Raw genomic sequence first — 140075 nt, 5'->3', positions numbered from 1 at the left:
TGGGGGGAGAGGAGGGTACATCCCCCAGCGTAGGCTGGCCGCGGTCCCACGGTGTGGCCCGTGCCTGAGGGAACGGTGCTTCTGCCTCTACTCGAGTCCTGAGAAGGTCAGTGGTGGGAGGCTTGGCCAGCCCTGCCTGCTGTACTGCCCCGGGGGCTTTCAGTGAGATGGCGTGGATCCGGCGTGGATCCGTCCTGCAGCACTGAGGGTGTCTGGTGGGTAGGATCACCCCAAAACCTGGGGAGAGGGACCTGGCAGTCGATGCCACCTCCTGAACCTGGTGTCTGAGGGTTGTGTCTGCACAGACCTTCCCCACTGGGCATTCAGAAGTGTCCAGTGGCTGCTTCTCCTGAGACTGGTGTTTGATCGATGCCCAGAGGTGCTAGCAATGGGTACGTGTGTCTGCATCCAGATGGAAGCTGCTGACCCTGCACTAGGTGAGTTGAGCAGGAGCAGGAACTGTTCCTCCTCACCCCCGGGGACCATGGCACTGGCTCGTGCGCCCCATGGGTCAGTGCCGAGGGCTGCGCAGTCCCAGGGCACCTGGGAATAGGGAGCACCTCACCCCCCAGCTGCTGTCTTCTCTGCTCCAAGCACCAAGCAAGTCACTGTTTTCTCCCATCCCATCCCAAGGCACCCAGTGCTGAGTTCCCACCCATGTCTGGGCACAGTTCAGAGCGTGCTGCATGGCTGCATCACCATGGAGCTCAGCCTGTCCTGCCAATATACAGAGCTCCCAGCCCTGGGATGTGCTGCTCTAGGAGAGTTACTTGGCTTTGGCCAGAGCTGAACCAATTAGTGACAGTGGTTATGCCTCTGCAATAGTGTATTTAAGAAGGGGAACCTGGGAGGGGGGTGGGGTGTTGTGAGGAGGAGTTACAAGAAGGACACTTATACGAACACCCAGGTCAGTGGAAGGAAGGAGGAGGAAGGGGGGGAGGTGCTCTGGCGCAGAGACCCCCCTGCAGTCCATGGTGAGAGGGAAGGGCCACCTCCCCTGCCACCCATGGAGGTCCCTGGTGGAGCAGAAGCTGACCTGTGGCCTGTGGAGGGGCCCACACCAGGACAGGCATCTTTACTTTAAGGAGGCTGGGACTCTGAGGGGAGAAGAAGCCCCCACTGTTGTAGTTTTGTGCTGAGAGAATTGCAACACACGGGGAGGACCCACGCCGGAGCAGCTCAGGAACGGCTGCATCCTATGGGAAGGTCTCACACCAGAGAAAGTTCATGAAGGACTGTCTTCCATGAAAGGGGAGTCACATGGAGCTGGGGAAAAAATATGAAGAGTTCCCCCCACCGAAAAGGGAGGAGCAGTGAACTGACTGTAACCCCCAACCCCTGCCCCCTGTGCCACTGCGGGGGAGGAGGTAGAGAGATCGGGAGCAGAGCTGAGCCCGGGAAGAAGGGAGAGGTGGGGGGAGGTATTTTTTGGATGCGATGATACTTCTCACTGTCCCGCCTTGTCTGTTAAGTGTGGTTTTTGTCAATGTCTGAATTGAAGTGATGTTCTTTTTTCTTCCCCTAATGAGACCATCTTTTGCTCGTGACTGTAATGGGTGAGCCACTCCTCCCTGTCCTTATCTGGATTCCTGAGCCTTTGGCTTCATTTTCTCCTTCCCAGCACTGGGGGGGAAGGGGGAGTGAATGGCTGGATGGTGCTCAGTTGCTCTCTGGGCTCAAACCATGACAGGTATCTGGCACCAGCCCCAGGACCATGTCCCCAGGAGAAGGACCAGGGACACACTGTGCCATCACAGGAGGACAGGGCACTCACCCTAGTGCCACCCCAAGTGGCAATCACAGCCACTCACTCAGAACCACCTTGGGGCTTCCATTTCCCTGGCCCTCACTCCAGACACCCCAGAAAAGATGTTCACTGATGTGATTCATCCACACGTGAACCAGATCTGGGCCAAACCAACATGCAGGTTTGTTCCAGTTCTGCCTGGGGGCTTTGCAGCTCCCGGAGACCCCCCAGCCTGGGAAGATTTAGCTGCCATCAGACCCCAGCTGAACGTTTGGGTCAGCATCCCCTGTCTCCTGCTTGCCTGCTCTGGGTCAGACCCAGCATAGAAAGCTGACTGGCTTTGCCTTCCTGGCACTGACTGTGCCCTGCACCGGTTCTCCCCTTCCTCCAGCCCCAGGAGCTTCCCATTGCCTGTGGTTATTGTCGGATCCCCTCTGTACTCTCTTTCAGCTTGGTTTTTTCTTCGTTCCTTTTGCAAATCCATCCTTGTCCTCCCCAGGATCCACACACTACAGCTATTCACTTTAGCCCCTGCCTCCTCCAGCCAGCGCTGCCCTGTGGGCATGACCATGGCACTGCCTGAAAACCCTCCTGGGGGCTTCAGCACCCTCCTGGGAGCTGCGGAGGGCTGCTGCTCGCCCCTTCCCAAAATGCCAGGGTGCAGGGACCGAGGAGGGCAGGCTGGCAGGCAGCGTGGGGTGGCACCATGTGTGCATGCATGTCCCTGTGTGACGGCGCAGCTCCGGAAAGTGCTTCCTGTGCTTTTTCTGTAATTTATGAGGGCTCCTCCAGCAGCACTGCACCCCTGCCCAGGAGGAGGCTGGAAATGGGATGAGGCACAAGGCTTGGCCGCTGTGTGTCCCCCAGCAGCCCGGGCAGGGTGGAGGACAAGAGGATGGGACAGGGGACTCAGCTGGAGGGACCTCACCCCCCTGTGCCTTCACATGGAGCCAGCTAAGGATGGATCTGTCCCTCTGCTGGCACCAAACCTGAGAATTCAGAGCTAAAACCAATTCCATGTACAAGGCAACGGGTGGCTGCATTTTTCATGAAGCAGACGACTGCAAAAAAACCCCAAGTCTTTTCCAAACACGGGGATAGCCGGGCTTGTGTTCGGCTGCCACTGCCGGTCACGGTCACTAAGCAAATGAGCGAGGAGGAGATTTGACAGGCCATCATGTTCCCGCGATCCACTGACAGGATCCGTCCTCGCTTCTCAGCCTGCAGCCAGCTTTTCACACCAGCAGCCGGGAGCAGCGGGTACGCTGGGCTCCCTGGGGATGCAGTGGGGCCACCGACACCAGCCTGGCAGCGCATCCCTCGGCTTGCCACCCTCCTCGCCTTGCTGCACACTCCCCCCAAGACCAGCTCCAGTGCCAGGCTGGGCTGCCCCCGTGGGAAGAGCTGCGTTACTTGTTGCTGGTTTTTCTGTTTTTTTTTTTTTTTTTTTTTAATTTTTTTTTTTTTTTTTTTAACACAATTAATTAAAAACCAGTGATCGTTTCCCAAAAGACCTTGTGGAAAAGCACAAACGCAAGAGCTGCTGAGCTGCCAGGCAGCTCAGGGGTGTCCCTCTGTGTTTCACCACATTGGGGAGCACGGGCGGAGGGGCTGCAGCATGCACCTTTGGGATGGGCATCGCTGGCTGAGGCACGGCCAGACCCTGCTGGCATCCTCCCGGCCCCAATGCAGGATGCAGCCGGGTCACAGAGCCGCCTCCCAGCCCGGGCTGAGTCTCTCCAGATCAGCAGAGCTTTGCAGAAGTCCCCAGCCGTGCCTTTTCCCTGCAGTGCTGAGCAGCCAGGACCAGCCCTCTGGAGCGTGGGGATGCAGTGGCGGCCGAGCACCATGTTCATAAGCCTCTAGGCCTTTGATTTTGGTGCCGTCTAGACGGGAGCGCGTATCAAAGCACATGAGTTGAGTGCATCTGCGAGAGGAACCTGAAGAGAGCACGCAGCCCACCCCCTGCTCTCCCAGAACTGGCATCAAAAGCCTTTTGACTCAGAAACTAATGAGCAGGCTCCCTAACAACTTCTGGAAATGCTGACAGAGCCTGAAGCAAAGTGCTGGGAGCCTGGGAAGGGGCCTGGTGTTTTGTTTTGTTTTGTTTTGTTTTGTTTTGTTTTGTTTTGTTTTGTTTTGTTTTGTTTTGTTTTGTTTTGTTTTGTTTTGTTTTGTTTTGTTTTGTTTTTTTTCCTGCAGAAGAGAAGTTTTGAGCATAGATCTCCATGGACATGATAGAGATGTTCTCCTGGGTGGATGGGACTGGTTGTCTCCAGGGCACAGGACGTGGCGGGGATGTGGGCTGTGCTGCGGGGCTGGTGGTGTTTAAATAGAGACTTGGCTGTGGTCTGACTTTGCAGCTTGTCCAGAGGGGTCACTGGAGAGTGTGGGGTGGCTTCGCCCTGCTTCACTCCTCCCCTTCATTGAAAGTGATATCTGAATCAGTATTTTAATAATAAATAGGTAACAGGGCCATAGAGCCAGCAGTGAGTGGCAGGTCCCAGTCCCTCAGCTGCCTGGTGCCAGCCCCAGTGTGCGCCCATCATATATCTCAGGAGAAAAGCGAGGCAGGGTGCCCTGGGACACAGTGTGACGGATCAGCTCCCACCCAGCCCCTGGGGGGCCCAGGGTTACCCCAGCCTCTCCCACTGTGGCTTGAGTGCTGCAGAGCGCTTGCCGAGCCTCCCACCAGCACCTGACCCATTTAGAGGAGCGGGGAGAGTGTGGCTCAGCTTGGGGACGGCGTTTGGTTTATTTATTTATTTCCAGACAGAGCCTTCCTGATGTAAAATCAATGCTGGGCGGCAGGCTCTGCACCTGCAGTGGGAATAGCTCACGCCCTGGGGCTGGAGCTTAGCCCCTGGAGGTGACAGCCAGCATGTCCCCGGCTGACAGCACCCCCAGGGTGCACCCCTGGGGTAAGCCACAGCCCCTGTGGGCACCCCCCAGGCTCGGGTGCCTTGTCTGCATCCCAGGGGCAGCACTGGCAGCCCCTGAGGCATGGGTGGGTGGGGAGGCTTTCCAGCAATGCGTACCCAATGAGCCAGCCCTCCCCAAAAAGCTACGATGCTGCTAAATTTGTGGCTATTCTGCTGTCACCTCCTCACCAGGGGACAGTCCCTCTGAGCCTGCTGTCCCCAGTGCACCGGCACTGTGCTCCTCACACGGGAAGACTTTCAGGGCTCTGCTGGGCTTGGGACGTCTGCAATGGTTTTGGGGACGAGTGAGGGGGTTTGGCGGGCTGCAGTGGTTTTGGGGACCAGCAGCTGTGGATGAATGGCCACGGCCACAGGTGGGCACAGCGCAGCAGCCAGAGCACAGTGTCACGGGTGCCATGGGCACAGCAGGGCACAGCAGGGGATGCGGTGCCAGCACGGGGCTGGGAAGCAGCTTAGTGTGTGCTTGTCCGTGGTGCCTTGCACAAGCTGGGAACACCCCGCGTCTGTGACACACCCCCCCCCCCGTGGGCCAGCTGCAGGGACCGGACTGATGGGAGTCCCAGGACCCTAAAATCTTCTCCTGCCCTTCCCTGGGGCAGTGCCTTGCTGTCCCCCACGGTGCAGAGCTGCCACAGCAGCAGTGGGGTGCTGGGCTCAGAGCCTGCTGGAGCCACCCTGGGGACTCCAGCGCAGCAGATCGGGGCCAGGGAGGGGGTCGGGGGATGTGGGGGGGTGGGGGAGGTGGCCCTTAGCAACAAGCAGGCAACTTTGTGCCCATTCAGAGGGAAATGGAGCTGCCAGAGTCAGAGTAAATAATTCAAGTTGTTAACTGTAGAGGAGAAAGCAGAGATAACAGAGGGAGCTCAAGCAGAAAACCTGGCATTCCCGGCTGCCAGTTCCCCTGGGCATGGTCGCCCCATGGCCCCGCTCCCCCGTGCCCTGCCTCCCCGGGTGACGTCCCTGCTGCCTTCCCCCTCCCCGAGCACAGCTTTGCCATCTCCCACCCGTTTTCACACCTTGGCCGCCGGCTTTCACCCTGTGATTTCCTTCTGGTGCTGTTACAGTTTGCCCCATCTGCCCATACCCCCGCGGGTGCCTGCCAGGGCAGCCACTGCCATCGCTCTTCCTCCTCCTCCTCCTCCTCCCCTCCTGCCTCGCCGGCAGCCCCCCCGCTGCCCTCCCAGCGCCTGGCCCGATTGCGCAGGGAAGCCCCCTTCCCATGTGCGCGCCTATTGATTCGTCTTGTTTTGCTGCTCCCTCCTGTGCTTCATAAATGTCAACTTCTTTCCCTGACAAAGAAATTTTGTGGTAATGACTCTTTGTGCCGCTTCTAAATCCCCAATTACATAAGGAGCAGCAGCACAAAGCCATTCCCTTTGGTGGAAATCTCCGCGTAATCCCTTTTCCGGAGAAGCAGCCCGCCAGTGACACGCTTCTAACTCTTTGTTTGTTCTTTTGGATCAAATCTAACTGATTGCCGTGACTAATTAACTTTCCCTTTCTTCGGGCCTCTGTTGTCTTAATTAATTTCACAAATACTTCATTCTCAGCTCCCAGCCAACAGGCTCGGTGGTGCGAATCACCGGCGAGCAGCGGGGTGGTGAGGCGGGTGCCTCCGGCAGGGCTCGCGGCGTGCCAGCGCTCGGGGCAGGGCTGACCGTGCCGGCAGCACAGTTTCACAGCAGAGACGGGCCACCAGATCATGTCCCCAAGTGCCACCAAGCTGGGCTGAGGGGTGGGACAGAACCCCCCCCGCCGGGCACTGATGCTGCTGTGGGTGCATCTCACGCGGTGGGGCAGGAGGCAGCTCGTTGGGGGTGCGCATGGGTGCAAATCTCCTGCTGCTGCTCCCCTGTGCGGGCCTTCATTCAGCTCCTCTCCACTTTCCAGCACCTGCCATATCCTACTCTTTTTCCAGGGCATTTTCCCCCTGCCCTGCGAGCCCCTCCTGAATCAACAACCACGCATGGAGAAATCCAGCCCATGTGTAGGAAAGTCTGCTGAAGTCTTGCTGTAAAGGTCTGGTTTTGTGACACCTTGCCCCATGCCCATCCTGCTGGATCCTGGTGCAGTGGACACCACCACTGTCCCCCCCAGCTGCCATTCCAGGATCCCTGGTGCCTGTGGCACCCCCCCCCCAGCATCACTCCCAGAGGAGCAGCAGGGGACATGGCCCATGTTCTACAGCAATGGGCACATTGGTCTCAGGGCTAGCTCTTCTCAGGGATGGATGCCCATCTCTCTGTGGTTATTCCCAGGCTGGGTTTTTCCGGACAGTGTCTGGGTTGAGATCAGCATTAAAATATGTCCCGTTGTCCTAGACAGCATTACACAATGGAGCTGCATATTCATGAAGGCAGTGCCTTGCATAGTGGCTAATGCTTTGTGCTGGCAGTGATCTTTGAGATCCTATCCGCTTTTTCAAGCAGCCCTTTGTGTTTGTTATCAGTCTGTTGGTATCTGGGGTCTGCCCTGGATGAATAAACATCGGAGCTCTTCCACTCAAAGGCACTTGGTCCGTGGAGTGCAGCAATAGATGCTCGCTGGAGATAAAGGGCGGGCAGCCTGGCAGCGGGGTGCAGAGCGGCTGCAGCCCAGGCTGAGACTGCTGCCAGCCTTCACGTGCATGGCCTGCGACCGAAAATGGGGCTGATTGCCCTTGTCACCCCATGGGGAGGTCTTGGGGGAACCTGGGGACAGGGGAGTCTGGGGCACATGAGACTACTCCTCATGCCCTTGATGTGACAGAGCTGTGTGAGCACTGTGTCCCATGTGGCACGGGGCCGTCAGCATGGTAGGTGTTGGAGCATCCCGTTGGCTTGCGGGACCTGTCGGAGGTGGCCCTGGCACAGGCTAGGGCGACTGACAGAGCTTCAGCATCCTGAAGTCAACAACGGCATCATGCAGAGAGGTGAGAGGGGGCAGGCAAAAAAGCTGCGAGCTCTGCATCTGCACTGAAGGAGTGACCTTGTTTGCCATCAAGGCCTTTGGTAGCAAATGAAAGATTTGGAGGAAGTCCAGGAGCTTGGAGGGGGTGCTGGGGGTGTAGCCCATCACCCCAGCAGGTTCTGTGATCTCTGAGGGACCTGCACTTCGGAAGGCATAAGGCATTACTGGAACGGAAGATGGCTTGGTCTTAAAGCTGCCAGGAGAAATCAGATCCTTTGCAGAGTGTGGATTGAAATCCATTTGCAATTAAGCAAAGGCAGTGCTGCTGCATTTCCTCCCGGGTCAACTAGCCTTTGCAAATCAGGGCGTGCAATTGCCGGCTGAGCTGTCATACCTGGAGGCTGCAGTTCACCTGGGGCAGCACCCACCCCTCTCCTCGTGAGCAATAAGACATCCACTTCCACTCCTAGGAAGCTTGTTTCTCTGTCAAAGTGCTTGTAGCAAAAAAAGCTTATATCAGTAGACAGAAGGGGACTCGGCCTCTGGGGACAGACGCTTCGGCACTGCAGCTTGGCTGGCCCGCTGGCAAACGTGGGGTAGAGCTTCAGAGGAAAGGGCTAAGGACAAATTTTAAAAGATTTGGTCTCCCTTTGTAGAAACCTTTGATTAAACTGTGGCAGCTGGGATTGAGCTGGTGCTCATCTCCCTGGCCTCCCACCCCCTCCTACTTCTTCATCTCCCTCTCTTCTGGCTTTTTTTCTTTTCTTTTTTCTCCCTTTACTTTGGAAGGGAACAGATCAATAAATAAATAAACCAACAGAAATGTTATTTCTCTGGCAAGAGGCTCCTTGAAGTTCATCAAAAATAACAATCCCAAGCCCTTGTGCATGCACAAGCAAGGGAGAAGGGATACGATTAGCCCCTAGGGAAAAACACCAGTGCAACACGTTGGGCCTGTTTCGGAGGGTGGCGGACTGAAAATTTAACAGCAACATTTGAGGTCTTACTCAGTGGCTCAAAGATTTTGACATGAAAGGGACACCAGTCAAACGAATGGAAGGATCATCTTGCAGGATTAAATGTCCTTGTCACTAACCCATCAAAACATGGCATTATTTTGAAGGGACAAATTGTGCCGAGGAGTTTACAGCAGATTAAACCTGAAATTCCGGGGGATATCTGGCAGATAAAACCGCTGCAGGTGGCATCACTGTTGCAGAAGCACCGGGTGACTAGGCGTCAAGTCCTGAGACAGCTCATACCCAGGAGAAGAAGGCCCTGCAGGGAGCCCCAGTCATTCATCTGCCATGCAAAGGAGCATGCAAAGCCCTGGGGTTGCTCCCAAATCGACCCAAAGCTTCCTCCAGAGGATGGGTGAAATCAAAATCCAAAGTTTACATAACTGACGCAATGAGTCAGGATCCAAAGGCTTTCATCTTGGGGCTTGACTGCCGTCAGAAGTGCCCCAAACTGCCACCTGGAAGAATTTGAAAAGGAAAAGCTCCTGCAGACTTCCCCAGGCTGACACATGTCCCCATAGAAAGACATGCAGGGAAAGCTGTCTGGGTGCATTCCTGAGACTGGGCATGTCCCTGTGTCCCACCAGCAAGGGCAGGGTCCCCGGAGCACAAGCCCGCAGACTGCAGCCAGAGGACAGAGGCTGTGCGTGGGACACAGTCACAGCTCCTCAGCCCCACTCTATCCCCTTCTCGGGGAAGGGTGGGAATCGGGGTGAGGGCGGACGGGACCCTCCTGCTCTTTGCCACGCTACAGCACTGCCACAAATGAGCCCTGGTCGTGTTTGACCGACCGAGGGAGCAGGTTTAGGGAGGGAGCAGCCAGGGGAGCGCACGGCAGGTATCTGCCAGGACAACCAACATGGGGCGATGCCGGTGAGGAACCGTGGGACAGCGATGTGTGTCCTGGGACAAGGTGGGAATAAGGGATATCCCTGGCTCTGAAGTGTTAAACCAGCTCCTCTCCAGGTGCGGGTGTTAATGGGAGCTCAGCTTGAGCACAGGCTGTAGGATAAAAGAGAGTCTTGCGAAGACGATAGGAAGCTAATCTAAGAGTTATTGGCTACGGGTCAGCAGCACTAGCAGTGGCTGAGAAGAATGAAACCCAGCGTTGGAGAAGCTGGGGTTTCTCACTCTGAAGCAGACGGTAGCTGATAAATGTTGCGACTTCCTCCACTGCACGCGATCCTTCATGGTTTACAGCAATAACAACCCACTGACCTACGTCCTCACCCCTGCAAAGCTGAGTGCCACAGCACGGTGTGCTGATGGGTTACAGGCTTAGCTGGCTTTTATGTCCCAGTTAAGCAGCATTCAGGGAAATGGAATGGAGGGACAGGTGCTCCGTCCAGAGTGTTCTTCAGTACGGAAAAATCATGGGGATACACTGTAGAGGGAATATTAATACCATCTTCCTGTCCTTGCCTACAGAAGGAGACAGCAAGATATCTTGGTTAGCAGCTATTGCTGTCAGTTAGTTGACAAGAAAATACTGGTGTGCAAAGTCTACCCCATAGCCTATTTCAAGGGAAGATGTTGGCAGCATGAAAGAGAGCTATAGCAATTGTTAAATGTCTTCCACAAGGATTTTCACAGACCAGCGTAAGCAAGGGAAGAGACAGTATGAGCACTCTTGTGTCAGCATTGAAATATTGGCTGTGTTTGGGTAAAGAGAGACTGTAGGATGGGTAAAGCAAGTCAGAAGATTGGCATCACCTGGAAAATTCAAAATATGTAAAAATCACAGTGAAGGGTACAGTGGAGTGAAATGCGATCAGCCTGGCGGGATGAAGGCCTGAACATGGTGTTGCCTGAGCCTGTCAAGCAGAACGCCCGCAGCCAACAGGAGCATCTCTCACACGGAGCTTGTGCCCATCAGCTTTGTGCAGCAAGGCAGCAGCACGGAGAGAGGGAGGATGTCAGGGGTGGCCATTTCACCGGCTTTGTCCAAGCCTGCCGTCCCTCCGGGAAATCAGTCAGAGGGGTGGGGCGGCAAGAGGCGTCCGCAGTTATTGCACTTTAAAATTCTCCTTACTTGGAGAAATTCGGTGTGACCAGGCCAGCCGGTTTCCAAACCACTTACCCTGAGGTAGCTTACTCCCCGGAGCACTGCAGAATGAGCACGTCTCTCCTGTCCCCTCCCCAAGCCACCTGCTCAGCAGAGTGCACTTGAGAGCCAGCGCACGTAGGGCAGACAGAGCCAGAACCGCGGGACACTGGTGGGGATGGATCTTCTGTAACCGTCCTGGGTTACACCCGCCTTCAGGGCTGCCCCAGGACACCTCTGGTTGTCCTCTGCCATATAAACGAGTCACTGGAGAGGCTGCCCTTGCTCTGCTCGTGACTCCTGCCTGCACCCTGCGATAGGAGGAGCTGAGGAGTGGAGCCCAGGCAGGCGCCCACGCCTCTGCCAGCACCCGCCGAGGCTCACGTCCACGCAGCAGCGCAGCCGGCGGCCGTGAAGGCAGACAAGCAGCCCAAAGGGCAAAGAAAGGGACGCACGCTGAGCAGCCAGCCCTGCTTTGGCAGGCTTGTGAAGCGAGGCAGGGTGAGCAGGTCCGACCAGCACGGGGAGAGACGGCAGCAGGGCGGCACGCAGGCAGCAAAGCTGCTCCGTGCCCATGCCCGAGGCGGGCTGCTCTCCTGGCTGCTGCTAGCACAGCTTCCCCAGGTGACCCACGGCACCGGTGCACGGTTCCTGCAGTTCTGCAATGGGGATGCGAGCTGAACTGCTGAACTGATCTGGTTTGAAGGAAAAAAAAAGGCTGAAGAGAGACCGTTAAGGCTGCTGAGTTCATCAAAGAGTGGCCTAAGCTCCTCTCTGCTCCCTCTCTGTCCTTCTCAGCATGCTTTGACGCCCCAGAGATGATCACAGTCCCATTCTCCATATCTCTTTTTAAAAAATAGCTTTTTGGTCCATCACTCCAGGTTGTTCATCGCTAAATGCTCAGGCCTGGTGGTTGCTGCCTCCACGTCACCAGAAAGGTGGCTCCTGCAGGGATGCTGCGGTGGGGCCCTGGAGGAACGATGCTTCTGGAGAAACAGCGGGTTGTGAAAGACCCTGGACCTCCCATCCAGGCCAGGCTTCAACCCATTTTCATGAGTAGAAACAGCAGCTACAATAAAAGTGGGAGGTGCAAGATGTACAGGGCATGTATAATCAGATTACCAAGTATTCTTCCATTTTCCACGCTCCGACAAGGAGAGAGAAGAGCTGCTGATGGGCAACACCATTCGTGGCACAAACATCTTATCTGAGCCTGGAAAATGAGGATGTGGAACCTGAAAATGAGAAAACTGCCCATTAAGCTAATGTGACATTAATGCTCCACGCCGCGGAGACTGGAGTGCCCGCGGTGAGCCTGCAACCTGAGAGCAGTGGGGCCGAGAGGAGGGACTGCCAGAGCAGCCCTCGCTCACGGATGGGAGCTGATGGGCAGCCTCGCTCCCCCTCCTAAACGCGCATGCCTTTGGGGTGCCCCACGCCACCCCCTTCCAAAACCTCTGTTCCTTTGCAAGACTGCTGTTGTAGCAGTAAATGAAATGCTATTGCCCTATTACAGTCAGGATATCGCTCTAAATTGACTGTTTTATAGTCTTGGGTAATTTAATTTTTTTATTTAGTGGATGGCTTGCCATATGCCTACTGAGTGATACAGCTATAACACGGATCATGTCAGAGCCGCTGTTTGAGAAGAGCTCTCATCTCCAGTCCAGGTCTCCACCACGTTCAGCCCCTGCTGCTGGCTGGTATAGTGGTTTGTTGAGGAAATCCCTGCCCGAGTGGGCAGAAAAGCCATCCAGAGACTCTCGAGGGGACCAAGACCGAGCAGCAACCTGTGGGCGGGGGGTCCAGCAGCAGGGTACACAGTTCTGAGGCTGGGGTCAGCATCACGAGGATGCTGCTGCCAGGCTGGGGCTGCTGATGTGCTCCCAGAGCTCTCACACCGTGCTGGGAACCCAGCGCACTGGGACAGAGGCTATATTTTGGGCTGTGCATGCTTTATAAAGCTCTTGGTTAAGCATTCAACCTAGTTTATTTTCCGGAAAGCAGTTGTCACCCTCTCCTTGGGTGGCAGCATCCCCAGGGCTTGTGGGAATCCAGCTTGGCCTAAAATACTCTGCGAAGAGCATAAGGATTTTCCAGCCAGGCTCTGATTCTTTGAAAACATAGGATGGATGGTGAGAAAAGAAAACAGCGGTGTGGCGAGACCCCCCTCAACAGCAGCAATAAGTCTTGCTCAGCCTCACTGCACCACAGGGCTCCCCCTCCCAGTGACTCAGACCGTGATTTGGATCATTTTCTCCTAAATGGCCTGGCTGTGTTTTTCCAAGTGGATCGCATTCTGCCTCTGACTGCCTGCAGTCTCAGCGGGACCCACTCGGTGTGTCCTCTATCCTTCTTGGTATTTTGATCTCTTCTCCAATTTAGTTTCATCTGCAAATTTGAGGAATGTGTTATTTAGGACACCTGTGTCTCTTACTTATTTCAGTGAATGCTATTTGATAATATTGCTCTTGTTTCTGTTTTTAAATAATTTTCTCTAGCTTTCTGCAAAATTCCTGATTTCTAATTATTTTTTCAGCTAAATTGGGAGAAAACATTTCGTATGACACTAGCCATAGTGCATGCTATGCGAACAGGGAGTTCATGCGGTGATTTGATTTGCTCCACCATGGGATGCTTTGAGACCCAACAGCCACTAAAAGCATTGTGGGATGTCTCGTGTAGAAAGGTTTTTCTTCATTATACGACTCGCTCCGTGTCTTGTATGAAAGCAAACGGGAGATGGAACCTCTTATAGTTCCACAACAAGTATCAGTCGTGGGCTGAGTGGTCCAGGGCAGACACCCAGATGATCCCAGCCCCGGTGCAGATCCAGCTGAAGGCAGGTTGGGCTGGGTGCAGACATGCCCATCTGGGTGTCCACGGAGCAGCTCTTTGTGCAAGGACTCCGTTGGCAATGGGAGCTGTTCCCTGGGTGCCCGCGAGGCCTGATCTTTGCACGTGTCCGTGGCCTCCAGGGCCCTTCAGGAAGCTGGCCGGTGATGTCTTCTAAGTCAGAGAAGAAAAAGCGATGGGTAAAATCATTGTCCTAAAATTGTGAGACTTTTAGGACTCAAAGCCATTTTTGCAAGTACCTTGAGGCTGTGAAAAATTCAACCCCGGCAAAATACTGCTTTCACACTGGAAAGCACCTGTGAATCCCTCACAGTTGGTTCTTCTGTTTACTCTTTCTGCCAAGATTATTAACGAAGGTGTTAAACAAGCAAACCTAGCACTGGTCCCTGTAGTTTTCCCAACACTGCTTGATCTTTATAATTGTACTTTGTCCTCAGCTCTGAGGATGGCTGGAGCACCTTGCCGGCAAGTTCATGAGCAAAGACTTCCCAGTGGAGATGCAAATTTTATTGCTACAATGTGGACAAAGTTCCAGTGGTGACTGTGGCTTTGCCAGGTAGGATGACCGTCCTCGGACCAGTGTCTCCATCCCTGGGGCTGTCTGGAGGAGAGGGCTGCCTTGCACTGTCACTGTCCATAGGACAGTGTCCATCGGGCACCTTTCTGGATTTCTCTACTGAGTGTAGTCATCACATTGCTGTGTCCTGCGAGAAGACAAGCCTGAAATCTGTCCTTCCTCCATATTCATCTGTGCAAGACACGGGGAGGTGGTGCCACTTGGACTAGGGCAGCAGGTGAGGAGGAGCGAAGGGGGTCCCATCCTGAAAGTGTCTTTCTACATCAGCCCTGGGGCAGAGAGGAACCAAGCTTGAGGTTCCCCGGCACTGAGACAAGTCAAGCAGCTGCCAGGATGCACCAGAAGCCTGGGAGAAAAACCCAGCTCCAGTCCCACGGTGTGGCCCCCGAGTAGACTGCCTGGTAGGAATCTTCCCAGCTGGGAAGGAGAGTCAGCACCTTCGCAGCTCAGGCAGAAGCTCTCCGGCTCCAGCAATCGGCTGTGACCTTGGGAGAAATAGGGGAAATCCAGGACGTGCTCATTGTTCCACATTGCTGGCACGTTTGCTGCGGGCAGGAGGCTGGGGACCTCCATCAGGTCTCCCCAGAGGCTCTCCTCCTGGTGGGTCTGGCTTCCCTTCCCTGCTCAGGTCCCCCAGCTGCCACGGGAGTCACTGAGCGCCTACGATCTTCTCTAGAGGGGAAAAGAGGGGGATTTATCCCCTCGGATGCCAGCACTCCATCCCTGCTTCCCCTCACCCCTGCAGCCTGAGTGCCAGGGCTGTGCCGGGAAGCTGCAAGCCGGCTCCTGGGCTCATTAACGTGGAGAGCATGCGTGCCTTTCTCCTCGTGCATTGATCTGATAAATGAAGAGCCGCTGATGGTATTTTCTACCCTTTTAAGTGTTAAAATAACATTTTAGTGAAATATGAGCAGGTCAGAGTCGAGTTGCCCCCTTTCATCTCGCAGCACAAAAGCAAGCTGGCTTGGGGAGGGGTGTCCGCGCACGTGCGTGCTCGCGCATCTGTGGAGGAGGTTCCCAGGTCCTGAGGGCAGAGGCCTCTGCGATTGTACAGAAGCAGTGCCCGCATGTCTGTGGGAGAGGATGAGGAGCAAGTGTGGGCGTGCAGGTGTCGGTGAGGGCAGGGTGCTGCCCATGGACAAGCGCAGAGGTTGGGCTGTGCACAACATTTGGCCACGGGACAACGAGGAAGACCCGTACCCATTTATACGTGTGCAAACTTTCACAGGTGTGAAGTTCTTACGGGTACGGGGCTTTTTTGGAAGCTTTAGCAACTCATGGCTGCTCCTCGAATCTTTCTGGGTCTTCTTTTTGCAATTCTATTATGGAAATGCAATGACTTTTGTTGGGGATTGGGAAAATGAAATGACATTGTCCTTGAGCCTGGCTCTACCTGAAGGGGCCCCTCTGCACTCAGCCTCCAGCCGCTGAAGTCCTTGCCTGGCAAGGAGATGAGGGCTGAATGCAAGGGAAACCAAACCCCACATGAAAAATGTGGGTTTTCAGCCTAGTTAAACTAATCTATAAGATGGATTGGATGGGAAAAAAAAAAGGCAAATGCTCACTGGACTGCGAAATGATACGCTGAAAATTGGAGTATATCACTGACAGTTGCTCTTGATGGAGTCCAATGTGTCAGGAAAAGAAGTGGTAGCAGTAGCAGGTTTGGCAGGTCGTGGGGGATCCTGCCCTGTTCCTGGGGGAACGATGGCCTGACCCCACTCACGTGGGGATCCAGCCCTTCCTAGGCCTCAGGGATCAACTGGACCTGGTGACTGTAGGGGATGAGTGACATTTTCACACCCTTGACATGAGCGGCCCCTTCCATGCCCAGGATTTCTGTCCATGCCCTGGGGCCTGGCTGGAGCTGCCTTGTGCATCCTTCCCCTGCCCATCTCGTGCACCCTCCCCCTGCCCATGGCCCCTCCTGGCCCTTTGGTTTCCGCTCCTTCCCCTGCCTGCAGGGGAGCGGTTCTTCATGTGGTTTTGCATCCCCTCTCTCCAATCATCCGAGTCCAACTCAGCATTGGGCCCCAGACCATCTTTCCACACTGTTGCCCAGTGTCTCTTCCTTCACCACATCTCTGGAGTATGATTACTCCACACCCAGGGTGAGAGCAAGAGAAATATGTGCTGAGATGACATTTCGGTTATACATGATGCTATTAAAATATGATAAGAACGCTATTAACATTAATAATCCTTTTCATTGTATCATTTAGGGAGCAAAACAAGCCATTAAATATTACGGAGTCATTGGTGCTTTGATGGCTTCAGGGAGGGGAACATTTGGCCGTATTTGACTACATGCACTCTGAAAATATAACATTATCTCTGGGAAATGGGTTTCTCTGGGCTCGTCATCTCCCTGCGGCTTGGTGGATCCAGGCCAGTCTCTGATGTGCTGGTGTGAGAGGGTGTCACAGAAGGGGCAGGGTGGGATGTCTCGGTCCCAGGCGAAGCAGCAGCGTTAGAGATGGGACCCACGCACCCCAACTGGTGCACAGGGTGAGCAGACAGGTCAGGATGCCTCCGGGAAGGCTGCAGGAGCTGTCTGAGTGACAAGAAGCTGAGATGGAGAAGCCGTGTGTTGCTCACTCCTGAGGGGAGGGGATTGCGTGGATTGGGAAGTGCTGCTCAGCCCAGTGCGGGGTTGCAGGCAGTTACTGGTACGTATCTTGGAGTTTAATTTCCACTACCTCCCCGCCTGCTTCTTCCTCTGAGGTATCTGCAGATGTTACAGCAGAGGAACCATTTGAATTTCCCAACATTAACTGCATGGTCCAGGCCAGAAACTCTCAGGCAGGGCTCAGCTCTCAGAGCAGGCTGCTCCGTTTGCATACTGAGTCTGTTGCTTGGTGCTCCCAGCCCTGTCAAACAACCTTCAAGCTCACTACAATTTACCTGAACCTCAGCATAAATCTATCTACTCCCTCTGATGCTGTGCTCAGCCCTGAAGTTCATCCATGTGGGAGTTCCCTGGACACTGAAGCATTAGCTCTTAAATGCTCTGAAAGGCACCTCACTCCCAGCCGTGTCCCCAGAGAGGACCAGTTTCTGCATGCTTAATGCTCTGCCTACACTGGTTACGTTCAGTGTGAAGCCTGGAAGCCAGAGCTGGTGACAGTAGCATCCCTTTTCTGCACAGTCATCCACTGTTGAGAGAGCAGCAGGGACATGAGCTCCTTGCCCTTCTTTTTTAGCTGGAAAACCCTCTTTTTGGGACAGCTGTCATGTTCAAACCACCAGCTCTACTGAATGCCTAAACCCGGACAGGAACCAGTGCCCTCTCCTTGCCCAGCCCGTCCCCAGGATCTGGCCACGCAGAGTCCGGGGTGTGAAGTGGCACCAGGGTACAGGGCCAGCATCGTGCTCTGGTCTCAAGGGCTGGGAAGCCCTTCGATACCCACAGACTCTTGGTGATGCTGCTGCACGGGGCCGGGCCAGGCAGTGGGGCAGGCAGGCGGTCTGCGCCGGGCTCAGGGTGCAGCCATCCATCCCCAGACTCACTGGTGACCCCCTTGGTGTGCTGGGCAGGGACGACACAGCCGAGCCCAGGCCCCTGAGCTCCTTAAATGCCACCAGGGCTGTTGTTATCTGGATGTTTCCCCATGGTGACAGGAGCAAATGAGGGAGAGAACTGAAAAATGTGCAGAAGCTTTTGACAGGACTGTCAGAGCACCGAGTGAGCGCTAACAAGGACAAGTGTGGGCTCTTTAAACAAATCACTGTCATGTTGCAGGCATATCATTGTTTAACACAGCCACCACAAGTCACCAGAAAAGGTTAAAGCAAGAATGGAAGACTTAGTCCTAAGAAATGTGTCACAGCAGAGCTGTCCTTGGGACTGATCGCTTCCTCCCTGCACCCAGGCTGGCTTTAGGTCTGGAGCCTGCAGTCCTTGAAGCATCCTTTGGATGGACTTGCCATAGTGCTTGGTGTTGGAAAGACTCCCCTGCGCAGGCATGATGTTCACAGTGGGCACACCAGCAAAAGTAGCTGTGCTATGCCTATTCCCTCTGCCCCGCACTGGTGAGGGGCTGGTGAAGAGGCTTGGCCCCACGCATCGACAGCCAAATGCAACAACACCCCCAGGATGCTCCAGGGATGCGTCCCAGACAGCTCTGGGAAGGACACACTGCCCAGTAGGTTCTGAGCCCCCAAGGTTTGCCTGAAGAGGCACCTCTGGCTCTGTTTGAGTTGCAGTTGTCCAGGATCCATCATTCAGGAAGCCTCAGATGGCTTCCACATCACTGGCTCGCCGGCCTCTCCACCGAGACCAGTGCCCTGCTCACAGCTGTGCACGGCTCCACAGGACCACGGGCGTGGGTGTGCGGCAGCAGGGTCCTATCACGGCTGATCACAGTCCTGCGCCACCCGTCCCGTGCCTGGGGAAACGCAAAGGAGGGTGCCAAATGAGCAGGTGAGCTCCCAGGTGAGCTGAGCGGCTGCGAATCCAGCCCAAGCCCAAACCCTGCTGCAGGCTGCCCCCAGATGCAACAGTTCACTGGGAAACGTGAAGGTGTCTCTGTCCTTGGAGACTTTCAAAGCTCAGCTCAGTGTAGCCACGGCCTGAGCTAGTATTGCGTATAGTCCCAGGAGAGGACCGGGAAACTCCAAGGAGCCTTCCCACCCACCGCTGCAGGATTCTGTGCGGAGGAAACATCCCAGTAATATAAGCCATAACTCTTTTTAAAGGGTAAGAAACGAAATAACTGAGGTTCCTTGCTGACACCCAGGGTCACTGCCTGCAATTCATGAGAAGCTGCTCACTGCGCAGAACCAAATGTTCCTGCGTATGAAAATCGTATGCCAAGGTCACATAAGCAATCCGGACACCGACCTTAGCACTCTGCTCACGTGCAAACCATTAGGCAAGGATATATATAACAAACAGCCCCCAAAGATCCTAAAGGCCCTACACAGCTCCTACAATGCCTAGCAAGTCTTCTCTATCCATCACGTAGCGTCTCCCAGAGCAGTGCATCAAACTTTAATATCTTACTCTTAGTCACACAAAGGCTGTAACAAGCCTGGCCTTTCATGCTACACAATCCACCAAATCAAAGGCTCTCTGACAGAACAGAGCACCTGAATATAATCTTTCTCTCTCATCTAGATCTCATCTATTTCAGGACTCTGCATACCCCTCATCACTGTGATATACATCAGCATTGCCAAACAACCCATTTTCCTACTGTGTAAAACAATTGGGCATGTTTCTAATTAGATAAATATCATTAGACATAAGGCTATTGTAGGAGAGATGAAGGAAACCTCTATGTGAAGACAGAGCCAAGCGCACTGTGCTCCAACACCAATAGCTTATTCCTCCATTCCTCCTTAAATGCGATGCTATGGGGCACTTTGCCCGTATTTCCAAAGATAAAAAACACACAGAGCTCACTCCCGGGTGTGAAAAATGTTATAGGGAATCCAGACTTTTTTTTTTTTTTTAAACAAAAATAAAAGGCAAATAGAAAGATGTGAAGGAAATGCCTTCAAAATGGCTGCAAGATAGCAATGCTAAAACTAATTCCTGGCAGGCAGGGATTTCACAGCTTAGAGAAGATTTTACAGAGGAAAATTTGGGAGAGTATTAATGACAAGAACATTTCCTTAGAAGAAGGGGTGGTGTGGGGATGTGTGCTGCTGCCGTGGCCAGGCACTGCCTACCTGTGCTAGGTGGTGAGGTGCTGCTGGTTCCTCACACACCACGTGAAGACTGAAGAAAACAGCCCAACCCTGATGTCAAGATTTTTCCCTTGGGCAAAGAGTCCAGAGAGGGCAGGTGTGACTCTGACATGCTATGAGCTAGGCAGGGTCTTTCCAGCCTGTCACCTGCCTCTGTGCAAAGACATGTCCTGTCCTGTAAGTGCTGGGGCAGGAGCAGAGAAAGGTATGAAGTGGGATTAGTGTGTTTGTTGGGGTCAGGGCATCCCACTGCAGAAGGCATGTGCCATAGGGTACAGCTTCCAGCAGCCTGGAGATGCTTCCAGCTCCTTGCCTGCCCCTCTGGTGCCCACAGCTGCATGGGTGAAGCTGTCTCAGAAGCAAGAGGCCACGCAGAAAGAGTGTTGCACAGACCCTGAAGGACATGGCTGGCAGAGCAGAGCATTCCCTGCCCTTGGTTTTGGGACTAGGGCTCAGTGGAGCTGCCTGGCCCCATTTTCCATCCCACAGCCAGAGCACCCCACGGCTGGGGATGCACTGGAACTCCCCCACAACCTGTGTCCAAGATCACCCATACAGATGTCAGTGCGGACCAGCTCTGGCCAGGAGGCCCTGCATCCCACCCTGGTCCCCAGAGGGATGTCTGGGCCCAGTGCTCTGCCATGGGAGCCTGGGGATTTCATGACATGTGGGCACCGCTGCCGGTGTAGTGTCATGGCTTTGCTTTCCTGGGCTCTTTGCTGGGCTCTTGGGTCCAGGGGAGGGGAGCAGCAGGACTGGGGCAGTGGTGGAGAGCAGGAAGACACCTTTAAGAGTCACCATCTGCATCCATTCCCATTTGGGTCCCAGCATAGTAGCAAAGCATCTGGATTTGTGCAGCTGGCAGAGGAATCCCATGATCCCAGTGAATCAGGGATTATCAAGGGGGGAAAACTTGGGGCTTATGTGGGATCAAGAGGAGGAGAGGAGGATTTGGAGCTTGTCCGATGGGTTAAGCCACTTGTACTGGCTGAGATTAAACAGAGAAGGAGTCTGGTTTAGATGTAAAATCTGCTACCACCTCCTCTAAGTCCTGCTCATGCACTCCGGCATCTTGTGGTGCAGGAGGGCAAGAGCTTGTCCCAGAAAAACATAGATCAAAAGGCAGGAGTGGGACCTGGAGGCTCTCATTTGCCCTCTCTAGGGCTCCTGTGAGTGCTTAGAAGTGTGCCTCTGCCTCTCCCCTCTGGACAAGCCCCTTGCTAGGCCTGCAGATGGAGAGATATGCAAATAATTGGCATTTACTGCTTCCCTTTCCCACTGGGATCCATCACCAGTAGTGTCACAACTTTCATGTCTCCAGCCCTGTCCAAGAAAAGGTCACCTCCATGACTGCTTCCCTCTTTCCGATAGTTTCAGATATTTCCCTGATCCGATGGGGTCCAATTCACTTACTGCCTTCAAATCCCATCTGCCTGCAAGGAAGGGCAGCGTCGAATCCCGCCAGGAGCTCTGGGTCCCGCAGAGATGCTCTGCTGTCCAGGGTTGCCACCATTTCCCAGGACCTCTGGTCTCCACTTACCTGGTTGCACAGCCAGTGGTTGCTTCTGAAGCCCTCCACCCCACAGCACTGGCCTTGTCCTGCTGTGGGATCTCTGCTGGCACCCAGATGCTGCTGCACACACCTCTGCCCCTTGGCATGGGGCTGCTGGGGCACAGCACAGCACCCTGACAGCTTCAGAGAAGCGCTGGGTCTGGCGGGCACCCTCCACAGCAACGGGTGGCAAGACCTTGGAGGTTTTCAAGGTTGAGGGTAAGATGAAGGAAAACCTAAAAAGAGCCAGTGACGTGAAACAGCTGCTGGAAGCAAAAAGAGCAGCCAGCAATGACAACACCTCCTGGCAGTTCCCCTTTCATGGTGCAGTGTCCCCCCAGGCTGCTGTGCAGACCCTTCTGGGAAGGGGTCCCAGGTGCTTGGAAGCGTGCAGCAGTATCCCATGGGTGCTGGGAGAGGAAAGCAAAAAGGGGCCTTGTGTAGCTGTAAGAAGCAGCCTGGAAACCAGTTGCAAAATTGGTCTCTGAAAGCAGTTCCCACACCTGGCAGTGGCCAAGGGTGGCAACACAGCCCCGCACGTGGCCACCATCTCCAGCCAAGCGCAGCCAGGAGGCAGCCTGGACCTTGGACTCACCCTTGCAAACTCTCTGCAGAGGCAGAGGCCAACACAGGAGACCACAGTGTGCCCCTATAGGAGGCTCTGGGTGGAAAATCCCCAGGTGCAGCCCTTGGCCTCCTTTTAGAATCCCTATGGCCCCTTGAGGGTGGTGAACCCCCCACGCCCTGGTGCACTGGCACTGCCTGGCAGGAGGGTTCTGATGAGCGTGTGGAGGACTGCAAAGAGAGCCAGAGGCGGGTCAAGTGTCCAGTTTTAGTTGTAATGAAGCCTGAGGAGTGCAAGACCAAAGTGCCAGTAGCCCCGAAGATGCTGCTGGTTCCCATGCAGCAAATGAGACTGTGGGGGCAAAGCAGGGCAGGTGATGGGCAAGGGCTGACGCTGGTCCTGGTGTCTGTATCGGGGCAGATGCTTTCTGCATCCCCACCACACACTGGTGGGTTTGTGGCACGCTTGCCCCTTCTCTGTGCCCTGGGCCTGGAAAGCTGTCCTGCAGGAGCCCAGGGCTGTAGGGCACTAAGGCAGGACAGTGGTGGGATAAATACCGTCCAGCCACGAGTCACAGTCCCAGAGCAGCACCCTGTCGGTGCCACCTCCAGCCATCAGCTGCCTCCTGAGAAAAGAATGAATGTCTCCTCATGGGGAGCAAGAGCACCAGACCTTCAAGAGCCGGTAGCGGGAGCTGCATGCTCATATAGGAAGGAGACCTAATGAGGTGCTTTATTAATTGCATTGTGAACTTTTCCTTTAATGATTCTCCCCGCGACTCCCTTTAGTTAAAGCTAATGGCCTGTAGCGTGTTCAGCAGATGGATTATCCATAGGTGCCCAGGCAGCTGGGCCCAGCTCATAGAGGGGTGCGTGGGGGCTGACGGCGAGGCAGACACATAACCCGCTGCTCCCCGATGTCCCCAGGCCCCACAGTGCTGCAGGGGTTTTGCTGGACCCCAGGGAGAGACAGGGTGCTGGGGCACCCGGTGCAGCAGCCTGTGGCAGTGACACTGGTACCAGTATCTTTCTCAAGCCCTTGGTGTCTGAACGAGCAGGCAGCAAGGCATGCTGCCCCATCGTGGGGGTCACAGGCTGGGGGACTGCTGGGCTTCACTGCCTCACGGCATGAGTGTGGCCCTGTTCGGGCCAGCTGGCTCCACGCTGCAGTGCAGTTTTTCCTTCTTTGCTCCTGCACAAGGCAGAGATTGGCCTGGAAATGGCAGGAAAAGCCCCGTCTGGGAGCAGGAGCGGCAGTCCCCAGGCACCTCTTGCAAACCTGGGTGCGCCAGGGCAGCAGGGTGGTACTTAGTGGCCGTTGGCCAGCCACCCCCACTCATCCCAGGATGCCAGTACCATGGCTTCACAGAGCCCCTTTGAGTTCAAAGTGAGGATTCAGCCTCATTATTTAAATTAAACTATAGCAGATGCTCCCCCAAAATAACCACATGCCACCAGCCGATTCTGATACCCAGTCCCTTGAGAGCAGTGGGGGCAAATGGTTTGTGCTGCCCCATCCCAGGCTGACCCTGGCAGAGCAGGATGACCCTTCCAGTAAGCTGGCAGTGCACATGGTACCACACAGATTATACAGTGCCTCGTGAGAGGATATTGATTTCCATCACCTACAGACTGTAGGGGTCACGGTGACCAGCTTGCATTAAGCACTGTGCACTAACAAAACGTGGCCAGCCGGCTGCCTGCTGTGCAAGAAAAGCTCTGCACTCCATAAAAACTCTGGTGGGTGCCCCGGCTGGGTCTGTGATCCAGGAAAGGCTGGGGCCACAGTGGTGCAGCATGGCCCCACACGCCTGCCCAAGCCCTGAGTGGTTTAGCCAGGGGCTTCTTCCACAGGTCTCCTCCAGGCGCCTGACCATCAGAAAACCTTGTGATTTGAGCTACATCCTGCCCTGCATCCCTTCTTTCCATGCTCACATTTTCCCTGCCCCTTCTCGCTATGCAATCCTGGCACCAGGGCTGCTCTTTTCACGGTGCACAGCAGCGCTAAGGGTGGGCATGAGCAGCTCCGGAGCGGCTGTGAGGACTCATCACACATGCTGGGGTGTGTCTGCAGGCTGAGCAGCAGGAAAGGGAATAAATTAGCAGCTTCGAGTGGAACTGGAGGCTTCCACGTGGGAGTTTGCTTCGTTTTTAAAGCAAGCGCTGGTGAAGGGTCTGCGTTTCAGCCTGTCCACGTCCCATTAGTGAGTAACAGAGATGTGTTTGTATTTAGTGTTGGCATTAATTAGTGGTGGGAGATGGGGTGAGTGTGAGCTCCAGCTCTCCGCAGACGAGGTGACTCAGCCGTCCCCTCTTCTTCACCACAGACCTGTGGTGATGTACGGTGCTCTGTGGTGAATGCTGTAGCTCCATTAGCCTCAGCTGCCCCCCTGCACCCGGGGAACCTCTGCAGAGCATCTCGCACGTGCCCGCCGCTCCCTGTGGACCGTGCTACACTGAGTGCCTCATGCAAATTCCCTTCCCAGCTCTGGCTGCTGCTACATGATGAGCCTGTTGCTCTGCTGCCTGAGTCTGCACTGAAAGGTGAGAGTATTTTTAGTCTTGGGGCAATTTTTTGCCTATGCTGTAGGTCTCGTGTAGCACCAGGTCACTCTCCTGCGGTTGGAGGTCTCCTCTGGCTGTGAGGGGGTGTTGAGGACCGCAGAGGTCCCCAAAACAACACCCGCTCTGAGCCAGGAGCCCTGAAGCATGTGCCTGAACGTGCTGCTGCTCCCCAGGCGCTGAGGGGGTTTGCCCCCAAGCCCCTACCCACCGCGCTCACCCCAGCGTTCCGTGCAGGGACACGGGGCCAGGCATGGTGCCAGGTGGCTGCAGAGATGCTGCGGGAGGTCTGGGCACTGCCAGGGTCACGCCAACCCCTCCGCAACCACCCAGCCTGCGGCAGACCACGGTCTTGGCTGAGCACCCAGACGGTGGGGCAGGATCGCTCAGCCTGGGGGAACCTGCGGCACAGCGGGGCTGAGGGCTGCTCAGAGGGCAGGGAGCCATCAGGGAGCTGAGGGGAGGCTGCCTTGATGCAGGGGAGGTGACATTTGTTGAGATGGAGGTGCAGGCCCACACCAGAAGGGCTTGGGGGCGGGTTATAGAACAGTATTTCTTCTCTTCTGCCTCTCCCTGAGGTCTCCGTGCCTGAAGCCAGCCTTATTTCTGTTGAAATGAAGCCTGGTATGGAATTTCAGATGCTGTCTTGGTGACGGAGGTGGTCAGACACACTGCCTGGGTGCTGCAGGGCAGGATAGGGCTGAAGGATGGCTGCAGGGCAGCAGGAGAGCTGGGCTGTGGGTGTGAGATGGCATCCACAGCCAGGCGTGGGCCAAAAGCAGGCTCGGAGAGTGCTGGGTCCTGAGCAGGTGTGCTACTGCAGCCACCCAGAGCCGATGCGTCTGGGGGCCCCTAAGCTCCTCATTTCTCGGAGACCTTCCCAGACTTCTCATCTGCCATATCCACCCGCCTTGTTTGGGGGCTGGGGTCCTGTAGGACATCCCAGCAGCTCCAGGTGGCTGGGGGGAGAAAGCCCACCTCTCCGCAGCGGGCGTTGCAGAGCTTTTTGCTTGGGCCACGTCCTCAGAAGTCACCACGCCTTGGTGAAACACGGCTTGTCCAGCTCAAGGACATCCATGGTGGCCAAGGCCGTGTCCTCTGGCGCGAAGCTCTTCCATGGTGCAGAGCTCAGCCAGGTTCAAGCTCCCAGCCATGAGCAAATGGTGGAGCCGCAGAGGATAACTAGCTGCGTCTCGCTGGGAACGGCCACCAGCCCGGAGGAGCTGCCCGTTGGTGGCCCAGGGAAGCCAAACCCCTCCAGGCTCAACACTTGGCAGCAGAGCAGAGCAAATCCCCCCCAGCCACCTCTGTACAAAGGCAGAGGGAAAACAGGAGACGTGGGCACCAACCCAAGGGGCCCTTCACGTGCCCGCACCCCATGAGAATCCGTTTCCTGCCTCTTGAACACAAAGCAGCTGGGTTGGTTTTTTTTTTCTTAAAACTCCTGTAGCTGGAATTTTGCTGAATGTTTTGTCCTGGATCAGCTGAAAATAGCTCCAGTCAATCTTAACAATTCATTAGCTCAGTTCTGTCGTGAAACTGTTGTTGCTGTTGCTTGCACAGGAGGAGGATGGCTGCAGTGGTGGCAGAGCACTGCGTTTGCTTCCCTACAGACTGCTGTTCGCTGGGGCTCTTGCTTCAAAGGCAATTTCCACAGGCTGCACTTGCCTGACCCCAATCTTGGCATCTATTATGTGCTCATTTGATGCAATGCAATCCAAGGCAATTAGCTCACCCATTATCCCGGTGCCTGTCCAAATACCAGAGTGGCACTTTCCCAGCTTGTGTACTAGTACCTTTCCTCAGGGACTCTTTCTGTGGGAACCCAGGCCAACACTGTGGTCAGCACCCTTAGCTTGATGGGGTGGTTTGTTTTTGGTTTGTTTTTTTTTTGTTTTGTTTTTTTTTTTTTAGTTTTTGATGCATCTTGGTCTAATACCATCAATTCAGAAGCAGGGGTGAGCGAACCCAGCACACACTTTGCTTCTGGCCTTCCATTATTGCTGTTCAGCTGTGCGTCCTGAATGAGCACAGCCGTGGTTGATATCTTCATAGCTTCAGCTCTGTGTCTCCCCATTTCCCGCATGGGGAGCAGGGGTTTCATTACCAGCAATGTCCTCTCCTGGCTGCCCTTATATTTATGGCAGTCCTTCTTTTTTATAGCCAATTTTGTAGAGTGCCCAGCAGTTAGCTCAACTGCTTCCTTTCATTTCTGCATTATTGCCAATTTCCTGTTCCACAGACTAAATTTATCACATCTTTAATTGTTTGATAACTCCTAGAACCAGCTTAGAGTCACTTTTCCCTATGCCGGCCCAGTTCTCTGTGTGCAGGCTTCATGCTCCCACTCCCAGCACGTGTCCGAGTCCCCTCCCAGCACGTATCTGCAAAGAAGATTCCAGCCTCAGAGCCAGTCTCAGCATCTCTCGAGTGCTTTTGGCCTCCTTTCTCTCATTTTAATTTGCCAGTCCCAGCCTAGCTCAATATCCACGCTTCGGTTCTTTGCCAGTTTATCCTGGAAGTCCTTGCGGTGTGTGTGAGTCTGCCTGGAGGTCTTCCTCCTGCCAGCAAAGGAGGCGTTATCCTACAGAAGTTTGCCCTGAGCGGTGTCCTCCTCAGCTCAAGCCTATCCCAAAGCAGACACCAGGACTTCTGCCAGCTGTGAACAGCTTCTGGTGGGGGTGGGTCCGTGGCACCCGCTGGCTGCCTGCAGGTGGGCTGTGAGGCGAGTGAGAGAGAGGAGAAAGGGTGCTGTTGTGATGGGACAGCCTGGTCCTGCCAGAAGAGTGATCCCAGCCTTTGCTCTGAGGCTGACGACCGGTCTTGGACCAGAGTGCAACACAATGAGACCATTTTTCACTTTAGCTCCTTGAAGTCCTTGTGCTTGCGCATTTCTGTGAACTACTTGGAAGTCTCTGATGACTCTTTTGATATCTGCTGTCCTCCGCCGCTGAGCCAACAGCATCCTGGCTGCTGGTCGTGTCCTCGGTCTGGCCCAGCAGGGACATCTGCAGACCGGCTGCTCGGGCTGCTCTGTGGTCAGTTCTGCTCCAGGAAAGATTTCCCTCCTGACTGCAGGCTGCTTTGCAAGCTTTTCTGGGAAGCTTCCAGTTTTTCTCCTAGATTCAATTTTAGTTGGACTAGTAATGCCTCCGGTTATTGCTTTGGGTTTGTTTCGGTTGTGCCAGCCTTCTGGCCGCCGGTGATTTGTGTGATTGCTTTCGGGTGCTCACTCCCACCCGGCGCCTCAGCCCCACTGCTGAAGCGTGGCTGGGGTGGGTGTGCATGGTGGATGTGTACACGGGTGCACCTTAGGCAGGGTGTCGGCCTCCTGGCACAGGGTTGCGTCCTGCTCCCAGGTGCCTGTCCCCAAAATCTGCAGCAAGCCCTCCAGCCAGGGGCTGCGCTGGCTGGCTGCCTGGAGCCCACCCCCCAGGGCTGAGCCTCCCAGCTTTTTCAGTGGCCTGGCGTGGAGGTTGTGCCTCTGTGAAGGGCAGGGACAGTCTGAAGGCAGCAGTGTGAAGAAAAACTTACGGGGCAGAGGCAGAAACGCCTCTGTACTGGGTTACCCATTGCAGGGTCTCCTAGCCCATGTCTAATCACAGCTCAAAGACACCAAGCAAGAGTCATGCCAAGACTTTCTGCTGAATAACATCCGCACGTCCCAAGCACGTGCCCCACTGCTCGGCGGCTTGGCTGTGCTATCGCAGAGGTGGGGGTCGAGCATCACCTCTGTGCAGAGCCACAGGAGCAACAGCACCCTTGCAGGAAGGATCCCCCTCCCGTACAGCGTGCATCCATCTGTTTGGGACCAGTTTGCTGTCCCTGTTGCTTCATGCCTTTAATGCATGAATTAGACAGGCCTCAGTGCTGTGTCCCATTTACACCTAATTGGGTGACATCCCAAAAGCCTGCGGGGGGGGGGGGGGGGGGGGGGCAGCTGGTTGTCAGGTCCTCAACTGAGGTCCTGCCCCAGCCTTTACATCTCCCCTGAAGCAGCCCTAGCCCTGCAGTGCCGGAGGTGACAGCTACCTTTTAAGGGTAATTTGGAGCCACAGAATTACCAGGGGGCTTCACGCCTTGCATTGTTAGTGCTTGTCAAATATTTATGAAAAAACAATCTGGGGATAATTAATTCAGCAGCGATGGCAAAGCCTGGCTGAGATTTATTTGATGGATATGATTGGAGCATGGACAGAGTTCTGCCAAGTCCAGGAAAGTGTATCATCAATAATAGATTTGTCAATAGATGAAAACATCATCAGATAAGCTAGCCTTGAGTGCCACCTGGCCAGCACATCCCCACAGTCATCCATGGCCTGTGCTTAAGAGATGGGCAACATGGCCCCGGCAAATCAGCTTCCCCACAGCTCCCAGTGCCGCCTTTCTGGGCTGGTGTCTTGGTGGCCAGTGGCAGGGGACCAGCAAGAGTGTCTCCGGGGCCCTTCCACACAGCTGGCCCCACAGAGGACAAGGGTGGCTGCAGTGGGGAGAGAGGCTGGGGGCAAAGAGCCCCGGCGTTGGCCGTGTGCCATCATTCCTGAGTTTGGTGTCACCGCTGTCCCCAGGGGATCCCCCTGCTCCGGGGTGCATGGCACAAAGGCGACCTTGAGCGCTGGGAGGGCCGTGCTCTTTCCCTGAATAGCTGCCCCGCCGCACCGTGCCCGCAGGGTACCCCCGACCCCGGCCCTGCCGCCCAGCAGCGGCCGGTCTGGGGCTGCGGGGGTCTGGTGGGGGGGGCCCGCGCACACTGAGCCCATTCATCCAGCAGAAAGGAGCCCTTGTTCCCTGCAGACGGGCTGCAGGGGCCAGAGCAGCTGCAGCGGCGTGGGTCCACGCAGGGCAGGGCCAGCCCCAGGGCTCTTCGCAGCCCGGCTGGCTCCGGCGGGGCTGGCTCAGGAGCTCCGCGATGTTCCCCACTTCTGGCAGCCACGGGCGGGAAGGGCAGGCAGGGCTCCACAGCCTCCAGCACCCCGCTCATCTTCCGAGGCTGGGGCAGGCCGTACGGGGACGTACGGTCCCCATTCCCGCGGGACCAGGCAGGGGCCAAACCGCGCCGCTCCGTCTGAATCCAGGCACGTGCCACGCTGGGCAGACACGGAGCAGCAGGGTGAGGGAGCGCTGCGGGCCGGCTGATGGGGAAGCAGGACGTATGCCCAGGGGGCTGATGCAGTGATGACCCCCCCCCTCCCATCCTGCAGCCTCTCCCTGCCGTCGCCCCTGCTCGGGCAAACCCCAGCACCCCGCTTGCAGCGCCCTGAAGCCCTTGGCACGTGGGGCCGTGAGTGGGGCAGCTTTTGTGGGGCATCCACGCTGGGCTTCACCAGACCCGGGGGGCCTTGCCACCCTGGGCAGGGTTGCCCCCCCTCCCCATGGGCAGCCGGGCTCCCCAGCCGCCTAGGTCGCTTGCTCAGGCTGTTTCTCATCCATCTGCTCTCCTGTCACATCCCCGTCTCCCTGATTATTTTAATGAGGATAATGATTCACACCTGGGCAATTCAAACCCGCTAACAATAACAATTTTAATTAGTTTCCACTACAAATCTGAAACGTCGTCATTAACATTTAAAACGCTTGCGATTGGCAACTCCATATAAAGCAAGGCCTGGGTGGGCTGGGGGGAGCTGTGGGAGGGGTGGGCAAGGCTCAAAGGTGCAGGTGGGATGGGGAACCTGCTAGTGGGGGGGCAAGGTCAGGTACCCACACACCGTGGCCCTGAGCTGTTCTGCTCCACTCCAGCTAGTCCCCCGTCGTCCCCCCCCCCCCCCCCCAGCCTGCCACGGGGGCGGGTGGCAGGGAAATGCATCAGCCAGGCACTTCGGTGAGTGTGGGCAGGGACCAGCACCTGGCACTTGGTGGCACCTTGGCTGCTCGCAGTGGCGTGTGAGCTGTAGCCTTTGGGGACCTGCGTGGGCAGGCAGACCCGGGGCAGGGGACATCCGTCACCCAGGCAGCTATGCACCCCCAGGCAGGGCACCCACAGCAGGTTGCCATGCCCCATGACGAGCACACAGGGCACCAAGAGAAGGGGATGTTTCCCAGAGGCTCACCCCACTTTTCCAAGATTCTCTGGAGCTCCAGAAAGCCTCTGCTCCCTCAAAAAGCTTTGCTACAGGCTTCCCACTGAACCACAGCATCTGAAGACCATGACCATTGGGGTCAAGCCTGTCTCAGCCCTAGACCTGACTGTGTGCCCCCGAACAGCCCCCAGTGCCTCTCCCTCCGGGCAGACCTGTCCAGCCCCAGCACAGATCTGCCCAAGCGGCCCTGCAGAAGATGGGGAAGACCTTGGAGAGAACCAGGCGCAGATGAAAACATGTTCCTCGCTCACATGAGTTGTAAGGCTGACTGGGGAAGAAGTGGTGGTGCCCTGAAGGTAGATGTAGGGGCTTTTTCAAGGAGGTGGGAAGAGACAGTGCCCTGGAGTGCAGAGTGGGGTTGAGCAGGCTCTGGCTGGTGCAGTCTACGTGTAGATGATCCATCGCCTGAGGAATGTTCCTCAGAGCAGCAAGCCTTTCTAACCCAGCCCCTCCAAGCTCACCCCATGGTGGCATCTCTTACCCCAAGGGTCCTTCTCAGCCAGCAGCTGCTGGGGTACGGGGTCAGGGGCTCTGGGCAGGCTCCTGCAGTGTCTGGAGCGTGTACAGCACACGTGTGGGGCTCTGGAGGCACTGGGAGCGGAGCAGGGTTCAATACAGCTGCAGAGGAGACCTGCTGCTGTCACCCTGCACATGCAGAGGACTGCCTGCTTGCTTGACCCCTCAGCAGCCTGATGCAAGCTCACGCAGCCCTGCTTCCCACTGCTCTAGTATCTGCCTGTGGTCTTTCCTCCACTGGAGGCATCTGTGGCCCTGTTTGTAGGTTTTACCCTTGCTCGGCTTGCTCAGGCATGTGTGTCAGGGGACCACATTCCACGAAGTTGCTCCAGGCATTACAGAGAACAAGGGGAAAAGACAACACCAATGATGCTTTGGTCCAGCTGCTGCCTCTGGGACGTGGGGTGTGTGTCACCTTGGACCATGGGCTCAGCTTTCCCTCGACACCAGGTCTGCCCTTGAAAAGCCGAGCCCTTCTCAGGCTGTTCCTGCAGCTCCTGGAGCTGATGCTCACCTGTCCCTGGAGGAAGCTGCAGGAAGAAACACTTCCACAGTGCCCAGCTCAGGCAACCTGTCAGCGATCACATCAATCATTCAGCCGAGCCTGGCCTCACGGGACGTGTTGAGCAGGAGGATCTGGAATAATGCTGGGCGAGGATGTTGAGTGGCACATGTGAGGCTCACGTGCATGTCGCCCCAGCAAGATGCTCTCCCGAAGGCAGCAGGAATGAGCAGCAGAGCTGAAGCTGTGGCTTCAGGGTGATGGGGACTCAGCAGTCCCCCTGAGGGTGCTCCAGCCATGGGGGAGAAAGCAGGGCTTCTCCAGCCCAAGACGTCCTGGTAGCTGGGGTGGCATGGGGTGCGGGAGCTTGAAGGGTGCAGGATTGGAGACTGTGGCTACTGGCAGCTGCTTGGGGAAGAGTGACCCGCAGCCTGGGCAGGGACCTTGTCAGACTGGGGACAGGTCCTGAGGCTGTTTGTTGTCCTTGGAGCTCTTTCCCTCTAGGCTTGTCCAGCTCTTCACATGTTGATGGAGGGAGCTGCCTGTGTCCTGCCCTGCCAAGAGCCTTCCCCCATCCCGGCGAGCCTGGGGGTCACCAGGGCTGGAGCTGCTTCCCTTGTGCCTGCCCTGCGGGGACACGAGGGGCTCTCCTGGGAGCTTGGGGCGCCTGTTGTCACAGCAGTGCAATGAGGAGGACCTGGGTGGGAAGGGGACAGGGGCTGTGTCTCCACAGCAGCCCAAGGCCACCATTGGCAAGGACAGACCCTGCAGCCCCTCACCTCCTGCCCCCCCTGCACCCGTGGGACAGGGCCAGCTGTGCTAGCAAATCCCCCACCCCAGCTGGATCCTAGTGCCAGCGCTCTCCCTCTGGGCATGGGGAGATCCTGCCTGTCTCATGCCCTGGGTGCAGTGGTCTCCAGTGCTGGGACATGGGGCAGTGAAGGGCTGTGCACCTTTCCTGCATCTCTTGTGAACAGGAGGTGCTGGGCAGTGGGGAACAGCATTATGGCCAGGTCTTGGGCATGGTGAGTCCTGCTGTGGCCCTGATCCTGCATCCTTCTGCATAGAGGTTCCCCTTTACCACTTCCCTGCAGGACCCCATGCCCAGGGAGTCGTCGAGACTAGCTCTTTTGCAGAGTGGGCACCACAGGATGAGCAGCTGAGTCCCTCTTCCCCCCTGAACCCCCTTGCCTCAGCACCATGCAGGGCTCCCCAGGGCAGACTGGAGTGCTACAGAGCATCCTGCCCTCACTGTCCTACAGCAGAGAGGAAGACCACAGCAGGGTTAGAATGATGAAGCCAACACCCAGGGCTTGAGATAGGGTGGTAGCATCACCGTTGAGAGCCCTGGACCATCCCTGCAGCCAGACCCTGGCCAAACCCGGGTTCAGCAGCTTCCTGAGGGGCTGGCAGGCAGCAAGCTGCTGGGGCAGAAAGCCTGAGTGAAGATTACAGCCACCTTCTCTCCCTCCCCCAGCTACACCGGCTGTTGTCTTAGTGTAAACAAGCTATTTAATATGCAGAAGCACTCATTAGCATCTCCTGGTTTCAGCGGCGCCGTGTCTGCAGCTGGACTCACGGGACATGTCACAGGAAATCTCAACACACAACTTTTAATTACAGACAAATGGGTGGACACGTTGTCATTATCAGCTCCCGGTGCTTCCTGACAGTCCAGCTCTGCCTCACATCCCGAGGAGCCCGTGGCCAGGCTGGGGCTGCCTGAGCTGGGGGGACCCCCAGGGCATTAGGGACTGGGGTGACTCTGGGGGTAGTGGGCACCTGGGAGGGTAAACAGGAACTTTCCAGTAGCAGAGATGCAGCCCCGGCACTGCTGGCTTGCTGCAGCATGGAGCCGGGTGTAGGAGCCCCATCCCCACTTTTAAGGCTGGGTTCTTAGCAGGGTGGGCCTGTGAGTGTATGAGGTGACACAGGTGGAGCCTCCCAGACCTTGTTTTAAGGTGTTCAAGCCTCTGTGTCCTCCAAAAATTACTTTCTGGACCACATCCACGGATTGCAGCCATCCTTGACCCTCTTCGCCACTCCCTGGGGTCCTGTGGCTCGTGATGAAAACGGGACAAGGAAACACTCAGCCCTTTTCTGGGGTCAAACCAAAGGATCCTGGCATGGACCCTGTTCTTGCCAGTGTGCCAACAGAGAGGCAGATGTGTGGGACTGAAGGTCATTGTGCAGACAGATGGCCGCTGTTCATCCATCTTTACCCAAAATCAGAGGTGCTGGCCCAAACCGGACACTCCAGCATCCATGTGCCCGTGCATTTCCAGAGCCTGGAGCTGCCCATCTGTGGTGAGATGGGGAGCCAGGTCCTGCCGTCTGGCTGCAGAGAGGAGCGGGGGGGGGGACAGGGTGCCTGGGTACACAGTCCGCATCCGGGGAGGCAGCGGTGTGCAGGCAGGCACCGGGGCTGGTGCGGGGCACCTCACACGGTGGGGAAGGCTGACCCACAGCCTGCAGCCCCCTCTGCAGCCCGGCATCAGCGGGGGGGGTGGAAAAAACCAGGGGAGCAGCCAGATTGGGGACCCCTCTTGCACAGCCCAGCTTTGCTCTGGCACTGCCGGAGCCCCTGGAGACCTCCTTTTCTCTGTTCTGGGTGTCAAGAGCACGCCCAGGGCAGCAGTTTGGCCTGGGGCATGAGCAGATGTGTCGATTACTCTTTCCATCACACAAGGAAACGGTCTGAGCTCCAGGCCTGGTTTCTGATGCTGGGCTGGTTTAGAAAGCAGCTATTGTCCTCCTGGGTTCACCTCGGAGCTCTGAGACATCAGCCAGCTCGCCAGCCCTTGCTCGGGCAGGGTCTGCCTGCTCTAGAGCAACACTTTTTGAAGGCAATCTCGTGTAGGTTTGCTTTCGCAAGCAACGAAGGGCCGATGATTTCTCACTCGCTTTCCCTTGGGGTCACTTTTGTGCTCGAGGGAGGGTGGAGAGGGGCGCGCAGGCATTTTGCACGCAACCTTTGGATGTTTTGGAGGCTGCAGTCAGCGGTGCTCATGCGGCAGGGTGCAGCAGACAGCTGGCACTGGCGAATGCAGCTGCGCCGGGGCCCTTCCCTGCACGGAGTGCAGCTCCCAGCCCCGTGCCTCCCTGGGGAGGCAGCTGGGCATCGGCAGGTGATAATGGCTCTTCCTGCAAAGCTTCTCTCAAAAGCCATTTGTTGGCTACTGGAGTTATCTGCAATACCATCCCAGCCACGAAATGCTCCTCCTGTGGTGGGCAGCAGGCAGCTGAGCCTTCCCCCTGTTCCCTTGGAGGGGCCAAACAAGGGGCCACAGAGAGACCAAAATCTTGGGGCTGGGCTGGATTTCAGGAGTCAACACTGCGTACGAGGGCACAGATCACCAGCTGATCTGCGAGGCCAGGAGAGAGGTATAGCAGCTTCCCCACGCCACACCCCTAAACACCCCCAGCACCCCGGTCTGTGAGGGTGCCAGCGGCATTTGACATGGACCTAGCCCAGACCTCAGAGAGCATCTCCTCCTCCTCCTCCTCCTCCTCCTCCACCTCCTCCTCCTCCTCCTCCTCCTCCTCCTCCTCGGCAAGGCTGAGCGTGCTGCTGGCACCACTTTGCTGCATCCTCCCCAGGGACCACCAAGCGCGGCGCAAGGCAGAGCGGCTCTGCAGCCCCGGCAGCGCTGGAGGTGAGCGGAGAGGTGATGTGTGGGCACGTGTCCTCTCCTCCTGGGTGCCCGCTTGTTCCGTCTTGCCCTCCCTGACTGGGATCCCCTGGAAACATGACAGACGCCAGATGAAAGGATCCTTGCTCAATCCGCCTGCTCCTTCCCCTCTCCAAACTGCAGTCCGCTCTCCCTTAAATCGCACTGGCCCGGCAGATCCTCACTGCCAGCCACATCCCAAATTCTGCTGTCTTAAAAATAGCTCTTTGAAAACCCCAGCCTGGCTTAGCACACGCGCAGCCTGGGACTGGGAGTGAGCAGAAGGAGATGGGACGGGCTCGGCGAGTGGCAGCCTCTGAGTCCCTGTTGCCCTCTTGGCTGCCTGGATGGGTGTGTGCACTCACCCGTATAACTATGCACTTATATATAGCCTGGGCTTTCTGCACCACCACGGTCTTGGAGAGGCCGTTTCCTCCCCACAATGCTGGCACTGAGGCCATGTAGCCACATCTCCCAAGGGACCGCAGTCCCCATCCCAAGGGAAAGGCAGGGAGGGATGCAGCAAGGACACGTGCCAGCATTCTGGCGGGCGGTGGGGTGGGGGGGGGGCAGCGAGGTGGGTGCCTGTGCAGGGAGGGCTGGCTGAGGGGGATGGCTGGGTGGGGGTGGCTGTGGAGGTTTGGGTGGAGACAAGGGCAGATGAGGACTGTCCCAGCCAGGAGAAAAGGATGCAGATGACGAAAGCCAGTGGCAGGGATGCTGCACTGGGAAAACCAGAAGGGTTTATGCCTGGAATGGGAAAACTGAGAGAGAAGGCTGGGAGGAGGGTCTCACCCAGGGTAGGGGGTGAGAAGAAGAGCTCTGTGGTGCTCTCCATGGCAACTGCCGGAGCCAGAGGAGGGAGGGCTGGGAGGAGGATTAAAGGATGCGCTTTGGCCGTGCTGATCCTAAGCTATTGCCTGAACGTCTGTGAAGCACGGTGGGTGTCCCTGTGCCTCCGTGTATCCTCCGAGGTGCTCCCGACAGCCGTCTGGAGGGGCATCCTGCCACTGCTTAGCAGGGGGCCCCACCAGCATCTGACCTGACCGCGGAGATAGGGGTGGTTTGGGGGAAAAAAAACACACAGTGTCTCCCAAACCCCAACAGCAGGGCATCTCCAGCATCCTCTAGCTGGTGCCCTCAGGTTAGCCCCTGCCCTGATGGGGATAATCCCCCTGCTCCCTTGAATCCTTTCCAGCCACCGCTTGGGTCTCGCTGCCGCCTGCTGAACTCTGCAAGGAGAAAGCTCCTCTCCGGGGAGGTATTTTTGGGTCTGGCTCCTGCAGCTTCCTGATGCTCGCAGCCTTTCAGCATCACTGCTTTCTGAAAACACGGGCCCCTTCCAGTCCGCTTGTCCCACACGGTCCGTTCCTAGGCGTGCAGTCCTCCGCCGTGTGCAGCAAGAAGCGGGCACACAGTCATGTGGACTCGTATGTGAAAGCAGAGGTGTCCGAGCTCCACCAAAAGCCAGGCAAGGAGCGCCTCCCTCGCCCCACATCACCGTCACCAGTGACCTGGATTCCTCCCTGAGACACGAGCCGATGACCTCAGCAATAAACAAAGAAGTGGAATAAAACCAGGGCAAGATAGATGTCTGCTTTATAGGCTTTTTAAAAGCTTTTGACTCATTCTGGCAGTCAGGACTAACCTTAAATTGCTATGTGATGGAACTGGTGGAAAATCATCTGGCAACGTCGAAGCCGTGCACCGATCCATCAAGAGCAGGATAAAAATAAACAGCATGCAAACGGGCCCCGGGACTGGCGGGAGGAGCAGGACCCCGGCATTAACCTCTGCACCCCGACACAGCACCTTCCCTTTGCCCTCCGGGCTAGCACTCAGTGCTTCCCAGGGCTAAGAATCCTCAGTCCCTCTTACATACAGGAGGGATAAGCACCTGTGCAGGATGGGACCCAGGAGCTGACATCTCCCCCTTACAAGATTCTCCGGTGGAAATGTCCTTGGCTGGGATCCTACTGCTGTGCCTGGGCCTCTGCATCACCCCGTGGGACTCAAAGCTGGCATGCTTGCTTCCCTGGCAAGATTTATAAAATAGACCCAGGGTAAACATCCTGCTCTGAGGAGTGAGGGGGAGCTTGATTCCGAAACAGAGCTGGGATGTCTGCTCTGGAAGGGTGGGGTGGGGTGGGGGGGGCACATCCCTGCTGAACGCATCCTCTCCCAGGGCCAATGCAACAAGGAGCATTGCCTAGCATCCACTCAACGTCTGGCTGGAAGAGAGGGGCTGGAGAGTCCAGCCCAGCAAAGGTGAGCTCTATGCTCTCTGCATGTTGGAAAGCTGGACAGAAAGCCAACCCTACAGTGAGGAAGCCTGGCTGTGCGTGCCTAGAGGCCAGCACCAGCCACTCAGGGCAGGATGGCAGCGTCATCTGTCACCCCCGCATCGGGGTCCCACTGCCCTGAGCGCAGCATCCCCAGGAGAACTGCCCTGCTCCTACCTGCAGCCACAGCTCACAAACCCTGTGCGCAACCCCCAAATCCAACCTGCCCCCAGTGCCCCAGTATGACTTACCAGGAGCAGCCACACCAGACCTGCCTCCAGGCAAATGTGCCAAGGGCCGGGACCCGCAAGGAGCTGGGTCTGCTCCCCCGGCACCCTCAGCGTGCCGGTGGGTGCTGGCAAGCGTGGCTCTTTCCCAGTTTGTGGTGCTTGGGCTGGGGCACCCAGGGACCAGGGTGGATGCGCAGTCCTGGTGCCAGCCAGCCGGCAGCGTGGTGGCCAGTGAGCCCATGTCACCCTGGGGACACGGCGCTGGGAGCACCCATGTGGCTGCCTGCTTTGCTTGCCTTTCAGCAGAGAGCATTTGCGGCATCAGATGTGCTGCTCCGATCTGGAGGGCTTTGAAGCAGCTTCTAATGCATTTCTAATTCCCGCTTATCGCTGGAGCCTGTTGGATCTTCTCTCCCCAGCCCCTCTCAGTGCGGTGCTCTCAGCTCAGCTCTGTTACAGGAAGATTTCAGCTTCAGACCTGTATTTTTTTGCCTGGAAAATCTCCCCACAAGCCCCTGCCCTGGCTTGCACTGTGGCGAGGGAAGCTCACTCCACGTCAGCTCCCTGCCTGTCCCACTCCTTGCATCCCTTGGCACTGGGTGGGATGAGGTCCTGGCCCTTGCCAGGCTCTGCTGATATCTCTGGGCTGGCAGGTGTCTGCACGCTCTCTGTCCACGGGCCAGGTTACCTCTAGGGGCTGAGAGAAGAACTTGCAGGATGAACTGTGCAACCCATCTCCAAACCCCTATTCCCTGAGAAACCTTTCTGGGGTGGCAGAAATTGCCCAGTGGAGAGCACAAGTGAAGTGCCACCTATGCTGGAGCACTGGCTGCCCCAGAGCCATGGCCGTGGGGCAGGGAGCTGGGTCCCAGCCCCTGTGCCCTCCTGTTTCAGCCCCTGGCAGCACTGGAAGGGCAGTGGAAGGAGCAGCCTTGGCATCCCCACACCAGGCAGCTCTCTCGGGCGAGGTGCTTCTGCGCTCCTGGTACCTCATGTGATGGGGAAATGGCTCAGCGCAAAGTGCTCTGAGGCTGCGGATGGGAAGTGCCCTCTGCACTGTGCTGAAAGCTGTTATTAGCGCTAATGGCTCTTTTGCTGGGGATATTCAAATAGCAACCGCTCCATTTTCATTGCAAATCTTTTCCCCCCCTCCCCTCTCCTCCCCCCCACAAGGTAGACAAAGGCTCCTCGCTGCAGAGTCCCAGCAAGGCCCCTCTGGCTGAGGAAGCTCAGCTCCTCAGGACCATCAGTGCTGCCAAGGGCAGAGCCCAGGCAGGGCAGGCTGCAGACACATGGCCTGGATGTTTGCAAAGGAAAGGTCCAAAGCAGCTGCTAAACCAGCACTAGGGAAGCAAACAAAGCTCCCCTTGCGCAAGGAGCAGATGTACCCAGGTAGAAAGCAAGGGCCGAGGGAGAGCACCCACAGCCCGTCAAGGCCACGGGCACCGGCGGGCAGCAGAAGCTGGCAGAGGCAGTGCAAAAGTGCAGAGCATCTCCCCTTTGCACCCCACGGCCCCAGGGATGGGGTGGGCTCGGGGCTGGCTCTGTGGTCAGCAGCAGCTCCAGGGCAGATGGCTGCCCAGCCCGCCTGGCACTGACTGCTGGATTTGCATTTCTGGGATTTGTGGAAAACCAGAGTGATTGGTTTTTTTTGGTTTTTTTTTTTTTTTTTTCACTTAGTAAGCACAGAGTTTATGTTAGTTGAAAATTGACTCAATAAATATTTCAGCCGGTATTTTAACTGTATGCGCGGGCTTCAAAGGCTATTAGGGGAACAGATTTATACAAACAGGCACTGAATCACACCGGCCAGAGCACACTGTGGACCGAGGTATGAAGACTGCTCCCAGGGGAGCTGTTCTTGCTTCTGCCCAGTTTGAATAAAGTAACTTCTCCTGCAAACTGGTAGGGGTGGGACCTGGGACTTCCATCCCTGAAAGAGCAGTGGACATCACTCACTGGGGAGGATGCTGAGCTGGGGATTTGCAACATGGGGTACGAGCCCCAGCTCTGACCCCAAGGAAGGGGTTGCCCTGTGCAGGGGAAGAAGCTGATGCGACTGATGTCTCTGCAGGCTGCTTTGGGACCTGCTGCCAAGTGATGGGGGGACCTGGGTGCTGCCGTGGGGCTGGGGGGGGGCTGAGGCACCGGGAGGGCCAGGACCCACTGCTGCCGGGGTGCTGCTCCCTGATGCTGCAGAAATGAGCTGAGCAGCGGCAGGGGAGGGTGCGAAGCCCCAGGGGAATCGTCTTCCTCCTGCTTGGTGGGGAGGGAGGCAATTACGGCTTGCAGAGCCCTCCCCATCGTCCGCCTATGCACTGAAATGGCCCCACGGGCAAGCTGCCAGGCATGCATGGCTTGGCCAGCTCAGGCTCTGCAGCTCCCGGCATCGCTCACGTCCTGCGCCTTCTCCCAGCGAGGTGCAGCTGGCCACACTGCCAAAGCAGGGAGCTGGTTTGGGGCACCCTGACACCCTTTGTCACCCCCACCAGGCACTCTGTCCCACACCCTCGCTGCCCGCCTCCCCATCGGTGCTGGTGCAGGCGTGCGTGCTGGAGCCCAGCAGACCTGGAAACGCTCGCAGCCAGCCAGACAAGTGGAAACCACTCCTCTCCATTTGGAAATTAAATGGGAGCTTTAAATATTGCTGAAGCCAATCGATGGGGTGGGCAAGAGACCAGCACGGCCCTTGCCAAGAGCCATCCAGGATGGAGAGGAGAGGGCTCAGGTGCCCGGCTGCCTCAGCCACCGCCCCAGCAGCATCACCTCAGATGTCCCCAGCCCCACTCCCCTCGGCCAGTGCCTCCACACATGGACACCCCGTCATCCTGAGCCTTCCCTCATGGCCACAGCATCCCCGGGATGACAGCCGAGGGTGCCCCGGTCCATCAGTGCCCCAAGGCACATCCCTGACCCACTGTGCAGATCGGTTACAGATCTGCTGGCTGGCGGGGGGAAGGGAGCCTTGCGCCAGGATTAGAGCAGTTTGTTCTGGGATTAGAGCACTGTTTAGCCATAGCACAGCGCAGTAACCCTGCTCTGCTTTACTGAGCTCTGCAGGATTAATACTTTGTTTCAGAGGATTAGGGCGATTACGAGTGTTGTAGGGGGGTGCTGCAGGATGCAGGGTTGCTTACCGGTGCCACACAGCAAACAAGCACAGAGCCAAAAGGACTCGGTCCCTCAGCTGACTGGTAGGGCTCCAGAGATGCCCCAAACTCACGCTGCCATCTCCGAGGGCTGCTAGTCCCTTGTGCGTCCATGCCCAGGGAATCAGGGCCGTGCACAGAGCTGCAGAAGATGCCCTCTGCCTAGTCCCCTTGGTGCGATGCAAATCCACCCTGCCCTGTGCCAGCTGAGCCCAAGCTTGGCCTGACCCCATCTTCCTCATCCATACAGCTCAGCTGCCTCTTACCCCATTCCTGCACAGCCTTGGCCTGGAGACCCGTGCAGCGGGCAGGGAGCAGGGGCAACACGTGGGAAGCCCTTGGAGAGCAGGGAAATGTGAAAAAAAAAACAACAGTGGTATGATCTGTCCCCAGGTCCCCATGCCCAGCAGGAAACTAATCCCTGACACATCGGCCAGCAGCTTCTGGCCCTGGGAGCCTCTGTGCCACCTCAGCACCACAAATGAGCAGACGTGGGGTACAGGATGTCAAGGCAGCAGCTCCCGGCTGGCCCCACGCAGCCCTCGGTGGTTGAGGATGCTGCAGTGGGCAGAGCTGGTGCCTGCATCCCGTGCCCACCTCCTGCCACTCGAGGCTGCTGGGCATGAGGTGCTCTCTCCGCCTGGTTTCCCGGTGAGCTGAGGTCCTCCTGGGAGTCCCTTGCTCCCCACGCTGTCCCCAGGACCCCAGCTCCTTCTCTGAAACACTGCTCTGGGGTGGGAAAAACCCACCCGAGGTTAGAAGCTGGAAAAACTGAGAAACAGCAGCTGGAGACCATGGCCCTGGGTCTCCGGCTAGGTGAGGTCCTCTGCGTAACTAGGCGCAACGTCAGGCAGCCCTACACGGTGGTGGCAGTGCCAGGGATGGCTTCTGGGCTCCCAAGTCTCAGCCCTCATCTTCTGCCAATAGATCAGCTTGCTGCGTTATGCTGCAGCCCAGATCAGTGAATTGATCCAGCTACAGAGGACTTGGCTTCATTCCTGGCTCAGCCCCGCCAGCAGTGTGGCTGAGGGCAGGCGAGAGGCTGCAGTGAGTGAGGGGGGGGTGTGGTGGGACCCCTGCCCTGCAGCTCCTGACGGCTGATGCTCGTGGGTCAGCAGCACCAGGGCTTGAGGGGGCTGCAGGGAGCAGAGCAGCCTCCAGGATCCTACGGTCACATCTGTCCTTACCATCTCGGAGGATGGTCACAAAGCTCTTTGCTCAGTTCCTACCACCCTCTTCTCTCCCCTTGCAGCCTTGCAGGTGATCCCCTGCAAGGGGGCTACAAGCTCCTACATGTTGCACAAGGTGAGGCTGTGAGATTGGGGCTGGTTTAGGTGGCCAAGAGATAGCTAACAGCAGCATGCATCTACCGAAAGGAGCGAAACTATTGGAGGTGAACATCTCCGTGGTGGCAGATGGTGTCCCAGGTAGCCACAGGTTGCATCTCAACAGCTTGTGCTGGATGTAAGGAAAAACTTCTTCCCCTGGTGCAGGTTGTTAGCGAGGAGGGAGGATCTGCCTCCTCGGAGGTTTGGCCGGGCAGAGCCTGGTGCTGACAGTAATAATGCACACGAGACACACAGGCAATACACACACGTATGCAGGCGTGCACCCCCAGGGAAGCTGCATGTGTAAATTCACACTTGCAGAGATGCGACTGCATGCACCAAGGGAGAGACACACACCAGCACACACACCGGGAAGCACACGCGTGCAATTGCTGTAAGTCTCCCAGCCACTGGCAGTTTGCAGAGGGATAAGTTATCCTTTGCAAAGAAAATGTGTAAATGATGCTTTGGGCACGGCCACACTCAGACCCCAGGGCAGACCCGGCAAAATGGGACTTCAGGTCTTCCCTGGCCAAGTCTTAGTGCCCAGCTCCTGCTGAGGCCCTGCTCATTCCCTGCCACTTCTTTGGGAGAGGGCCAGGCCGTGTTGGGGACTGGCCATGCCTGGAGAAAGGAGATTTGCAGGTCTGGGGATGAGCTGGGAAGGATCTGCAGAGGAGGGAGGGTTGGGTGGCTTGGGGGTGGGGTGTGGGGGGGCTACTGCCTGGGGACTGGGGTAAGCGGAGATGGTTTTCATCCTTTCCCCTCCTCCAGCCTGAAAGGAGAGCTTTATTTTAAATCCTTTTCTGTAGCTCACTTCCCCCCCTTCCCTGAGCTCGCGCTGTGCTGGAATGGTTTAATATTGAAGAGAGACAAATGAGTGACTCACGCACACATGCAGAGGATAAAAATACTCGGGCCCCATGCATCCCACAGCCTGGACCCGCGTGCTGTGGCCATGCAGAGTGGGGTGGCCGGGCATGTTGGAGGTGACATGCCTGCTTCTGTGAGCAGAGCCAGGGACTGGGTGATCCAGGGACTTGGTGAGTGGTGCTGATGCTGCCTTGATGTTCGGGTAATGTTGCTCTTGTCCCAAGAGGCTCCGGCTCTGCTGGCCATGAACAAAGGGGATCAAGGGCCACGTGCCATGGGGAGCTGACCTGGGCTCCTGTGGACTCCGTGTCCTTCACCAAGCAGAGGAAGATGCAGCTTTTGGCAATAATCCTGGATCCCACTGCTGTGTGAGCCCCAAGCCAGGTGATGTGCTACGCTGTGAAACCAGCGGCACGTACGGGCAGCCTAGCTGCAGTGTTGCATCCCAGGGATGGCTGCAGGGGAGCATCTTGTCTCCTCTGGCCTCTGGAGGGGTAACACAGCCCTTTCGGGCAATGTCAGCAAGGTGTGCCCAGCTTTCAGTACCACCGTGCCTTGCCAGCAGTGCCTTAGCCTGGCACGTGTGAGGGTCAGACCACAGCAGCTTGTACTAACCCTTGCTTTCCCATTCCCAGGTAGAGGAAGGAGGTTTGAAAGCAGAGCCTCGACTTTGCATTTCTTGTCTTTCACATAGGTTTCCGGAACCAGGACATTTTGCAATATTTTTGCATGCTTCATGCTGCTTTTGGCATGCATTATCATGAAAGACTTTCATGCCAGTGAGTACACACGCTATTGTTAACACCCAGGGACCACTCACACCCATCCCTCCTGTTGTTTTGTCCCCCAGTTCAGAATTGGTGGGTGATAAATTGTCCTGTGCCCTTGCAGAGCCTGTTGCTGGGTATGTCGGTGACAGGCAGCAGCAAGGTTGGCAAGGGACCTCACCCAAACGTCCCTGGAAGCGGATCAAGCCCTGCTGAGCTGCAGAGCACGGCACTGCCCAGGCATCAGGAGCACACAAAGCATGCAGGGCTTTGCCTGTGGGGTGGTTTTTGCAGGTTTGTGCACTGGGGAATGGGCAGAGAAGCAACCTGGGAACCTGTGCCGTGACTGACTGTTCCTTGATGGGCAGTGATCAGTGCTGGCTTGTAGGAGGCAGACAGGGAATGGCGAGAGCAAAAAAAAAAATGGGCAACAAGAAGAAAAACCCTTGGCACAGGAGGTTGGCAAGAGGAAGGGGTGCTCTTTGGGTGGAGGTTTCCACGGCAAAGCCCGATGGGGCTTCCTGCCAGAGCATGGCTGGTGGTGACTGGTCCTCTGCTTCACGCTGCTGCCTCTTACATGTTGGCTGAGGAAGAGGATGCCAGCCAGAGGAGCTCCTGCAGGAAGCCCCATGGCACCCACATGCAAGTGGGCACTGCGGTGGGAGTCACCAGTGATGCTGTGCCCCATCTCCAGGTCCATGCTGTATCTGACTTCCCATTGGGATCCCTGGGCCGTGGCCTGGGAGGTAATGGGGGGCAGTGGGGGGGTGTGGAAATCTGGGAATGTGGGGATGTGGAGATGGGGTCTGGGCACCCCCACAGTGCCTGTGCCCCATGCACCCAGCCAAGTCACCCAAGTCCTGGGTGTTACTTGCCGAGCTGGTGACTTTCCAAGGAGGGGGATGACCACCATCGATCTCCCCAGAGAAAGGCTAGATGAGGAGCAGAAGACCCCTGGCTTGTGTATGACCTTCAGGCTTTTTAGGGTCCTGTCCCCTTTCTCCCAATGCCTCTCAAGTGTGACCTGCCTCCCTCTGCCTCCCTGACCTGCTGGTGCCCATCAAGGGGTTTTCCTGCAAGCAGCTCTGAAACTCAGCAGGTTTTGGTTCACCAGAGAGTTCCCAGGCAGGGGGAGGTGAGGCCCAGGTGCTGGGGGCAGCAGGACCACTAGTGACGCACCCCACAGCGAGGCGTGGACCACGCCAGCCGCCCCACCACCATAGCTACGAGTGGCGGCGTGGGGCGGTGGGAGAAAACATCCCTCCCCGTAACCTGGCAGGCTCCGGAGATCACGTTTCTGGCATTTAGCTGGAAGCTGAAGTGCAGGAGACGGGGTGGGAGGGGGGGGGGGGGGGGGGGCTGGCAGGGATCCCAGCACTCTCTGCTTTACTGGTAGCGGGGTGGGGAGCTGCCACAGCTCGGCGGGAGGCCAGCCGGGGCGGGGGGGGGGTTCGGGGAGGAGGATGCTCTTGCACCGGTGCAGCCCTGCGAGCCGGCTGGAGCGGGAGAGGGTAGAAAACCAGGGTGGGCAGAAAGGAGGGTGGAAAAAAGCAAGGCAGGGTGCCAGGGAGGAGCGGTGGGTGAGGTGGGAGCCCCGCTCGGCGCAGGGCTGCAGTCCGCCTCGGGAGGCTGTGCAGAGCTCAGGCGCGTTAGCAGATGCAAATCGCTCCAGCTCGGTTCGCCCGCTCTGCTCAGCTCTCCTCCATGGCTCTGTGCACACGCCTGCTCTCCCAAAGGCAAATGTGAGAAAGCAGAGGCTGTTTGTCACCCTCTTTAAACCTGTGTGCAAGCGAGCATGGGGACGTGCTCCTGGGCTCAACACAGCTCGCCTCCATCACAGAGTGCTGGCTGGAGGAGACCGAGCCACCGGCTGCAAGGGGGATTCCTGCTCTGGCTACAGGGGCTTTTGCGATTTTGTGGGTCCCCTGTGTTGGAGGGATCTCTCCCCACTGCTAGCCTTGCTCACTCTACCGGCACTGGTGGCATACTGGGCAGTGGGGGGCAACTGGGGCAGTGGGGGGACAGTGTCGGGCTCTTGGGCTCCTGGCTGTGTGCTCCCAGAACACGCCAGCCCACTTGACTGGGAGTCGTGCAGAGAACTACCTCGCAGAACCGAGCCAGGTTAAAATACATGTGTATATACGGCAAAAGAAAGGGCTGGTTTTAGCCTGAATTAGTTCGTGGATCTGGATCTGACCCTCCCCGGCATTCTGCACGGCTGGGCCAGAGGTGCTGGGTGGCACTGGGGCAGGAGCAAGGGGAGGTGGGATGGGACACCCTGACCTGGCCTTGGTGCCAACGCAGGCAGGACACACAGCAGGACACGGGGTCACCTCCCAGAGGCGTTTACACCAGGCTGCAGCCTGCCCAAGCCAGCCGGAGCACCAGGAGGGGCAGAGCTGCTCTGCCACCCCATCCCTCTCTGCACCTAGTTGGTCCTGCCACCCCAACTCGTGATAATGCAGACATGAGTCAGTTTGATGTAAAAATGCTCCTTTTCTGCTTTTTTCCTTTGCTGTATCACTTCCTAGCTGGATAGCTTGCTGAGCTGTCTGCTCCACAGCCTCCCCGTGGCCAGTGCCAGCAGAAGGAGGGAGTCAGACTGTTTATTCTTGGGGGAGATGGGCATTCCCTGAAGATGGGAGTATTTCCACAGCCTTTGCCCTAGGGCTATACCGAGTAGCAACCCCCCCTCTTCCAGCTCCCATTGCTTTCTTGCTCTTCAGGACACATTTATCTGTCTTTCATGGGAACTTAAATCCATCTTGGCAGCCAGGGCCTGGCCAGTGCTCCAACCTCAGAAACACAAGGAGGGCAGGATCCTCCTGCCCGTGGTGCCAGGGAGCTGGGAGGGAAATCCATGGTGCATTCGAGGGCACTGCATCTCACATCAGCTGCACGGCACAGCCCCTGCCATGCCCGGCTCGCCAGCAGGTTGTGGGACTGTGCAAGCCCCTTGCCCAGGGCTGTGCTGCCAGGGCAGATGCTCCTGCAAACATCTACCTTGTCTTTCTCTGTGGCTTGACTGTCTCCTAGCCGGGCAGGGGGGGTTCACTGGCGTGGAGCTCCAGGCGCCTTTGGGAAAGCCAAAAGCTAATGCTGCAAAGCTCACACTGCTGCCTTGGGCAGGGGCTGAGGCTCAGCATTTCTTGGCACATGCATGAGCCACCAGTAGCAGCTCTCCCCTCCTCTGCTCAGGACCACAGCTGCCCTTTCCTCAGCGCTTGCAGGGATGCTAATGCTCACTTGCTATGGCTCCCGCATATTTCTTCTCAAAACACCAACCTCGGTTTGGCAGGAACAGCCTGCACTGCTTGTTCCTAGTTATAACTCTCAGCTGGTTGCATTAAATAGGATGGTTGGATCGGCTTGTGCGGGTCTGAAGACTGCCGTCTCTTCATCACTATTTACTGCTCTGCCAGGCTCATGTGTCAGCTGCAAATATTAGCAGCAAGATTTTAGATTTACTTCCAGACCACTGATGAAAACGTGGCGTAGCAATGAACAGCACCTTCGTTGGGCTCCACGTCCCCTGGGGAAGTTTCCAGCGCCAGCGTTTCGGGGTGCAGGGGCGGATTCACGAGCGGAGGGGACCACCTCGAGTTGGTGGGCGTGACACCCCCCCCCCCGCTGCCACCACCCTGCCTGGTCCTGTGGGTGCTCCCACTGCGGGGTGGGGTGTCCCGTCCCCCCCCCCCCCCCCCCTTGCCTCGTCGAGGTGCTGCGTGGCTGTAAATCACCGCCTGGCACACGGAGGAGGCCCGGGCTGTGTTTGCAGTGGCTGTCTGCTCCCGTGGAGGTTCCACGGGTGCCTTGTGAGCCGTGCAACCAGTCCGGCAGCGCAGGCAGAGAGTGGAGCAGGCAGCGGGGACAGGAAACGCTGCCCTCAAATTAGCCCACCCGGGGTGGTGAATCAGAGCCTTTCCTAACCCCGGCTATTCAACTACTGATTGATTGAATAAACATGCCATAATAACAGCTCATAACCTGTAATGTGGCACCCATTACGTGCGGGAGCCCTGATCCCAGAGCAGATACCATCTGAAAACATCTTGACTGCTCTGTACCTGGTGAGGAAACCCTGCGCAGGTAAGAAAACCTCCAGACAGCAAGGCGAGACTCTTACAGGCTTTGCAGGCTTGAGCCTTGCCTCAGAAAGAGTCAGGCCAGTCCCCACCATGCCCCCAGCACATACTGCAGCATCATCGCTGTGTGAAAGAAGGGAAAACCTAGTACTTGCCTTGGTTTTTTGTTTTTTTTTTTTTCTTTTTTTTTTTCATGTCCATTATATTCAACATGAGACAGCAAGAAAGACTGCATGACTCAGATGTTTGCAACACAGCTCCTGTGTGGCTTCCTGTGTCTTCAGGACTGCCACCGGTTGAGGGTCACTGTGTCAGTTTTGTGTTTCTAGCTAAACTCCTGTGGGAAACACGGGGTCCCTCAGGCTTGACTTCCCCTGGGCAAACTGCCTGTCCTCCTGAAGAATGGGATGAGCTTGTGTGGGCCCCCAGGTCTCACAAATGGAAGCAGCAGGATGCAAAAACCCGAATCCATGGAGGACGTACGGGCGAAGAGGGGTCACATTTGAGTAGTGAAATGCAGCCCAAGCAAAGCCATCCGGAGCAAGAGCCTGCCTGCAGCTTTCCAAGGGGCTCTGCTCATCTGGTGGTCTGGTGCTGCTGCAGGAAGCCCTGGGCTTTCTGGTGTTGATGGGACACACGCTGCTCGCCGGGGCTTGCTTGCATTTTCCCAACGTGGGCATTCGGAGCAGGTTTGCTCCATGGGGCTGGTGCAAAGTGCGGCTGGCATTTTCATGCACTGATAATCTGCAACAATAGGGTGAAAATCTCTCCTGTATTGTTGTCAAGTTTCAAATCTCTGATGGGTTGGATCAGAGACAAAGCTCTTCTGGTTTGCTCCTTTTCCTTCTCTCATCATTTGGGCTGAGTGGGCAGATCTCTCCAGAGCTAGGCAGGCAGGGAGCTGCAAGAAGATGTTTTCTAGTTTCATGCTTTTTACACTGCGATGGGTCCTCCAGGACCTCTTGTTTCCATTTTGTTGGCTGAGAGGGAGTGTGTGGCCTAATGCTCCCCTTCAGATCCATTCCCTGAGGCCCCAGGTGTTTACCTGAGCAAGGGGAGCTGAAGAGGGCAGCTCTGGCATAGCCAGCCCCTGTGCTTCCCGCAGCTCCTGAGATACTGCCTACCCAGAGATCAGAGGAATTTCAGTCTGTATCGGCCATCCCTGAGAGTCCAGGAGCTTTCAAAGCGGGGACAAAACCTTGCTCTTTATGGGCAACGTGATGAATGCTGTTCAAAGGAGAGTGGGGAGGAGTTGAGTTTGCAGGATCTTTCTGGGAACGGGAGTGCCATGCAGGGCTGGAACCATCAGCTCCTGCTCCATCTGCACCTCCATGCATCTCCACGTGTCCCTGTGCTGTCCTGCTTCGTGGGTCTCTGCAGGCCACCGATGTCCTTCCCTGCAGCCACTGGTGGGAGGGTGCTATCTCCACCATCTAGACCTGGGGGATACGTTGTCCAGGGTGTTGCAGGCTCAAGGGCATCTCCCCACCATCCTCCTTACACCTCCATCACTTCTGGTGCTGTATTCACCCGCTTCCAGTGCAGAACAGGCTGCACTGGCAGAGCAAATATCCCCTACCCCAAGTCCCACGGCAATGCCCCTGCTGTAGCCCCCGCTGCAATGCCCCTATCCCACCAGCAATGTCCCCTCACCACAGCACTGGTCCCCCCCCAGCTCCCCATCCCCTCTACCATCACCCCCAATGCCCCATTTCCCCCTTGGCCTGGTGGGTCCTCTCTGCTACCCTGGGGAGGAGGCAGGGAAGGATATCCCCTCCCCAACCCACCTCCCACCACCACCCCCCCGGTATTTTCCAAGCCTGTCTCCCCCACGAGCTGCACCTCCCGCTCTGTCTGGAGGCAGCACGGGGAGCTGCCAGCTGGACTGAGCTGCCTGGGCACTCATCTCCACTGCGAGGGCCGTGCCACGGAGCCCACGGCGGCAGCACCGGGGCATGCTGCAAGATTCATTTATGTTCCTTAGCGTGCGGTGGGTGCCTGTCTCTGCTCTGGGTGGTTCTGGCTCCCCACTAGCAGGTGGCCCGCTGGGGTTTGCTGGCAGCCGTAAGGGGAGGGTATTTTTAGCTTTCCACTCCCTCTTGCTGTGGGCGGTATGTGGCATTTATTTGTCGTTAAAGTATTTGTAATTAGGGTGGCAGGCTGCTTACGCGGCAGGAGTGATGGCACGGAGCTGGAACGTGCAAAGGTACCATCACTGACCCCCACACCCCTGGGTACTGGGGCAGTGGTCCTGCAGGCTCTCCCCACTCCTGTGCCCAAAGGTCCAGGTGACTCTTCCCACATCAGAGGGAAGCTGGATGACTTGGCTAGAAATGCAGGAGACCCAAGTCAGCTGGTCATAAGCTGTAGGTAGAAGCAAAGCTGAACTTCCAGGGTCACAAATCCGTCTGTGTTTACAGAGGCAGCGCCGTCAAAGCCATAGCTGGGCTCTGTGTGAAAGCATTTGGCTGTCCTGCCTCCCCGCACCCCTGGGAGACGTCACCTCTAATCAGGTGAAACCTGCCTTCTCTTTCTAGCCTCTACGTGTCCGTGCCCAGGTTGGACCCACTTTTTCTCATGCCAGCCCCTTGGCTCGGCTCCTGGTATTCCCAGGCCTGCCTCCAAGCTCCCTGCCTGCCTGTCCTGCTCCTCTGTGCCTGCCTGTGCACCTCCTGCACACGTGTCTCTGGGGAGAAAACGCCTTGTAGCTCTGGAAATGATGCCTTGCAGGAAAATGCTATCCAACTTGTCGGGGTGGCTCTCTGCAGGGAGCCCCGTGCCTTTCCCAAACCTCCGCAGGTCCGCTGGAGCCTCCCTGGCACACCAAGTCCTTCCTGCAAGGATCGCGCATTCCCTGGCATGGGGGAGAGCCTGGCTGGAGGCAGCTCCGGGCTGCGGGGCCAGGCGTAGCATCACCCTCGCTGGGTGCCCGAGCGGGGAGCTCTGCCCCTGCACCTGGAGCGCACGGAGGCTGCTGGCTGCTCGGGACGGGGCCAGGCTGCCAGCGAGCCCCACGTCCCGCACCGCAATAGGGAGGGTGAGTCCAGCCTCTCCGCCAGCCTTGGCTCTTCCTTGCACGGGGTCTCACACCTCCGGCTCCGCTGACTGCCTCAAAACGTGCCGCTCCCCCTCCATCCCCTCTCCTCCCCACCGGATGGCAGGGGCTGATTCCCCGCGAGCGCGCTGAGGCGCGGTGTGGCAGAGCCAGGCTTTCAGAAGCTGGCACTGGCCCAGGTTTGCTGCTGCAGCTCCTTGTGCCGGCATTAGAAACCCAGAGCAGAAGCGGGGGGAGCATTAACCGGCATTCGTGAGAGTACCGGCTGTGGGAACGGTATGGGAACTGAGCACAGGGGAGAAAACAGAGGCTGGGAAAACAGATGCCAAAACAAACCTTGGAGACATCTCCCGGAGCGGAATAGGAGGGCGTTCTGGCTGTTTTGCTGCCCTGGATGCTCTGTCGCTCGCCCTGCGATAAGATGTGTGCTTGCACATACGCTCCGCACGTCTGCGTGCATGCGTGTGCGTGCGTCTGTGTGTGCAAGCTCATGGTTATCTTCCCTGCAGTGACGCAGCTCTGGGGAACGTCCAGGCACGGGCACCCACCTTAGAAAGGATCTTTTGCAGCAGCCTCTCCAGTACCTGCGTGGCAGAGAGCAGACAGGAGGTGACTGACTCACTGCAGGTCCAGACACTGTGGGAGGGCTGGTTTCAGGTCCTGGCTCCACCAGGCTCCCAGTATGACCAGTGTTGGCTCCTGGCTTGTGCCTACACCACCAGCTGTAGCAGGAACCCAGGTTCAAAGGTGGTGTCCCGCAGTCGCACTGCTTGTGTGTGGCTCTACCTGAGAGCCTTCGCATTGCCTAGGAAGAATTGAGGGCAAAATTTCTGCCAAACGGTAGTGCATTTGGCCTCTGCGTGTCCAGACAATATCCCCGTACGGGTGGGAGCTTACACCTTCTTATGGATCTGTGTGTGTGTTTCCTCAGGAGCTCAGCCAGCGCCGGTGCCTCACCACCACCAATGTCTGTATGCAGCCAGTGAAGCAGCGGTAACAGAGGCATGGCCAGGGCAGGTGCCTGCACGTTCCCAGCAAGCCAGGCTGCATCTCAGGGTAGTCGGGCATCATGAGAAGCTGGGGAAGATCCTCTCTCTGGGGGACCCTCAAGCCTCCTGCTCTTGTTGCAGCTGTGTGTCTGCAGCACTGGGTCTGGAGCAATGCCCCACAGGTGCCGGGTGATGGACGAGCAGGCAGAGAAACCTTCCTGATGCAGGATGATGCAGTAACCGTGGATACCAGAAAGGTAATTGGTGAGAAAGGAAAAAACCTGAAAAAGGCACCTGCTGCTGAATTCAACCGTCGTGGAGCTCTTTGAGGTAGCTGCCAATTTACACATCAAAAGAGGAAACTGAGAAAAGCCTGCCCAAAGGTTGCAGCTGAACTGTGCTCAGGTCCTCACCCAGGTGGCTACTGGCCTCAGCAGATGGGGTAGGACGCGTTCCTCTCAGCTCAAACTGCCTCCCCGTTGAGTGTGCTCTGAGTTGTCCCTTTATAGGCTGTGGGGGGAGACGGACACCTCTGGAAGACAATTTGTGGCATTCTCGGGCAGCTCCAAGACAGGCTGCTTCTGGAACAGCCCGTGGACGTAGATCCTGGGGCTTGGCCACATGTGGGAACAACCGGTGGGATGGAAAGCACCACCGCAAAGTTCTCACAGCCGGGATCCCACAAGTGTGGGGCTGGACAACCACCATCTCTGATGCCTTAGCTGCCATCATAGGGGCTGTTTTCCTCGGCCTTTTCTCTCGTGCTTTGCACTGTGGCCTTGTCCCAGGCTTCACAGAGGGACGGGCAGTGGAAGGGCCGTTCCCCACCCAGGGCTCATACCTGTAAAATCCCATGGTTCCTCTCCTGCCCTCCCACCACCCAACACTTTCAAGAGAGCTGGCACCGCATGCACATCCCTAGCAGATCAGGGTGGAGGGGATTGCTTTCTGAGCCATGGAGGAAAAAAGCTTTGTGAAGGGTTGGCTGGAACCAGCCAGCTGTTGCCACCATAGTTTGGCAGGCCGAAATATCTTCTCTGATAAAGCAGATGTTGGACCAGCAGCAGTTTCAGTTACAGCTCCTTCTTCTGCCCATGGAGTTGGGCCTGGAGGAGAACAAGAATGGGCGGCAGAAGGTAAAGACTGAGAAGCTGTTTCACCAGGGACTTTTTGAACCATCCTCATCCTGTACATGGCGAAGCTGGTAACCGGTGGGTGCGGAGGTTCAGCTGCAGCCCCGGGCTCAGCAGCTCCCGGCTGCAGCACTCCAGGATGACAACAGCAATTTCAGTGGTGCTTTACAACGCGTCACTGGGGCAGACTGGCTCTTGAGGTGCTGCTGAGGGGGACGGGCATCGCGGGGTCCCCATCTGCTAATACGTTTGTCCATCCAGCTTCTGTCTTTCTTGTTTCCCAGCTAGTCTCCACACACACGGGGTTTGCTGGGCTCTCAGGAGGCTGTTGACCGCCAGCAGCCTGCACTGTCCTCTTCTAAAAACCAGCTCCTGGGACAGCTTCTCTGGCACAAGGGATGGGGCCAGGTTGAAGCCCTGCTGAGGTCTTGGTGCTTGCAAGGGATGCACCTTTCTGGGCTTGCCCAGCAGCCTTCATCATCCCTGGCCGTGGCATTTCCAGCCAGCAAGCCTCGAGGAAGATGTCTGCCAAGTGCAGCAAAACCAGCTGGTAGCTGATTACACCGGCTTGTCCTACTCCAGGGACATCAGGGTGAGGAACAAATGTCCAACACTCGGTGTCGAGTGCCTGGCTGTCTCACGGTGCAGGGCAGAGAGGAGCATCCCTTGTCGCCCCGAGACCTACCGCAGCCAGCCAAAGCCAGGAGCCCTGCTCAGGAACAGGGGCCAGGCTGGAGATCTCAGCTGCTCCCAGGGAGTGGGGGGAACAAAGTGGGGGCCTGGAGAGGCAGAAGCAGCGTGCGGCCGGCTGGCCCGGGCCTCGGATGCAGCCCACATCAGCAGCCTGCCTGGAGTCTGTGTATTAGCCATGAATTAATGTCCTGCAGAGACTGGGAACGGGGATCATGAGGGGATTAAAGAGGCATTACCCCTTTGTTAAAGCTGATGTTTTGGGGATAATCTGGAAGCTTTAGCTAATACATTATTACAGAAACTCCTTCAATCACAGCGGCAGACAGTAAGCAGATTTGGATATTACTGCATAACTGTGCGCAGGCCTGCTGCTGCTATTCTTCTCTGCCTGGGCAGCATCACGGCACAGCTGTGTGTGTCCTGCCCTGGGAGCGCTGCAGAGACCCTGCAGTGGCCTTGTGTCTTAGAAGAGATCTCTGTCTGGATATGCTCTGTGCACAGTAGAAGGAAGGCTGTGTCCTGGCCGAGGTGCACAGGGCTCCTCTGGAGGAATCAGCAACTTCAGAGCCATTCAAGAGGCTTTATCCGTGGAGGAGAACACTGGGAGCTCCAGCCTGGGTAGCTAGATCCACAGATCAAGCAGTGTGAAGTGTCTCTGGAGCAGGGAGAAGCTGCTGCTGTCGGCACACATCATCCCTGGGTACTGCTGCTGGGACCTCAAAGCTGCTCCATTATTTTTTCTCAAGAGCCGCAGCAGGTCTAACACAAGATATCCTTTCTTCATCCTGATGTGGACAGCAGCACCAGCACTTGGAGCTTGTGAAAGAAGCCATTTGGAAGACACTTGTTCATGCTCCCGGTGGTTCTAAGTGTGTGGGACTTCACGGGTGGCTTCTTGGCACCACGGTCCTAAGCCTCACTGGGACTTTGGTGGAGACGTGTTCCCAGTTTTCTGTTACTTCATCACATATCGTGTCTCCCTCGGTGTGACCCCGCAGAGCGCAGGGGGCTGCCAGCGATGCTTTCCTAACTCCTGACAGTCTGGGAGGGTGCGGGAAGCCCGTGTGTTCAACAGCTCATTGCTGACCTGGGCTGTGAAGGGGGGTCCAGGCCCTTAGGTGCTCCTCCACAGGAATCATGGCAAGATGTCCCTCTCTGGCTGAAGATGCTGGTGCTCTGCAAGCAATCTGTCTGTGCTGAACAGAGTCAGCCTCCCTTCCTGGGAGCCCGCCATCTCGCACAGGTTCCTGCCTGCTGGCAGACCGTCCTGAAGCTCAGCTCTTCCCATCCCTCCACCAAGGCTTGTGGAAATGGGAATAACATAGAGAAAGATCAAAAAAACCTTGCCGGGAGACGTCCCGTGGGCATGTGGCACGGTCTCTGCAGAGGGGCGCGTGGAGCAGGCAGGCAGGCTCTGGCAGTGCCTGTGAAAAGAGAGGAGGTTGCAGGTAGAGGTGGGAGGAAACAGAAATTGCAGGAGCTGTTCCTGCCAGGATATCAGCTTGCTGCTCCAGTACTGTCCCCACTGGGTGATACCACCTTCCCCGCCTGTGCACCCCTGCGCACCCACTTCCCAAGCCTCGCCGTGCCACCTCAGCTGGCAGGGCACATCATTTACACATCCCCAAAGCTCATGCTTGTCCTAGGATCAGCCTGAGGCCAAGCTCTTTCCCTGAGCAGGGTGGCATGCCCTTTCCCTTCCCACGGAGGTTCCCATTTAGGCTGTCCTGCCCTGTAAGTCTGGCACGAGCCAGGGCCGGGTTTAAATCTCAGCCCTTGCTCCTGACCTTGCCTCCGATCCTGCCTCTCAGGGGTGCTGCGACTCCCCCAAAGCAATCCTGGGGACATGGAGGCAGGTGGTTCAATCCGCCACGCCTGGGATCGAAAGAAAAGCAGTTCTCACCGCGACACATCTCCTAGGAGTGGTGGGTGGAGGTGAAGGAGGATCAAGCCTGGCCCTGCAGAGCTGCGGGGAAGGCAGAGACCTGAATGTGGCAGCGTGCAATGTGATGGGACTGGGGCTCGAGCCTGCTTAGCAGTGCTTTGGGGACAACTGGGAAGAGAAACAAGGAAGGTTCATATTGCTCTTATGGCAGATGCATGAGATTGTTTGAGCCAAATGCTGTTGAGAAAATAGGTATTAACCTCCAGAGAGCTAACAGAAAGCAAGCGAAAATGTGGCGGGTAAAACGTGGGATGGAAATTGGGAGGCAGAGATGGCTGAGAGCACACACAGCCAATGCCATGCACGCACAGGGGAGCCTGCTGGGGACAGGAGCGTGGAGGAAACGTGGTGGAGATGTGGGACCACAGGGCCAAAGAGGGGGGCGTCCTGAAATGAAATCCCCGTGCAGGAGCAGAGAGCCATGTTCCCAAACTCATCCTCCTCAGGCAAGGAAACAAAAGGCAGAGATGGAGGATTCAAAGCTGTGATGCTGGAATGCACAAAAAGTAGCAAATCCCTGAGCCCAGATGACACATCTGGAGTCCTCAAAGAGCTAAAAACCAAGTGACTAAGCTCTTAGCAATAACACACAAATTCACATCCTCCAACTGTTGGACCGGGGGCAGTAAATGCTGGGCCTACATTTTAAAGAAGGCCCCGGGGTGTGCTAGGGATTACAAACCAATAAGCTTTGCTTCATCACGAGGAAATGGTTGAAACAATTATGCAGAAACGTAATTAGAAATCTCATAGAGCAGGGGTTCCTGAGCTGCCGTATCCAGCCACTTCAAACGAGTGCGCATCGCCCGAGCAGCTCCTCTTTTCTAGGCCAGGTTATTCGCAGGTCTGGTCCCCTGATGGACACACGAGTTGTGCCCGTGCAACAGGAGGCACAGTTTGGAGCCAGGATGGAGGGGCTGGCAGCAAGCAGAGCTGCCACCGAAGCTGTGAGCAGACCCCAGGGGCTCAGGGCCAGCAGAACCCTTAACAGACAGGGGGGTTTAGGATCTGCCAAGCTGCTGGCACCCACGCTAACAGCAGCAGGTCAGACCCAGAAGATCCCTCAATTTCCCCACGATGCTGCACCCGCCACGGATGCTCTGCACAAACAAGGAGGCGCTTGCTGGGAGGAAGGAACACATTCAAGCGTGGAACCTGCTGTTCAGGCACAGACAAGGAAGATGCTGTGAGAGCACCGAGCAGCTCCATCCCTGGTGGTTTTGTGCATCTGCACATCAGGATCTGGCCCCTGACTGAGAATTGGCCCCTGCTGCCAGCACTGTGGCTCAGGGGTACTGCAGTGCCAGGAAGATGCAGGCGGCCATGGAAGAGCTTGCTATTCGCTGAGATTGTGTCTTTTCCTCTTTCAGGGTACCTTTTGCACCTCTCCAATTCCAGCTGCCGATTCTGGGGACACCTCAAGGAAAGTTAATCCTGCAGAGCTTTCTCCCACTGGTGAAATCAGCCAAGAAATTTCCTAATTTCGTCTAATTTCCTTAGAAAACCAGGCTGAAATATATGGAACATGAACCAAACACCCAAATGACCAAATAGCCTTCAGTCCCCTGCAGCCAGCCAGGGTGTCTCCAAGTGGGCTGGTTTCAGCAGCAGGGATTGGTCTTGCTGCCTTCCATTGATGCTGGTTTGGGTTATATTTTTTCAGTGCTAACAATGGGATTGCAAAACAAAAATGTATTGTGGGATCTGTTGTATCACTTCCTCCCCTCCCACTTTCCTAAATAGGTGGAGGGGCATGAAAAAGTCCCCCGAGTTCTAAATACCTGACTCAGACTGAAAAAAAACCACCCCAGAAACCAGCTGGAAAAGACTATTCTATAATACCTTTTGTGACAAAGCCCCCTGGAAGGAACTTCAGGCCCCTGGGACCCATCAGCAGAGATCCTGATGATTGGACTGTACCTCTTTGCCTGTTCCAGTCCTTTGGAGCTCACCGTGCCCCAAACCAGCCCCGCTGAGCCCCTCGTTGTTACAAGATGGGGGTACAGGCAGGCAGCTGGCACAGATTAATGTTTCTGCCCTGGGCTTTTCTTGGCAGAAAGAAGAGCAAGCACCTCCCTCAAGGGCCTCCTCTGCCTGCCTTGTGCCCCGGGGCGTTCATGCACCTTTCTCTAGAGCATTTGCACGGGGCACCACAGAGACTGCAGGCTAGTCTGGAGGGATGCTGGTCTGGAAATCCCCACTGCAGCTTCCCACAACATATGCCAAGGGGCCTGAGGACAAGAAATCAGGAGGGACACCTCCCCACACCCCGCTCCGCCCCCAGCTCTTAACTGTTGAAAAAGTAGGACAGGTCTCCCAGGCTCTCCTGTGCTCCTTCCAACAATCCCAGCATCATTCCAGTTCACTCCTGCCTAACCCTGCCCTCTCTTGCTCCACCAATGTCATCCTCAAACTCAATAGCGTCCCCAATTTAACCGCATCTGCTTTGAGCTGGGCCTGTCTGGTGTCTCAAAGGACACTTGATACAGCAGGTGTGGAGTCACAAAGAGCAAAAGAAAAGCAGGGAAGAGGAACACATTGCCCAGCCTGGGAACTGCCCCTCCAGCCCAGCTAAAACTGCCACTGCAGGCAGCTCAGGAGCCTCGTGGTGCTCAGCGAGGCACTCACGCTCTCTGACAGCTCCGAGATGGACCAGAAGGTGATGAGCACCACGCACATCCCCGGTGGACCTGGTGCTGGTGTCCCTTCGGGGTTGATGTGGCAGAGCGATGGTGTTACAACTGCCCTGTCCTCCCCACATCTGCTATGCCTTCCACAGCTGCGCTGTCACAACCGTCTGTGGAACTGCGCTGAACTGGAGTGGGTTTTGTACAAGGGCCTGCAGCTGAGCTTTCACTTGGGACCAGCCCGGCTTCAGCTGGGCTTTGAACCTGCAGGACAGACCCTGCACGGAGCGGTTGGAGCAGGGTCCCCTTCCCCCTTGCATTTCAACAGCCTGTGTGCTGGCTGTGCCCTGCATCCTCCCTCCCTGTGCTGCCCCCTCCCATCACGGAGCAACCGGGTGACACTGCCACGCTGCCCCCTTCATCTTCCTCACCACTCAGGAGGGGACAAGGAGCTCCCTGCACCACTTCACAATGCCCTTTGCATATGGCTCTTCAGCCCAATCCAGGTCCAAGTGACACTGCTGTAATCAGGCCAAGAGATTTAATTTTGTGAGCAAAATGTAATGTGATCAGGTTCATTAAAAAGGTCTTGCTGCGAGTCAGGCCGACACTATCCAGTGTTTTTTCTTTCTCTGCTCATCTACCCCTTTGCTTGAAAATGTGTACCTGGCATGCAGAGCCCCCTCTAACCCCAGTGGCACTTCCCACCTTTGGCCCCACTTGGTGTTGCTTTCACATCTCATGCACAGTGCCATGGAGTTTACTGGGTGGGAGAGACCACAGTTTCTCATCAGGCAACACCAAATTCACTTTCCTCCAGCTCTTACCAAAGGCTGAAGCTCCCTGTGATACCCCCCGCCCCGACTCACAGAGCCATCTCCATACTCAGGCTTGGGATTTCTTGATTTCCAGAAGGGTTTCTTTGCTGCCTGTTGGCCAGGTCATGGTGGTTTGACCAGGGACCTCAGCCAGATGGACGAGATCTCATTATCCAAACCTCCCCTCCGAATTGTCTAAGCACATTAGTTTTACTTCTTGCTATGGAGAAGATCCAGACACCAGGACTGATTTTTCTTCTTGGCCTCTAGATCCTGCAGCTCAAAGCCTCTTGTGCTTAAAGCCTTCATTACGCTGGGCCAGGACGAGGTTGGAGGGCCAGGGAGAGGTTCTGGCCACAGGAGGAAGAACATCCCCACCATGGTGGTGACTGTCCCCATCATCCCCTAGAGAGACATAGTCTGTTCTGAGAGACTGGTCCCTGTCCTCTCCAGTCCCTGCATGGCTCTCTACACCCCATCACTCCCTGCACTCAGCACATTCCATCAGTCTGTCCCTCTTGCACTTTCTCATTTCACAGCTCTCCCATCTGGACCCACTCCATCCATTTCCAACACAAGCCCCTGGGCAGCGGAGTCCAGAGCTGGGTGCAGCACCTGGGCCACCTTCATCCCTGAGTGTCTGGAGGTGGCCACCCCATTTCCCAGGGGCTGAGACAGCCTACCTCGGGGTGGCCCCACAGCATCGTTGGCGCTGGCAGGGAGCAGGATCCAGTTCCAGCAGTGCAGGGCCAGCTCCTGTCCCGTGCCAGGCCACCAGCAATGCATGCTGCAGGTGGTGGCCATGGACTTGTTTGCCTGCCCTGCTCTCTCACACCCCTCACTTGCCGGGCTCAAATGCATGTGGGCTGTGGTGCCTCTTGGGGGCCCTTGCACCATGCCAAGGGAGCTTTTCTTACCTTCGCAGGACTGAAAACCTTTCCCTAATCAAAGTACTCGGGTGGCTTTGAAGAGTTTCCTCCAGAGATGAAATAAGGCTCTTTGCAGGCATGAGCGATCGCTGCTGAAGCTGGAGCTCCTGGTGGGACAGTGGCTGGGCTGCTGGTGAGCACTGGACCAGGTCAGTGGTCCTGGGGCTACCCCAAGCTGGGCACTTTGGTGGCTTCAGCAGGCTTGAGGCCAAAGGAGCCATCCTCCAGGCTGAAACTTTCCCCCCTGCAGACAAAGCCCACCAACACAGCACTTTTCTGATTCACTTCGAACTGGCTGCACGCTGGCAACTGTGTGGCATGAAAGACGACCAACAAAGAAACGTTTTAGAGGATTATGTGGAGATGCGATAGATGTTCAAAGGGCACCCTACGCGATAAGGTCCTGCACAAATCCTCAAGTCCCACAGGGCCCATCTGGAGGGGAAAAATAAATGCAAGGGCCAGTGCAGCAAAGGAGTCTGAAGAAAGCCTCACCTCCTGGGGGCAACCACCCAGACTGGGTTGTTCTGCTTTGAGATGCTGGATGAACGGTAGATGTGGAGGGACTAGAGACAATCCTGCTGTGGGCTCAGGGACTGGCAGGCATGCTTATGTGATCCGGGACTCACCAGAACAGGCTGTACCTGCCAGCATGCCCTGGGGAGCAGAGAATGCCTGGGAAGCCAGTATGCATGTAGATTATTTGTTGTTTGATATTTTTCCCTTTAATGCTTTTGTCCTAAAATAAATATACAAAAGTTCAGGGCCCTGCAGGTTGTGTCTGTTAGCAAGAGAAACGGATGACTGAGTCAGTTATTGCTTTGGAGCAATCGATGCTATTTGTTTACCAAGACGGGCAAAGTCTAGTCTCCCTGGACACAACTTGCTCACAGCCCCTCATGAACCTGCCCCAAAGCTGTCTCGCCACCCTGCCCACACAGCCCTGCCACCTCTCTTCTGCCTCCCTGGCCTTCCTGCTTGTGGGGAGAGCACACTTGCGTGGCACCAAGCAAACTGGCTGACACGCTGCTGCATGGGTCAGGGGCTCTCCTGGGCTTTGGGGACAGAAGGACTTTGCCAAGGGGCAGGAGGGGCCCACACTGGATCCCAGCCTGGGGCAGTGACGCTTGGGGACAAGGGAGAAGCAGGATGTGCTCTGTGCTCTGTTGTCAGTGATGCGCCCGTCATCCCGGCGCCTGGGCACAAGCAGGGAGTGTACAGAGCACAGTGATGCTCACCACATGCATCCCATCCCCGGGATGCCACCCACTGCATCCCAGGTCCAGCTGATCCCCACAGCAGTACAGGCACCCCGGCACATCCACCATCCTCATGTGGTCCAGCGCCACGGGAAGACCCCGATACAAGGATCCCACACTCCAGGACTCCAGACCTCCTAGTTCAGGCTTGTTCTCTCCCTAGGGATAAGCTATTTCTGCATGGGGCTGGATCAGAGAGACTCTGGCCAGCTCTGCTGTGCAGGGATCCCACTGCTGGGAACTGCAGCCCTCATGAGAGGGTCTCAGTTAGCCTTTTCAGCAGAGCCCAGCTTGTTTGTCACTTGTTTAGCACTGCATTCCCCTCAGAGACTCACTCAAATGACTCTAGATTTTGCCCCTGGAAGAGTGTTGGCTCTAGGATATTGCAGAGCAAACAAAGAGCAGAGATAAAGGGAGAGCATCACCCCGTCAGAATGAACGCAACCCTGCAACCTCCACCCCCAGCAGCTGCGAAGGCCACACAGCTCCACCACTGCCAGCACATCCCACCCCAGCCCCGTGCCGGACCCAGGCCTCTCCCCCTGCTCCTGCCAGCCTGGGCAGGGAGGCCACGTGCCAGCGCCGGCCGGCACCACGTCACCTTCCACCAGGCACTGCCCGCACACTGCCTCCGTGCTTCTCCAGTCCCAGCCCCTCCGTGAGCTCCCAGGGCCAGGGCTGCCTGATCCTGCCCTCTGCGTCCACAGTGATCTTGTTTCTACCCTGCTGATGCTCACGGCACCTTGGGCTCCCCGTCTTCCACCTCCCTTCTCCTTTGCTGTCTCCCTTGCCTTGGGCTCCCACCTCTCAGTCTGTCTCTGCCACCTCCTGCCAAGTCCACGCTGACCCCGAGCTCTCCATCTTCTTGTGCCCACGCGCAGTCTGGCCTCACCACAGTCCCTGCCCCACAGTCGGTACCCAGCACCCTCCCTGCCACGATGCCGGTCCCTGATGCAACCCTGAGCCCTACAGAAGCAGTCTCAGGAGCGGGGGGGAGAGAGGGGAGCCCAGCCTCTCCCTTTCTCCCTACGCAGAGCAGCTCCTCTCCTGCCCAGCCCAGTCTCTGTGGGCAAGTCAGAGCGTGAGACGAATTTCCTGCTGTTGTGTCTCCCGTCCCCCGTGTAAGTCACGCTGGGCAGGGCAGGTCTGATCTGGTCTCCTCTCTCTGAGTTTCCTCCTGCCTCCCTTAGACTGCAGCCGAAAGGGAGGATCTTGTGGGGAGAGGTCACACCTGCCCCGACAGCCAACAACTCCTGTTCTGAGGATGTGGATAACTCTTTTCACCCATGCCTGCTCTCAGAGAGTGTCTCCAGGGCTGGACCACCTCCCAGCAGCAGCTGGAGTCTGGCTGGAGTTGGACTGAAAAGCAGGAGACCATTGAGCCCTAAGAAAAGCAGGAAATGGGTGTAATTCTCCTTGTGGAGGAGGTATGAATAGCAGATCCCCCGGAGGAGGCCAGGTCAGCTTAGGAAGGACGCTATGGATTCAGCTGAATCCTTGCAAAGCTGTGCTTCCAGAGAACCTTCCCTCTTCCTGCTCTTCACCAGCCTCTCTGCCCTTTGGGCCAGCTCTGCCAGACCCTCAGCAGCTCCTGCGCTAGCAGGACGTGAGCCCACCAGTGTCCTGGCCAGGGCATGGCTGAGGGTGCCTGCTCCTAGACCAGCACCCTGCCAGGTCCAGGGGTGTAGGGGTGGGGAGGCAGCAAAGGGGGCCATGAGACCCCCTGCTACCTGGTGCATAGCACAGCTTAGTGCTTCCAAGTCAGGACCTCCCCCTTGCCAAGCCCCATGAGCAAGAATTTGAGTCTGTAGGGGAGTAAACAGGGTGCCGGAGGCAGGGGATGGGAGGGAGGCCACCACAGCCCACAGCCCTGGCATGGGCACGGCGCTGGGAACGGCAGGAGCTGCCCCTTGGGGGTGGCTCACAGCCCAGGGAAGCTGAGCATCCCCGTTTCTGATAGTCTAATAGACTCTGGGAAGCTCCTCTCAAGTCTGAATCCCAAGATCGGCTCAAGCTTTGAGCACCAAAGCTCAATTTGCCAGCAGGGTTTGGTGCTCTGCTGTTTCTACTTGCAGAAATCTCTGGTGCTGCAGAGGATGGGTGGAGATTGGAGAAACCTTCCTGTTCTCTGCAGAAGTCTGCCTGAACCCTGAAGCAAGAAATTGATTAATCATTGCTTGAATAATTGCAGGGCACTGCAGACAATCTGTTCCCAATGGCCTGTGAAAGGAAGGGATGAGGTGGACAATTTGGGCCTCTTGGAGGCCAGGGGAGGTCACTCACCCCAGCCCATTCACACATCAGCCTCCGAGTTGCTCCCAGAAGCTGGATTAAATGGTTTCTTTTTAAAAAAGAGATCTAATCTCTTTACAAAAGCTTGAGCAATGCTGTGAGCCCATCATCTCCCTGAGAAAAGCTCTTCCAACCTTCAAATGCTTTCAGCACTAGGACACTAGCTTTCAACTCAAGGCTGAACCTTCCTCTCTTCAGCTCCAGCCCTGCTCTTGTTACACCTCTCCGTGGGATTTAACGGTTCCCCACTATCTTCTGTTCCAAGTGGGAGGACAGAGGCCAGGTCCTCAGATCACTTGACAGCATCCTTTAAACAGGCATCACATCATTAGGCCTGGCTTTCCAGCCTGTGGACAGGTCTGCAGGCTCCTTCGAGCTCTCTGGGTATTTCCCTGCCTTCCTACCAATGCGGAGCACTCCAGAAGTGAGCTATTTACCCTCTCAGACACCCACAGCTGGGTACATCAAGCCCATTTTGGGGTACCTGTTCACGCTGATCCTTAGTTCCTCCTCCACGGATGAATCTGCATTGCTGGATGAGGCAGATACCCCTGGGAGGGCTTCAGATGAGCTCCCTTGGTTAAAAGCCAGTGTTCATCTCTCTGCCCTGTATAGGCATGCCTGGAGTCATTGCTTTCCAAGATTTAGTCTGAAGGCTTATCATACAAGCTTCATTTCCAGATATATTCCTGTGTTTATCTGTATTAAAATGCACCCTGACCATTTAACCAGGTGATTCGGCGTGAAACCATCCTTGTTCCTTTCTACCTCATCATTCTCGGTGTCATTTTCAAGCTTTACTAGCAAAGATTTCGTACCTTCATCGTCATCATTGATAAAAATGTTTAATAGCAGTGGACGAAGAACGTGTCCCCGGGGGGAGGTAGGTAGAAATAGCGCTACTTACTGATATCTACCCATTAGCAGCTACCTCTGAGATCTGCCGGGGAAGCATTTTTAATCCATCTAATATGTGCCCTGTTAATTCCTTATAATGCAAGTTTTAATCAAAATGTCAGGTGGAAGTAAGTCAAATGCCTCGGAGAGATCCGAGTGTACTATATCAACACAATTGCCTTTCTCAACCAGACCGGGAATCCTGTCAGAAAAAGACAACAGGTTTGTGCGACAAGCCCTGCCATCCCCGCCACCACGCTGGCTGCAGCTCCTGGTCCTGGGGACCTCACATCACCATTTGTTTCTCGAGCCAGGGATCTACGTGTGGATCGAAAACCCACCAGGCACCAGCAAAGCCCCCTGAGCAATACCTTCACCCCCTTCTCCTAGCTTATGCCCTTGTTTCCTCCTCATCGGCAGTGATATCTTGGGGGTGGTGGTCCCTGAGGAAGGGGGTGAGCTGTCGAGGCTGGCTGAGGAGATCTGTGATGCTCAGCCCCGAGGGTCCATCCCAGGAGGAGCTTTCAGCGTGGTGATGGTGGGGCCGGGGCGGCCCCGAGATTCGAGGTGGGCTGAGCGCTGTGGGAGCACCAGAGCTCAGGGGCTTCCCCGGCTTGCAGGATCTTTCATCCTCCGTCACCACAAAGCCGGGCCAGATCTGCTTTTGCAGCAGCCCACAGAAGCTGCCTCTGTTGTCTTATTTTTGTTATTTTTGAGAGGATATTTTAGCACTGAGCACATTCCCTCCTGTTGCCATGGCAGCCATGACAGGGGTTATATACCGTGAGAAAAATACCAAAATTAATGAGTGAGTGAAAGTGCAGCTGAGAGAAAAACAAGGTTTAAAAAAAAAAAAAAAAAAAAAAGAGTTAAAACAGTAATAAAAACAATCTCCCAATAATTCGGCAGCAAGCGTCCCGCAGGCAGGAGGGGCAGCGACCAGCAGAGCCCTTCGGCCCCTCCATCAGTCGTGGCGCGAGGCTCGGCCGCCCGCATCCCGTGGCCAGCGCATCTCCCGGGCTGCGCTCGCCAGCGCGGCACAGGGCGAGGGATGAGCCTCTCCCACAGCATCCTGGCTCACGCTCCGGATCGGGCCGAAACCATCCAGCCCCTTCCCCCACCCAACCGCAGCCCTTCATTACGCGGTAGGCATGTGGAGGAGTTCTTTAATGGGCTCATTTCCTTGCATTTGGGCTTTGAGGATCTTTTTTGTTTTTAATTGTAGAAACAAGTGAATTGTCAGAACATCTGTGTTATTAGCATTTGCTGCCCAAATCCGCGCTGCTGCTTCTCCTGTGGAGCCCAGAGTTGATGAGAGAGAGAACAGAAGAGCCTTTGAACTCCTTGCAGCAGACGGCAGCCAGGTTGCTGCGTGCGTGTGTTGGGGAGGGGGTATTTATTCTCTTGTAAGGTTCATTTGCTCTCCTTGTTTCCCTTTCTTCTTGCTTTCCCAGAGATTTAGCTGGATGCTCTTCCCTCGCAGGCTTTGTTCTTCTGACAAGGCCCCACCGGCACCATGAAGCAGCTGTCTCTGCGTGACGCCCGAGTATCCCGGCACGGGGCACCCGCTGCGCGGGGCAAGCCAGAGCCTCCAGCAGCATCTCCGGGGGCGGTGGCACTGCCAGCACCAGGGAAGAATCTGGAGGCTCTCCTGAAATAACTCTGCAGCCAAAGCTGCAGTCTGATGGTTTCGCATTGCTTAGACCGGCCCTGCTTTCTGGGAAATGGTGAAGACAAGGTAAGGACCGGTGACTCATACTATAATGCCCAAGCAAAGGGAGGAGAGGGAGCTGCAATGCCAGCATCAGGCTTTCCTTGCTGTCAGGGGGCTAGGAGCACTGCGGGAGGAGCCTGGCCGCTTTCAAAGGCAGCAGGCAGAGGAAGAAGGCAAAAGACAGACAAACGACCCCTGGGATGCCAACCCTCGGGTGGCCAGGACACAGCTCCCCTGGCCACCAGGTGCTGCCGGTGGGGGCAGCTTTGCCAGGCAGCTCCTCTGGGCTGCAGAGAGGTGGCCTCTGAGGCTGAGCCGCCTTTTCCCACCTCGCTCTTAGAGCCTGGACCTGCCTCCCAGAGAGGGGCCTGAGCAGAGGCCGCAGAAGCAGGCACCCGGCTCCCCCAAAGAGGCGGCCTCTAGGAAGCTGCGTGCAGGCCCAGCTTCCCCAGCTGCTCCCCCCACGCAGCCTATCGACTACCTGTGCCTCTTGCGAAATGGAAACCTTTGGTCTCCAGCAATCTCTTAAGTTTGCCTTCACCTTGGATCCATAGGGTCACTTCCCCCGCTCCCCCACTTTGCTCCAGCTCTCCAGGCCTCCAAGGAGGGCTGCCAGGGACTGATAAATTAAATTTCACGCTATCTCTAGAGGGTTTGATTCTCTCCCTCTGCCCAGATCTCTGGCTCACGCTGTATCAGCAGGGTAAACCCCACCAAACCCCGCAGCTCCTTTCCCTGCCCTTCCACGGGGGGCTCTGACCTTCCCTGGCTTCTCCCTTCCCATTTTCCGCTAAATCGGCTTCGTGAGAATTGACTCCCAGAAAAAAAAAAAAAAAAACAAAACAAAAACAAAACAAACCCCCCAAAAAACCCACACAGATTTAGAGAAGCTGCCATCCCTGCAGGAGCAGCGATGGCCCGGCTGCCGGGAAGTCTCGGAGGAGAGGAAGGTTTTCCGCCCAGAGGGGATGCCTCTCCAGCCTTTTTCTCAGGAAGAAGCCCTGCCAGGGGCTGAGCTCCCTTCTTGCAGGGGAAAATCGGGGCGATTTGTGCTGAGCCAGAGCCCGGGCTCTCCCGATCCGGCCGGCGCTGCCTCTAGATGGTGCAGTCAGCGCAGCCGAGCTGGGCATGTGTGCGGCGGGGGGAGCTGCGCAACAGGTCGGCGTAACCTCCGCGGGAAGCCGCGCTCCCATCCTCCCGCTGCGGCCGAGCAGAAAGGGCTTGCCAGCATCATCCCGGGGAGATAGCTGCACCGCAACCGGCCGAGGAGGAGGGTGCTGCTTGGGGAAGGGCCCTGGGGTGCCCCGGTCCTCGTGGGGTGCTGAGAGCCACCCCGGCAGCTCTGCCTGAGAGCGCTGGGGCCGTTCGCAGGGCTGGGTTGCAGGTCCAGCCCGCAGGGTGGGGAGCGCCTCCTCGCAGAGATCGAAGCGTCGAGGGAAGGGGGACCCCTGGAGCACCCTGTCCCCAGGCCCCCTGGGACTCGCGCTCACCCATCTGAGCTCCCACGGGGGTCAGCGGGGCCAGCGGGGAGCCAGCTGAGGTAGCCCAGCTTGCGAAGGCATGGCCAGCTTGCGGGTGCCGCGGGAGCTCGCAGGTGCTCTCTGCTCCCTGCAATAAAAGGGTGATTCACCAAGGTGGGACGGGAGGGGACAGTCGCTTTTCCAGGCTCCCACTGCCTCACCCGGGCAGGGCTGCAGGAGCCACTGCTTGCAGCCTGCCAGGAGCCCTGCTCGGCTGGGGGGGGGGGGGGGAGCCGAGGAGGGGCCCTCCCCTTGGCACAGTGGGGTACACTGCCAGCCGGGCCCCCTTTCACCGTGCAGCAGGGCTTGCAGGGGCGCGAAGCGCCGGGTGGAAAAAACCAAACGACTCAATTAATAAATAAAAGCACCAAGCGGAGAGAGCGAAAGGCGAGACCCGTTCCTACACGTGTGCGGGCGAGGAGCGGCGGGATCCCTGCGGGCGAGGGGGTCCCGAGGGGGGGGGGCTGCGGGGAGAAAAGAGGGGGGGTTTTTCTCCATTGCTAACGGGGCTTAGCGAGGTGCCTGCAGCCCGGAGCCGGGCGGTGAGACGGGGCGGGCGGCTCGGCCCGGCAGCCGCTGCCCCCTCGGCTCGGCCGGGGATCTGATAAGGAGCCCGGAGCTCCACCTCCCCGTGGTGGCGGCGAGAGGCGGAGGCAGCGGGGAGGGAGAAGAGAAGGAGCGGGGGGGGGGTGTGGGGGGGTGGGGGGGTGGGAAGGGGCCGTGCCTGCGCTGCGCTTCCCTTGCACATCCTCACACACACCGAGGGACGGAGGCGGGCACGGACGGAGCTGCCCACCGGGGCTGCCGCCAGCCCTGCCGCCGCCGCTCCGCCGGAGGAGCCGCAGCCCCGGCCCGGGGGAGGGGAGGCGGTTCCCACGGGATAATTTTTTTTTTTTTTTTCCCCCTCCCCCGACCCTCCTTTTTTTAAAAAAAAAAAAATTATATATTTATTTTTTTTTTTTTTAAATTGGGTTTCATCCGTGGATAACGATCGAGAGGAGCCGGGGGGGGGTGGGGGGGTGGGGGGAGCCGGGTCCCGGCGGGGAGGAGGCGATGCAGACGCCGCTGGATCAGCGCGCAAAGGGCCGGCACGGAGCGCAGCGCCGGCCGCATCCAAGTAAGGAGCTGCGGCAGGGCCGGGAAATCCGCGGCCGCGGTAGAGCTGCGGAGAGGTGCGGGATGCCCCGGGTGGGAACCCGCTGCTCTGCGGGAGCGGGGGGCCGGGCGGCAGCGGGAGCGGCGCTGGCGAGCATCCCGCGCCTCTCCGCGCCTCTTCCGCGCCGGGAGGCGCGGAGCTCCGCGGGCAGCGGCGGCGGGCGGCTCCCGGGTGCCGGTCCCACCCGGCGCTGCCACTTGTTGTGCGGCGCGGAGTGGGACCAGCCCCGACCCGGGCAGGGTGGGTGGCGTGGGGTGGCTGTGGGTGTGCGGGGTGAGAGCGTTTTGTGTGTTTTTTTATTTATTTTGTTTTATTATTATTTTTTTCCTGTCGGGGGTGGCTCTGGGTGTGTGTCCCCCTTCCACCCCTGGGTGTGTGCGCCCGCGGGGGTGAGCGCGGCTCGGGGTGCGCTACTGCGTGGGAGCGAGCGAAGTTGCGGATGAACTGGGAGCCGGGGCGAGCACTGGGTGCTGGGAGCGGGGCTGTGCGTGTCCGTGTCCGTGTGCATGTCCGTGCGAGAGGAGCGGCGTGGAGGGCTCCGGCAGGCGTGCGCGCCTGTGCCCGTAGCGGTGTGTCTCTGCGTGTGCGTGTGCCGCGGGGCTGTGGGTTACAGGCGTGGGGGTGCGTGTCGGGGAGCCGGCTGCGTTCGTGTGCGGGGAGCGGGGTGTGCGTTGGGGTGTCTCACAGGCTCGGGGGGGGGGTGTGTGCGGCTGAGTGTGGCAGCGGGGCGTGGGTGCCCGCACCCCAGAAACCCCCCGTCTCCCCATCCAGTACGCGAGGCTGAGCGCGAAGCCGGGTGCGGGGAGAGCGGCTCCCGTGTGTTTTCCGCGGGTGTCTGTGGGTGTGCGTATGCGGGGGAGTGCCCCGTTCATCCCCCCGGGGCCGGTGCTGCGGGAGCCGAGCCCGGCCTCCATCCTCCCCCCGGTGGGGGGGGGAGCCGCGGCTCTCTCCGGCACCCTGCGAGGTCGGGGGTCCCCTATCCCACCTCCCCAAAGCCCCCCCAGCCTCCCCCCGGGCTGCAGTCCTGGGGGAGAGCCGCTCCCGCTGCTGCCGGCTCCCTGCGGCCCTGCCGGGGGGGTTTCAGGCCCGCGAGGTTTTTTCCTTCCCCCAAGACCCCCCCTCCAGGCCGGGATGGCGAGTGGGATGGTGGCGGGGGGGCGGGGGGGGGTGGGGACAGAGGCGCGGAGGGGCTGTGCGGGATCCCCGGGATGGGAGGATGGGGACTGCAGCCCCGGGGAGGCTCTGACAGGTCTCTCTGCCTTGCTGGCTGCCCGAGTTGGAAAGGGTGTAGAGAAGAAAGCAGGGGGAGGGAGGGCCCCGGGCTTCACCCTCCTTTCATCACTGTGTAGCTCCTAAGAGATGATTTGGGGGTAAAGCTGTTGGCAAGCAAGCAGGGTTCCTCATCGCGGGGTGCTTCTGCTCCGGGTGCTCGGGCCCAGGCTGCATATATGCCGAGCAGCCGCAGTGGCAGCCGGAGCTGAAGGAAACCGTGGGACGTGCCACAAAATGCCCAGGATTCAGCCCATCCATTCCTTCCATACAGGACTGAACATCAGTGGCCGTTTTTTGGACAATATGGCCCTTGATCGCAGCCCCTGGCGCGGAGTGGAGCCGTGATTAGCATTTGCTGCTTGCTTGGATGTTGCCCCAGCTCCGAGCGTCAGCGCAGAGCTTGGGGGGGGGGGGGGATGGATGTGGGGGATTAGTACTTGTGTGCTCAGTGCAAGGTTTGGATGGACTTGTAAGCATGGCTCCGAGCCACGCAATCAGCCGTTGGGAGCAATAAGAGGGTGGACTTTGGTGCCCGTTCCCGGAGCGGTGCTGCCTTCTGTGGAACGGGGCCAAGGGGCTGTGGGAATCACAGGGAGCACAGGCTTGTTCAAGCAGTTGCTGAAATTCTCGGCGCTTTATAACCTCTCTCTCATTAGGGATTTTTTTTTTTTTTTTTGGAGGGGGGGGGTGGATGGGGGGATGGCTGAATTCTGTCGGATTTTGCATGCCACTGTCCTCCGAGAGCTTCCCAGTCATGCATTAAGCAGCATGACTAACGCCTCTCTCATGTGGTTCAGTCTCTCTCACACTCTCCCCGTAGGGAGAATTGTGTGTGAGGAGGAATAGTTGTTTTGGGAGGGGTTTTTATTTTTAAGTGCTCTGTGCTCTGCCAGCAGGTCGGAAAAAGGTGCCTGGCACCAGAGAAGAAAGTGTGGGATGGTCCTTAGATCCCATGGGAAAATAGCCTGATGCCTTGGACTGGCCCCTGGGAAGCCTCTGTCTCCTGCACAGACGTGCTTTTCCCTGGTGGTGGAGGCTTCCTCCTCCTCCTCCTCCTCCTCCTCCTTCTCCTCCTCCTCACACCCAGCTCTGGGCTCTCACGTCTGCGCTGTGTCATTCGTACCCCTGGACGCCAAGCAGGACTCCTTACCCCGGCCAACCCGGGGTCCTTCATGCCTGCTGCCAGTCCCTTACGGGGCGATGATCCCGCTTGCATCTACAACCCCTCTCCTCCTCCAGCCTCCCCGCTTTGGAGGTTTCCTTCGCCTGCGGGAATGGGGCTTGAGTTCAGGCTCCAGCCGCTTTTTTGGAGCAGAAAGCACGGGTGCTAAGCACCTTTGAGTGACTCCCTTCCTCCTCCAGGCTGGCGCAGGGCTCCTGACGTTACCAACTCCTGGGGCCCTCCCTCCCTGCTCAGTCAGGGCTATGTGAGGCATCACCCCGCGTTGGGACTATCACCTTTACCTGCGGTCTTCCACCTCACGCCAAGGCTTAGTCAGGACGGCGCTACGTCATCCGCAGTCACGGCCCAGCCTAGTGCAAACAGGCTTGTGCAAACAGCGGGCACGGGTGCCTCTCCCAGCTGGGGGACCCTCCGGGAGCCCCCTCCCAGAAGCGGGGGCTCCTCATCTTCCCTGTCTCCTCGCCGCACAGCCGTTTCCAAAGGGAGAGCAGGGCAGCGGGGGGGGGATGAGGCTGAGTGCGGGTTCGGACACCCCGTGAAGCCAGGTGGACACGTGGGGGGCTTCGGTGTGAGTGCACACGCATGTTGCGGGTGGGCAGGCGTGTGACCCAGCCGGGAGGGTGCACACGCACGCGGTGACACCACAAAAATGCACAGCCGGCAGTGACGGGGGCATGCAGACATGGCCCCCCCCCCACCCCACCCCCCCCCCCCCATGCAGGCACACACGTTGCTCGGTGCACACACACGTGTGCTCGGCGCAGGAATGCAAACTTGTGCCTGGCTCACAGGCTGTCCCGGTGCAGGCACGGATGTGCTCCTGGCAGTGTGCACACACGTGTGGCCCGCCTGCGCACCCTGCTAGTGCACGTGTGTGCACATGTATGCTTTTTCCTAGACACACAGTCGTGCTCTGGGCAGGTGCACATACACCCGAATACTCGTAGTGCACACACGGATACATGCACACTCTGTGCAGACACCCGTGTGTGCACGTACAGACATTGCTGGGTTTTGCCTGTATCGATGCAAAGGTGTGTTGTGTTTCTGCTCCGTTTCTTACCTCCTCCATCATCCTCAGCCCTGTGCAGGGATGGAAGAAGTCTTGTTTGCCTCTTCCCTTCCTCCTGGGGACATACGTCTCACAGGTGTCAGCACACAGCGCCCGTCTGGACAGTTATGCATGCCCTCAGCAAGGTGGAAATGCCTCTTCTCTGCATGAAGGATGCTTGCAGGACCAGGGAGCAGAGCCAAGCTAGGCTTCCAGCACCACAGTTTCATCTCCAGAAAGAGAGATGTATTTTCACCTGCGGAGGGAGAACTCTCTTCCGTGCTACCGATGAGGCACTTGTTCATGGGGAAACGGAGGGGTGGAGGGATGGGGAGCTGCTGGCTCGTGAAAAGTACCAGGGTGGACAGTTCAGGATGCTCCACTTGTTGAGGAGCCGTATGATGGCCCAGGTAACCAGGAATGAGGCATTTGCTCTGTGGCACCGTGGAGGGGAGATGGTGGAGGAGGCTGGGTGCAGACTATGGAGAGAGGGAGCGATAGGAGTGGCGAGAGAGGGCTGCTGCTGGGGGGCCGTGGCGGGCGCTTGTGGCTGTTGATTTTCAGGCATCTGCCCACTGGGCTTTCTGGGTGCTGGTGAGCTGGGCTGCACCTCTTCACGCTCCCGGCTCAGCAGAAGCTGCGTGGGTGCGCCCGGACCCTGGAAGAGGAAAGTGTGCTCCCAGAGCGGAAAGCGAGGGACGGGAAAGCCGGTGGCCAAGCAGAGGACCAGGCAGGGGCTCGGTGACAGGGCGTGTGGCTTGGCGCAGAAGGGGACGGTCTCCACGGGGCTGGCGGCGTGCCTGGCACTGCCTCTGCAGTGTGTGCATACTGGGAGGAGGTTTCCAGTGGCTGGGTGCCTGCGGTGCAGCGTGTGCAGTGTGCGTCTCTGCAATGCAGGGGGGCAGTGCTTCTGGGCACTGCCTCTGCAGCGAGCGGGGTGGATGTTGGCACTGGCAGGGAGGCGGGGGGGGGGTGGGGAAAGGCAGGGTGGGCACCCAGTGCGTGCAGTGTCCCAGTCTGGAGTGGGAGGGAACGGGAAGGAGCAGTATGTCTGCAGTGAGCGAAGGGAACAATATTTGCTGGCGCAGGGTGTGGGGTTGCCTTAGTGACTGCGCGGCCGAGGGGAGATGCTGTGCCTACCGTTGCAGTGTGCTGGGGCTGTGCAGTGCTGCTGCTCGGCGGGGAGGCAGGGGGTCTGCCCCGTGGGGGGGGAGGTCTGCGCTGCCCTGCGGGGCGGGCAGGGAGCCCGCGTCCCTCCGACCCTCTTCCTGCGAGGGGCACGGGTGGAGGGCAGTGCCCCGCGTGCAGTGCGGGATGGGTGATGCGCAGGGCTCCTGAATCCCGGCGGTGCTGGCTGGGTGGTGCCTTCGGACCTTTGCAGTGCGAGGCTGGCAGTGCCGTGCTGTTCCGTCCCTGCCGTGGCAGCGCCCTGCATCCCTGCAGCGACGGGCGGGTGGTGCTCCTGCAGTGCAGGCAGTGCCCTGAATCCCTGTGGTGATGGGTGTGAGGTAGCTCTGTGTCCTGGCAGTGCCCCGTGTCCCTGTGGTGCCCGGTGGGTGACAGCCCCGCATCCTTGCAGAGCAGCCGGAGCCCCTGCCCCCCCTTTCAGTGCTCCTGTTTCTGCAGGGCTGGCAGATGCGTGCAGTGCCTCTGTGGCCCTGCCGTGCGTGGCAGGCAGTGCCCCTGCAGTGCGTGGCACACAATGCTCCTGTGTTTCTGTGGTGAGAAGCTGTCTCTGAGCCTGGCCGGCTCCCATCGGGTTGCTGGCAGCAGGCTGCGTGCCGTCCACCCTGTTAGTGTGCCTCGTTGGGTCTAATTACAGTTTGCGTGGTGATGAAGAGGGTGGACAGTGGCAGGAGTGGCTCCCTGCAGGCGACAGGAAGCCAGGGCTGAGGTTTCAATGACTGGGCTGCTCCCTCGAGCAGGGCGTTGCAGGAACTTTGCAAGCTGGGGCCAGTCCTCCTGGGCACTGGCTGGCAGAGGCTGCCAGGAGACCACGGCTGGGGCCAGCTCTGCCAGGCGAGCCCCTGCAGCCCCTTCTTTTTTTTTTTTTTGGGGGGGGGGGGGTGCTGCTTTGGGACTGTGCACAATGCTGCATGGCACCGGGGCTGCACCCAAAAGGATGCGCCAGGGCCTGGGGCTGCCTAACCTCCAGTGTCTGTGTCTCCTTGCAGCTCCCCTGCAGCGCAGGATGAAACCACTGGCATCCTGCCTGGGCCTGTGGCTCCTCTTCCAGCTCCCTGCCCTGGTCTCTGGGACACGTGTGGTCTACAAAGTGCAGGAGGAACAACCCCCCAACACCCTCATAGGGAGCCTGGCCTCCGACTACGGCTTCCCGGATGTGGGACACCTCTACAAGCTGGAAGTGGGGGCCCCGTACCTCCGTGTGGATGGCAAGACCGGGGACATCTACACCACAGAGACCTCCATCGACCGGGAGAGCTTGCGTGAGTGCCAGCACCTCCTGCCCGGACAGCCCTGCTTCCTGGAGTTCGAAGTGTCCATCACTGACCTGATCTTGAACAGCAGCCCGCGCCTGCTCGAGGGGCAGATAGAGGTGCTCGATATCAATGACAACACCCCCAACTTTGCCTCGCCCGTTCTCACCCTCTCCATCCCTGAAAACACCAACATCGGGACGCTCTTCCCCATCCCCCTGGCCATGGACCGGGACTCGGGCCCCAACGGCGTTGCCTCCTACGAGCTGACGGCTGGTCCGGAGGCACAGGAGCTCTTCGGGCTGCAGGTGGCGGAGGATCAGGATGAGAAGCAGCCGCAGCTGATTGTCATGGGGAACCTGGACCGGGAGCAGTGGGACTCCTACGATCTGACTATCAAGGTGCAGGACGGAGGCAACCCACCACGGGCGAGCAGCGCCCTGCTTCGCATCACCATCCTGGACATGAATGACAACGCGCCCAAGTTCGAGAAGGCCCTCTACGAGGCCGAGCTCTCCGAAAACAGCCCCGTGGGGCACTCTGTCCTCCAGGTGAGTGCGAGGGCTTCCTTCTCCTCTCCAGCTCCCCTCCTGCCTGGTCCCAGCAGGGACAATCCGAGGAGCATTTATACAGCTGCTTGCTGCCATGGTTCCTCAAGGGAGGAGGAAGCCCAGAAGGGTTGCAAGCCATAGGAGCCCGCAGTGTCCCCCGGGGCCAGTGGGCAATCAGGTCCCTGGGGTGTCACATCTGCTAAAACAAGGTTGGAAAGGATGCGTGGGGAAGGTGCAGCCAGAGCGGGAGCTGCAGGACACGACTGAGGGGCAGCAGCAGCAGGGCTGGTGGGTATGGGGGAGCAAGGCTCCGGGTTACGGGGAGGGCTGGGACCCACGAGATCCACGGGGAGTCTGGCTTCACGCCAGACCAGCCTCAATGCTGCCCGCAGACAAGACATAGACCCTTTCATAAGGTGCATTCCCTTGGCTGCTCCATGGAAACCTGGGCTCGCACGGGAGATGGGGGGCAGGCAGCATCCCCGCTGCTGCCTGTCTGGGTGGGCTGCCCAAGACTCCGGGGGTGCCTTGCTGTGTGCAGGGGCCAGAGGCTCTGCCCCATCTCAGTCGGCAGTGCAAACTGGCCCGGAGAGCCCCCGAAGGTGTGGATCTCAGTGGATTTGGCTTGGAGGGGGCATTGAGATGATAGTAGCCGACATCTGTTTATCTGCAGCTGCCATCTTAATAAGCGGAGCGCGGCCAGCTCTCATCTGCTTGCTAATTCTGATGTGAATTTTTTAAGAATTCATTTTTCACTGTTAAGAGAATGGAAGTTGGAAGCAGATAAGGGAGCCGCACGGCCGGGAGGAGAATGGGCTGAGACGCCGCTGCTGCCATTGCTCAGCTTTTATCTTTCAGGGGGAAAATGACTTCCGCCTTTTTTGTGAGTGGAGGTAAAAGGTGGAATTTACATTTAACAACTTTCGTTCTCCATCCAAATCTGCTGAGCAAGATAACGGCGGAGCAGCAAATGGTGCAGAGAAGAGGCTGCTCGGAGAGCCGATTAGGGAGGCAAATGTTAGACAAACCTCATCTTCTTTAGAAAGCAAATAATAGGCGTAGAGGCAGGTTTATGTGAATGTAGAGCTCCTGGCGGGTGGGCAGGGATGGCTGGTGCCATGCAGAGCTTAGGCAGCCCCGGTCCCTGCTTGGCCACGTCCCTGAATGCCGGGATGGAGCTGCTGCAGCTCCGCGCATCCTCGCCTCCCTCCTCCTCATCCTCACCTCGGCCAGGCGGCTGCTCGAACCCCTCTTTGGGGAGGGTTTTGCGGAGCCGGCACAGCCAGAGACATCTCTCTCCGCAGCCGCATGGGTTCCCGGAGGATTCCCTGCGTGCCGGAGCTGGCCTGGAGGGGAGCATGGCCAACCGGCCCAGCCGGTTTTGCTGGAAGAGCGAGGAAAAGACTCCGTGCTGGAGAGCCGCTCCCAGCTGCTCTGCCGGTCCCAGGCTCTTTGCCCCATAGTCCTTGGCCCCAGAAGAGGAAATCCTGGTTTTTCCCCCCGCCCCGCTCCCCGAGCCATCCCCAGAGGAGGCCACAGCGGGCAGCGCGGCAGTTGGCAGAGGGGCTTGCGTCGCCTGGCCCTCCTGCTCACCGTTTTTCCCTCCATGCCGCAGGTGAAAGCCAACGACTCGGACCAGGGCGCCAACGCCGAAATCGACTACTCCTTCCACCAAGCCTCCGACATGGTGCGCCGGCTGCTGCGCCTGGACCGCGCCACGGGGCTCATCACCGTGCAGGGGCCCATCGACCGTGAGGACGTCAACATCCTCAAGTTCTCTGTCATGGCCAAGGACAAGGGGGCCAACCCCAAGAGTGCCCGCACGCAGGTGGTGGTCACCATTAAGGACATGAATGACAACGCGCCCTCCATAGAGATTCGGGGCATTGGGCTCGTCACGCACCAGGATGGCATGGCGAATATCTCGGAGGACGTGCCAGTAGAGACAGCAGTGGCTCTGGTGCAGGTGTCCGACCGAGATGAGGGCGAAAATGCCGTAGTGACCTGCGTGGTGGCTGGCGATGTCCCATTCCAGCTGCGGCAGGCTAGTGAAACAGGGAGTGACAGCAAGAAGAAATACTTCCTACAGACAACCACGCCGCTAGACTATGAGTCGGTGAAGGATTACACGATCGAGATTGTGGCGGTGGACTCGGGGAACCCGCCCCTCTCCAGCACCAACTCTTTGAAGGTGCAGGTGGTGGACGTGAATGACAATGCGCCCGTCTTCAGCCAGAGCTTCACTGAGGTGGCCTTCCCCGAGAACAACGAGCCCGACGACCTGGTGATGGAGGTGAGCGCCAGCGATGCTGACAGTGGCTCCAACGCCAAGCTGGTTTACTCCCTGGTGACGGACCCTTCCTCCAAGGGCTCCTTCACCATTGACCCCGACTCCGGGGAGATCCGGGTGAAGGCGGTGCTGGACCGAGAGCAGCGGGAGCGTTACGAGTTCTTGGTGGTGGCGGCCGACAAGGGCAGCCCCAGCCTCAAGGGCACAGCGTCTGTAGCCATCAACGTCATGGACAGGAATGACAACGACCCCAAGTTCATGCTGAGCGGCTACAACTTCTCAGTGATGGAGAACATGCCGCCCCTCAGCCCTGTGGGCATGGTGACGGTGATCGATGCTGACAAAGGAGAAAACGCCCGCATCCAGTTGTCGGTGGAGCAGGACAACGGAGATTTTGTCATCCAGAATGGCACTGGCACCATCCTCTCCAGCATCTCTTTTGACCGGGAGCAGCAGAGCACGTACACTTTCCGACTCAAGGCGGTGGATGGTGGGGATCCTCCCCGCTCTGCCTACGTGGGGGTGACCATCAACGTCTTGGATGAGAATGATAATGCCCCCTTCATCACTTCACCCTCCAATGCCACCTACAAACACATCCTGCCCCACACCAGCCCCGGCCAGCAGGTGAGCAAGGTCAAGGCGGAGGACATTGACTCCGGCGTCAACGCGGAGCTGACCTACAGCATCACAGGAGGCAACCCCTTCGAGCTCTTCCAGATCTCCCCACACAGTGGAGACATCACCCTGGAGAAGGAGATCCTGCGCAAGCACCATGGCCTGCACCGCTTGGTAGTGCGCGTCAACGACAAGGGCAAGCCCTCGCGACACGGCACGGCGCTGGTGCACTTCTACGTCAACGAGACGCTGGCCAACCGCACGCTGCTGGACACGCTGGTGGGGCACAGCCTGGACACACCACTCGACATAGACATCGCCGGAGATCCCGAATACGAGCGCAGCAAGCAGCGAAGTAACATCCTCTTCGGAGTCATAGCTGGCATCGTGGCCGTCACCCTGGTCATCGTGCTGGTCGTCCTGGTGCGCTACTGCCGGCAGCGGGAGGCCAAGAGCGGCTACCAGGCGGGCAAGAAGGAGACCAAGGACCTGTACGCACCCAAGCAGGCCAGCAAGAGTAGTAAGAGCAAGAGCAAGGTGAAGAAGAGCAAGTCTCCGAAGCCACCCAAGCCCACGGAGGATGAGGAGGAGACGGGGCTGCAGAAATCGCTCAAGTTCAACCTCATGAACGACTCTGTCAGCGACAGCCCCCGAATCCATCTGCCCCTCAACTACCCGCCAGGCAGCCCGGACCTGGGTCGCCACTACCGCTCCAACTCGCCGCTACCCTCCATCCAGCTGCAGCCTCAGTCGCCTTCCGCCTCCAAGAAGCACCAAGTGGTGCAGGACCTGCCAGCCACCAACACCTTTGTTGGCACCGGGGACAACAACTCGACGGGCTCTGAGCAGTACTCGGACTACAGCTACCGCACCAATCCCCAGAAATACACCAACAAGCAGGTAGGAGAGCTCATCCTGAGGCCGGCAGCGGCCCCCCCCCTGCACCGGGGAGCCATCTGGACAGAGGTGTGGGAGTGAGCGTGGACTGGCCCCAAGCCCTGCATGCGTGGCCTGGGGGGCTGGCGGAGGACTACCCCGGAGCTGAGCCACGGAGCCATGTCGTGGGGTGGGGAGGGGTTGGGGATGGGGTGGGGTGGGGTTGGGGGGGGGAGGCCAAAAACCATCGGAGCCCTTGTCAGAGCGCCCGGGGCTGGGTCCTGGTGGTGCTCCCTGGGTGATGGCGATGTGAAGGGCGTTGCATGCGTGTGCCTCTGCATGTGGAGCTCCAGGGAGGGAATCCCACCCACCCCGGGTCCCCTTTGGGGACCGGCTCTAAGAGTACCGAGGAGGGCAATGCCCACCCTCCCATCCATCTCTCCACTTGGCCTGACTCGTGGGGAGGAGAGACTGCTCCTGCTCCTGCCACAGCTCCGGGCAGCCAATTTCCAGCCCTGCCCCTGTCCGGGGAGCAGCGAGGAAGGCGCTGGCCTTGCTGTTGCCAGCCCGGCTCTGCTGGTGCGGCTGAACCTTGCACCATCCCGGCGCAAAGCCACCTGAAAGAGGGAGTTTTGCACCCGCTGTGGCTGCCCAGGCAGGCGGGGCTGGGTGGAGGAGCAAAGCTCTGCCTTTTTCCCAGGCTCGGGCTGGTTTCCCCCAGGCTTGGGCCCTCTGCCATAGCCGGCGCGGTGCAAACCGGGCTTCCCTTAGCGCGAGCATCGGGCCCGGAGCTACGGCCCTGCGGGAGCCGTGCTGCAGCCGCTGCCGGGAGGGAGAGCGGATCCCGGCGGGCAGGGTGCCCCGTCCGGGCAGCGTGGGTCCGGCCGTGTGCCAGGGCTGGGGGGAGTGGGGCACTGGGGTCTCTGCTGCGTGCTGCGGTCGGGTCACTGCCTCTTGGTCTAGCCGGGGGGGTTTCTGCTGAGTGCGGGGCAGGGTGGAGGTAGGTCTTGGCTGCCGCCTGGGAAGGGCTGCTTGCTGGTGTGCACTGGAGCTTGGAGCTGTCCCAGGAGGTCGTGGGATGAGCCTGGAGCTTGTAGGACCCTCTTTCCTCGGGCTGTCTGACCAGTTAGCTTGCATCACGTTTCTGCTTTGGCGCCTGTCGGGTCTATCCTTAACTAGCTAGGGAGGGAGAGGGGGGATGAGTGCCTGTGGCTTTGCCTTCTTCCTGGGGTCCCGTGGGTGAGGACCACCCACTCCCCCACCGTGCTGTACCCTATGTGCCCTATGGAGACCCCTGCTCCCTTTGTATCCTGGTGAGCGGCAGGCTGGGCTCCTGCCGTGGGGCTGAGCTCAGCTGCCCTGTTGGATTTGACTTCAATAAAGTTTTCTATTTTTGACCAGTTGTGCCTTATTTTCCCTGCTGCCCCTGAAGACGCTTTTGCTCCCAGCAGTTTCCCGAGGCATCTTTTCCACGCCCTTGGCCACCAGAGCACCCAGGCCCTGCAGCTCCCAGAAGTGATGCTCACATGGGCCAGCCATCTCCCCCCAAGCCCTCCACCATGCCCCAGTCCAGAGGCCTCATGGTACCGGCCCCGCTCCCCAGATTGACATCTCCCATCTCCACTCACTGCCCGGCCCTCTAAGGAGACAGCTTCCTCCAGGACACGGTTCACAACACATGCGTGTACATACACACACACATGTACATGTGTGGATGTGGAGGCAGTCCGAGCCAAGGACTTGCCAGCCCAGCTTTCTTCTACCCCGACAACCCCCTGCATAGCTTCTCCTGGTTCATCCTCACATCCTTTGGAGACCCACCCATGTCCCAAAGCCGGTGCGTGGAGGAGCAGATCCCTGCCACACGGTTCCTGGCTCGCATGAGCCGGCGAGGGCTGGAAGATGCCCGCCTCTCGCCCGCCACGGTGCTGGAATGAGGACGCATGCGGTTGCAGACGGAGCCTCGCTGCATCAGCAACGCTGGGGGGGAAGCACCCGAGGCATGGTGCTCCCCCCCACCCCAGGCTGCAGCGGGCACCTTGGCAGCGAAGAAGTTCTCCCAGACAGGCTTGCTGGCGGCAGCGGGGCTGCGGGAGGGAAATGGAGCCGGGCGGCCATGCTCCCCATAAAGTTGGCTCTGCCCCTCCTGGCAGGCAGGTTAGGGGTGATGCTGCTGCCGTGGGGCTCACTCAGGCTTTTGTCTCTGGTGGGCTGGAGAGAGGATGGCTCCTGGTAGGCAGGACCAGTGCAGCACCCCTTCCCCAGGCCCTGGATGGGGCTGTCCTGCACCCCCCTCCCTCCAGCCAAGCATCACATCTCAGGGACCCCCCCTCCACAGCCACCCCTTCCTCTTTCTCATGGTTTTTCTTTCAATTTGGAGCAGACATCCCTGCGCCTGTCACACCAGCTTCACCTCTTCCCCAGGGGCTCCAACTGGCTGTACCAGGCTGCTGGAGAAGAAGCGCTCTGGCGCTGGGAGAGATTAGATCATCCGGGGAAACCAGTGGTTCTGGCTTCGGTGGTTTCAGCCCTGTGCCAGCCTTGGCTCTCACAGCCTCCTAGTTTGTTTTGCTAACAGCATAAGGTTTTATCTTGAACCATCCAGGAAGCGTCTGGGCCTCCTAGGCAGGCAGGGCTGGGACCTGCGGGGAGATGCGATGGCTGCAGAGATGGAAAGGAGACAGCGGCAACCACCTAAATAACTAGTCCCTGCAGGGCTGGGCAGGGCAGTCTGGGGGCTTGGCTCAGCATTGCTATCTGCTTCCCTTTGGGAACCTTCTGAGAGAAGTTTCTCTTCCTTCTTTGTCCTCGGCAGCTCTTTGATGAACCTGGGGTGAGAATGCAACCTCTCAGCTGCTGGCGTGGGGACCATCTCTTTCTTCTGCCCGTCTCCCAGGCTCCATCCTTTGGGCCTCTTTTATACTGGGGGGGGGGGGCTATGCTACTTCTTTCCCTGGCTGCACAAAATTAAGACTGTTTTGGGTCCTTGCAGCCCACCCACCACCCCAGAAGCTGGCTGGAGTGGTGTTAGCCTCAGTGTGCTACTGCGAGCTCTGCAGAGGTGATCGCACCTGACTGCAGGCTCAGGAGCAGGGTGCAGTATTAATTACTCTCTGGGGGGGGGGGGGGGGGGGGGGCAGAATAAGAGGAATATTGTAACTGTAATGGGCAAAAGTTAAATTGTCTTGTTTTAGAATTTAGCTTCGAGTCTCCATAAATTGCAGGTTTAGGTGTTGGCAGATGTCTGGGAAAGTCTCCTACTGTCCTGGGTCAGTGGATTTTCTCAAGGTTGTTCACGTGGAATGAGCTGATAAATGGATCCAGCAACGAGCTGCAGATGGAGCTGAGGGTTCATGGGGGACCTGCCCTGTTTTTCCCCACTTGCAGGAAGACAGGAGCCTGGGAGCAGCTCCCAGTCACTGCCAATCAGCTCTTAGGATCAACTGCACTTGGTAAAGATTTGGCTCTGGTGTCTAGAGAGAGAAGGGGGGAGTGTGTCGGTGAGGTCCCTGGGGGGCTGCAGGGCAGGGGCTGAGCCCTGGCTGTGCTGCGGAGAGTGGCTGAGCTCTGCAAAGTAACTATGAACACACAGTGGCTCGTGAGCATCAGTGGGGTGCTTGTGGGAGCTGGGGGAGCACAAGAGGGGGCGAGGAGCAGGTTGTACGCCGTGCTGGCTTCTGGGGGGTTGGTGGGGGTGCTGAGAGCCCCACGAGGGAGGCAAGAGAAGCCCCGTGAGAATGCGCGATGGCTCCTGGCAGATCTGGTGCTGGGGGACTTTGGTTTATGGCAGAGAGGGGTGCCTACGCCCGGGAGAGCACCGTGGGGCGTTTGGGACCTCGAAATGAAGAGCTTCAGCCACAGGAGATGAGCGACCCCACGGTACAGCCCGGCCTGCACAGCGTGGGTGTGCGTGGGCTGTGCTGCGGGAGGAGGTGACAGCGGGGCGCTCGCAGCCGGTACCCCACGGAGGGGTGGCGCGGACTCTGTGGCGGGGGGCGGCGGTGGCACATGTACAGGCTGTGTGGAAGGGGTAGGTGATTTGTGTGTGTGTGTGTGTGTGGCGGGGTGGTACAGCCTGTGTCCCCTCCGGGAAGGGGTGTCACAGGGGGGGGTACAGCCCCTGTCCCCGGAGGAGGTGGCAGCGGGGTGGGTGCAGCCCGTACCGCAGCGGGAGGAGGCACGGCGGGGTACACAGCCGGTACCCCAGGGAGAGGCAGCACAGGGTTATGCACAAGCTGTGCTGTGTGGAGCGGTGGTAGGGGGGTGTACACAGCCTGTACGCGGCGGGAGGTGGCGGCGGGGGTGTACACAGCGTGCAGGTGACGACTCCTCTGTAAGCAGTGTGTCTGCAAGGAGGCAGCGGCGCTTACTGTCCCCATCCCACCAAGCATCGGCTCTCTCCTGCCTGACAATCCGTGGCCACACCAGAGCTTGGGACCTCATCTTTTGCTTCCTTGAAGCCTCACCGGGCCTGTGCTACCTGCCTGGGGCTGCTCACATTGGGCTGGGCTGCTTGGGTGGCTTGCAGCTCTGGTCACTTCCCCTCTTTCCACCCTACTGAGCCTGATGCTGTCCATGCCCCCCTGCCCTCTTCTTCCTTTTCAATTCTCAGACCCCCAAGCTCTCCCTGCCTGATGCCCTTGGAGGTAGCGTTTACCTGTGGTGAACATGGGCTTCCCTAGCTTGGATCTGGGGGACTTCTTTTTTTCTGCCCCCCTGCCCCTCGCTTTTCTTTTACAATTATATCTGCTCCTCTCCATCCCTCTCTCCTGATCTCTCCCCCTGCTCTGCTCAGGCAGCGACCTCCCCCTTCGCTGTCGCTTTCCCCTCCCCATCAGTCTCTCCTGACCGGCTGTCTGCTGGCCCCAGTACAGAGAGATGCTGAGCTCTCTGCAGCACAGGGCTGAGTCCCCGGGCTGGCTCCAACAGCCGAGCTGTGGATCCTCTGGGCGATGAAAGCGCTGGCTGTGTGGGCAGCCGCCCGGTCCAAGCCGCGCTGATTGATATTCCCAGCACTGCTCTGCCCGCTCGGCCGGGCTCTCAGCTGCAGTGCTGTTCCCTGAGCACACAGACCAGCCTGGAACGGGCCCAGCCCTGCAGCCTGCTAAATCAGTCACCCAAATCCTGGGGCAAAACCCGATGCCGTGCTGGGGTGTGTCCCTGGGGACTTTGTGGTCCCTCCACCAAGAGAGCAGCCACGAGGCTGTGGATGGGGTGGAGGGCGGAGGGTGGGATGCAGCTGAAGGTGGTGGAGGGTGGGGTGCTCCGGGGTGAGGACAGAGCTGGGATGTTCTGGGATGGGATGGAGAGGGGGCTGGGGTAATGAGAGGGTGCGTGATGTAGGGCAGGGTGGGGTGGGGTGTTGCGGGGGAGAGCGAGGGCTAAAGGATGGGTGGAGCAAAGGGGCAAAGACCTGCTCCGTCCCTGGGAACTGTGTCAGCTCAAGGGGATGGCAGCTGTGGAGGGAGCGTGGGGCAGCTGCGAAGAGGTGGGTGCTGTGGGCTTGTGTTCCCGGAGCTGGCGCCCACCCAAGACCCCCGTGTGAATTGCGTGCACTTGCCGTGCAGCTCCGCTGCCCTGCGTGGGGCTGTGCCGGGGTGGGTCGCAAAGAGCAGGAGCTCCCCTTTATGGTTTGTGGGATGTTGGACATCCAGTCCCTGCGGTACCCTGCCAAATCTCTGTCTTGTTGACATGTTCTTTCGAACGCTGCCCCTGGAGCTGAGCACTGTGCCAAGCCCAAAGCACCTTCCTCCCCTCCGCCCTGTGTCCCCATGCATACCTGGCGTGTGAGAGCACCTGCCCATGAAACCCCAGGCACAGCCCATCTCCATGAGCGAGCTGTGCTCCTACGTAGTGCCCTGCAAGCCAGTCCATCCAAGCTGCAGTTACACAACCCAGGTTCTTGGGAGAAACCAAGATGATCGATGGAGATTAATCCGAAAGGGACTCTCCCCACAGTCTCCTGCTCCTTCGGTGCCCCAGGAAGCACAGTCTGCTTGGCTGAGGCAGAGGAGGATTGAACATGGGTGAGGAGGCACCTGGCTGTAGGGAAACAATCCACCTCTGGTACCTCGGTCCCCCTCTTCTTGTTACTGCTGGCTCTAGCTGCAGCGTCCGTCAGTCCAACCTGGGCAAAGCTCAGTCTTGGTTTCACCTCTGGGAGCCATGGTCAGCTGCGACTCAGACCCACTCAGCTTCTCCCCAGTAGATCCCCAGTTGACCTTGTCTTCTCTCTTTCTGGACTTCCCTGTCGGTCTCACTCTGCACCCTTGAGGACCTGCTTTTCATATCGCACCCATAGTGTAGGTTTCTTTTTCTAGTGGGGTTCCCAGCTCAACTCTGTGGTTGAGAGCACAAGAGGAATAGGAGGTCAGACAAAGGAAGGGAAAAACAACTCCCCAAGATCCCTTAAAAACACCTCCTTGTTGTTTTGCATCAACGTCTCCCTGCGGTGTAAGCTGTTTACTGCCTCAGTCCTTCAGATGCTCACAGGAAAGAGTGGGTGGGAGAGTAGGTTTGTGGCAGTGACCTGCTACAGGGCAGGAGAAACCTCGAACGTTATCTCATCATTTACATCTATTTTGGCATTTACAGCCATGCCTTGTGGATCCTGCCCAAAGATCCCTAAAGATGCCCCTGCCCCGGGAGGTAAACACCCTTCTGAGCACCTCTTCACTTGCAAAATACCTGCCTCCTGATCTACTATCTAAACATGGCACGGCTGGGCAGCTGCAGATCTTGGCAGGTTTCATCAGAGCTGTCTTTAGAGCCATCATTTTGGGAGGGCAGCGAATCACCGCCTCTCCCTTGGAACTGATCCTACTCTGAAGTTGTCTGAGCAGAGTGCCCTGATTCAGCTCCTCTGAGACATCTCTAAAGGCCCGAGCAACCCAAAAGCCTGGAGCTATTCAGCTCCCTGTTTTTCACATGCTCCAAACTCCCTGATGCTCTTGAGCAGCTGCAGAGCTGCTGCTTGGGAGGCTCTGACAGATATCCATCCCTGCTGTGGGGGGAACTTCTTGTCTGAGCTCGGGACTGAGATCCTGCTCTAAATGTCTTGCTAATGTGGTGTCTGATGTTCCTCTTACACTAATCTGTTAATCTTCCTGCTTCTTCATCAAAAGCACTCAAGCCCAGTAGAAAGCAAAATCAGTATTTCAGATGTTTGAAGAGCCCTTCATTATTATTCAGGCTGGGCAAGACCTTTGGGGTTGTTGTGATTCAAAGCCCTGGGAGTGCCTGGAGGAGCTTGGGCTGTTTTTTTTTTTTTTTTTTTTCTCCAAGGATTTCAAGTAGATGACAGTTTATTAGGGACTATCAGGATGTCTCTTGCCCAGAGAATAGAGCTCAGAAACCTTTTCTAATGTTCAGAAAATTTTTCTTGAGCCATGATCTGCAAGATCTGGCCCAAGGACTTCACAGCTCACCCAGGATTTAAGGGCAGGGTAAGCAAGGTGTCCTCAGCTCATCCATAGCAGGGGTCCTGTGCCAGTAAGAGTGGTAGTGCCAGACCAGTGCAAGTAAGATAAGTGGCCTTAACAAGCCTGACAGTATTACTTGTCTTACCTGTTTGATCTCTCCAAATGAAGGCTTGTCTGACCCAGTATCATCATGCATCGGTAGGTGCAGGTTGGTTACAGACCACTAAAGTGAGGGCTCTGCCAATGGCTGGAGTGTGTTGGTACACAGACTTATGGAATACCTTTACCAAACGGGAAAAGCTTCTGCCCTTTGCCTATGGAAATAGAGGTGGTTAGAAAACAGGGTTGCCATCAGAGGGAAATTTTCCATTTGAAAACAAATCAGCAAGAATTGTCAATTTTTCTTTTCCATTTTGGCTCGAATCAATCAACGGATATATATGTACAAAGATATATATTTTTTTCCTAATAATTTCTAAAGGCGCAATTCTGAATGACCTTTTTAAATTTAGCTTCATAATTAATACTTGGCTTGAATTCTGAAGTGAAAGTTACATTTGCAAGAGCATCATTTTTTCATTTTTCCATGTCAGCAAAGATATCCCCCCTGCCCCAACTTTGAAGCAAGAAACTCCCTTGAGAAATTATTTGATTTCAACAAATTGACAATTTTCCATGCAAAGTCTTCTGTTGAAGCATTCCTGGTTGTCTCCCTTTTAGAGTCCTGAGTCTACGGCTTGGGACCCCCTGCTCTCCCCAGAGCTTTCAATACTATCTGTCAGCTCCACTGGGTGCAACTGGGAGCCAGATTAGCTCATTATTTTCCCAGCGTTATTTTCCCACTCTACAGCTGCTGGATTCCTCGAGGGCTTTATTCAAGTGTTACTCCCAGTCCTGGAACCTTTTTCTCCCTGGGATCTTCAGATGGTTTTAATGTGATTATGAGACCTCCTTCTGTGTCCCGAGCAATTTCTGCTCTATACCAACTATCTACAAAATGGCTCTGTTATCAGCTTGAAGGTGATAGACATTTCAGGACACCACGGTCAGTCCAATTTAGACATTATTCCATAAAGATTATGACCCCTTTAGATTTTATGATTCACCCCTCAGATGATTTATTTCCATATTTTCCTTTCCAGTCTTCATTTCAACCAAAGAAAAGCCAAATTGCACATCCTTGATGGGCTCAGAGCTCTGATAGGCTGAGAGGTTAGGCAATCTCTGTCCTGAGGCTGTCTAAATGGGTTTCTAATTGCGTTAGATCTTGCTATGAGTTAGATAAATTCGATCTGACCAGGCAGGTTGGCACCAGGCTTTGGCGGCTTCTTTGAGCATCATGCAAATTTCAGGAGGCTTCAGGGCACCTATGTGGAGTCAGCCCACATTTTACCCAAATTTATTCATTAAATAGTGCCTTGGGATCTGATGTCCTTTTTAGGATGGCTGTTCTGCTATCATTATTTCAGCAGGACTTGTAGCACCTCTCTTCTGACTGCAAGGTCAGCTCTTGCTAGTTGTCAGCAGTGGAAGCCATGCAAACAGCCACTTTCAAGAGTGAGTAGTTGCTTTTCAGATAATACCTGGTTTTGGGAGGTGTGATTCACGTGGATTACGATGCATCTTTCCTCCAGTTGTGGGTTCTTTCTGTAGCTTCATTTGTCAACAGTGAGAGAGCTAAAGGATTGTTGGGAACAACCCTCACTTCAGACACTGGGATGGGCACAAGGATTTGTGGGCAGAGCACAGCCATCAAACGAGACCTCATGAACATCACATGGACCAGAACTGTCAGCCCTGTTGCTAATGTGCCTTGTGCAACCACAATAGCTGTGATGGAGGCGACCCTAGAAAACTGTCAGATTGGTAGATCAGAAAGCTGGGCCTTTGAGTCCACTAGTAATCCTGTCCAGAATTGGCAGTTCTTGTTTGGAGACATCACCTTCAGTGACAAAACTTTGGGAAGGTCTGAACAGTTTTTCAGAATGTAGGAGGGGTCTTACAGGTGTGCACAGACCACACCTTTTCTTAAACCTGTGTCCATCTGTTTCCCTCCCTTGTCTGTGCTGGCTGGAGCTCCAGGCAGGCAGTTGTCCTGCCTGGTTGCTCCATCCCTCCCTTGTCCAAAGTAGGCAGAGCCCCTGGGACCTGCTCCCTTGCTCTGCACCAGCTCTTTCCTCAATTCCTTCGTGTTGTGCTGAAGGGGAGCAACCTGGTACTGCTGGGAACTGCAGCTCTGGTGTGGTTCGGTCCACTTTACAAAGAGATAGTTAGCCCTTGTGCCTCTGAAAGTCTGGATGTGGAGATGCTGTGGCAGGACAGGGAGGAACCTTCTGGGGCAGACGGGATCCCCAGACCACGAAGGGGACCGGGGGGGGCACAGGAGGGAGAAGCGCAGTCCTCGAGGAGCGGAGGGTTACTGTAGGTGCCAGGAGGCTGACAGCAAGCCAGAGCAGCATTTACCTTCCTTGCTCATATGCAAACACTCTCCCTCACCGTGCTGCTCTGCCTGGTGCCACGTAACATTGTGGTTAATGTTTGTACCATTGCAGGTACCATTAATGTTGTAACATTGCAGGTACGGCAGCTCCGGGCGTGAGGGTGGGTACAGGAAGAGTGGGCGATGTTCTTGGGAGGTTTCTTCTCCAAAATTCAGTGCAGCAGCCAAACAGTGTGCTGCTGGGGTAGCCGGGGAAAGGATGGGAAGAGCTGTCTGCTCTGACTCTGTCCTCGCCCCAAAACACCAGCAGAAGCACATGCTGTTGCTCAGATAAGCTGTAAAATGGTTATTTTACATGTATGCTTATGGCCATGAGCTGAGCTTGTGTCCGGCTTCCTGGAGCTAGAGCATTGCCCTGGATGGGTCTTGGCAATTCAGGTCCAGCTTTCCTCGAGGCTTGCCCTGGTTTCCATGGGCATAATATTCCCCTTAGTCTCCTGCTCCGAAGCCTGCGTTGCACTGCACTAGAGCCATGCTCCATTCCGGACGTGATGCTAGCAAATAAAATAGTTCCCACATGCAGCAAAGCCTTTATACATGAGAAGCTGGATCTGTGTCGTTTGGGGCATGGTCCCTGGGCTTTTTTTTTTTTTTTTTTTTTCAGTAACCAGGGATGTTGCATAGCTCCAGATTGGTTTGTAAAAGAGAGGGGTTCATGAATTAATCTGAAGTTGACTAACTCATGTGCTACAATGGCTCCCTTGTCACTTATTTTTATATTCTGGGCATTGGGTCTGACATTGCCTTTCACTTGCAGCCCTGTGAGTTGCTGCATTGTGGCGGCTGTTGGGGAAGCAAGCTCCTTTGGCAGCTGGCTGAAAGGCCGTTGAGGCTTCTGGCATGTGGGGAGGCGCAGGAGCAATTGGAGGCTGCCAGATAAACCCATTAGCCGCGGATCCCACTTTCGGATCAGCAGCGAGGTAGTTAACAATTTTGATATTTCCACCACTCCAGCATTAATTGGTGCTTGGAGGCGGGGAGCAGGGTGGCTGTTATACCACACCATTCCAGGCAGCAGGAGAAGGGTGCCCGGGGCGGATTTTAAGTTTTCCTTTGTGAACAGAGCAATTTCTGGTCTGTCAGACAAGACTGCATCTCCTGCCGCTCGGTCCATGCCGTCTGCGCGGGAGGTGATGCTGTGAATTTTGGGGGGGGAGCTGCTGCGACATCCCACAGCCCCGTTCCCTCGTAGCACTGCTCTCGTTTTGGCTGACTTTGTTTTCTCTGGGTTTAGCAAGGAAAATCAGCTGGGTGTGGTCCCGATGAGAGCTGGAGATGTTTGCGATGGAAGGGAAGAAGCAAGAGGGAGCAGAGTGGGGCTGAGAAGGGAGGGGGTCCCCTTAGTCCCCTTCCAGCATCCGTGGGTGGGGACCCTCGTTGTAGAGCGCATCAGGATGGAGGAGCCCCTCAGCAGGGACTAGTGGTGGGGGGTTTTGGGGGTCTGCAGCCAAGACCAGGCAGGCTGGGGATGGCTGTTGGAGAGACCACGAGAAAATTTCTCATCGAAACAAGGCTCTGCTACTGTCAGATAAACCCCTAAACTGGAACTCTGAGTGTGACCCTGCCTTCCCCGTTGCAGAAGGGCTGTGGCAGAGCTGGCATGGGCATGGAGAAGGGCAGCAAAGCTGTCCTGGCCTGGCCGGGGTCTGCAGGAGGACAGGCTGCACGTCCTCGCACGCTGCAGCTCGCAGAGGACACAGCGGAGCAGGATGCGGCGCGGATCTGTGAAATTGGAAAGGGGTAGAGCGAGGAGCAATTACTCATGTTTTCTTATAACCCTGCAGGTAGGAGAAGTTCAAGGAAAAATTACCTTAGCAGCAGATGTAAAACCAAAGAGAAGTGCGTTTCCACGTAGCGCACAGGCAGAGAGTTCATTGCTGCAGGATGCCACGGAGGCCAAAAGCAGGCGCGGACTGAAAAAGGCACGAGAGCACTTCACTAAGGATGGGGGTCATTAAACATATGAGCTTGCAAACGATTCCTTGCTCAGGAAAAAAACCTGAGCTGGTGCACAGCAGAAACCCGCAGGATTTACCAGGGGTTCAATGTCTTCATCAGAGCAGCTGCCGGTGCCCGTGCTCCCTGCAGAAATTCGGGGACGGGGGGGCTTGGTTTGCTCCTCGGGTGTACAGGCTGGCACAGGCAGGTCTCCCCATCAGGAAAATAAGAATGAGCACTGGGGAGGCCTCAAAAGGAGTTTTTTCAGAGCCGTAATTCCTCAGTTAAAAAGCCAGACAGCTTTGCCCCAAATCCCGTTGGAGTGCAGTGGCAGGGTGGAGACAGCAGTTAGAAATAGAAAGACAATAAATACTGGGGTGGGGTGGGGGTGGGGGGGAAAGGGAAAAGGGAGGGAGTGTATAGCAATTAGTAGAAATGAGTAGTTATGGAGTGCAGAAAATTGACAAAGAAAGCCAAAAACATTAGGGGAAAAGCAATTTTGACAAGCTAAACACAATAAGGAGTACTTTAAAAAATGTGCTAGGAAGAGGTGGGATCCAGTAATTGTAATTTCCAAATGGAGATTGCAAAATTGTTAATTATCTAGAAAAATGCACAAGTATTCAATAAATACTTCCAGTAATTTGGACTGAGACATAACAATGTGGGATGCAGTATGTGCCAATGAGTTGGTAACCAGCAAAGACGTTCAAAATATCATCTCCTTGAAACAGCAATATTTGAAATAATCGAATGCAATAATTTGCGCCAAAGAGTCTTCAAAGGTCTGGAGGAGGAGGCTTGTGATCTGCGGGTGTTAGTGGAGCTGGGGAGCCCAGGATGGGCCGGGAGGAGTGGGAGGGCAGTGACGCCGTGAGCCAGCTGGAATAGCGATGGGGATGCTGTGAGCACCACACACTGTCCTCACCAGCCCCAGGGAACAGCTGGATTAATAGCTAAGGCAGGAAGCTCAGGGATGGAAATAGCATTGACGTCAGCCAACGCAGTTTGATGGGAAGCGATACTGGGCAGTGTCATTACACGATAGATCCAGCTCTTAAACCTTCCCTTAGGCATCTGCTCCTGGCCGCTGTGAGGGACAGGGCCTGCGCCAGGCATACCTGTGGGTTTGAAGCAGCAGGGCTGGTTTTATGTTGGTGTGAGATGACAGCGTAAGGCCGATCAACTCGGAGTTCGAGAAAGCGCCGAGTTGATAATGTGTTGTTGTTGTTATTATTATTTTGAATTAACACTACTCATTATAAGTAAAGCATTGTTAGATAAATGAAGATCTGGCTTATCAACAGCTCAGCGAAGAGCAGCAGTCGTCGGTCGGGAGTCCTCGTGGAACGAGGTTCTCCTGGAGGAGCTCTTCGGCAGCAGTACTGTGCCCGCTGCCATTCAACGTTGTAATCAATGATCTGGAAGTAAATATAAAATCACCGCTGATAAAATTTGCAGCTGACACGGAGATTGGTGGAGTGGGAGATCATGATGAGGATAGAGCAGTCATGCAGAGCAATCCAGATTGCTTGGTAAACCAGGCCCATTTAAACAAAGTGCATTTTAACACAGCCAAATGCAAAGCTGTACATTGAGAAATAGGGAATGCTGGTTTATATCCTGGAAAGCACTGACTTTAAAATGGATTTAAGGGTCACACTGAATGAGTAGCTCAGTGTGAGCACTTGCGGTGCTCCTGCCAAAGGGCTAATACAGTTCTCAGATGGAAAAACCTGAGAGGTAGGAGGAGAAGCAAGACTCTGCGGAAAGCCCTGGTGAGATGGCATCAGCAGTCCCGCAGGGATCGCCTCTGATGAGGAATGGGGAAAAACTGAAGCAAGTAGAGATGAGGGCCACAAGACTGATTTGCTGGCTTGCAGGTTGAGACTTAAGGAACCCAGTTTGTTTAACTTCTCAAAAAGAAGAATGAGGCGTGCCTTGATTGTACTGTACAAGCAACGTCTTGTGTGGAAAACGCTGCACGCTGAAAGGCTCTTTAACCTAGCAGAGAAAGGTCATACAAAACCCAATTTCTGCAAGTCAATGCCAAACAAATGGATTCAGTGTCTTTCCATGACTCCAGAACAAGGCTCTGGGCAGAGAGCTTCAGCCAGGCACAAGGTACCAGGGCTGCGCAGGGTACAAGGGGGGCACTAACCCCTCTCAGTGCCATGCTGCCGTGCTGGCTTGGAGGGGAGTGGGGGTTGAATGTGGGTTGCCTTTGTCCTGCAGTGAGGAGAAGAGCCCTTTCAAAGGCTGCCAGGCAGGATCTGACGTTTAAAGGAGGTGTTTTTCAGGTAAAAGTGGTGCTCTGTGGAAGGAGACCCCTCAGGGGAGGGATAATAGCTGTCACAGGCTGGGTTTCTGAGGCTGTTTGTTTGCATTATTGCAGGCACCCCAAGGAGCCCTGGTTGTTTGTCTGGGGTTTTACAAGCACAGGTGAAAGCAGAAGCTTCGAGCGAGGGGTGAGCCCCGGTGATGGGGGGAAGCGGTTTCAGACAGGCAAGGGTGCAGGAGGAAGCGGTGGGACAGCAGCGCCTGGCGTGGTGGGCAGTGATGTCCGCGCAGTGAGGGCTTTTGCGGGCTTTGCCCAGCTGCCCAGCCTACAAAACGGGCTGGGAGTGACGTCTGGGGGGTCACCTGCACACAGGGCTGCCTTCACCTCAGCTCCTCTAGAGCTGTGCACGAAGACCTCCAGGGAGGTGCTTGCCTGTCCCTTCATGACAAAGATTGTACCTTCTGCTTTGGCGACCTATCGCACTTGGCTAAACCTACCACTGTATTTTTTTCCATAGCAGCTAACCTCGGTTTTCCCTGCTGCAGGTGAAGGCCATCCCTTCTTGTCTGTCCATGGCTAAAAGCAGCAGCTTAATTGCAGAAGGCTTTTATGAGCTTGAAGAGTGCTGCCTTTGCCTTCTCCTCCCCAAACCAGTTTCCTCAATCTTTTTATGTTTTGTCATGGTTTCTAACAGCTGCTTGGTTCTGTTCTTCTCTGCTTAACTGGTGCATGTGTTCTTGAAAGTGGTGCCCAAAGTGGACGCAGCTCTGCCTCTGAAGTCCTGCTGGAGCCCAGCAGAGCAGGCGGATCCCTGCGGGACTTACAGACAAAGCACCTGTTTACGCATCCCAAGATAGATGCGTTCCTTGGTGAGGGATTGACACCGTTGATGGATAGTCAACCCATGATCTGTCGTATCCCCCAGTCCTTCAGCTAGCCCGCTGGTGATTATTTTTCCCAAGTGTGCAAATGTGACAGATATATTCCACATCTGTCATCCAAGCAGTTAATGGAAATACAGGCTAGAGATGGACTCGGGACAGAACCCAAAGAATTTCATTTGATACATCGTCCCAGCTGAAAGGCCTGTCTTCGGTAATTACTTTCTGAATACAACTTTCTAAATGCTTTGCATCCACCCCGCAGTGAATTGCACTATATTATCTAAGCACAAAAGTACTATGCTGCACCTACACTGTTTTCCTCCCTTACTTATGAGAATATAGTCTAAAATAGTGTCAGAAAACTTCCTAAAGTCAAAATATAACATTTACTGCTCCTCCTTCATACACAAGGCCTGATGTTCTTTTCAAAGGAAGAAGTTCAATGGCTTGACATGTTTGTTTGTGACAAACCTACAGTGGCTGTTACTCATTTCCTTGTTATCTTGTAGGTACTTACAAAGAGTTCTTTTATCTGTTTCAGTATTTTTCCAGGAACTGAAATTAAGCTAACTGTTTTATAATTCTCCAACTCTTCTTTTTTCTCATCTTTAAAGACAGGAGCTATTTTAGCTCACAGTCTTCTGGAAGCTCCCTGATTCTCTACAAATTCTTTAAAAAAAGTATATTAAAAAAAAAAAAAAAAAGAGGGAAAAAAAAAAGAAAAAAAAAGCACTAACAGCTCTGAACTTACTTAAATCAGGTCTCTAAGCACCTGGGGTGAATTTAATCAGGTCCAACCACCCTAGAAGCAGCTAGCTCATCTAAATGCTCCCTGTGTGTTCCTTCCCTTGGTTAGTCTCAATTCCTTTCCCTTCCTCGTTGGTGCTAGCTGTGTGGGATGCCTGATTGCCACTCAGTTGTAGTAAAGACATGAGCAAATAAGGTATTCAGCCTAAATGGTGTGTTGGTTCCTCTCTCTCCTGATCACCTTCAAATCCCCATCAAATAGCTCCTTTCTTGGAATCCTTCCTACATTTATGGGTGATTTGGTGTTTTTTTCTCTCTCTTGGTGTTTGTGTTTTATTCATCCTTCTCTTGCCCTATGAACTTGTGTTACCCTTTCCACTCCTTGGTAATCACAACAAAGAAGGATTTTATGGAGTGATTTGGAGGAGGATAATGACTAGCTGAATGGCTGTTTTCAGGGAGCTCCTCCCAAGCACGAGGAGAAAGTGTGAAGTAGGGTCTTTGAAATGTTTAACAAGCAGACAAAAGAAACAATGGTGACCCTTTGAGGAGAACCTCTGAGGATGAGAGATGGTGTCAGGCCAGAGGCTGAAAGGTGAGGGATAGATGATGCCGTAGCTCTGTGCTGGGTGGTGATCCCATCAGAGAGGCTCTGGGTGGGCTCGGCCAGGTGGGTCTCCGAGATCGGGTCTCTGAGAGCACACAGGGTTCATGCAGAGTCTGAGTGGAGACCCCAGGTGAAGGGTGGGGTGGGGGCCAATGGTTCAGGATGCTGTGCTAACAGGGGACCTTTCTGGAGCCTGCCTGCGGTGGCAGAGGACATTTGCCCAGGGTTGGAAGAAGCTGAGGCACGAGCTGTGGAGGTTGCTGCTGGGTTAGGGGAATGCAGAGACCATGCGAGGTGTGCTCCCTGCATGGGGTGGTGTCTGATGGGGTGCTCTTGACTGGGGTGGAGCCCAGCGCCGTCTCCGTCAGGCTGGCTGTGGGGGGCTGATGGTGGACCCTGCTGGTGTTGGAAGTGCTGGGCAGGAGAACTCTGCCTCTGTTTAGGAGTCAGGTTTGATGACCCCCCCACCCTTTGCCTTCATCTGGTAGTGCAACAGCTTTTCTCTTCTCTCCCAGTTACCTCATCGTCGAGTGACGTTCTCTGCAGCCAGCCAGGCTCAGGACCTGCAGGATCCCTCCCAGCACAGCTACTACGACAGCGGGCTGGAGGAATCAGAGACCCCAAGCAGCAAATCATCATCGGGGCCCCGCATCGGGCCACTAGCCCTGCCTGAGGACCACTACGAACGCACCACGCCCGATGGCAGCATCGGGGAGATGGAGCACCCTGAGAATGGTACGTGCTCGTGGCATGTGTGCCTGCCCCCTCCCCAGGGACCCTGCACCTGAGGTTCTTCATCCCCGAGGCCGCACCTCCCTTGGTTCGGGTGAGACGGGGTGAGGAGTTCGGTTGGGACAGGCTTGCCACGTTCAGGTCTGGTGGGGCTGGGAGGCTGGAGAAGAGGTGAGGCTCAAAGCAAGAGAGCAGCAAGGATGTGGTGGGGAGGGGAGAGGTGGGTGAGGGAGAGGAGGTCTGGGGGAGGCCAGGAGATGTGGGAGTGGGAAGAGTTGAAGGGTCAGATGGGTTTGGCCGGAGGCAGATGGGATTGGTATGATGTAGACAGCGGGCCCAACAGTCTGGTCCGAGATGGCAGAGCAGGTGACATGCAGAAGGGGTTGTAGCCCAACCGGTGGTGAGCTTGCGTGCCACAGTCTGGTCCCACGGGTATTTGCCCCCATGGCAGAGCAGGGGTGTAGGGGCAGTCGGGGTGTGATGCAGCTCTCCATGCTGTGGTGGGTGTCGGAGCCGTGGGAGTTTCCCAGGGAGCAGAGGGGGAGAGCGAGTTTAGGGGCACAGACTGGGGTGAGGAGATGTGTGGAGTGCAGGATCAGAGAACGTGGTGGTGGCAAACCCAAGAGTGGCATGTCCTGCCTTCATTGGGCCCTTCAGGTCACCTTCTGCTCGGGTCCACCTTAACCTGAGAACCCCACTGGAGGTGTCTGCAATCTCACTGCGGGAGAGCTGGCTTTCCCCTGCCCTGGCGCAGCTTCAACCCCAGTTCTGCTCCTTGTGCTGCCTCTGTGCTGCCTGCCTGACTACCCTTAATGAGCCCACTCCCCAAGCTATCTTCTCTGGCCAGCTTAAGTTGCTTCCTCGGACTCGGCTCTGGCTGTGCACATAACATCTACTTTCCTGTACCTGCTGCCTTCTGCGCTTTTGTACTGAGGGGAGGTTGCAGTGGAGTTGACAAGTTCAGGGAAACGTCTGGGAGGGAAAAAGAGGAGGTACAAAGAGTTCTGATGAAGTCTCCTACTTCTGGGAGCATCCTTGACTTTGGGACAGGTCTGTATGTGGTGTGAAAATGGCCGAGAGTGTGTTCAGCTGGTCTAGGGAGCTGCAAACTTGCTGGGTCCCCCTGTTAAGGAACACGTGGGGCATAGGGTAATCCGTGGTCTTGAAGGTCTAGCTGAGCATCTCCTCCATCTTCCCAGGTTAGTTCCCAGAGTAACGATGGAGTTCTCTATGCTACGACCATTGAAGCAAGACATGGTGGTGCCAGCTCTGGCAGGGTTCCTAAATCCGTTTGTTGCTCTTGCAATATGAGGCACCCTCCTGTCTAGGAGTGTTGTACAGATCACTTTCTTTCCAAAAGTACCAGCCAGTCAACTGGGAAGGGCAGTATGGAGAGGTTCCTGGAGTCCTGGTGCAGGACGACAGTACTGGACTTCCCAAGTGCCCTTGATTACCCGCCTGAGCCTGCAAGAGAGGTTTGAAGGGCATGTGGACAAGGAGATGCCACATGTCTGTAGTGAAGGATATAGTGGGGCAGTGGTGATGATGGTCCTGGAAGAGGAGAATTTGAGCCCCTGAAGGTGACAGGCAACCCAAAGATGATCAGGGAGGAGCAGGGCTAAAAGTAGAAAGAGGAGAGAGAGAAAGGAGGACCTGGACGGTCTGCAGCAAGAGGTGGAGGGCAGAGAGGTCTACCTGTAGTCCTGGGATGTTCGTTGTCTGCTCGATTGGGATGAGCAGATCTGAGGGAGGCTAGAGGACACTGCCCAGAGCAACGGCTCTCACAGGGACAGAACACCTGGGCATGGCTCCCTGCCCACAGCAACACAAAACCCAACCTGTCCTATGAATTGGGCAGCTCCCTCCCTTTGCCCAAGAGCCCCTGTCTATGTTCACAGCCCAGGAGGACAGAAATCAGCACACATCCATCCATGAACAAACCCACGTGTGATACAGACATGTGCAGAGGCTCCCAGGGGATAACTGTGACCCTGGTGTTCTCGCTGTCCCTCAACCTGTCCTGGCTCAGTTCCCTTCCCGTGGCAGTGGTTGAGAAGTCAGGCTCCAGTGCTTCCAGCAGCTGTCCCGACCTATATAAACCAGGTTCAGTGCAGAGGCCATGGCAGGCCAAAGCTCTGGGGAATTCACCGGCATTAACTCTAGTTGGTCCCAGTGCTCTGCAGATAATCTGGCAAAGGCAGTTTAACGAACCTGAGGGGCTGGGGTCAGGGTTGTGATCCGTTAAGCAGACTATCAGGGGACCCTAGCACCAGGCCAGGTGATCTGGAGATTAGGAGGCACGGGTCGTGTTAAATCAGTTCATCGGAGTTGCACTTCCTACAGTCCCCCTGCCCGAGATGTGGCACATCAGACCTCTCTGTGGTGCAAACAAGACCTCTGTCTTGTTTGTCCAGAGAAGGGTCATGTCTTGCTTCTTGAAAAGAGTCTCCAGTTATATGGGACCATCATGATCTTCTTGGGGACTGTCCCACCATGTCCTTGTCTTGACTTCTGCAGCTGCTCAAAAGCAGCACCAGCTCCTCAAAGAGGTCAGATTTTGGGGTTTTTTTGTGAAGCTAGAAAGACTAAGCCATTCTTGACCTTATATTAAACTGAAGAGACGAATTGGATCCCACACACCCTCTCTTGCGGCACGAGCACAAGACTGACACGACTGTGCATTTTTTAGGCTTTCATCTAGTTATAAATATCCAACATAACAGGGCTTCCATTGCTTTCTCCAGGAGATTATCCCTGCAGCCGAACCAATCTGATAAGCAAGTATGCAAGGCTATTTATAGCTTTTCAACTGGAAGACAGATCCATGCCTTTTCTTTGTAGATGGTTCTTCACTTGATTAACACACATATCAGTGTCCTCCTTTTTTGGACACTTTTTACTGTGCAGACTGCAGTAAAATGCTGTATTGCAGGGGCTGAGCCAGGTCCTTTTCAGAAGGAATTATGATGTTTCTGATGAAGATTTCTCCAGTATCTTGGCACTGATGTGCCAGCTCCTCAGTCATCCCAGGCATTTGTCATCCCTGGTATTTTACCTAGCTGCCCACTGTTTCCTCCCCAACATTTTGCCGTGCTGTTATCCACTTCTGTGGGTTACACTGAGCTGGGAACTGAGCTTAGTCTCCCACTTGGCCACCCGTTGCTTTTGCTAAAGACATCTGCTCCCCCTGTGTCACAGATTTGCTTTAGTTGGAAGGAGCCTGGGAGTGATTCTACTCTGCAGAGGATCTTCCCTGTCATAATGCATGCAGAGTTTAGATTATGAAAGTGCCAGGCTCTCTCCATTGACGATGGAGAGAATTTAGTGAGATTACAGGACCAAGCACATACAATTTAGGAAACATTACGTGAAGACTGTTTCGCTCTGTCCCTCCATGGTACAAAGGTACCCAAAATGACAATAGATTGGATGGAGTATTTCTGAGTTGCATTCTTCAGCCCACAGAACAAAGGCAAATGTTTATTCTGTTTTATTCCCATTATTTAAAGTGGGGACCCCGTGCCATTTTTAATGCATGCCATTACAGCTTTACATTGAATATGTAATTAACAATCATCTCGTGAGCTTTTGCAGTGCACTTGGTGCAGTAGTATCTGCACTTCACAGATGTTAATGAGTTTATCCTCACAGCTCCCCTTACAGGGAAGAAATTCCACCATAGGTGGGGAATGAAATAGAAAATTATAATCTGCATTTATGAGATGTCTGCTAGCTTTGGGTGACCCCCTGGATGAGCTGGCAGCGTCTCTGTCTGCTCTTTTTGGAAGGTGAGAGCTGCTGTAGCATCCCTGTGCTCCCAAGCCGCGCGGCAGGTCTCCAGCTGCTTTTGGACGGCGAAGGCGAGGCTGCATCGGCTGCCTCCGGGCAGCTGCTGACGTACGAGGCGCGAGCAGCATGGCTTTGGGACTACGTGGCAGAGCTAAATGTAAGCCCCTCTCGCCTGGTTCATAGCCACAGGTTTTTCTGACAAGGCCAGCCTTTTCCTCATGGCCTCCTACCTCCTCTGTACACCTCAGCACAGCTTGAGCAAATGAATTGAGATACCATTTCCAGAGTTTAACTGCTGGACTTAATAAAACCTTTTCAGTCCAGATTTTCCTTTGTTTCAAGAAAGACGGGTAAATTGATGCATTGTAAAACCAAAAGGAGCAGCTTGTCTAACCCCTGCATGACACACTGTGATTTCTGTGTCTCGCCATGGCTGAGGGGGAGCACTCCTTGGGTAAGATCTCATTTTGATAGCAGATTCCAAATGGTGGCAAGCATGAGAGACCCTTGGTGAGCCCTTCCAGTGGTAGATCCTCTCTGTCCCCAGTTTCACAGGCCCACACTTCAATTCTGCTCAAGCTTAAGCTGCCCAAGCTCCCCTTTCTTTCCATCGACTCTTGTGATATTAAAAGATACCTGACTTGATGCGTACTTGTAGATCACATGCAAGCGAGTCAACATTTAAAGTTCTCATTGATACACTCAAAAACTGAGTCAAGTCCCTTACTGTGAGCGGAGCCAAGGCAAGACATTTTGGCAGCTGGGGCTCTCTTCCTTTCCTCCCACCCTTCCTCGCGCTCCTCCAGCCATTGCCATCTGCTCATGACGCCACCACAGACCTGCAGCCCCATTCCTGGGCAGCAGCAACATCTGGCACATCTTGAATGTATGTGCTGCTTTTTGGCAACCCTTGCAAAGGCAGCCTGGGGAGATTTTTTCCCTCCTGCTCCTCTTTGCTACACTTCTGATTATAGTTCAAGTCTTCTGTTCCTTCATATCACTTTTTTCTCTGCATGACCGCCAATTTGCCAACAACCTTTTAGCGGTGTGGACGTATCCAGATGACAGCCCACAGCTCTCCAGCAGCACTCAGCGGTGTCCATAGCAGCACCAGGCACAGAGATAATGTGACTACTAGTGTCTGTCTTCATAGTCTTATGACAGACGTGTGTGTCCATCGTCTGCAAACAGGGTTGCTTCTGGCTAGCACCGGGCCGTGTGTGCACCCCGCAATATCACAGCACTTTGAGAAGGTGGGTGGTTCCGAAGAGGACTCCCAAACCAGCGGTCCCTTCTCACTGCTCACGGTGTTGAGATGGATTTGCAGCATGGAGCAGCCACTATCTCCCATCTTCTGCTTAGTGTCAATCTGGTCATGAGCTTCTTTTTAAGATTCTCACTGCTATTGTTGTGCCGTTCCTTCCAGCCAGCAGATGGGACAAAAAAAAATTACTTGCCATCTCTTCCTCTGGCAGAGTGAAGTCTCTAGATCTTAAAATCTATTCTTCTTTTTTTGCATTATCTTTAAATGTCCCTTTTGTCTTGATGAAAGTGTTCCAGGCACTTGTTCAGTCTGCAGTTCTTTTTTTTTTTTTTTTTTTTTTTTCAAACGCATTCTGCAGCATTTTTGCTTTGTTGCGGAGAGCTGAGGAATGCTTTTGACTGGGTTTCCATCTGGGACGTGGGATTTGAGCTAGTTCTGTGCCATCCCTGGTCAAAGGCCAGTGAGCCCAGATAGGTTGTCTGGTACACAGACCTCTTCTGTTACTGAAAGATCTCACACCTGTGGGAGAAAACTGAGGGTATGGCGTAGGATAGGATAAATGCTGCTCTCTGTGGAATAAAGAAAGATGGTCTCTGCCTGGCACTGTGCACCGGTCTCCCCTTTGCTGACCGAGAACCAACAGGTCACACATCTGAGCAGCTGAGGACCGTTGGCTTGGGTCTGACTGGTGCTTGGACTCATCTCTAGCTGAGCCATTGCGGGATTTTTTTTTTAACTCATCTGTAGCTCTTTCCTTTTTAACACTGACTATTGACATCAGGGCTAGAATTACTTGTTGTAGATGTTTTGTCATTGCTAGTAGTTTCCAAGTTCTGCTCTTGTTTAGGGAGTGCACAGTCTCTGTGACCATCTTCTGCATCTCATCTACTTCTACGAATTATGTCTGGGTTTCTCAGTGACCTTCAGCTCTACAGGCATCTGCATTTCTTCATAAGAAGTTAAGAGTGTCTCTACTTTCTTCACTTAATGCTAGTTCATCCCCAAAGACAGCTTCTGATTTTTCTAATCACTACTGAAGAGAGATGTGAGAAAAGATTTTTATCAAGAGAGGCAACATCTGACAGATTGCAAATGGTCACGAATTACACCACCTTGGTTTCAACATGCCATTTCTATATGAGCTGTAATTTCAAACTTGTTCTCACCCTATTTCTTCTTCTCCATATTTTCCAGCACGTGTGTCTGGGTAAATGCCCTCTTACGAAAGAGCCGTTCAGGTCAGAGCGGTTGTGGCATGCCACGTCAACCAGGTCACCCTCCTTAATTGTACTGAGGATCCCAGGGTAAACAGGATACAGCTGTTCTTTCTTCCCCAGACTAACAAGTACATTGCTACTAGCTACAGAGAATACCTTTAATCCTCTCAAGACCTTCTAAGAAGGATGCGATGCTACTTGCTCTAGACGTTGTCCAAAATAGCTTTAATAATTTATTTGACAGTGTCTTTCTTGTCTCACAGGATTATGTGGTAGTGCACATGTAAGGTTGTCCTCAGGTTCTCCAAAGATCCTTGGGGGATCCTGAACATCTCTAGAGGAGTTATTTGAAGGAACCAAATTTCCCTGTTGGATTCTGATAAATTTTCTCCCCCTTTCTGTCCCTGAACTGTGGTTGCATTAGGTCATTATAAAAAAATCTAGGCAGGACAGTTGTTCTGAGTCAATGCCCAAGAGACAAAAAGCTTCGTGTTTCAGTAGGAAGGTGCCTTCTCTTCTAGAATATATAGGTCCCTATGGCTATATCTGTGCCTCTTGCATTTGAGATTGGATTTGTTGAGTTTTTTGCTATTCCTTGTGATCCTGGGCTGGGCTGTGTTATCTTCCATTCCCTCTTGCGGTTTCTGGCAAAATGATGGAAATTAGGGAATGTCATCTCCCTTCTTTATGTCCTTCACATTGTCCCTGCTTTGAACCTACTGGATGGAGAAAATCCTGTCATTTTTCTTAATCTTTATTCTTTCTTCCGTTTGGAAGCCCTACCCAATGTGATCCTCTTCCTGTGCTGTTGTGAGTGCACATCTCAGAGAGGTGACTCTGCTCTAAATTTGCTGATTTATGGGGAAATACTGCAGAAACCACAGGCTTGGAGAATAAGCTGAAAGCTAGACCAAAACTCACCTTGCTTTTTGGAACCACTCTGTTCACTAAGTTTGGTCAGCCCCACAGCAAACATTGAGTCTTTTCTTGTAAGAATCAACTGCCAACAGATGGGAGCATATAATTTTTATCTAAGAACTATAAATGAGCTTATGCAGGGAAGACGGCTTCTACGGTCCCAGGGAAAGGAGGATTTCCCAGTCTCCCAGACCAGAGATTTGAAGCAATGTCATGTTCCTCCTCCAGTTCAGGGCAGGAACACTTTCCACCACCATTTCATCTCAGCAGGCCTGGGTCTGGGTCATAGCTCTCACCTGGCACGACATACACTCCTGCAGCCCTAGTGACACTAAAACAGGGAAATTCACCTTCACAAGGTGGTTGCAAGGTGGGATATAGGTGACTGCCACTAAGTCCAGGACTTAGGTTTTTTTACTTTTGCCTGGCAATGGTTACAAATGCCCACGCAAATGGTCATGCACAGCTATTCTTATCTGGCCCAAATCTAAATTGCCCTTCTTTGGTGTAAAGTCTATTTTCCGGAGAGTGGCTTATGTCATCGTCAAACTATTCATGTTCAACTCAAGTTTGCTGAACTGTGTTACAGAAGGAAGCTTTCAGAATTACATCCACAACAGGAACAAGAGTGTGGGTCCCTTCTTTGTTTGTACCATGTTTCTCTCCTGAGAGAACATTTCCTCAGAATGAGGGGTTGGATGAAGCTCCTTCAGATTCTTCTTTTGTGTTTTCTATAACATTTTAAAATATGCTTTTGAACAGGGCTTGAGACCTCGTGTCCTTCCTTTGGACAGGTACTCTGGAGCAATTGCAGATGGTCCATGTGACATCCATGGGGAAGAGCCAGCAGCTGAGTTATGAGCATTTCTGCTGATGAACCTGTTAACCACAGCCAGCATCCGTGTGTTTTGTTAGCAAGAGCGCCAAAATAGGCAGCTCCCCTCCTCTCTGGCTTGGTTTGCTCATCCCTGTCCATGTGTGACGTGCTCTGTTGTGCCAACACAGCTGTTTGGCTGCATGGCGAACTGGACTGGGGAGCTGATCAGGCTGAAGTTTTGCTGCATCACTTTTTTTTTTTTTTTTTTTTTTTTTTTTGCCATATCACTCTCCAGTCAGAGCAATTTCCCTAACCTGACTACTCTGTGGCTCCACAAAGAGATGAGCTTGCAGAAAGCAGGGATTTTGCAGAAAGGAAGTGAACATCCAGATGAGGTTGGCATTCAGGTTTAGAAAACAGCTAAACCAAAGAAAGCAACCAAGTGTAAAAGCAGTAGACAACTAGGATCCCTCGGCAGTCCCAGACTATTGGTTGTTTTCAAAGACCTGCTTCTTCAGAAAGCTCCTTTTGGAATAATTTGACACGCCATTTCCAGCTCCTGTATGATCTGACTCAGTTACTTCCCCTTTATCTGCCTCCAAATGCTCCTGAATGTCTTTCTAAACCTTCCTGCTTGGCAGTATCTCTTCCCATGTAAAGGGATCTGCATTAGTGTGGGATTTAAACTTAATGCTAGAGAAGCTTGTGGAGTCTCCCATTTGAGCTTCCTGCGGACTGCACACTGCATTTTGTTCCTCATAACAATAGCATGTGCCTGAGTTTGAAGGATCGGTCAGGTGTAGATCCTTCAGGTGGAAAATCCCTCTTGTAGGCATGAGATAGAGGATAAGGGATTCATTCCTGTCCCCAGTGAAATCAGTGTGAGCTTTGCTACTGAGACAGGTCAAATGTCAGTCTCAGTTGTTCGCTCTTCCCCAGGATTTTATCCTTTGTGCTCTCAGTATTAATGAATCTCTCTTCCTGTCTCCTTCCCGCAAGCTCTCATCCATCCTGATTTGAAGTCACCTCCATTAAGTGGTTGTAACGCTAGCTCTTTGCTTTACTTGCAGAGAGGACACTCCATAAATCTAACATTAGTCATGGCATCTGGTGAGAGATACCAAGGATAGGCTGCTTTGACTCAGAGGTTATCTAACCGTATCAGCCCCTGCGTTTGCCTTTCCTTTCAGAGAGCTGAGGTTCCCCTGCAGGAACCAGGGCTCGTTTCATGTGAGCTGATGCAACCATGCAGGCAGCTCAGGGCCAGTGCCAACACAACAGCGGTGTTGAGAAGCCACATGGTGGTCAGCTCCTTCTTCCCTGGGCAGTGTGGTTGGACCTGGGCTCCCTTTCCAACTCCTCAGCCCTCTATCCAGTCTGAGCAGGACAAGAAGCTCTCAACAAGCAGAAATGAGGGAAGTTTATGTGCTTTGTGGCTGGTGGGCTCCATTTACCCAGGTAGGCACATCTAAACAGGTCTTGGAGGCATGCAGTGACAGGTTGTCCTTGTTTGTTGTTACTGGAGATGACAATAGGATGGAGAAGGGGCTGTGTCTTTGCACTGGGTACAAGGCTTCCCAGATAATCTCTGTGATGGGCTCCAGCCTCCCTTCTCATGGGAAAGGAGGACTGCACCCCACTGCTGGAAGAATGGGACTGCCCAGGGTCTGATGGATACCAAGTCCTATATGGGTGCTCCTTCCACCATCGTATCACTAAAAACAAAGACCCAGATCTTGTTCTTGGACTTTGAGGCCAACTGTCCCAGTAAAACTCATGTCTACTAGGCTAAACTCTTGCAGGCAGCGTTATTTCATTCATCCTGTCCATTGGGAAGGGTTCCTCCACAGTGTTCACCTCCAAACTGCACCAGGGCTCTTGTGTGGCAGAGAGCTGCTCTGAACCACGTGAAAGCAGGCTAGCCTCAAAATGAGCTGGACGATGAGGACAGTACTCATGGTGGGTCTTGGAGATGCTTAGATGTACACTCAGGACCCGTATTGCTGCATAAGAAAGACTGGCATTACCAGATTTAACTTATTTCACTTTTAAAATAATTTAGGGTAAACTGTCAAAAATGCCGTGAGTCAGGAATAAATCAGTTCAGAGGCCTGTGTGTGCCTCTGTTTTAGTCTATCTGTGTTCATATACTTATTCAGATATAGAAGGTAAAGGATTCTTACATGGATGGCCATAAACCCTCTGTACAAGAAACACTGGGAGAGGCTGGGGAAGGGATCCAGCAGAGAGGAGCAGGATGATGGAGTACACGGGCACGAGTTCATAAAACCAGCAGTTCTCAATCAGTGATATGTCTGTGTCTGTTTTAAAGCAACCTTGCCTGGAAGTGAAAAAACAAGGAGGCAGTGAGAGAAGGGAGGAGAGGATTAGGATATGATCTTTGTTCAGGGATGTGTCAGAGCGGCATGCTGTGTTGTTTTATAGCTGCTGAGGAAAGAGAAGATGGAGTAGGGAATGTAAAATGACAGAGAGTGAGTAGATGTGATATTTGCCTGATGTATTTTGCTGGTAATTAGTATAATACCAATTAGACATAAGTAATCTTTTTTTCTTCTTCAGCTGTATAAGTTATTGCTTGAAAATATGCCAACTAAAACCAAGATATTAAACTTTGAGGGATATAGAGATTTCTGTTCCTTGAGGATCTCTAGATGAAATTACCCAGACAACAGGGATCTTGACAAAAGCAAGACTTATTATATCTAGAAAGAAAATGAATAAAAGCAAAAGAAATTGTGTATTCCATGTCTAGTGTCTTGCTGCTTATTAGCCACACAGGAAGGGGCACCCACAGAGATGCAGATAAATCAGTGAGAGAAGGCAAATATCTTGCCTTTCCTGAAAACAATGCTGCTTCGATGCTATTGTTCACCCTATCAGTTTCCCTCAGCAGCTGGATCCCAAACCCTTCCCATGCTCAGGAAGTTCCTCGCTGCAGGTAAACCCTGCTGCTCACACACATTTCATTTTTCTTTCTCCAAGCCCTGTTTTCGCTCTTTACTAACCCACATCATAAGACACAGGACTCAGTTGTTTTGCCTCTTGATCCCTCGGGACACAAACCTCCTTAATGATGATTAATGGCTTCCTTTGAAGGGTCAATTGCCGATCCTAGACCTCTCAAATCACAGATCCTTTTGAGCTCTTTACCTGTCCAGTTCTGGGCTGCTCTTTTGAACAGGTACACCGCTGCTTTGCTGAATGCTACACACATATTTTCTATTGCTATGGACTATGCATAAAGAGCAGACCTACTATTACCATCTTCTCCCTTTTGAAAAAATAATCTGTAAAAATTATGCCCTTGGACTGATTCTGGAAGTTTTCATACATCTCTGTTGGACCGTGAAATCAAAATCTTCTCATGATCATCCTGCTGTTCCCTTGTGCTGTGCTTTGGGGGTGACAGAGCTGGCAAATCCCCTTTGCCAATCTGCCTCTAATGCAAGGCGATGATGTATCCCTGTTGTCCTGCCAGGATCTTAGGCAGCAGGTTTAATCCTCGCTTGTTCTTTAAAGAGTGTTTTATTCCTTCTGTGCCTTTAGGACTGCCTCTGGCAGGTCTCCCTCGAGTGGTGCAAACTTTGTTGCATCTAACCTCCAGCAGTCTGTAAACTACAGCACCCAGGGGTAGCTGGAGGTTGATATTCCCTATCGGAAGTGATTATCCTTCTTTTTCCCACTGTCCCACAAGAGAGCCTTTCTGCCATCCTGATGTCAAACACAGGGCAGCGCAATTCATTGGTATCTGGGTCTTTTCCCTTGGTCTTCCCAAACAAACCATAACCAGCCTGCCCCATTCCTAAACCTCCCCATTTGCATCAGCACACTGATATCCTCCTGTTTGCTCAGAGCTGAGCCTTTAGCAAGCTGCACTGGCGTTGTTACCTCCCATTTTTTACATGAGAAGGTGACTCCTCCCTGGCCACAGCCATCAGCGCTGCAAATCCTTTCAGTGCCTCAGTGGGGAATCACACCAGCAAGATGGCAAGTGGTTTAATTCAGAAACGTTAACCACCTGGGTTGATTTCTTGGCATGTATTTTGGTGGCACCACAGGAGGATTTGACCAGTGCACGTGCTGCTTCTGCCGTGTGCCAGCCACAAAATCTCTCCCCATTTATCTTGCACTGCAGATTTTCAACCTCTGAACCTGTGGGTGTTTGAGGCATCAATAATGTGCATTTTTAGTTGGGTTTGTGGCATGTCTCTTCACTGCAGAGAAATGGGCTGGGTAGTTCAGAGGTTTAGGTTCTCCTGCGTGGACTTCTCTTGATCTTTGAGCAATCAGCAGACACCCTCATTTGGTGTCAGATCATTCCTCCAAATTTTCATGTCCATACCTCCGGTCTAATGCTCACAAAACTGCTGTATGTTGGATTTCATGTGCATTTGGTTCTCTGTGTCTGGGTGTGGTATCTGACTCTGTGTGTGCATCCTCTAACAGCAGGCAGACGGACATTTCCTCCTCAAAGCAGCCCAAGAGCATCCGCCCTGGCTTCAGTGCCTGTCCCCAGATCCTTCAAATACCCACCACAAATTCTGGCAAGGATCTGGCCTCTTCCTCCTCCATACCTGCATTATGGTTCAGGCAACCAGTACGTTTCTACAGTCGGAACAGACTGTAAAAAAGCTGAAACGACAAGTTAATGTGTTCACTTTACTCTTAAGCAGACCAGGAAAGATCTGTGTAAAGAAAACAATGCATATGCATGCAAATCCATACTGTCATTTCCTCTCCCAGTTTCCTTGGGGTTTGGTTTGACTCTCTTCCAAGGGCTCTTCCTTCTCCCCTGCTTTGCTTCCCTCCGAGTGGTCTTGGTTTCCTTTGTTTCCAGATCCCCTTGTTGAGGCAAGCCCTTTTCATAAAGTTGTGATTTCTTTTGTCAGTTAAACACCTATGTGACTTCAAAGGCCTTGAACGGCACTTTGCTGTGTGGCTACTGGCCCCCCTGCAAGAATAATTTCCCCCAATTCATTGTCCTGCTAGTGAAAGATTATTAAATTGTTGATGGAGCTTGACAATGGTTTTGTTCAAAGGCAGACATGCGTATGTCAGTTCTTTTCTCCTTGACACAAGAGCCTTAATACAAATGTACAATGAAAAGCAGCCACCAAGGAGCAAACGCAGAGAGTGTTCATAAAACCAGAGCAGTATTCCTAAGTCCCTTTGCACATGAACTGGTACACCTTGCAATACACTCCTAGGCTGTGTGTGTGGCTGTCCATTTGCTCCCATCCAACAGAAGCCTGTAGGTGAGGTGAGAAAACCGGTCTTGCTGAAAATTAATTTTAAAAAAATTAAATTATCATGTGTTCATTCTTGCTGATACGATTAGGACACTAGGAGGATTAAGGAACTAGCAGGTGAGCAATGGTGGGAGAGGACCACCCTTTTCAGGAGCAGTAGAAGGACTGTACAGTGTTGTCATAAGGCTGAAACAATTGCTCTATTGCTCCTGCTCAGAGCATGCCAGGCACACGCATACATCTCCCAACCAGGCTGTGCCTTTAGAGCAGCTTTTGGAGCCTGCAATGAGAATCATTATATAGACTGCGCAGCCTCAGGCTGCTTGACATTTTGTATTATACAGACTTATTTTCGATTGCTTATCACTTCAGCAGATTTCCAACTCTAAAGCTTAAATTTTCCATGCTGGGTTTCCCTCAGGTTGATTTATTTTTCTTTTTTTCTTAAGTTTTAGCAGAGGAGTTCCAGCTGTTTTTTGAGAACAAGACATGCTGTCTCAGCCCTGCTAACAAACTGGTTATAAGGATTTCTTTTCAAGACCTATTAGCTTAACCATGCTTTGGAAGAGAGGTGTGGAATTTGGCACGGGAGCTGTCAGCATCAGTTGGGGGTTGCTTGCCCCAAAATGCCTGAGGCTCACGTTGAATGTACACCAGCACACATCCCTGCGTAGCTGCGCCCACACATCATTGTGTTCCCTTCAAACAACAGTATTTCCCAGGGCTTCTGCATCCTTGCCCTCCCTCAGAGACCTGGTGCAGGAGCTTGCTGCATTGCTGTTGCTTGATGGACATCCCCCCGCTTTGCTTGCTGGGCATCCCTCCCAGACATGCCCATTCCCCCAGTACTCTGGGGGTCCCCAGTTTTCTTTGGGGTGCTGGGTACTGCATGGCACAGGTCGCTCCTTGCCCATGGGAGGGTTGAGTGTGGTTTGCTCTGCTGCTGGAGCATGTGGCGTGCATGGGCTCTGGTGTCAGGGTGCATCTGAGGGTGCCGTGCTGGGAGAGCTGCTTTGGGGCCAGGCTGGAGGGTCTGGGGTCCTCTTCCTGCTGGGAGATGGAGTTAGCCTGTAGTGCTTCCCAGCCTGCCTGTGGTGGAGGGAGGATTCTCGGCTTGCTCCCAGGCTGACATCATGGACATCCATCCAGAGCCAAGAGGACCCTGTCTCCCCCCCCCCCCCCAGCACTGGGGCTGGGGCTCAGTCCCTCGCTGCCCTCCCGTTCCCTGGGCTGCCAGCACAAAGGAACTCTTTCTTTATCTTCTTCTCCCTTTTATTGTCCTTCCTGGGGCATGTTCCCTGCCCTTCTCCCGCTTCTTGCCTGGTGAACTGGCAAAGGCTGCCTCAAGCTCCAGTGCCCTCCCTGATTAGCTGCTGCCAGGAAGTGAAGCACGACTGCAGCTTTAATTAAATGATAAGGGCAGAGCCCCGGAAGTGGGGAGATAAGTGCAGCGGTGTCTGCCACCACACTTGCCCAGGCTCTTTCTAATTAGCTTCGAGAAGCTCTAGAGAGGAAGATTAACCCTTGGAGGAAGGCTGGCTGGAGCGGTGGGCTGCAGAATACAGAGGGTGCTGGGGCCAGCCCCAGGGATGGGGGGGCTGCAATTCACCTGGAAGCACGTGCGGGATGGGGGCTGGAGGGGGGTCCCTCTGTGCGCTCCCCCTGAGCACCGTGCCTGAGAAGAGGGGCTGGGTCGGAGAGGATTAAGCCCCTGCCTTTCACAGGCTCAGGCACAAAGGTAAATCTCAAGGATTAACCACTCAGGTTCCTTCTGTAAGAAGCATTTGCTGCTTTAACACGTCCTCCTGTGAGTGGCAGCTGGGGGGGTGGCCTGGGGCAGGTGGGTTGCTGCCCTTGCCCCCGCTGTTGTCCCAAGGCTTTCAGTGCCAGCCCCAGCCTCTGGAGCCGTGGCAGGAGTGCAGGGCACAGTCCTCTGGCAGGAGCCACGGGACAGGTCTCTGGTCCCCTCCAGAAGCCATGCTGTCTCTCCAGGATGCTCTGAGATGGGAGGAGGGTGCTGGGGTAAGAGGACCACTGTATGTCAGCAACCCATAATAATATGGCTGCGGAGCTCCTCAGGACCTGGTACCACAACGGCCCCAACCTCAGCTCTCCTGCTGTTCACCCCCCCCCCCCCCAGCAGACCCCGGCAGGAGGGCTCCAGAGGGCACCTCAAGCTGTAGACACCCAGGTGTGAGGTCAGCGGGCAGCCAGAGCTCTCACGGGCATGGGTGGCACTGCTCCTGGTGGCCTGGCCCCTTCTGGTCACCCCCATCCCATCGGCTGGCAGCACACCGGTACCCAGGTCATGCCAGGAGGCTCTGGGCTATCCATCCACGTGTTCCCAGGGAGGCGGGGGGGGGGGGGGGGGGGGGGGGGGGGGAGGTCCTGGCTGGACAGGGGGACAGGACCCCCACTGGGAGGGTCTGGGAGGAATCCTGTGCACCGGAGGCATCGGCAAAGGCAAGGTGGGAATGTGGAAGGAGCAATTGTATAGGTATTTGGGTAGCAGGAATGTGCATAGGAGGCACGCATGAGCTGACAGCCCCTGGGGATAGCAGGTGGTGTTCCACTGAGTATTTACATAACCATCATTAGCCCTTGCAAGAGAGGGCTCAAAAGCCAGAAAATCCCTGTGCTCTGACCTGCCCCTCCTCCTTGGGCAAGAGGGGGAGAAGGGCGGCTGCTCTGCTGCCCACAACTTCTTGTCAAGACCTTTGTGCACTCCTGAAGTTACTACAGGAGTTGTTACTCACCTGGGCTGGGTATTGCAGGAACAAATAATGAGACTGGAAGAATGTTTGGTTATTGCATGGTTTGGTTTGGTTATTGCATGACTCCTAGACCTTTCTGGTGGTTATTTGTTGAATGTCTGTTGTCTCTGGGTGTCATGAGAAGTTCTTGGTTGGCAGAGGACAGTGTTTGGGTATTATAGGAACCCGGATTTCATTTTGCAGCTAGGTTTGTTACTCTGTTTTATGCAATGTGAGTGAAGAAGATTGCCCAATAACGCTCATTACCTGACTTTGTTTTCAGTTGCTTGAAGTTTTGACAAACTTTAACTGCAAGGACACACATTTTCATAGTGGACATTTGCCATTTACCAAATATTTTGAAAAGTGCCAGTGAAATCTCTTCAGATAGTTAACTTCTAAGGGAGGTATGAAAGGAAATTGCTAGTTTTATTCTCAATAGTAAAGCAATCCTCCTACTCTCCAGCTCCATGCTTCAGAGAAGTAATTTTCTGTGACCTCTTGACCTTTTCATTGTACCTCCCCTAATTTCTGCAGCCTGTGGGGTAGAGTTTCAGTGGCAAAGCCTCTTCTTCACAAAAAGCCTGGTATATCTCCCAGGTGGTTCTGTCCTCTCCCCCAGAGGTGCAAAGGGATCCCATGGAAAATATTTTCAACCAGAGCATAATTCTGGTCTGCATCATGAAGCAGACTTTCATGGAGTGAATTAAGACTGCATGGACAATCCTAATTTTGGCATTTCCTAACCTTTGAACCCTGTAATCCTATTAAGGTAGTTATTAACATAATTATTCGGTAATTTAATGTAATAATTCTGCTTTTTATAGTCCAGTGAAGGTTGAAGCCCCACTGTGCCAGGGTAGGAGATCATGTAAGCGACACCACAAGCACAAAATCTGTTTTAGGGGGAATTGGTTTTGCTGGGTATCAAAGGGTTTGCAGTGAAGCCAGCGGGCAGATGGTGCTTTCGGGAGTCCCGCGGGTGCCGCAGCCTGTCGCCGAGCCCTGTGAGCTCTGCCTGGTCCCTGCAGGCACAGGGTCGGTGCTCAGTGCCATCCGTCCGGGTGCTCCTGCCACTGGCGCGGGGTCGGGATCGCCTCCCGTTGCGGTGGGATGCCTGCGCTTCCCAGCCAGCCTGCCGCCTGCAGTTTGCAGGCCTAACGGCACCGGGGGAGTGATCCCTCAAGCTCCAGTTAGGGTGAGCAGGGGAGGAACACGTTCTCTGGGAGCCTGGGCTCAGGCCCTCCCTGCTGACCGAGCGGTGTAGCACTACCTGTGCTGGTGAGGCTGAGGCTGGTGGGTGCATCTGTCCGCATTAATTACGTGCCGGTTCCGCTGCGATACCCCGGGCAGGGTCTGGGAAGTCATTTGCTTCGATGCTACAGCTAGTGTGTGCTGTTGTAATATACTCCAGAGGCCATGGTTTGGTCCGCATGTGCATCTGGGGGCTGACAGGCCATTAACTTTGGAGCAAGCTGTCTGTGCTGGTGTTCAGATGCTGTTGTTTAGCATGAGGGGGGAGATGCTCAGTTCTGTAAGGTCTGGGGGAGATGGCTGTGCACGTTATATCTCTTGACTTTGGTGCCTAGGAGAAATCCATCTGTGTGCTGCATCGGTCTGAGAATCTTTCTCAGTATTTATTGTAAGAATGGGTGTTGCTCGTTATTGCCCTGCGAGCTGTAGGTGTGGCATTGAACTGCAGTAACCACCTTTATGGGCAGTGTCGGCTTGGTCTCAGATACCAGAAGCCATCTGTCTGCGTGCTGTAGTGACGGTGTTAAGTTTGGAAAGCCATCTGTCTGGGTGTTGTAGTGCTAGAATTGGTCCCCAAAGCCGTCTGTCTGGGTGTTGTAGTGCTAGGAATGGTCCTGCAAACCGTCTGCCTGAGTGTTGTAGGGACGATGTTAGCTCAGTCTAGGAAAAATAGGGACTGACGTGGACTGCGGGGAGCTCTCCGCTTGTGCTTTCAGCTTCTGATATTTCTGTACCCATTGATCTCTGGAGCATTGCTGTGGAAATGGGCAGCCGTCCAGCAGCCTTCCCCCGAGCCTGGATAGTGAAATTGGTGTTGTGCTTGTGCTGTTCTGGAGGCAGAGGGCTCTGGTCACATCCACGTGTGATGTGGGAATCAGGAGCCAGAAAGGAGACGGGCTGAGGAGCTGCAGAAGGCGAGCTCACCGCTCTGGTCCCCTGTGTCTGGAGGGTGGGCACTCCTTGCTGGGGGCAACAGACTGTCCCCATCGGGGGACCTGGAAAGGGGACCTTGTGTCTGGGCTTTGCAGAGGAGATCATGGCTCCACAGCTACCTACAGCACCGCTCCCCTTTCCCAAAAGCCCCTGCAAGGGGAAGATGTGTTGGGAAGGAGCCACTGAGCTCCTGTACACCAAAGGAAGCTCACGCTGAGCTGGCCAGGAGGGGACAGGCTGCCAAGCATCTCCTGCTGCTGATGTGGGGGGGGCTCCTCCAGGTTATGGGGTGGGGCATGCTGCTGCAGGGGAAAGGCATTCATTCCAGCAGTGCCAGGGTGCAAAGACATGAAGGATAGGATAGGGTAGGATAGGATAGGATAGGATAGGATAGGATAGGATAGGATAGGATAGGATAGGATAGGATAGGATAGGATAGGATAGGATAGAAGAATGGAATGGAATGGAATGGAATGGAATGGAATGGAATGGAATGGAATGGAATGGAATGGAATGGAATGGAATAGAATAGAATAGAATAGAATAGAATAGAATAGAATAGAATAGAATAGAATAGAATAGAATAGAATAGAATAGAATAGAATAGAATAGAATAGAATAGAATAGAATAGCAACCCGGCTGCTGGTATAAGAAAAAGGGATGTTGGGGCACACTATCCAAACAGCTGTACTGTTAGGGTGTAGTGAAGAGGGAACGGACCATGAAGCAATGGTGCCTGGAGGAAGCAGCACCACAGGGGGGGTGGTATCTGGGAGGAACAACGCTGTCAAACATGGTACCTAGAGGAAATGGCACCATTAGAGCAGCAGTGCCTGGAGGGAAGACAGCAGTGGGGGGGGAGGCAATACCTGGAGGGAGCAGCAGCACAGAACATGGCACCTGGAGGACGTGGCACCGTGGGGGGTCAGTACCTGTAGGCAGCAGTGCCGTGGGGGGAATGATGCTCCCCGGGAACAGCGCTGCAGGGGAACAGCACCTGTAGAGAGCAGTGCTGCGGGAGAGTGGTACCTTCGGTAAGCACGCTGTGGGGGAACGATACCTGTAGGTAGTCGCGCTGTAGGGGAGTGGTACCTGTAGAGAACAGTGGCATAGGACAATGGTACCTGTCGGCAGGACCACGGGAGGGGAATAGTGCCTGTAGGTGTGAGCACTCCAGGCAGCGGCACCCGGAGGGAGCGATGGTTCAGGAGAACAGCACCAATAAGCTATGACGGAGTAGGGGAATGTGCTGTAGGAAGGGAGTCGTTGGCAAGAGCAGTGCTGGGGAGGCTGTTCCCATTGCATAGACGCTGTAGGGACAGGCAGGGAGGACAGTGCTGCTGGAATATGATGCGACCGGAGGTCACCACCCTAACGGGTGTCCCAGGAGTGGTCTGCAGAGCCCTGAGGGCTCAGCGTGGGGGAAAGGGTGTTTCCAGGTGTCCACGCCATAGAGGGGGTAAAACTGCCTGGACTGGAAACACTGCATCCTTCCCTGGCTGAAAGACAGCCAACTTGAAGAAAAACCTTGTGCCCCAGCCCTCAGTTTGCAGCATGGGGTGTGACCACGTCTAGAAGAGCTACAGTGGTTTTGGGCTCTGAACAGGGGTAGGTGGTTCAGATTAGCAGCTGATGTTCTCCATACCGCCAGGTAGGGAAGATGAATCTTTCTGATCTAACGCTTCAGGAAATCATCCTGCTTTGACTCCAAGCTTCTCTACCCCACACTGTCCTATTCCCCATTTCTCCATACCACTGAGCCTCTCCAGTCCCTCCGAGCATGCTGCGCTTTCCTCCTCCTTTTCGGGCTTCTCTGCATCCTCTGCCATGCTCTGCTGTGTCATGTCCCCACAGTCCCGCTGCCTTCCCTCCCAGAGCTGCTCCACTACATCCCCTCACCTGCAAAACCTGGCCTCCCGTGCCGCATCATCCCTGCTCACCCAGCACTGCACACCACGCGCACGGCGCTGATGTCTGACGCGAGTGGAAGCCAGGGAGAAGCAAAGCAGACTGCAGACATTGCAGATGGTGGCAAAAAAAAAAAAAAGAAGCGGTTGAGGCTGGCTCTCAGCCTCTGCTTGAAGCTACCTGGCTTGCAGTGGGCGAGTGAACCTCCGCACATCTACTGCAGGAGGTGGAAGTGCCTGCTGAATGAGGCTGCCTGCTTTTGTCTCCTGCCTAACAGGACTCAAGTGCACTGTTGAAATCCCCCACTAAGAGCAATAATACTGTTAGAGGAGCCCTTGCAAGTGGCTGCGACAGGATGTGTTCCTGCCCTGCATAGGGATATAGAGAGAGAAATAATTAGCAGCAGCACCAATATGTGCCTCTTCCCGGAGGAGACAGCCTTGCACAGTCTCCTTCACAAAGAGCAGAGGTGCCCTGGATGTCAGGAGACCAGAACAGCATTGAGAACAGAGCCACAGCTCGAGAGAGCTTCCCCTCCTCCAGCCAGAACAAGGGCCCAGGGTGCATCTCTGAATGCATCTCAGTGGAAAGCCCCAACCGTGCCCCCTTTTCATCTGAAAAGTTCAAAGGGATGCGACTTTTACGACCCCGGATTCATTCCTATGCAATGTGCTGAGGCAGCTCACAAGAGGATGCCAGAGAAATGCGAAGCTATAGAAAGGAGGGAGCCAGAAGACTGTGAGGAGTGTGAATGCCCAAACAGCCACGCGACCCTCCCGGCTGTGAAGCACAGCCTCCTGGCACGGAAATGCGGGTAACAGGGTGGGCCAGCCCTCCGAAGGAGCGCAGTGAGAGGGCAATGCTCAGGAAAACACACTAGCTACACAGACATAGCTTTTACTTTGCATGGCCAAGATGCCCTGGAGGAACGAAATGCTGGAGAGGGAAGGGTTTTCTTCTTCATCACAGGGGAACTTTGTCAGATTTTAGGGGTTCAGAGTCACAAAACTGCATTCCTGGGGTGGAGGATGGATCTGAAATCCTGAGTATACTTCAGTATACTCAACCCCAAGGTGAGGTTTGGTCTGTGCCTCCTCATCACACTGCAGGGCACCCAGAATCACCACTTTGTGGGCAAAATTTCCACCAGTGTTTACCCCCAAAGAAAGATTTCTGCTTGTCTGCAGCGGCACATCGAAGTCTCTGAACCACCATCGTGTGCTGAGAATTAGGCCGCAGGTTTCTGTTTGCTCTAAATCACAGCTATTCAGGAATTGCACCCTGCCCCGTTCCCGGGCTCTTAAAGCAGAGTGGGCTGTGCTCATGCCACATAATACACTCCTTTAGCAGCAGAGCTCTGATGCCAGCATCACACTGCAAGAGCAGGGACAACTCTGGAAAAAGGCTTTAGTGCCAGCAACAGACAATGGGAAAACCAGAATAAAAGACCCTGAACACAGCGTTCCTGCTTGATCCTGCATTTTCTAAGCTGCCATTGGCACGAGGAAATCACCATAGCTTTGTTCACTGGAGAGGTAGCTTTTATTTTGGTCCTGCCAGTACCTGCCATAGACTCGGCAAAGCACCTTCTTCCAGAGCAAGAAGTGATGGCACTCATCCACCCCCCCACCCAGGAGTGCGCCTCTTGAATGAGTGAAAGAAAGCCCCAAACTGACCAAGGCCAGTGGGCCATCCTGCTGTCCTGAGAGGAAGATCTGGTGGATCACCTAGGACACAGGCTCCAGTCTCTGCTTGGACTTGCACAGAGATGAAAACCGAGCCGTCTCGCCTCTGGTTTCGTATCTTGCTTTCTATCTGTAGCCAGGAGAAAGAAATGAGGCAACTTTCCACATGCTCAGGAAATAGGACAGTTGGTCTGTGGCCAGCCCTGAGAATGACCCCAGAGACATGCACTGGCAAGCCGTGCTCTCCCACAGGCCTGTGTGGGCATCTCGTCCCCTGGGATGCTTTGGGCTCCTGCTTTTGCACCCCGCAGCGTGAGCATGGCTGTCCCCTGTGCCCCAGTTCGTTTGTGTGTACCCGTTTGCAGCGCATGAGCCCGTCGGCGTGCGTCCAGCTGGGCTGTGTGTGTGTGTGTGTGTGTGTGTTTGTGTGCGTGCACAGCGCCGTGCGATGCGCAGCCCCGGTCCCTCCGCACACAGGGGCTCGGGGTGCCACAAGCCAAGTGGCTTCCAGCTTTGCCGCAGGTTCCCGTGTGAGTCCCGCAAGGGCCAGTGGGCTCCAGGGAGGCTAGGATAAGGCCGGAGAAACTAGTGAGAGATCAGCAGTGGTGGCCAAGCAGCCTCAAGGAGGCTGGAGCAGGGCCAGGAGAGGCCAAGGGATGCCTGAAGGCAAGTGGGAACCGGAGGGATGCTGTGGGGCTCAGTGCGATGCGACGGGGAGGGTTGGCAGAGTCTGAAGGGTCCCAGGAGGATCCTAAGGGTGGGTGTGGAGGCTGGGGGCTGTGCAATGATGTGACCCTCTCGTCCTTTTTCTGCTCCTCATTAGAGTCCCCTGAGCGGAGCAGGCTGTGAAGGGGGTCTGCGCTGAGGTATGTCCTTGTGGCTTCTGCCAGGATATCACAGCTTACGTGTGCGCCAGGGGGACGGGACACAGGAGGCAGCTCCCAGCACGGGGAGCAGCGTGGGTGCCAGAGCCTCCGCAGGAACCAGAGGGAAAAACTGGGGTGCCTCAGCCCCCAGAGGAGCTGAGAATTTGGGATACAGTCACTGGGGGTTGTTCTAGGGCAAGATATGCTCACGCACTGGTTTGCTGCTAACTTTGCCCCTTCTTCCATGCCTGTCTCTTTAGCTCTCGCTTATGAGCCTTGTCAACCGTTCCCGGCATTGTACGGAGCCTTCTCCTGCAGAAACCTTCCTCGCATCCCAGGGTTGCCTGTGTGTGAAAGCTGTGCCCGGGGTGACTTGGGGGACGCCTGTGTCCGAGAGCCCTGAACTGATGGCAGGAGGGACGTGCTGATGAGGGCAGAGCCCCAGCACGATGTGAACGGCTCCGGTTTGCTTCTTCCCAGGGCTGAGGAAGTGCCAGCGGGTCTGTTCTTTTTTGGGAGGAGGGAATTACGTGTACCAGTGTGTATCTGATGGGAAGGGGCATGCCCTATGATGGTGAAAGCCCCATATGTCTCAGGTCCCCAGAGCTCCTTAGTATCTCCCTCCATCAGTCCGCAGGGCTGTTTGTCAGAAATGCAGTAGAGTGAGCTCCAGGGTGGAGAGATGGAGAGGACTTCTGTGGACCAGGAGGGTCATCTGCAAGTCAGAGCAGTCTCAAAGTCATGAACAGCACCCCCCTTTCATCTCAGCATTAGCACCAGGCTTGACCTACCAGCAAGTGCTTGTGATAGCGGGCAGTGATGTGTCCCAGGCAGTGGCAGGGACCTATGTTGTACCCTAAGTTGGGGTAGGTGGCAAGGAATGGCTTGTGTCTGGGATGGCTCTTGGATGGACACTCACCTCTGCACGGAAATGCCAAATTTCAGCCTTTGAAGACTCGTGACAGGTACTCCCTGTGTAAGGGATGCATGGCCAAGGGTCTTGTGTAGAGGGTGGCTGGTATGTGAGGACACCGGACCATGAACTGGTGTAGCTGGTGGTCAGAGTTTCCCGACTGTGTCAGGAGCAGGGAGCTACTGGTGCCCTTGGATGCCTGGCGCTCTCAGGGGCAGAGGTTTGGTGTGCAGAGAGTCTTGGGCGTTCCTCAGGCAGGGGACTCAGGAGTATCAGAGATGTCCAGCCTCTCTGGGGGCAGACATGGGTTTGCCCACGGGCGCTTTGCTGCGCTCAGGGATTTCAGGCTCTGCGGGAGACCAGCCGATATCTGAGGACTTCTGTCTGAGCTTGGGGCTCCTGCTGATGGGAGGCTTGCAGGTGGCTTGGCATGCCTGAAGGTGAGCAGGGCAGGGCTGCCCAAGGGCGGTGCTCAGGAAATATGGTTGTACCTCAGGGCAGTGAAGAGCCTGACTGTGTTTAGGGCAGTTCCCTGTCTCTGCGCAGTGAAGCTGTCGGTGGTGTCCGAAGGTGCTGGACCAAGGGAGTTCCTGGCGCCCGGCAGGGTGCAGGTGGTGCCCACAGCTGTGGGGTGATGAGTCCGGTGGCAGCCTGTCTCCCGCTGTGCAAATCCAGGCTGTGGAGCCCCTCCTGTGCAATTCTCATCTCCACAGCGGGTGGACTCCGTGAGCTCTGCCCTGTGCTCTGCCTCCCATTTCTCTGCACCCACCCGCTGCAGGGAGGAGGATTGTCCAGGGGGAGCTGAGGCTGTGAGCGTGGACAGGAGGCATCGGCTGCCAGGAGCCTTGGGTTCCCCTCCAAGCTCTGCCTTCTCTCCCTGCGTGGCTGCGGGTCTGACTCCCCGGGTGGCTGTGGGTCCGGCTGTCCCCTCCCACCGTGGGAGGGTGCGGGTGGGATGGAGATGTCCAAGACTCTGCTGCTCGTCCCTGTGCTCCGTCCTCATGTCCGAGCCGGCGGTACCCAGGTGTGTGTAACGATGCTCCCGCTTGTCTCCCTGCAGATCTCCGGCCTCTGCCCGATGTAGCCATGACTGGGACCTGTACCCGGGAGTGCACAGAGTTCGGCCACTCCGATACCTGCTGGATGCCCGGCCAGTCCTCCCCCAGCCGCAGGCCCAAGAACGCCCTCAAACTCTCCACTTTTGTGCCTTACCAAGACAGAGGGAGTCAAGAGCAAGTCGGGAATGGCAGCCCCAGACTCTCAGAAGAGCGCAGCACCAAAATGGCCAACCTCCGCCTGCTCCCCACGTACAGTGCCTTCTCCAATAGTAGCCATGAGCCCTGCAAGGACTCTCCCATGGAGGAAATTCCTCTCACCCAGACCTCGGACTTCCAGCCAGCCACCACCCCCTCGTCCCAGACCACCAAGAGGGAGATATACCTGTGAGGCTGGGCGTGAGGGGCAGGGAGCAGATGTGCTTCTGAGGCCAGTGTCCAGAGGAACATTTTAAACTTCAATGCTTTATTGCTCCGGCGGCCGGTTCTCCAGGCAGTGGGCTCTGCGGACAGCAGGGCAGGGCAAGGCAGGGATGAGAGGAGCGCCTTTTTAACCTGTTGTTTCCTGGGGCCAGGTGGGGGTGGGAAGGATGAAAGCATCCGAAACCCGATTTCCGAGCACTTGTGGGTGCATGTCTCCGAACTGCTGCGTCGCCGGGGAGGGCTGGGCAGGCTCCTGGTGCGGAGGGCACGGCTGGGGAGAAGGGCTTACGTACCAAAGGTCCACACAGAGCTGGTGGAGTTCCTGGGGCATAGGATGAGGGGTGTCCCCGCACATGGGGAGCGAGCTGCCTGTCTCTTTGCTGTAGACTCCTGTAAATACGAATCTTAGGAATGACGTTCAAGTCCTGCCTGATAGAAACTTTTTATTGTCCTTGAAACAAAAGACGTTTAAACAAAAACAAAAACAAAACACCAACAAAACAAACAAACAAAAAAAAAAGAAAACAAACAAACAAACAAAAAAAAAGAAAACAGAAACAAACCACAGGGAGCAAGTTCCAGCTTTGAATGATTTGCTGCGTGGAAGAGCCCGAGGGAGCGCAGCGTCCGGCCCACACTCATGTTCTATATTGTAAATAGAGATGTGACCAGTCCCTGAAACAGCAGCTGGGGAGCTGGAGGAGAGGGGCAGCGTCCTAGCCGGACTGTAGGGACTTTGCTGTTTTTTCAGCCTGGATCTGTTTCTGAACGTTGTCACTGTGCCCACAAGCTGCAGGGTCCCTAGGGACTGCCCGGTGCCATAGGTGGGGTCTGATTTGCGGGGGGGGTGGGGTGGGGTGGGGGGGCGTGTTCTGTGGTGGCCCTGTGCCCGGCGGGTGGAGGAGGGATGGGGAAGCCCCCAGTCAGGGGACCGGCTGGGTCCGGAGAAACCCTCAGTCCGACTCTGCTGGCAGGGAGGTTGTCATTGTGCCTCCTCCAGGGCAGGGGATGCCCGTGAGGCCGGCTGTGCCATGCCTTCGACCTCCGTCCTGTCCGCCTGTAAGCCACCATTGCCTTTGTGAGGAGGAGCTTTGTCTCAGGGTCACACTGGGGGCCGCCGAGCCCCTGCCCGCTGGACTCCCGCTGCCCTTAGGCCACAGGGCCACTCTCACGGGATCCAGCTTTCTCTTCCATTGTCAAAGGTCGACTGGTCTCCCCCGGCAGGTCCCCGCTGCCCCAGCATCCCCAGTTCCCTCGCAGGGTACCCAACTGGGGCAACGCCGCGCACGCACTGCGGGGAGGACCCTCTCGCCCCTCAAGGGACCCCCTGGAGGAGGATGCGTGGGAGCTTCCCTGAGCCTCTTGGCTCCCTCGGGAGCTGGGGTGCAGTCCTGTTTTGGGGGGGCTCCCTGTGCACCCCCTGGCAAGAGGGGTGTGCGGAACTTGCGCCTCATTCCAGGGTAACCCTTCCTGGTCCTCCCCCGGTGGGAGGCGGGGAGGGGCAGCGCCACACCGTTGTGCTTCCCGTACTCCGTGTGCGCATCGATCGTCTTCATCTCTCTGGGATCTTCCTTAAGGGAGCGAGGCCAGTGGTAACCGGAGGACGGGTCCCCCCCCGCGGCTCATCTTCGGTCCGCACGGTCTATCCCCGTGGGGCTCGCAGATGGCTCTGCCGGGCTCAACCGGCATGGGGACACGGCAGGGACGGGGCACCCCAGCCGCTGTGGGTCAGAGACCGCCCTGCCATAGCTGTAGTGCCTGTCGGGGTGCAGCGCGCCGGGGGCCACCCCTTGCCCCAGCCTCCTCCCCTCCTCCAGCATCCCTCCCTCTGAGCAGCTCCTCTCCCTTTGCTTCGGCGGTGGTGGCAAAAAGCGGCCAGCTCCCCGGCGTGGCTCCGGTTGACCCGAGGGGACACGGCGCAAGCCGAGCCTGGGTGACGGCGGAAAGGTGGCAGACGGCCCCTGCTCGCACCCACTCCCTCGTGCCCCAGCCCTGCTCCTCGCCTTTCCCCGGGCGGCACCGCACCACCCTGCATCGCCGGCGGCCCCGGCGCCTCGGGGTGCCACCTGGAGGAGGCAGGACCCTCCTCCTGTTGCTCCCCGCCGACCGGCCGGGGGTCCCCCAAGGCAGGCGCGATGGTCCCACCTCTCTGGGCAGCCCTGCTCTACCCTTGCCCGTGGGTGGCTGCCCAGCCGGACCCACGTTCCCCCGGTCTGGCTGCCTGAGCAGGTCACGCTCCTGAACTTGTTTTTATTGTAGCTCTGTAGTTTCAGGGCCAAACTGGGCAGAATGTGCAATTTGGCCGCACTGGCCAGGATCTTTGACTCCACTGCCAACTCGACTGCTCATGCCTCCCCTCGGCTCAGGCAGCGGCAGTGTCCAGTGCCCCTCTTGGGGACCCTGTGGGAGAGCGACGTAGCTACATCTGAGGGGTGCTTGTCCAAGACCAGCTTCCCCCGGCCCCTCGCCTGCGGGTGGGCTCCCTACCTTCTGCTCGGGGTCACCAGAGGGACCCTGAAGCTTGAAGCCCTGTGGCTGGAGTTGCTGTCTTGTCTCCTGGAGCACCTGGCGATGTTCTCAGTGCGAGCATGGTGCAAGGGTGGTGGTGGTGGTGGGGGGGGGTGAGTGCAGAGGGGGTCCCCGAAGGGTGGGAGGGATGGGTGCTGGGGATGCGTGCCATGAGGAAGGGAGAGGGGGGGGGGATGAGTCTCATGGGGGGTGCACAGAGGGATGGTGGGGCTGGGTCTTTGGAGGGGAGAACAGTGGGGAGAGGGCATGGGTATCCAGGGGGGTGGAGAGGGGATGTTTATCTGGGGGGGTAGGGGTGGGGGGGGGCGGGGAGGAGAGGGGGATGAGTGACTAAGGGGAGCATGGGGGGGTGTGTGAGGGTGGGTCTGTGGGGAAGAACAGAGTGGGCAGTGGGAGTGGGTCCTCGGTGGGTTGCCAAGGGGTGGGAGGCTTCGTGGGGTGCAGTGGGGATGGGTCCCTGGGGAGGAGAAGGCGCTGGACATCGGTCCTGGGAGAGGAGACACTGGGGATTTGTCCTGGGGTGAAGTTGACAGTGTCACTGGGGATCAGTTCTGGGGGAGGGCGAAGAAGAGGTGCTGTCGGAAAGAAGCTCATTTGCACAATTATAAGCCAGAAGGATAAAGCCTCTGTGCACGTGGGGAGGGGGGGGGGAAGCTCCCCACGGGCTCCAGTCTAGACAAGCACAGGGAAGAGGAAGGGGGGTCGACACCTCTGCGGAGGGGTTCACTGTATCTCACACTGCACTAGGACAAGCCAGGGGTAAAACCAAAGGTGGGAGCCAGGGAGCAGGCGGGCTGCGTGGGAAGGATCTAAGTGACCCCTTTGTAGCTCTTCAGTGTTGGTTCTATTTATACGAGATTTCATTTCCTTGCTTGTGATGCCTTGTTTTTTGTACAGTTTTATGTACATGCAGGTGTAGCTTTTCTAAAGGAGAAATCCTATGGCAGAGTAAAGTACCCAACTATTTTTCAGATGGTGACCTATGTCTAAGGCAATGCCTCTTGCTAAGGTTGTATTGCTCTCAATGTGTGATGCATTTCCCTGTGCGGGGAAGGCTTTTGGGCCTTGGGCTTGGTTTTCCCCGGGCGCTGTGAGCACAATTGATTCCCTTGTAATTCTTTCTGTTCAGAGCAGTGAGCATGACACCGTCGTGATCCCCTTTCCGTTCTCTCCTGTTCCGTTTGTTTGCTGAGCTGTCAGATGACCAACTCCATTGTAATTAGCCCTTCCTAAAGCTTTACAATAAAAGTGTGAAAACCCGGGTGCCTGTGCCTGACGGATTCTTCCTACGTGTCCCATCTTTGGGGGTGGCCTGGAGCATCCTCAGGGAAGAAAGCACACGGAGGCAGTGAAGAGCCTGGGTGGCTGTGGGGAGGTGCCCACTCCTGCTGCCCTCCCCCATGTGCGAGGAGCCCTGGCGTAGCCGCTCTCGTCTCCCCGCTCCCGTTTCCCAGCTTAAGGATGTTTCTGCACAGGTACGAGTAAAATAACTCCACAAAGCAGTTTGCCACACACCAGGCTCCTGTATTTAAAACCAAAATGTTGCAGTGAAAAGACGTCTTCAGCCCCAAGTCTGCTTGCACTTGTGCCTGTCACCAGCTGAGGTGGGAAGCTCAAAAAGTCCCACCCACCAGCTCCAGGCTCCCACCTCCATCACTGCTCCTTGGAGGCTGTTACCATCTTCTACTATTTCACCATCTCCTTTATCAAGCATGGTTAAGTTTTTTTTAGGTAGTTTAGATGCTTTGGAAACAGCTGGGCCATTTCAAACTGGGGCACATTGGCCACTGCGTCCTACCGCAGCTGCAGGGATCTTGCTCAGCTCTGTGGCTGTTGTGTTTTCCTGCTTGCCTTTGCACAGGACTGCGCTAGGGAAGATCAATAGCTGTACAGGGTAGTTTCTCAGCTCAGAGTAGAGGCGCTTCCCTCATTAGTCAGGTTACATATGGATGCGACGTGTCTCGGCTGTGCTGGGCTCACACACAACACCGTGCCTCTCTCTTTGCTGAGCTGCAGGTGCTGGGCTTGCTGTGGTCTACAGCACGTGGTCTCAGCAAAGGCAAAACTCACCCCCAGCTTGGAAGGCACCAGCAAGTGTCCCTGAAAAGGAAGAGATTCCAGGTGAAGGTGTGGGCCATTCTCCCCTCAGTGGGGTTTTGTACAGGCTCCTTTTCTACCATCCCCTTCTCCCTGGGCTCTCCTCTGGGCCATGCAGAAGGGAACCGATGCCCCCCACTCCCAAGGGACCATGTCCTCATGGGTGAGGGGGTGGGGGAGCTCTCAGCTGCCCCTCTGTGCAGGAACATGCCAGCTAGGCATCAGGGATGTGCCCCCAGGGGTCCTGGGGAAGCAAGTAGCTTTGTTGCCTGCTGATGCCCCATCCCAGGGAAAGAGGATCCAGATGTTGAGGATGGCTTCAGACTCCCACAGCTGACATGGGGGGGGGGGGGGGGGCAAGTAGCACCCACACAGAGTTATCAGCACCCACGTGCCCCCAGGATAATTGGAATCACCAAAGAGTGTCTTCCTAAGCACAGATGCAGTCCCAGGACCTCCTTGTCCCTCCAGAACATGCTCTACAGTTGCTCCTCATGCTTCCTCCTCCTCCCCAGGCAGCCCAGGCTGCGCAGACTCCCTGTGTCCCACCCATTTGCGCCTCCTCCTCCTCTGCTCTAGCTTTCTCTACGCCCCATCCCACTCACTCCCTCACCTCCTCCATTCCCTCCTTGCCTCTTATCCTCCCTTATTCCACTGTCACCCCACCCGCACCCACTGCCCTCCCCTCACTCCTCGCCCCTGAGTGCAGCAAGACTTCCTGTCCTCCTGCGCAGCCCTGAGCATCACATCCAGCCAGTTATGTGCTGGGCTGGAAACTGTTTGGTTTCCATGGCAGCACACATCGATTACCGGGGTGTGAAGGGGCTCGGCGGATGCCGCTGATGAGGATGCTGCGGCTGCCTGGCATGGCTTGGGGTTTGGGCACAAGGCTGCCCGGTCACAACTGCCCTCAGGATGGGTTTTGGTGCCCGGTGAGCTCCGCAGGTGGACGTGGAAGGGGGTATCCTCCAGCCCAGGATGGTCCCACCAGGCTGGACCCCGTGAATAACCAAAATGGAGTCGAGTGACTTGGCCTCAGTGTCCCTGCCGAGTTTACTGGTCCTTGGAGATTTGCACAGCCTGGGTCTCCATAAGAATTATTCCTAACCTAAGGTGGAGGAGATGGAAAGCTGCTCCTCCTGCCTGCTCCTTGACGGCCTCCCCTGGGGTGGGGGCATCTGCAAAGGGGGGTGATGGTCTCACTGGCTGCTAGGCGGGGATGGCATGTGAAGGGAGATGGGCTGGGCAAGGAACTGCTTGCTGCATAAGCTTTGTTCTGACCCAAGTTTTTCAAGTACATCTCATTTAATAGGGTCCTCGGCTTACAGCAGGAACTGGGAATGTGCCAGGCCGGAGACATCCATTTTGATGGAAAACTTAATTCTCATGTCTCCTGAGGGCCTGACCTCGAAGCTTCAGCTGTCCATCTGCTTGTACAGATCTGGCAGATTCATTTTCTGTGCTTGCATGGTAAAGTGGATGAGGTTTGGGATCTTGTTCTGGCTCTAGCCAGGAGTGACGAGGTGCAGCAGCACCATCTTCCTTGGGAAGGCTGCCTCTCCTGAGGCTTTGTCCCAGCACGGCTTTGCTCAGTAAAAATCACTGTGGAGTTTAAAGGAGCGTTGTCAGAAACCACACAAGATCTGTGCTTACTTGGTTCCTTGTGTCAGTTCCTCACTTCTAGAGTAATGGCCATTTCTGCAAGCTAGAAGCAGGGAACCAGGTGGAAATCTCAGAACTGCCTGATCTGTTTTCACTGAATCTTTAAAGAAATAAAATGATCCTGAGATGGTTCCTGGGCCAAGAAGATCTGGTGGGAGGACACAGTGAGCCAGCAGAACTTTGCACAGAGCTGGCTGGAAGTGGCCAGATGATGAGTTCCCACCAGGGTGGCTTTCTTGCTTGGGTGAGTCACAGGATGGCACAGCCTTTGCTGCCTACCTGTGCTGTTGTGGTGGCCACAGATGCACCCCCGGCATGGGAGCAAGGTGCTGGGCCACTGCTGTGCCAGCCTGATGCTCGGGGCAGAGGTTCAAAAAGAGCTGAAAGGAGTTTAAGAGCTGACACCATCTCATCCGGCAGGGAATGTGTTTTATGCCCCGATGCCCACGGGCAGCTGTGGCCAGCTGTGGAGCCACGGAGAGGGCAGTGGTGGTGTGAGGAACAGAGCCCACTGTGCAGGAGGAGCAGGACCATGGTGCAGGGAAGCTGCAAAGCCCTCCTTCCCCAGCTGGCTCCAAGCTATGGAAGGATGTCCCGCTCATCCCTCCCGTGTGCTGCCGGTAATAGGATGAGCAGGGTTGCCTCTGCTCGTGGCAACCGAGGAGCCTGGCCCTGCATATGTTGCGCTGGCCTCTGGGGGAGATTGGATATTGTGCTAGAGGAGAAGCCCCTGTAATCGCCCGCAGGATGATTGGGATTTGCAAGCAGCTCAGGGGAGGCAGGGGGGCCCAGCCCCAGGCAGTTTGCTGCAGTGTCTCTGGTTGTCTGGCAGTATGATGAAGGGGATTAGGAGATTTAGAGCAAGCCCAGCCCCCTCTCCAGGGGGCTCTCGAACTGAAGCCCCAGCAGAATACGTAGCTCGGTTTATTCCCATGGGCAGATTGATAGAGAGAAGGCTGGGGTGCTGCTAACAGCAGCTAATCTAAGAGCAGGAGCTTTTCCCCCTCTGCTAGCAGGGAATTGGCATTGTCTAAGACAGGCAGAGTCTATCAGTTTCTTCCACATCCTGACGATCAGCCCCCAGCACCTTTTGTCCCGTGTTGCTGTTCCCATCCCTTTCTTGAGCTGCTCCCAGCCCTTTGCAGTGCTGCAAGCACCCTTTAGCCTGGTGTGAAGCTCCAAGCTCCCACACCAGGGTGGCCCAGCACCATGGTTTGATCACCCAGAGAGGCACAGTTGGTTGGATCGTGCTCTTCTTCCCCATCTGCTCGTGGCGGCCGTGGAGCTGAGCCTGGCCCACACAAAGGCAGGCACTCTCTCGACAAGGGAGCGCTCACGGGGGCTTAGTGCAAAGAGACCTAATGGGATTAGCACAAATGGGAGCCACGCTCTGTTCCAGCGGAGAGGGAAGCGCGCCTGCCCTCCCTCCCTGAGCTCGCCTTTCCTTCCCCGCCTGTCCATCAACCCCAAGCGGGGTGCCAATCACCAGATATCTCAGTACCCATAGTCCTCAGAAAAAGCAGCTTTCTAAAACTCACTGTCCTGGGCTTCTCCAAATTAACAGATGTGATGCATCAGATATCTTCGCTCCCTGAGCCTGTCTTTCCACCTTGATCTCATTATGGACAGCCAGCTTCTGTTGCAGAACCCGACTGAGTTCCACTTTCACTTGTGAAACAGCCCCAGATTGCCAAGTTTTGACTCCAGAGAGGGATTTTTTTTCAAAAGGCTTTAAAATGGAGGTTTGCAGTGTCAGGATGGACACCAAACCCTTACTCCGGTCTCTTTTTGCAGTAGCCTCGTCACAGCTCCAGTGCTGCAGGAGGGCCGGGGTGCTGTGGAGCCCCACGATGCTCTCCTTGTCTTTCTGGACAAGGTGGGAAGGGCCTGGAGGACCCTCAGCACCTACAGCTGATTCGTTAGCATTGCAATAACACCGAGGCTCCCACCACAAACCACTGTGGAGTCACGCACGGCACCATGCAAACACGGACCAGAGGCGTTTGCTTCTCTGGCATCGCCACGCTGATGGGATTTATAATGTGTTTATGCTGGGCTGCAGGCAGACAACCAACCCACTCAACCACCACCCCAAGCAGACACCTTCCCCACCAGCTACCCCACCTGGGAAGCCCAGTTGCCTGCGAGGGGGAGCTGCACGTGTGGACTGAACCTGGGCATCAGGGCTTGTAACTCTACAGCTGTAGAGGAGCCCTTGGAGATGGCATAAGGATGGATGTCAGCTGGAGGGGGAGGATTTAGTCAGGCAAAGGTGATAGCGGCTGTCACACAAGGCCATCACGGTCAAGGTGATGTCCTGGCAGCATGGTGCCAGCACCCTCTCCTGGATGTTGCAGCTTGGAAAGGATGGAGGGATGCTGCTGCAGAAACTGCTCCTGGGTCTCCCACCATGCAGGAGAAGGTGTCCGTGGGCAGCTGCACGGCGAGATCACAGGGGTGAGCTACAGCAGCATCTCTGCACCCATCGAGGACGAGCTTTGAGCCTCTTCGTCATCAGCAGGGGAGATTCACAGATGTCTTGTTGCTGTGTCTCCCAGCCTTGTCCTTAGCTACTTTTCACTTCTCCTGCCCTATGAAATAAATCCAGATCCAAGGAAAGGGCTGCAGCTGCTTTCCAGACTCAGAAAGATAGCAAGGAGTGAGTGACTTAAATGGCTTTTCTAAAGACCACACAGACCTGGGATAGTCCTTCTTTACTGGTCCAGCAGAAGAAGGGCTCTCCGAGGACTTTGTGTCGACTTTGGACAACATCTCTGGAGCAAGCTGGAGCGGGTCAGGCCTCAGTTTCCCTCTGAATATGTGGATTTGATCTGGAGAAACCATCGGGGCAGGCTGCTCTGCCCGTTCACAATTTGTGGCCTGCATGACGATATCACAGCTCAGCAGCACATCCTTCACCCAGGCAGATTCAAAGATAAACCACTTGCAAAGCTGGGGAACCCCCCAAAACTCAGTGCTTTCTCCCCAAGCACAGAGGAGGTTCACAAATGGAGGATGTCCGTCGTTAGGAAACGGATAACAAAGGTCATCTTGCCTTGCCCAAACACTAAACACATCACCCTGACGGCGCGTCCCATGTCCTCCGCTCCGAGCAACCACTTCCACCTGCCCCCGCAGGCGTATTGCTTTGCTGCAACAAAAATCGAAGCCAGCAGGAAAGTCTTGAAGGAAGCAAACGGTTGTGTGCCAGCGGTGAAGGGCTGTAACTGCACCAGGCCTGGGCGGGACAGTGGGGAAGGTGCTGGGCACGGCTGGATGTGCAAAGCACTGGGGCCGGGCTTGTGTGCAGGGGAGGGCTGACCAGGGGAAGCAACAAGGCAGGAGGGAGATGTAGAACAGTAAGGTGAGTGGGAAGGTGTCAGGAGGGATGGAGCCTTCTTTCCCTACCTTATTTTATCTCAGACTAAAGCCTTCCCCCATGATCTCCATCCCATCCCACTCGCTGCTCTGCTCCTGGTCCTGGTCAGGGTTTCTGCCGTCTCCAGCATCTCAGGGGACTTTCTCCTCTGGCCCCAGCAGGTCAGACTCCTCCGTGCATACTCGGCGCACAGATTGAGCAGCTCCCACGCACCGTGCTTGCTCACTGCAAGCAGACCTATCACTCACGTGTGGGAGGCCCAGCGGCACCACACCCCCTGCGTTATTTATATCACAGCCCAGCAGCCACCTCCAAGCACGGTTGCGAGGGCACGGCACTCCTTTCCTGGGATAAGCTGGGCTCATCCCAGCCCTTTCCAAGCTTGATGGTAAAGATGGCATCTTTCCCAGGGCCTCTCTGGCTGCCAAAGTAGGTCTGCCATGGCAGAGCTCCCTCACCATGTGGGCAAGCTCATCCCAAATCCTGACGACACCACCTGCACTCCAAAATGCTTTGCTGGGTGTAAGGCGGGTGGGGAAGGACCGGCCATTTTCAAAGAGCAAAAAGCAAAGGAGAGGCTGTTTTCCCCTGCCTTGCGTAGCATTCTGTAGCCTGAAACCTGCTGAATTACGTTCATGACTCAAATTTGCAGGAGATGAAGAGATGATAAAATCCTACTTGCAGTTCCAGGGCTCCGCCTCCAGCCCGATGCGATGCTGGCACACGCTCCAACAGCACAGCCACCGGCAATGGCTGAGCGCGGCAGCACACCGGGGGCAACGCTTGAACCCTTCACCGACGTTGCCCATCAGACAGCCTCTGGGGCACAGTGAGATCCCAAATGGGTCACAGGCGTGAAATAAAACCAGCCACAGCTGAGCCCTCTGGGAGCCGGTTTTCTCAACTCCTGGCAAAGCTGAGCACTTGATCCATGAGATCCTCACCCTGACTAGAAACTACCAGGAAACCCCAAATACCACTGAAACTGTGGGCTGTCTCATCCAGCTTTCTCCCTCTTGCCTTTCTTCATCCCTCGTGCTTGTCCTCCCATCCTCTTCCTCCAGGGCAGCCCAGTACTATCTCTAAGGACCCCCGGAGCCTGCCTTGTGCCTGGAGAGAGGTCCTGGTCACCTTGGCAGCATGTCCTGGTGACCTAGAATGAGTGACCAGCCAGAGCCTGACCAGCCTGAGGTTTGCCCTTCCTCATTCCTGTCCTGTGGCACCAGCCTTTCCTCAGCCAGTCTGAAATCAGCATCCCACCTCCCCTGGTCCAAATGAGAGACAACAGAACTCCCATGCGCTCCAGAGCTGGACTCAGTTAATCAACTCATGCCTTGTCTGGAGCTGGGAGTTTTCCAGGGCCAGAGGTCAGTCGTGGCAGTGGGGGGATCGATGCAGGCAAGACACTTGCTTTGGGAATAATCCTCTGCTTACCCTGTCAGCTCTTGTTTAACCTAACAGCCTGCAAGGGAGTAGGAGGCTCAGCCTGCCCCACCAGCAAACACGGCATGCATTTCTTTTTGGGACTGCTCTCTAGCCTGGCACTGTGCACAGGGAGGTGTAGCCAGAGCAATTTTCTTCCCCTGGCCCACAGCCTCCCTGGGGCAGGAAGGGTGTCCGAGCAAGGGCTGGGGTGAGGGAAGCACGGGGAGGCTGGCTGTGAAGAGGGAGGAGCAGAAAGGGCATGCCCATGCTTCCTCAGCATCTCAAATTGTAAAAGAAACAGAAGCAATGCCAGAACTGGCTGGTGCAGGTACTTGCTGCAAAGATGGGCAGAGGCCAAGTGGCATGCGTAGATCCACTGAAGGAAAGACAGTGCTGAACCGGGTAGGACAGGATCCGTGGGGTCCTGCATCCCGGGCTGTGCAGCTGGGTCTTGCCCACTAACCCAGGCAAGACAAACGCCTTGAGGGCAAACCTTCCTCCAAGCACCCTTGTCCTTCCCCCATCCTGGGATGAAGGGGTGTCCACAGCAGCCCAGGGTACTGTGGGGGTTCGCGGCACGCCGCGTGCAACCAAGCATCAGTGCGTGGGCAGCTGCTGCCGGCAGCGACAGAGCTCACCCCCCCCACATGCCACCCGCCCTCCTCCCCCGCAGCCGAGAGCTCTCTGTGGGGCTACCAACGGGGCTTTGCGTGCCTGCAAGCCGGCGGTGGCAGAGATGCTCTGCGTGCATCCATAGGTGCGAGGAGGGGCCGTGCATGGGGCCAGCTGCAGAGCCTGTCCCTCTGTGTCCTCCCTGGGCACGGGGCGGGGGGGGGGGGGGGCACACGCTGCCTGTACTCACACACACAGCCACAGGCAGGTGCGTGTGCTGCGTTTGGCTAGGGGCGGTTATTATTCTTTATTAGTTTTCCTGTCCGTCTGACATATTCTTTATCACGCTGTCTCAATCTTTCACTCGTCCTCCTTCTCCCCCTCAATCATCCTCGATTAGTTTTTCTGTCTGCCTCCCATTCCTGTATTCTTCATCAGGCACTCCCTCTCTCTCCCTCCCCCACTCTCCCTTCTCCTCCGCTCTCTCCATCTCCCCTCCAGGCAGCTTTCCTCCCTCCTGTCTTCTCTCCCCCGCTGCTGTGAGAGCCTGTGAGCGTGGAGTGGTCAGGAAGCGTGGGGCCATCGTGGCTCTTTTCCAAGAGCTGGTGGCTGTTCAGCTACCGGCCCTCAGAGCGCTCCTGCTCCGTCTCCATCGCTGCTCCGGCTGCCAGGCACTGGGGATATTCCTAGCTGCCAGGAGCAGCCTGGGGATGCTGAGTTCCTCTGACCCCCGCACCGGCGCGGATGCTGCCATACTGCAAATTAATCCTCTGGCTCAAAGCAGCTCAGGGACCAGCCTGAGAGGGAGCAGACCTCCTTGGATGTTCATGCCTTGCTCCCACTTCCCCATCTCTCTGCTCCTCCTCCAGTCCATCCCAGCACGCATCCTCCAGTAGGCAAAACACTTGTCGTGTGCCTCATCCCAAGCCTCCTTCCAGGCCAGTAGTAGAAGTCCCTGAATAGGCTGGTGCTGTAGGACTCATCTGTGAGACTGAAGGCAGCTTGCCAGTTGCCAGAAGAGTCCCTGGCTGACAGCCCCAGGCCAATTCACAGCCCTTATTGCCGCTTATCCCGGCGTCTGTGCTGCTCCTGCCCGGGGTGCCTCCGCCTGCACAGACCTGTGGTCCCCAACCACATGTGGGGGACACCAGAGCTGGCATACGGCCGTGGGGTGGGACAGAGTGGCATGGCCAGAGACTGTGGATACCACACAGAGAACAGAGCTGCTGGTGGACGTCAGGCTTTGAGGCACAGGGAGAAGGCACAGCACAGAGGGATGCTCTGGAAGGCACTTTTGGCTAAAGACAGGGGATGGATGAAGACATACCCTGCATTCCCCAGCAAAGAAGTCTTGTCTCCCTCCCTTTGGGGGCCAGAAGGTGAAAGTCTGGAGTGCTGGAGGACTCAGGTGAGTGAAATGGTCTGGCAGTGGCTGCTCCAGGCACCCAGAGGAATCTATCGCCCCAGACTGATGGCGGCTCCGTGTCGAGACGGTATCTGCTCAGTTGCTGCCCTCTCCTCACCCGGGAGGAAGAGGGTGCCCACAGAACCCAGTGCTGGCTTCAGCTGTCAGCTCTCTGCAGCCTTCCCCCCTTCCAGCATGAAGAAAATTAGAGCTGGTATTGTGGGGAAGGCCCTCGATTCCACAGCAGCCCCCTCTCTGCTGTGCGTGGATGCCTGTCAGTTGGGACAAGCACAGTGTTTCGGCAGCTCGGTTTTGGGTGTGAGCCATCCTTTCTAGAGTCTGATTTCCTGACACTGTGCTTGCTCCCGATGCTGGCTGAGAAGCCTTGTCGCTGCCCAGCCCCAGAGCTGCCTTTACTCTTGCCTACAGTGTCAGAAGAGCACATTTCAAGCGGTGTAGGGAGGGGTGGGTGAGTTGCAGCCGGGAAGCCACATCAGCTGGGAGACCTCCTTAGTGCCCAGCAGAGCCCCAGGACCCTCACTGTAGGGCGGTGAGCTCCCCTCTTGGCAGAGGGGTGCTGCAAGAGGTGCTGGGTCCTGCATTGCATCCGCTGCTGATGCTGATGTATGTGACAGGCATGGGGGTTGCCAGGAGACAGCATCCTCCTCCTCGGGCGCTGCGCAGCCAACGCGGCTCTGCGCCGGTGACGTAATGCTCCTCCGGCACCGCTCGCTGCTGGCCTGCCCTGCCTCTCCCCGCCAGCCATGGAGGGGAAAATGCAAAAGCCTTTTCAGACATCACTGTGGCCTTCCTCGGTCTGCCTTGTGCCCCGTCCCTTCCTATGGGTGCGGCCAGCAAGGGTTTGCAGCAACCAGCTTCAGGGCCGGCACCGAAAGCGCTTTTGTGCCCTTCCCATCGCGGGCTGCCAGCCCTGACTCCCCACGTGCGAGGCCCCTCGTGGACCCCCTGCTCGGGGTTCACTTACATGCAAGCAGGCCCTGGCAAGATCTGAAAACGTTTTCATGGTTTGTTCAGATATGGGGGGGAGAGGGAGAGGCAGGTGGCCACTCACGCACACAGAGGCTCGTTGAATAAATATCTGGCTACAAATTATCTGCTGATCTAATAAAAAAGATATTACCTACCTCTACAAACCTAGTTTCAAATTATTCCTTCTGCTCTGTTCAGTAGCCTACTGGGAGATCACTGGCAGGTTAATTTGCTATTGAACGGGTCCCAACTGGAATTAGCACTTCAGCCTGCCTCTGGTTTCACTTGACAGTTAATGAAAGTCGCTGTTATTCACTCCTGGCTCTGAACTTTATGCACTGCACCATGTTTCACGGGTGTGAAAGAGCTGACCAGGATATTTTTCTTTGGACTTGCAAGGTATTCAGTGCCTGCAAAACCCAAAAGGTGCTGAGATAGAAAATAAACTGCCATTTGTATGCTTTTACATGAGAACTTGATGTGTTCCTAACAAAAGTGGCCTTTATCTGGGGACTGTCATTTTGATTATTTTATATCTGTACAGTGCCCCAGAGGTGTGCATAGAAAATGAAAACAGATAAAGAGCCTGAATGAGGCAGAGCTCTGCCAGAGGCCCTAATAAACCACCAGGCTGGGCTGATGGGGGGATGCTGGCATGGGGGGGGGGGGGGGTGGGGGGGAGTTAAAATGACCCGTCCTGCAAGCCAGGGGTGCTTCCTGCTCTACAGCTGGGGAAGGCAGCATGGAGGGCAGCAGGTCTGGTCCATGCTGGGAGATTTGCCTTGTGAATGCCACTGGGGAGGAGTGGCTGCTCTCCTCTGCTGGGAGGGCACCAACCGGGCTGAGCTCTCCCGGCGATGATGAGGACTTGGGTGACCTCCATCCCCGTGGCATTCGAGGAGGGTATGGCCCCGGACTGTGTATGGACTGGCATGCAGAGGACCACCTTCCCCTGTTCCACAAGTCCCGCCCAGAGATCTCCAGGACAGACAGCTGACTCGGACAAACTCCATGCAGGCATGACGGCAGCATCCCATGGAGCCACGCTGCCAAGGTAAAGGTCTGTAACAACACAGACTCAACAGAAAATGCAATTTTTGCAGCTGCTTATCAGTCACATCCCACCTTCCCCACCCCACTGCTCTGCTTGCACAGCGCCCTTATCCCACAGTGTTCTCCTTGCTCCATCACCCTTCCCTCATCCTATATATAATTTTTGCAGAACCTCCTTGGCCTGCCAGCCATGGGCCAGAAGCCTTCCTTGCAGCCAAGGCACAGTTTGGTTAGGGCTCAGTCCCATCCCTTGCTGCTGAAGACCTGTCACGAACATAAGGAAGAGCTGAGTCAGCGGCTCTGGCATTCCTCTTCCCTCTCTGACACCCTGAAGTCCCCTAAGTAATTTCCTTCTCCCTCAGTGTTTGCACCCTTCAGGCACTCAGAGACAGTTATCCGGCTCCTGCCTGCATGATTGATTGGCAAAGCTAGACAGATTTAGTTCATTTAATCTGCCTCCTAAATCCCATCCTTCAGCCCCTTCATCATTTCCCTCGTGTCTCTCCATTGTGTCTGTATCTCCTCGGGACAGCAGTGCCTCCAGCTGTGCCCGGGCACGCAGCCCCGGTGTGCGTGGCACGGCTGCTGCACCCTGCATCCCTGTGCCGTCCCTGCTGGGTGCTGTCCGGGGAACCCAGCGTCCCTAAGGATGCTTGGGGACACCTTGCATGCCAGGCACCCTTTGCCCCTGGTTATCCCCTCTGCTTCCTTTGCAAATGTTGCTCCAAGCCCAAAACCTTTTGTTGTGATGGGCAGTCTCTAGTGCCCTCATCAGACCCCTCTTATTGCTTGCTCCTTGGTGAGCATTGCAGAAAAGAGCTGCAAAGCTGACAGCACCAGAGCAGGATGAGGAGGCACGGGGCATGCTGCAGTTGCTCAGCTCTCCATGCTGGTGCCTGCTGTGCTGCAGCATCCCCCTTCCAGCCCGCCAGGCACCCCGGCGTCCTCACTGTCCCCAGCCGAGCACCGGGCACTGGCGAGCTGCTTCTCAGGGCTCTGCTTTTACAAGGATTCACTACTGCAGAGTTTTCTCACTGCAAAATTTGGGCCAAAGTCTCTGCTTAGGGTTAAACCCACTGATGTTTCTCATACTTGTGGAGAAAAACCTCATGACGATGGGAGTGTGTGACTGATCTGGCAAGGCTTGTCTGCTCCCGCAGAGACCAAGACTGCAGGTCGGAGAGCGGGAACCTCTCTTGCCCTTCTGGGTCAGGGCTTTGGGGGCTATTCCCCCATTCCTGTGCAATAAGACATTTTGTCCAGGTGACCTGGAAGTCAGCATTTTCATCCCAGAATCAGCCAACAGATATACCTACAGTTGCTGTTTCTCTCTCTATGTGATTTGGACATTCCTCTGGTTGCCCCGATTCCCCGCGAGAGCTGCCGATGCCTTTCCAGCACCAGACGCCCAGCGTGGCTCCAGCCAGGACTGTAGCTGCTGCTGCAATTCCCAGAGCTGGCCATTCCACAAGGAAGGAGCCTGAAAGCAGAAAAGCACATCTCCCCCATCACCGGGGGGTGTGTATTTTGTACCAACCCTTTGACTGCTGGCACAAAAGACTGTGTGGGAAGAGGCCAGGACTGCCGGAGGTAAGTCGCGGGGGCAAAACCACACGCCCAGCCTGCACGACGCTGCGGGTCGTGTGCCTGATCCCCCTCTGCCCTCACGGTCCCGCTGGACACTGCCGCAATTTTGTTATTTTCCAGAAGTCTCCTTGGCTATCGGCTCTATTGTTGGGTTGAAGATGGAGCCGTAAAGTTATCGCTACTGGGATCACTGTCTTTTCATGCAGGCTGGTGTACTTCCTTTTTCCAAATCCTCTGGTAATTTCCTGCTTCTCTGTAACTTAAACAACTCTATTGTCGGTCCCTGCTTTATTTCATAAGCTCAGTCCCACCCCGTTCCCTACTGCATGCCCCCAGCCCTGCTGAGCCGTACAGGTTCACCCTGGCTTTACTCAAGAATTATATTTGACAATTTGACAAGGTTTTCTTTGTTTTCTTATTGTTTGTAGATGCTCTTTAGCTCTTTTTTTTTTTTTTTTTTTTTTTTTTTTGGTTAAAGGCAGATTTTAGAAGGCTGTGCAGCAGTTCAGCCATTTGAGAGTCATCATTAATTTAATCTTCTTCCTAATTTATTAATGTCTCCTACTTTCTCTCCAGTATTTGAGACTCCCCTGGTATATTTGTAAAAACCATCTTATTCCCCCCTAACTTCTTTGGCAGCATTAGTTCATTCTGCCTTTCCTCCCCATCTCCAGCAGGTTGAAGTCAGGCACTGTCCTCCCTGTCTCCAAGACTGCCACACTTCATCCCATCAAATCTCCCAGCAGTTTTGCTGCCTGCTCTTTGTGTGCTTCTTGTTAGGTGACTTGCTGGAAGCTGCCACCTTGTTCAGGGAACATGTCAGACTTTACCCATGCCACCCCAAAAAGTAACACCCTTTCCTCCTCAAGTCTCTCGTCGGCAGGCAGGGGAGTGGAGGGCATGATGCAGGATCCGTGGCTTGGTGGTTTATTAATTACAGCCCAGAAAAGGTGCATCCCTCCCTGAGCTGCTAAGGCAGCCCTAGACTTTGAGAAGAAATCTCTCCTAATCAGCTGGGCTCTACAGGCAATACCTGGAGTTGCTAGCGCACACCAGCTAACACATGATAAATGGAATAAACTGATAAGCAAACATCACTTAAAAAGCGGGAGAAAAGTGCCAAGACTGACCTGCAACAGTAAATATATTAGGTTTAATCCATCACTGGTTGAAGTCGCCTGTAAGGCGCAAGATCCCAGTGACTGCAAATCCCTTTGAAGTGCTCCAGGGGGCTAGCAGGGGGCCCCGAAAGCTCCCTGTCTCTTACAACTTGGTAATAATTGATCCACTGGTGATCAAGCTCGTAGGAACCGGGTCTTACCAAAGAGCTGGCTGGGAGAAGGATGGGTGGCATCTGCCGGGGGCAGCTTCTGCTGAAAAGCAACTTGAATCACACTGGGAGGTCCCACTGCTGGGGATCCAGCCAGCCCAGGTGCTGGGAGTATCCCAACCCGCCCGAATGCTGCCTGCCCCCTCCCCACTGCTCACGGGACTCTGCACCAACCCCCCCAGCTGCAAATGCACCCATGGCTGGGAAACAACCATGGAGACAGCATCTCACATCTGTCCCGGGGGGCTTCAGGGACCACGGAGGGAAGGAAAGGAGCTCTATTCTTGCAGGAAATGCTGAGGATGTGACATGTGACCTTTTTTTTTTTTTTTTTTTATTCATTTGCAAATGAAACAGGCCCATCAAAGTCTGATTTTTTTTCTAGAAATGAAGTTCTGGAAGCATTTCTTTTGGATCAGTCCAAACGTTCAGTGTCAACAAAGCCAAAATACGTCATTGCAATTTGGGCTTTTTCAAACAGAAGTAGAAAAAACACTTAAATTAAATTTGTTCCTAAATGTCATTCTGAACAAAGAGAGAAATTCCTCAGCCTGGAAATGTTGGAACAGACATTTTGATAGCACCAGAGTAGTTA

The 140075-nt window shown here is 55.7% G+C and overlaps 1 protein-coding gene across 3 annotated transcripts; it reads left to right on the top strand.

Annotated features, from left to right (window-relative positions):
- Nucleotides 1–68549: 68549 nt before the first annotated feature.
- Nucleotides 68550–122268, top strand: PCDH1 (protocadherin 1). 3 transcript variants are annotated; one of them, XM_042790098.1, is made up of 6 exons: nt 68550–68917; nt 74637–75451; nt 77067–79259; nt 96129–96348; nt 118978–119020; nt 120994–121088. In XM_042790098.1, exons 1-5 carry the CDS (start codon nt 68854–68856, stop codon nt 119001–119003), a joined length of 3318 nt encoding a protein of 1105 aa, XP_042646032.1. In that variant the 5' UTR covers nt 68550–68853; the 3' UTR covers nt 119004–119020; nt 120994–121088. The 3 variants fall into 3 exon arrangements, with proteins under 3 accessions (XP_042646032.1, XP_042646030.1, XP_042646031.1); XM_042790096.1 differs by lacking the exon at nt 118978–119020 and having other exon boundaries at nt 120994–122268; XM_042790097.1 differs by lacking the exons at nt 68550–68917; nt 118978–119020 and adding an exon at nt 69443–69525 and having other exon boundaries at nt 120994–122268.
- Nucleotides 122269–140075: the final 17807 nt, after the last annotated feature.

The sequence above is a fragment of the Tyto alba genome, unplaced genomic scaffold, assembly GCF_018691265.1.
Source record: "Tyto alba isolate M040663 unplaced genomic scaffold, T.alba_DEE_v4.0 Super-Scaffold_17, whole genome shotgun sequence".
NCBI lineage: Eukaryota > Metazoa > Chordata > Aves > Strigiformes > Tytonidae > Tyto > Tyto alba.
This window is presented reverse-complemented; position numbering and strand designations above follow the sequence as displayed.

Coding starts and splice junctions, on each gene's coding strand:
- PCDH1 (XM_042790096.1), top strand. CDS start 68,854: ATGCAGACGCCGCTGGATCAGCGCGCAAAGGGCCGGCACGGAGCGCAG. Junction 79,260..96,128: donor AGAAATACACCAACAAGCAG/GTAGGAGAGCTC, acceptor CTTCTCTCCCAG/TTACCTCATCGTCGAGTGAC. Junction 96,349..120,993: donor GATGGAGCACCCTGAGAATG/GTACGTGCTCGT, acceptor GTCTCCCTGCAG/ATCTCCGGCCTCTGCCCGAT.